Below are 121,896 nucleotides of genomic sequence, written 5' to 3'. Positions count from 1 at the left end.
TTTTTTCGAGTGTGTAGTGTTTGTACGTCTCAGCTGCATGGTCTCTGGTTCAATTCTGCACTCGATTAACTCTCTGCACTGACTTTTTGATTGTTCTCTCTGCATTTGCCTTGGTCTGCTTTAACCTCCCGAAAACATGCCAGAGTGTAAATGCATTGTGCAGCGGTGTGATGCCATGTGCACATTGTGTTCTGCAGTGCTATGGGCTCCAGCTTCATTACAAATTCATTATAATAAATATTCTCGTCTGCTTTTTTTGTGTGAAAAGGAAAGAAAGTGACTTGTGTTTGTGATATGTGTTTAGGAAATATGTGGCCCGTACCCAAGACGACCTTTGCATGCTGAAGAAGGGTTAAAAAAGTAAACTATATGAAACATTTCCAATCAATTTACAATTTTACTACAATAGATATTTTTTTTCTACTTCTATAGCAAAAAAATTATTAGTTTTAACCAAATCCCAAATTGTCATTTCTGCCAATTTCCAGTAAGTTGTCCAAGACCACCATGTTTTTTTATTAACACGTTAACACACAGACACACACACACACACACACACACACCAGAAGGTTTGATCGATCTTCTACCACAAAAGCTCGTCCACAAACGTTAACTTATCCAGAATTCTGCTGCCTGTATCATAACCTTAAATTAACATAGAAACTTAAATAATTCTTATGATTGTGTAAAGCTGCTTTGCGACAATGACAATTGTTAAAAGTGCCATACAAATAAAATAGAATTGAATAACCTGAATACCCATCATGCATAACATCACCACTCCAATGGCTTCCTATCAAATACTGTATTAAGTTTTAAATTTAGTTTAAAAGCTTTATGATATATTTTAGAGCTCGTATAGTTTTACTCCCACTCTCACACTCTTCATCATCTAGACTCCTCTTTACACGTCCTGCCTGCTTGGCCACCAGCTGCTCTAGTGCCCTTAGCTATACTTCTCCATCCACATTTAAATATGTCTTCATGCCCACTTATACCACTTGTGTTTCTCCCACATGATGTAAGGCTGCACTCAGTTCTATACATGTCTTGATACACGGCTTGGCCCAAAACTATACATTACACACTTCAAGACTTCACTGACTGCCTTTAGCTTTGCAGTGCACAATGTGTTTGCAAAATTCATGTGTGAAAATTATTCCTCGTGCTCCCAGAACAATTCTTTACAATTAGAGTCATGGACTATGTATCACTAAAGAAGAAAAACACCATAGATGTGATAACCTGATGATTCAGTACATTCAGGTGGTCAGGTGACTTCATTTTATTGCACCATAACGTTACTGAGTCTAGACCTGAGTAACTGATCAACCCCAGATCATAACACTGTCTCCAGAGGCTTGTACAGTGGACACTATGCATGATGGGAGCATCGCTTCATGTGCTTCACTTCATACCCATCACTCTGTTATAAGATATGACCATTGCCATTTTTCCAATGCTCTAAAGTCTAACCATTGTGCTCTGAATACTGTTTTTGTCCGATGAGTCTCACCAAATAATGGTTTTCTTATGGACACACAGCTGTTTAGTCTTAATCCTGTGAGTTCTCATCATACTGTATTGTGCACACATGTGGAAATACTCTTACTTTCACTATTAAACATAGCTCTGATTTCTATTGTGTTTTTTTTTTTTTTTACAATGCAACATTAAGTGTTTAAGTGATCTCCACTCATGATTTTTTTTTCTTCCATGAAGGTGATGGTTTAGCAAAGTCCACAGGCCAGTGCATGTTTTAAGGTGATAACTCTGGCAACTGTTTTATCTAATATAGTTTTACTGTGATTTACTGATTGCTGTCATTTATTGCATGAAATGTTTATTATTATTATTGTTATTATTATTATTATTATTATTATTATATTAGATTTGCTCATCTGTATTATTTCAGTCTTTTTTCCCTCCCACTTCTCCTTCTCCTAGCCCGGACATTCAGCCAAAAAGAAAAGACTTTGACAACACTTGTTAAAGTGAATAAATAACTTTATCATTAGTAACATTTCACGGTCATTTACTTACACGGCAAACAGAATTGCACGAACAAGACAAGATCATTCATTTCTGATTAAAAAGACTGAACAGAAACACTCAAATTGTATCCTAAGAGTTCACAATTCTCTACAGTTTTTAGTTTCTTATTAAATCAACTTTACCCCCCTAAAGCAGTGTTTAAAAAGTCTTTAGTTTTACAGGAAGCCTGAAATTGTTTGTGTCATCTCTTGAGAGGCAGGATAAACACCAGACCCTCCAGTGTATTAGCTTTTGACTGTATTTCATCCCGCAGGCTCTGCCTCAGCAGCTCCATCTCCTGCTCCAGTACGGCCTTTCTGTGCCTTAGCTCCTGTAACACTGACAAAGCCTGAAGCATTCCTGAAGTCTGCACTGGACCTGAACTCTTGCTTGTTGATCTGGAAGCTTGTGGTTCTTGGAGGTATGGTGTGAAGCCTCGGTCAATGGAGGTCAAGGTGCTGATTTGTGACAAGTCCTGCAAATGTGCGGCCACTCTCCTCTCCACCTCTTCTTTCTGCCTGTGGCTAAGTCGTATTGTGTCTGTGCATCTGTCCTGCAGAGATATGACGAGATATGACGTAGAATTACATTGCACTTTGGACATACTAGGCTAGAAAAACTTTACATTTCGGTTCCTCCTACTCCGTACAAATACGTTAATTATGATGATAATTTCATTTTAGTTTAATGATTATAGACCATTTTCAAGTGATGATTTAATTCACTCATTGGAAGATTAAGCATTAGGCACGCAATCTATGTCCAGTTCATGCGTGATAATATTTCCTTAACCTCCCAGAGCCACTCTTTCACACTTTGACTCCTGGAATATGTCTATGCCATCAGGGAAGAAGAAAACCTCCATAGATGTGATAACCTGATGATTCAGTACATTCAGGTGGTCATCTGACTTCATTTTATTGCCCCATACCAACCCCAGATCATAACACTGTCTCCAGAGGCTTGTACAGTGGACACTATTCATGATGGGTGCATCGCTTCATGTACTTCCCTTCTTTACCCTGACACGCCATCACTCTGGAACAGGGTATGACATTTGCATATGATTTTCTTATGGCCACGCAGCTGTTAAGTCCCATCCCTGTGAGGTGGAATCGCTTTTTACTGTCGCTTTTACAGTGCAACCTTTAAGCTTTTAAGTGATCTCAATTCATGATTTGTTTTCCCGCCTGCAACCTGGTGGAGCTGGGGATCAAACCGCCGATCTTCCGATCGGTAACCCGGTGCCTTAGCCCTCTGAGCAACCACTGCCCCAGTTCAGTATAAAACATACTGAATTAAAAAGTGTCACAATCTTTTAGTTTAGACTTCATCAGGTCATATTGTTGTCTGCTTATGAAAATAAGAGACTTTTAACGAGCCTTTATAATTGCAGGCAATTTATAATTGACAAGTCTATGGAGCAGGTTGTATAAAAGGCTTAAATTAGACAACTGGCAGAATAACAAGCTTAAACGTTTACACGTTCACATATCGCAAACGTGCTGTAGACTAGGCTTCAAGCTCGCTAGACACTGAATAATGATACTATCAGGGAAATAAAAAAACCTGGTGTTTGATGGATGATAATGTCAACTCTAAAGAAACCTAGAGGGAAAAAATCCTGTGTTATGACTAAGCTGCAATACTGACAAATCTGTGACAAGTTTCTCTTACTCTTCCTTCAATATCTCACGGCTAGCACTCATTAGCTTCACATTTAAAGACGAAAGGAAAGATAACACTTCAGAATCATAAAAGCAGCCGGTGTGGTATTTTTAAGTCCTGTTAAACTTAAAAAAAATTAAAAAAAAAAGTGTGGAGGCGGAGTGAATGATTTCTTTGTCGTCAAACCACTAATTCGTTGCAGTTTCAAGACAGAAATTATTAATATAATGCTTAGTGATGGAGGGGTAAAAAAAATCTATTTAGTAATATTACAATTCTTTCGTGTTGCAATTCATGCATCACCACACTGACACCAAAATATATTTTTTTATGAATCTAAAATGTTTATATAGTTGCATTTAACGCAGTAAAATGTTGCTGATGCCAGCTGCTATAAAAAGAATGAGATGACATGGCTTGCAGAGAAGCTGCTTCACACGTTAAATGGGGGTTTCTTTAAAAACAAACAAAAAAGCTTATAAATCTGTTATTTCTTGGTATATGTTACCTCTTTTTTATAGTTGGTAAAAATTAAAATAAGTTCATCATATAGCATATATGGGATACATGCTCTGACAATATAGTGCAACATTTGCATACCAAAGTTGTCCCGATGGTTTTTTTATGTTACACATATAACACAGAAAATGTGTGTGTCAAAGAAGCTTCTGAAGTTTATACAACATGAAAGTGTCCGATCTTGCTTCTGCAAAATTTCAAGTTGCGTCCCTCAGCCGTTTTGGAGAGATGATTTTATGTGTCCCAAAATTTTCAGCATTTTACTGTCTGGCTTCAAACAATAATCATTTAAAATGCAAATTATTCTTATTTCTTTATAAATATTAAATTGGTATAAGCCTCTGGAAGCATATGACCTGTAAAAATTGTTGCTTAAATTCTTTTTTTTTTTTTTTTACAATAGCTTAAAAAGCAAAAAATAAAAAAAGAATCTGTAGTGTCAGAAACTGTCAAATTTATGTTGCATTATCTTCACAATTTTGCATTTTAGAATAATACACTTTTTCAGGTTTATGTCTTTTCATGTGAAATCTAAATTGGTCAAGTTTCATCTAAATGACAATTAAGATCATTGAGAGATTTGAATAAAAAAAAAAAGTTACATACACTAAAACATAAAAGGGCATACTGTAAATAGGTTTTAGCAAATGTGTTTTTTTTGTCTAATAATAATAATAATAATAATAAGCATGGATCAGGACATACGAAGCGTAAAGTAAAAATTAAGGTGTTATATGATCCTTATAACTGAAAATTCACTTTTTCACCTAGGTGAGACTTTTTAGCACTGATACCATGTTTTGGCCAGCTGGACGTGAAATTAATAGAAATATCAAATAAATATCAATACTGTGTAAAAGGTCATACGTATTTGTTATATGTAGTAGAACACTTCTGTGCTGGCAGGTCACGCCTCCCCCCGCTCCACTGGCTACAACTGCAAGTATATTTCAGACCTGTGGGAAACACTGACCTCCCTTTTTTTTTTTGCTTTTTTTTTTTTAATGGCTCACTTGGCAAATTTTAATTAGATTGCACTTTACAAAAATCTTTCTTTAAATGCTCAGGCCTACTTGTATGGCTTGTGTTATCATTTGACATGTTAGTGCCTTAGGGGTGTGGTCATTACCAGTCTGTCCTTGTGCTTGGTCTGTAGCCTTAGCAGCATCTTGTCTAGACGTCTTACAGCTCTCCTAGCCTTGTCACCATGGGAACAGCTCGGAGTGTCAGCGTGGGCTCTTTGTAGCACATCTACAGACCCTTCCTGATACCCGTCTGAGAGGTAGCCGTCAATCACACTGTCCTGTACAGGGATAAATGCAAAGCCCAAGAGATTTTGTTACTGTATGAGACACGAGTACCTGGTTTCATCTTCATAGAATGTGATCGGGCATTATGACCATAAATGTAACCAGATGGAAGCATGGGGTCCCTGAGACTTTGATCATGGCATGGTTGTTGGTACTAGAAGTCTGGTCAGAGTATTTCAGACACAGCTGATCGCCTAGGATTTTAACCTAAAGCAGTCTTTAGAGTCTACAAAACACTGTCCTGTGTGCACATGTGTGATGAAAGAGATCAAAGTAGAATGACCAAACTGAGTTAATAGCTGATCTATTGTAATTCACATAAATCAGACATTACAATCATCATGAGTAGAAAAAGATCTGGAAGACAACATCAAAAAGAGAGAGAGAGAAAAAAAATCAGGTTCCAATTTATCTATTTATCTTACTTGAACTGTGCACGCTAAAATGCTTTTCAGATAACTACAGAGATCAGCAGTTTCTGGCACAAACATCAATGTCATGATCAAGGTCACAGAGATCAGAACATAAACTCAAGCAATTGACCCATCTCTGTTCGAATTTTTGCATCGCACTTCTGTTACATACTTTATGGATGTGCAGGTGTTCTTGATAAAGTGGACAGTGAGAGTATATCATTATACAATAAATTCTATACAAATAACTGAACTGAATTCTGTTTACATGGACAAACAGTTTGTACTGATTTTAGATGTGATTGTCTACATTGTGACAGAAAGCCAGGAATTCGGGCTCCTGCAAAAAAAAGTCCTACAGCACTTTAAAGATTAGGCTTGTTAATATGTTTTGATACCATTTTAGTTTGCATTGGATTGGATATTCGGTGATACAAAGTACCTATACCAGTACCTGGCGCTGAACCAGAGTACAACGTTAAGAGAACTTTTTTTATTTTTTTTTAAATTTTTTTTTTTAGAATGGACCATGTCTGAAGTATATCAAATATATCTGTTAATGCTTTGCTATAATTCAGTAATGTGCTGTGTGTCCTGACTCCATTGTATGGCGTACTGCATTAACCTTTTCAGCAGTTTGTGCTACAGTAGCTCTTCTATTAGATGGGACTACACAAGACCCACGTGCATCAGTGAGCCTTGGCTGCCCATGACCTTGTTTCCAGCTGACCGGTTAGTTTTCCTTTAAGCACTTTTTTCCCAAAGAAAATTTGTTCTCTTGTCACAGTAACTGCAATATCTCATTAAAATAGCCTATGGAAGTGGGTGGGATACATCAGGTGAACATTTTGTCCCTGAAGTTGGTGTGTTGGAAGCAGAAAAAAAATCTGCAAGAGTAAGGATTTGACTGACTTCAACAAGAGCCACATTGTGACGTCTAGACGACTGGGACAGTGCAAGTCCAAAACTGAAGGTCTTGTGAGATGTTTCCGGTCTGCATGGGTCGGGCCCAAACAGTGATCCAATGAAGGAAAACCGGTGAACCAGTGATGGGATTCATGAGCGGCTGGGGGTCACTGATGCACATTGGGAGTGAGGGCTGTAGCCCGATCCGATAGAAGAGCTACTGAAGTTCAAACTGCTGAAAAGCTTAATGCTGGTTATGATGGAAAAGAGTCAGAAACACAGCGCATCATTTTTTTTTTGGTGGCAAAAGGGGCGACCTACTCAATACTAGGCAGGTGATTTTCATATAAATTTAAAACCTTCCTGTTATACTGAACTTCCAGCCTCCTAACACACAGTATGACTTGCTGATCAATCTCTATCTGATATCATTTAAATGAGGATGAGTCTGGTTGCCCTCAAGGTTTTCCCTCAAATCTCAGGGAGTTTTTCCTGAAAATTATAATTGATACATATTTTCTCAAACCATCAAGTTTTTTTTTTTTCTGTAACGCGCTTTGCGACAATGACTGATGACATATAAATAAAAGCACTTTATAAATAAAACTGAATTGGTTATAATGTTCTGGCTGATCGGAGTAATTGAACAGTAAATAGTCTTGAGATCAACAAGATAATTCTTTGTAAACAACTATATATTTAAAATGTCTGGATTTCATTAAGGCCTGTTTTTGTAGTCAGGTGTTTATCTTCCTTTTTTTCCCCCACCATGAGCATTCCTTCCATTTTTATTTTAAGCACTGGGAACACTTTTTCACTATAAAATATTGGATTTAATTCAATTGACTTTTTTATATAAAGAGACTAAATTAAAACGACTATCGATCTATCACAGGGTCCTTCAGCCCAAGTCTCAGTACGAGCATATATCTGAAGATGAGCCATAAACTTTGCATTTTATAATGAACCTTTTTAATGCACATCTCCCAAACACTCGAATTGAAGATAAACTATAAACTAGCATCTGCAACTTGCACAGAGCACATCATCACCCTCTACTTTGCACACAAATCTGCTCGCTCTGCATAATACACCAGTACCCATCGCACTTCTTTTTATTTTAATCTGCAAGCTCAAAGCCAAAAAAAATACAGGACTCCTGGCAAGAGCTCTAAAAGCACTCTTCTTAGCAGGAGGCTTCTTAATAACTCCAGCGCAGTGTAGATGAGAGCTTGATGTCAGTACAAGTGGGCGCCTCATTCGGCCCTCAGAGCACCTTAATTAACAAGGATGAGGCAGTGGGGCGTTTTTGGAATGTGCAATGATCGAGTCTGTATCAAAAGCCTCATATCCCAATATGGCTCAAAGATAAAACTTTAACAGTATGCTGAAATAATTGAGAATAATCTAAATCCATATGCAAAGTCTGTAAACTTTAAGAATTTTTTTTATGTAAAAAAAATAAATAATAAATGGGTTCAAGAATAACTGCAAGGCAGACCAGAGCAATACATAGCTACACTCACTGCCTGTTTAATCAGATACACTACTCATAAAAGTAATCTTATTAAAAGAGAATAATTTTACTCCCTAGTGCCATTTGTTTTTCAAAGCTAACTAAAACACGCTGTGGCACTGCTACTGTATGAGTGTATTAGGTTAAGTGAACACCAATGCTGCTCAGAAATAAATTAAAAATAAAAATAAAAATAAAAAAGTATAGCTACAAGGCAAGTATGCTTAACAAACCAGACACTAAGAGCGCACTCTTAAGTTTCAGGTTTAACTGCCATTTTATAATTTAAAGTTTTAAAATATAATGTATAATACTTCCTATTGCAGGAAAAGCAAAGTCAAACTAATTCATTAGAATATTAAGAAAGGCATGTGTGCGTATACTGTAACCTCCAATATGAAGAGAAAAAGAAATTCTTGAAATTAATAAAACAGTTATTATGAATTCTGCAAAATAACAATAGCATTAACTATTGAACCATTTTTATTAATTATAACAAATATTCTTCTTTAAGATACTTTTTAATATCCTTTAAAAAAATACCATTATGCAGCATTAAAAATGTGTTGCATATTCAGTATAAACATATTATAGTAGAAACATGGGGGGTTTCAGCTGGTGATTAAGGAGATTTGAAAATTGATGACATCATAAACTTTGTTAGGCATTGGGCTATATCAGGTCAAAAATTTTGGGTAAAATGTTTTTGCCCTAAACAGAGCTTTTGACAAAATAACGAGCCAAACATGCTTCCAAGATGTGATTTGCGTTGAACGTCTCGGTCTTGAGATTATCCATCTATATTAAATTAAACATTGTTTTAATTGTGTAATTGTTTGTAGGACTTTTATAACAATGGTCATTGATTTACAGGATCCAAAAATTATGAAAATAATTTAGAAAAGTGAAAGAATATGTATATATTCTAACCATCCGTTTGTTATCAGTTTATAACATATCTATCCATGTTTTTTTTTTTATTAACTACATCATTTACCGCATTCATTTATGTCTTGTGTTTTTGTCACGAGAGCTGGACACTTTATATGCTGTCAAAACAAACTTTACATAGAGACCTGCGTACCATCCAGCACCAGAACAGCGGCTCCATATTTTTCCATTCCAGATATGCTTCAAGGATTCCATTTAGGGACCGTATGTGCTCTAGATCCTAAAAGACAAAACACAAGTGTATACAAATGTAAATGCATTGCAACACAAACAGACAGGCGTGCTTCTGGAGCAACACAGTGTGGAACATTTTCTTAGGAGAATCATTAGCCTTTGGAAGCACTAAACACGATGAGCAGCCATAACATTAAAACCACTGAGAGACAAAATGAATAATCTGGTTACAATGTCATGTTTTAAGATATATTAGGCAGTCGCTGAACAATCAGTTCTTAAAGTTGACATGTTAAAAGCAGGGAAAAAAACAAAAACCATAAAAAAACATACATGCATAAAAATCCAACCGACTTTGATATGCGACAAATGGTGATGGAAAGACCACCAAAAATGCTCCAAGGTAAGATGATAGGTGAATGGGCAAGGCTCAGTGGTTTACATGTGGAGGCTAGTCTGTCTGGAGCTGACACAGAACAGCTACTCTGGCACAAATTGATCATGTGGATGACCAGGTGTGCGTGTGTGTGTGTGTGTCTTGCCTACATGGAGAAGAGATGGCACAAGAATGCATCATGAAAAGAAGGCAGGCCAGCTAAGACAATTTGATGCTTTGGGTAAATTCATGTTGGGAAATTTTGGGACTTTAACATGTACCACCTCCCTGAACACTATTACAGACCAAGATACACCTCTTACACCCAATGCTGTTTCCTGATCACAGTGTCCTTTTTCAGAAGGATAATGCACCCTGACACACTGCACAACTGTTCCTGAACAACAGGACAAAGAAATCAAGGTGTCAACAAGGCCTTCAAATTCCTCTGATCTCAGTACGAACAAGTGTCAAAAATAATAATCTGATGCATGGAGGCCTGCTAAAGGATCTGCTGCTAATGCCTAGTGCCAGACACCACACACACCTTCAGATGTACAGCTCTGGAGGAGAAAAAAAAAAACAATAAGAAACTACTCCAATTTACTCCAGAAAACTTCTAAAACATCATCAAAAGGAAGATGGAGGGTCACAAACCATCAAGCAAAGCGGAGCTGTTATTTGTATAAAGAGTGGTATAAAGTTACCCAACAGTAATGTGAAAACCTGGTGGAGAGCCAAAATGCATGAAAGCTGTGATTACAAATCACTGTTATTCCACCAAATACTGATTTCTTAATGATATTAAGCCAAAGCATCAACACAATTTCTTTACAAATTATTTGCATTTTGTTTTATTAAAGCTCTGCAAATACTGCACGAGCTAATTGGGTTATTTTGATGTGTTGCGATGATGTAATTTCCATTAAATATTAAAACCAATTACAAAAGTTATATTTTGAATTTGGCTGAAATAGTTTCAGCAGTTCACAAAAAGTAAAACAAAACTGTTTATCTAACCAACACATGCCGCTGTAAGAAATAAAAACATAAGAAACTGATTATTTTGCAGTGGTCTCTTATTTTTTCAGAGCTGTATTTGTAGAGTTCATTCGTTGACAGGTCAGGAGTGTTTTGGTGTTTATATCGGGATCTACAAAATATTACACATGTGGTTTTATTGTTATGGCTGATCAGTGCATATTGGATGTGGGTAACGCAGATGACTAAAACCTTATTAACACCTTATTAGTCACTACCAAATTCAAAGAATCTTTATCTGCATGATGTGGTTAAATACCATTTCTACAGATTTGATGTACATAATAATGTGAAAATAATAAAAATCTGGCTTGCAGCTCATATAAACTGATAAGACAAGGCTCTGGCAGGTGGCGCTGCTTGCGTGACAATCGGTCATTAGTCACCTTTTCAAGTGCAGTAGATGTAGAACGTTTAGGAACATGGACAGTGCCGGGATAAGAGCTGGGTTGAGAGCTCATGTGAACGCAGACCTGGAGAAACACGAGACACACACACGTTTAGGTCACTGATTCATCCAGCCGATGAAGTTAATAGCGCACGTCTCGTCACTTGCCTTGTCTGTAAGCTTGGCCTGCTCTTGCTGGGCTGTTAAAAGATTCCGCCACTGTAGCTTCAGCTTTCCGTACTGCCACTGCAACATCCTGACGTCTTTTTCCTCACATTTATTTAAGTCCAGCTCCGGTTCTTCAGGAAGACCCTGGCAATACACACACATACATACATACATACATACATTCACACAGTGTCAGTCAGTCTCGAGCATGTCTTTTAATTTATCTACAACTATTAAACCATTTCTCAACGCAAACACACAGCACTGTTTTGTTGTTGCACGGTTACATTGCTTGGTGGTTTCCGTGTGGTTCTGACCAAAGTGAGCAGTTTATACCACAGCTGCTTGCATGCTCACAGCATACTAAAAGACTTAAAAAAAAAAAGAAATACAGTACAGACAATCTTCACACTTTACTTGCTTAATGATTTAATGGTTTTATTCATTTATTTTTAAGGATTCCTCTTCGGAACACGTTCCTAAATAACTTCAACGTTATTGTATAAATTTGTTAGGAAGAGAAGTCTTTATAGAAGCTACCTGCTGTGATAAAAAGATTACATTTTATTTAAGAATAAAGAGGACCAATAACGTTTTTTAAAAATCACATCATGATGTATGTATAAAAAAGAGAGAGAAAAAGAGAGAGAGAGAGGACCAAGGCTGAAAATCTACTCTTAACCACATCCCTAGGTTGCCGAAAGTCTTTTAATAGAAACGCTTTGCAAGTCACAGACAGACCTTTGAAATTCTGAACGCACGTCATCGCCTGAGTGAAGAAAAGCCAAAGATCTCTGTCATGACTTCACACAGAGCAGCCGGCATCAGAACACAGAGATGTCTTAGCCTTCATCTATCTTTGAGGCTGTGAAGTAGCAGGCTCAAAGACAAACCTAACCCTGTGGAGACATCTTGTGTTCTGGATAAAGTATAAGCACCGGGCTTTGCTCTTTCACCTAATAAAATTTTTTATCCCCCAGAATATTCGGAAAACTTCAGTAATCCCATCAGATACAAACTACTGTATGAAGTATAGGGTCAATACATCAGTAGTTTCTGTAACGCCTTCGCATCCTGCGTGTGGTTTGGATCACTTCCCTGGATTTTCATCAGATACATACTCATTGTCTCTCACAGCCTGAACAAAGAGCAGTGTGCGCAAAAAGGCCATGTCGTGAATATTATTTTTTTCAGTAAGTAACCTTTAATAGCTTCTTAGTATCAGGTATAAATTCTGATAACTTTAAATCCTGTAAATTTAATGATCCACAGCATGCTGCCAAAGTCTCACAAACATACACTGCCTGGCAAAAAATAAAAAATAAAAATTGTGTCCACTTGAGAAGAATCAAATTGTTGAGCTGCATTAAACGAAGAAAATAACTAAGGACATCTGAATTTACTAAAACTGTGTTAAGAACACCTCAGCACATTATCAAAACCTGCACGGATAGTTCTGAACGGTTATCTTAGATGAAGAAATGTGATCTGAAATAATATATAAATGGAGATCACTTAAACGCATGGGGAAGTCGCATCATAAAAAATGTCTAGTAGAAATCAGGGCTAGAATTCATAATAGTGAATATAAAAGCATGTCGATATACACACAATATGATAAAACCTCACAAGATTGGAACAGCTGTGTGTCTAAGAGAAACCTAATTGTTATTAAGGATATTCTAAAAAAAAATTTTTTTTTATTTGCTAGGGAGCATAAAGAATGGACTTTGATGGAAAAAGGTCACGTGACCTGATGAGTCCAGATTGAGCCTATTCCAAAGCGATGGGCGTGGCAGGGTAAGGAGTGATGCACCCAACATAGTGTCCACTGTAAAAGCCTCTGGAGACAGTGTTATGATCTGGGGATTCATTAGTTGCTCAGGGCCAGACACAGCAACGTTATGTGGAAATAAAAAGAAGTCAGCTGACCACCTGAATGTACTGAATCTCCAGGTTATCGCATCTGTGGGGGTTTTCTTCCCTGATGGCACAAAAGAGTCATTCTGGGAGCATGAGGAATCTTTTTCAAACATTTTCATGCACTGTTAATTAAAGTAAAAGGTGAATGAATTAAATCTGAGAGTGTGTGATTTTTTTTCTTGACCAGGCAGTGTATTTAAAAAAAAAAAAAGGTTTGTAATAAATAAAATAAAACTGATCAGTACATAACACTAAAAGATAACACTAAAAGATAAGTAAGTGCACATTACATACTAACAGGGTTTAAGTTCAGATAATTGTTTTGTGGCCTTTTAGATGCCTGTATTGTCAATTACATCTAAAAACATTTGGAAATCACAACATGCCATAATAATGATGATGACGATGACAATAGGGCTTGCTTTTAATAATTAGACATGGAACAATTTTGTCCATATATAATTTGCAGGACCATTTACGAAAAAATGTGGTTCTATAAAATCCAATTTGTTTAAAATGCTCCTGAACTTTTGGTAAAATTCCTAATAAGGAGACTCACAAATAAAAACCTTACAGAGATTCATATCACTTAACTGTCACGACAGGTCAAAGCAAACCTGAAACACATGCAATGTTTGTTTCCTTCACCACTATACTCCCAGTTTAGCCCCTGACTAGTGCTGCACGATTAATCATATCGCAATCGCAATCACGATGTCAGCCTATGCGATTACATTACAGCAAATGTTGCGATTATATTAAATAAACAAATGCGTTTGCGGACGTAACAAGACATTCATTCTAAGAGCTGCATGGCCATTTTTTATGTCAAAAATAAAAAAATAGTCAGTCAGACTCGTGTAGCGCGCGTGCTGGTGGTCATGTGACTTTCCGCAGCGCAGTGTGGAGATGGGAGAAAATAGATACAGAAGAGACCGACGCTGAACTTGCGCCCAAAAAAAAAATGCAGCCTCTTTTATTTGGCGATATTTTGGTTTCAGGATATCGGACACTGAGCAGAAAGAGGTAATGTGCAAAATTGGCAAAACTAAAGCCTAAAAACGAAATTTCGTGGCAACACGACAAATTTATATCAGCACCTAAAGCAACACAGAGAAAAGTATGATGAATGCATGGCGGTAAAAGCCAAGAGTAGTAAAGAGACCGAACAAAACAAAGCAGAAACCAGTGTGAGCAGAACAAAACAACACATTATTACAGATGTGTTTGTAAGTCTCAGTAAGTGACATAGCGAGGTTCAACTTGAAATAACTGCAGTGAAATTCTTTTTAACCTCTACGGACCTTTGGTCAAGCAGGACGACTAAGCCATATATTAGCCTAACCGCGCACAATGAGTTTGAACTGAAAAGCCGTTGCCTGCAAACATTGTATTTCCCTGACGATCACACCGGAGAGAACACACTGTAGCCGCGAGTTTGAGAGAGGCACTGGCTGCATGGGACCTTTGTAAGGATGGTTTGGTCGCTGTCACAACAGACAACGGCAACGGCGCTCAATCACTGGATTAGGTTACAGTGCTTCGGGCATAGACTTCATTTGGCCATCGGTAAGTTAAATTAATTTAATCTTTTCATATTTAAGGCTACTTAACTGTACGTTAGAGAGGACAGCTATTAACAGATTTATTTAAGAATAAATGAAAATACAGTGTAGAAATCGGTGTGTCACAAAGAACACTAGAAATGTCTCATTTAAACCATTTTCATGATTATTAGCAAGACTCTAAAATTAATATGTTTAAAGGACACTTTTCTTTCCTTTTATCTTTTCTTCATCATAAGATTAAAAATGGTAAGTGATTTGGTAAGAATACCAATGAAGTATATGTTACCTTCTCCATAATGGAATTTTATAAATGTAAAAAAAAAAAAAAAAAAAAAATTAAATGGGTATTTGTTTTATTTATCTGTACTCTTGACTTTTTAATTTTATTTTAAAGTAAATTTAATGTAATTTGATTCAGTAATGTAAAGATGTTATTGTTATTTAATTTTGTACAATTTCGTTTTAATTAGAAAACATGGTTCATTTCTAGTTGTTGCCTGATTGCACTGTATACTATATCTCAGTTGAGAAATAAAAATTTCAGCATTATTAGTAATGTGGGTGCATTTTCCTTAATAACAAGCAAGTTGAGTCATAAGACTTGTCTATCGTATCGCAATCGTAAATCTCAATTTTGACCTTAATAATCGCAATGTGACATTTTTCCCAAATCATGCAGCCCTACCCCTGACCTGTCTAAAACTACCAATTTGAGCATTTCAGCAGATCCCAGAGTCTCACCCCTGCGGCCGACGAGAGGACATCCAACTCCAGAAAGCTGTCTCGTAGCAGAGCTTCGAGCAGGTCTCCTGAAGCAATGAGCCAGCTGAAGGCCAGCAGCAGATCCCGGCTTCCAACTTCCTCCGTGAAGTCACAAGCCCGCGGTCCGATGACCCACCAACCCCCATAACCGCTGTGCCAGAGGGCAGACTGCACGAAGTGAAACTGGGAACCTGCAAGCGTTATTAATATCAATTAACCATATCGTATGTAACATCATTTAGCAAGATCATGTGCAATGTAACTCGGCACTGTTCATGTAAATTCTACATCAAAATCTGGTTCCGCCTGTGTATCCTTTGTCTAGTTTGTGGATTTTAGTTTATTTAATTTTTGACTTTATTGTGTGTATATTTTTTATTCTTTGCTTTTTGCAAGAATGTCCTCCCGGATTAATAAAGTTTTATCTTATCTTCTTCCATTCATCATGACACACACACACACACACACAGGTAACACTGAAAGAATACTCAGATGTGAAATGATGTTAGAGATGGTGTCAATACCTGAGGGAGACCGTTTGGTTTGTTCTGCGCATGCGCAGTCTGGTTCAAAGACCTTCCTCAGGAGACTCGACAGCAAACACCACAAGTCTGGCGCCTGCAGTTAAAAAACAAGATATAAATACATTTTAGTTTAGACATCTTAATTGTTAACGTACCCGATCAGTAACGAGTAATTTTGCTGTGTGAGAAAAGGTTTTGGTTCAGTTCTAATGAGTCCCTAACCGCCTCTGTCCGGTTGAATTTGGCTCTCCTGAACACCTCAGCGGTGGGAACCGCCTCAACACCCAGCGCCGAAAGAAACCTACACAGCGCGGTTATAACCTCTTTAGCTTTTACATTCCTTTTACTTTCTTCACTCTGCATTTTATAACAGAAGCGCGTCGCTAATGTGCGACATTAGAACAGCACGAGCCCTATTCGCGCGGTTGATTCGTTCTGGCACGTCACGTGACCAGTGACGGCAGACTTTTCGTTCCGCACACGACCACGTGACAGCTGCTTCCGTAAAAAAAACTAAATCATTTGAATAGAGGGTCATCTTTAATATTTGAATGAACAAACTTTATCTACATAAATGTCACTTTATACAATATCACCTTTCTCGTGTGAAATCCAAAAGCCATTGAATAAGTTAACTCTAATAGAAAACCACATTTCTGTGGAAAAACTGTTGAAAATGTAGAAAAACAAAAACAAAGAAATCTGCAAGTGACCCCAAACTTTTGAACAGTAGTGTTTGTATATAGAACTATATATATATATAGTATTATTATTATTTTTTTCGTCTGTTAACCGTGGATAGGTAATTGTGTAACTTTTTTTTACGTCTGAATCTTGCATGTTATACTTTTACTCTCCCAATATTGTAATCATTGTGAAAAGTGACAGCTATTTCAAACAGATTCAGTTAAAGTTAAATTCAGAGTAAAGTCATTCTGCTGTGTAGGGAAGTACAATAATCTCCACAATATAACAAAATTGTATTAACAATCTCACTGTCATAATCAACAATCACAATCATACCTATAGTTTGACTACTTAGTTTTATAGTTCTACCAGATACTGACTGTCATAACCATATACTTCCTGTTGGCAACATTCATTTATGATGTTTATTGGTGGCATGTCATACGATTTTTTTTTTTATCTTGTGCAGCTAAAATATATTTACCTGGAACAGAGGGGGAATAATTATATTTAATTTTAAAGAACTTCTGTTTTGTAAAATGTGCTTCTGCCCCCTGGTGGGACAAATAGGTGTTTCACACTCAAATGTAGGGAAAAATGTCAATTTGGCTCTCACTCACTTTTGATGACAAAAACATACTTTTTTTTATTGCAACAGATGTTTTAAATATATTGATATATCGATCACACACAACTTTACATCATAGAAATTGTTCTTAAAAAAAAGTAAAAATCACATTACAAAAATCTTTCAAAGTCACTGCTAAAACAAACATCAACAAAAAAAAAGACTAGACGGATTTAACATTTTAAAATGCATCCGTTATTATACATTCTTAATTTTTTCTTTAATTTGCTACAAAATGTTAAAATTTTTCCATTTATGCCTTAAGTGTGTTGTTCTGTACACCAAAAAATTTACAACACCATAAATATGATATGTTTAAATTACAGTCACACAGACAACTACAGAAAGCTACATAATGCCAAAAAGTTGTCATAAACTGGTGAAGTGCATCAGCTTATATGTAAGACCTTTATTATTCATTTATTTATTTGTTTGTTTTTTTATAATATTTTTTAAAGTTTGTATCAGCTGTTAGAATTGTATAAATTAAAATTAAGTCCACGTATAAAACCCACAAATACTTTAAACTCTCTTCATCGCTAGCATGTTGTAGTGAATTCATAAAAATTATAGGATAGAAAAAGATATTAACTTTCTGCCTCTTTCTCTTCCTCTTCTTGCTTAATCACAGGGATCCCTGGAAACAACAGTTGGAGAAATGGCAAGAGTCAGCATTACATCTTACTAAAGACTACACCTACAAATAATAAACTTGTAACATGCAACATAATAACTGAATTTCATTTAACATTAAATATTCAATTAAAATGCATGCATATGTGTAAAAATCATATGAATCAAATGAATGAGTACTGACATGGATGCATGTATTTGTCTGTAACTTTGTACTTTGACTATAAAAAGGAAATAAGTTTATATATTTTCCCAAAATTATTAAAATTATTTAAAACTCCACCCGGGTGTTGCTTCAGCATACATTTGTACTGATTTAAGTTGGCATTAAAGCTAATGAAACAAAGGTTTACAAAGCATAGCATCATCCTTACCATCAAGCTTTTTCAGATTAGGGACTCTCTTGGTGGCCTCATCTATCCAGGTGCCCTCAGTGGAGTACTTCTCTTCTAAAGGGTTGCCCACAAACACCAGGTCTACCAGTGTTAAAAGCTCTGCCAGTTTCACAAACTCCCCTGTCATGGAACACAAGCCCCCACAACAGCTGAACAGTCATTTCGTTGTTTCCAAAAAGCAATATACACTGTAATTTATGAACTGGAGGACATGCTCACCCCACTCTTTGACCAAGTTGTTGGACATGTACAAGACACGGAGCTTCTTCATTACATGGATCCCTTTTAGCTTGTCTATGAGATTGTAGGAGATCCACAGTTCCTCCAACGTATCCCCTATTGCCTCCTACAGGACACAAGAGCACAGATGAATTGCAAAATCTGAAGAATAAGCCAAGGGTGCATCTGAACTTAAATGAAGCTCAGCTCTGAAGAAAAGACATGTTAATTAACATGAGATGTGATGGTGCTATTTGTATTTGTTAATTTTCAGTAAAATGTTAATTTTATCCTGTTTCGAGTCAGTTGTTCCAAGATAAATCTGATTATATTTTATAATAAAATCAAATCAATTCATCACAATATATCACAGGCAGCTGCAAACAATAATAACTGTAGGAACACATCACATTGGTTTATATACATATTGCTGGTGTTGTTTAAAATGACAGATGGACTGGTCATGCTAAATTGCCCATAGGTGTGTTTGTTCATGGTAGCCTGTAAATGATTAATGGGTAAATTTCCACCTATCCAGTGCAAGCTTCCGAATTCACCATGGCCCTGACTAGAATAAAGTACCGAAAGGTGTGTGTTACTGGTTTGCACCTGTTTTTTAAATACACATGTGTGTGTGTATATGTATATATATATATATATATATATATATATGGAGTTTGGCCAATTCTGGTCACTGCCTGATAGACCGTCTATCCATATTCCTATTAAGAATGTAAAAAATGTTTTGAAAAATCGATTTTGGAGTCAGTGTGGTAATACATGGTGTGAAGATCAGCACAAAAAAGAATCGCAATTCATAACTGAATAGATTTTTCCCCATCTCTAGAGCATTTCCACACATACACACACAATGTTATGAGAACTCGCAGGATTGGAACTAAACAACTGTGTGTGTCCACAAGAAAACCACTAGTTAGTGAGACTCATCAGAAATAAGACAGTATGCAGTACCTAATAACAGACAATAAAAGAATAAAAATATCCTTGTATACCATGTTGTAAGTCATGTTAATCTTCACAATTAAACAAGTCAGATGTACAGTATAACGCTCACTCACTAGTCCGTTAAGGTTTTTGATGTTGTTACGACCCAAGGATAATATTTTGAGGTTCTCTAAAACAAGGAGCAAAATTATGTATTAGTTACATACAATGAATATTAATTATTTTTTTTACCTTTACAAAAAGATGCAAATGTTTTTGTTTTTTACAAGTTTACATAAATTCTTAAATTCTGACACGTTTAACACAGTCACAAAGCAGCTGTACAGATACATTGAAATGTTAAGAGTCAGACTCACACAAACACTTACTTAATCCATTCAGGTTGGCGATTTTTTCAATACAGTTGGTTGACAAGGACAGTTTCCTGAATGACAAACATGACAAATGTTACACAACTCACTCTTAATCAGTATAACACAGAAACGCATAAAGAAAAGCAAACTCACTCGCAGTTAGTGAGGGTGGAGAGAGACGCATCCATCTTTTCAATAGGTGGGATTTGGCCATAGAGCTTCACCTCTTTGGCATCACCTGCTTTTTCTCCTGATTTCTCCTCCTGAGGAAAGATCAACCACAGTGCACTGACATTTATTTTACTCCTAAACTCAAGTGGCACAGATCTGTGCAGGCAACACAGCAGATATATACTGTATGTATATGAATAGGAGCCTTGCGTTGTGTGTGTTACAGGGAGGCTTCAGACTTGAAACTGAGTATTTGGGTTTTCGGATATGCCAGGTAGACAAAAAGTAGTAGAACTCACAAAAATTTAGAACTCCTAAAATGAGCATATTATTATTATTTTGTTGGTCAAAGAAACAACCAAAGAGCTGCACGGTGGCGTAGTGGTTAACATTGTCCAGGGTCCGGCTTCGATTCCTGCCTCGGGGTCTGTGTGTGTGGAGTTTGCATGTTCTCCCCATGCTTGGTGGGTTTCCTCCTGGTACGCCGGTTTCCTCCCACAGTCCAAAAACAAGCAGATTGGATTAGTTGCTTACAATTTCCTCGTAGTGTGTGAACGATCGTGTGAGTGTGTGTATATGTGTGTGCCCCTGTGAGTGTGTGTATATGTGTGGCACCACATTCAAGGTGTACCCCGCCTCGTGCCCTAAGTCTCCTGAGATAGGCTTCAGCCCCCCTGGACTCTGTATACAGGACGATGAGTGAGTGAGTGCATCTGCGCTACTTCTTTTCCTATACATGTTTGTATAGTTGGTAAAAATTTAATTAGATTCAGTTCATTATATTGCCTGGGTTGCGCTGGAAAAAAAGGATACGTGACTCTATACTGCACAATGCTAAGCCCTATATTCTGTATCTTTATTTAAAAGATAATAAATAATGGCTAAAAAGCTCTGTTTTTATGGGGTCCACTAAATGCTGGTTAATAATAATAATAATAATATAAATGTTAGATCAGGTTATAAGATCAGACAGTGATTATTAATCCTTACCCACTTGGCCAGAGCCTCTTTAATCGTGGTTGATTTTGCCTGTAAAAACACATGAGGAGTTTGTATTAATGACCCAGGAAAGTTTAAACTGCACCATCAGGATCAGGTTTATTTAATCCCAGATCATCAGAAGCTAACTTGTATTAGCTTGGGCGCATGAATTCCACACTTTTATTACATCGAATTAACGAAATGATTCGACTACATTTGTTTAACGTTAGGATTACTGCTTTGTCCTAAGATGCCTCGTTCTGCTTTAAACATATGTAACAGTAAATCACTTTAATACGCGTTAAAAACATCGGATTAGCCGCTTACCATGTTATCCTCAGCGGTTGCTATGGAACTGTCATCATACAACGCGCATGCGCAAACTCGGCGTCCAGCCCGAACAGTGTAAACATGAAATCAGGCGCGCGGGCGGGCCGGTAGGGTGGTGACCCAGGACGGGGCTTTGTTCCAAGCTCTGTTTACTGAACAGGCTTTTATATACAGAGGAACTGAAAGCTTAGGAAGTAGAAACAAAGGACAAGCAAAGGACAGGAGCATGTTACATCAAGTGTAGCATTTTATTAGAGCAGCCATTCCCTTATGAATTTATGAAAGCCACAAAGCCTAAACAGAATAACCCTGAAGGTAAAAATCCATCCACATAAACATAATATGTAAAGCCAAACTTTTTATTATTATTATTATTATTATTATGGGGGGCAAGGGGGGGGGGGGGGGATGAGTTGTTTATGGTTCTCCATTAACAACTTTACTTTTGCTATTATTATGATTATAAATTATGATCCTCCCTAATCATAAGCATTATAGTAATTTCAATCTTAATTAGCTAAATTAAAATTTTAACTGGGTTGGTGGTTAGCACTGTCGCTTTGGACCTCCAGAGTCCAGGTTCGAGTCTCAGCACGGGGTCTATGTGCATGGAGTTTCCATGTTCTTTCCATGCTTGTTGGGTTTCCTCCAGGTACTCCGGTTTTCTCCCACAGTCCAAAGACATGCAGATTAGGCTAATTTGTGCTCTCAAATTGCCTACAGTGTGTGATTACACATGTGAATGTTGACTGGAGGTCCCACCACAATCTTAAATTGGGAATAAATACAATAGTAATTACCACTGGCTTCTACGGTCCCTAGTTGGACTACAGAGGTTCCTAAGGGTGTTGCTCAAGGGCCCAGCAACCTGGTGGAGCTGGGGCAAGAAAAAGAAAAATATACATAATATGTTGGGCATAACTATATGGAATTTTCGTACCTGGTTATTCTTGCTTGCTTTCTCACTTTCTGTTGTGTTTATCCTGCTCTCTCTCTCTCTCTCTCTCTCTCTCTCTTTCTCTTTCTCTCTCTCTCTTTATATCCTGTTCTCTCTCTTTCTTTGTGCTGTCAACTCAAAGTTAACAACCAAATAAGTTACATGCAGTTAGTTTAAAACTATTCATCACATTTTTTCTAGCAGGATGTTGGGATGCAGTGGGACAATGCAGGGAGATAACATAATTTTGTTCTTATACACTATATTACATATAAACTATAGTTTATAAACTATATTTAATAGCTATTATAAATAGACTTTTAAAACATAGTTTTTCCTCCTGATCCTGTCTATTTCTTAAAAAAAAACATTGTATATCCATCTATAGAAAAATGACATCTAAAATGAGTCAGGGTTTGTTCCAATCGTTCAGTTCATTGTCCATAGAGCTAATGTAAATATAAGATAAACCCAAATTCTATCAGGATAAGAAACTGACCCTTCTTATTTAGTTAGTTGTCTACCTAGTTATTTATATCTATATATATAGCGGCACGGTATGGTTATACCAGCATAGTGGTTAGCCCTGTGGCATTTCACCTCCATGGTCAGGGTTTGGTCTGTGTACGAGGGGTTTGCATGTTCTCTCTGTGCTTGGTGGTTTTGCTCTGGGCACTCCAGTTTCCTTCCACAGTCCAAAAACATGCAAGTTAAGTTAACTGTGCATGTGTCCTGTAATATATATATATATATATATATATATATATATATATGCATATGGGCATATGGAGATTGTGCCAGCTCCAGTAGGCAGAGGCCAACCCTGCGAAGATCTTGAGGCATCCAGAGAAGGACCACCTCCAGCTGGATTTCGCTTCATGATGGTTTGGATCTACACATGCTGCTCCTGAGCTCCCAGTGATCCAGAGCTGAACTGGACTCTATAACTTGGACATGATAACTTGGACAACTTCAGTTATACTGAACTTCCAGCAGCCTAACATACATGATGTCGCTATATAATTCCTGTTATCCTGTCATCACCCAAATGAGGATGGGTTCCTTGTTTAGTCTAGTTCCTCTCATGATCTCTTACTATTGCCATCTCAGGGAGTTTTTCCTTGCCAATGTCGCCCTTAGCTTGCTTATCAGGGACAATCTCACTATCTCATTCTTATCTAAACACATTTTTTCTCATTCATACACAAATTTTCCTTTTATTTTTAAGCAGCTTTAAGACAATGACCAATGTTAAAAGCCCCATATAAAAAGGATTGAATTAAATATTAATAAATGAAACAAACAATATATATATATATATATATATATATATATATATATATATATATATAGACTTTGGGAATGAGGCAGTTCACTGGCTCAAAAGCTTGAGAATCATTTAAAAGTAAAAAAAAAAAAGTTGAATTTCCATGGAGGATTAAAATACAGTACTAGTGTATCTAAAAAAAATAGGACGGATGGGACGGTTTGTGCGGGATGACTAGGGATTTGGCAACTCGCACCCACATTCCAGATATGAAGCCGCGTTTAAAAGATGTCTCCCGCTGCAGCTCTGCCTGCTTCTCATTGGTGCGTTTAAAAATCTCCCAGCGATGTGATTGGTCCGTTTTGAATTCCGTCTCCGCGGCCAGTTTGAAGCAGCGAAATTCAGTAGCTAGTAACTGCACACTTTCCTCACGGCTTCGCAGGGTCGAAAATAAGTCAATATTTGGTAAGTTTTCTTTCTTAAAAGTGACTTTAGCTTAGAGATGTGTAGTGATAGTGCTAATAATCTATCCTGTAGGTCTGTAAGAAGCGAAAGTTTAAGATTAAGTTAGCAAAAGTAGCATGTCGAGCTCACAGAGTTAGCTTAAAGCACACACGAGCTAGAAGCAGCAGTGTGCCTTCTCTACCGTATATAACTTTACACACAGATTAATCATATACATAAATGTACTAAATTATAGTCAAAATATATACATTACTGACTTATATATGATCTCATTAGCTGAAATGTTCAGTTAAGATTAAAACACCAGCTAGCAGTGTAATCAGTTCAGGCGTTAACATTAATCAAAAGCTGTAACTCACCTAAATATAAAAATCTGTGTGATTTAAATATCATACCTCACTACTTAATAAACAAGCAACTACAGTGTTTAATGCTGACATTCAGTATCTAACCCAGTTAAGAACAGTTCATAAAAATAGTAATCATAAGCTAAGATGGTCGTTGAAGTTTGGCACTGATATATTTATTGTTTTAGATGTGATTTTATAGCTTACATTTTTTTTTAATCATTTTGTCAATTGATTGTCCATAACTGTCTTGTGTTAAGTCTGTGAGGTGCAGTCCCAAGACTTTAACACAATTAAAGATGACATTGATTTCGTTATAATAAATAAATAACTTAGATGCTGTTAAAAATTAATACTGGCTTACTGTGTATTTATGTTTAAAGATGTTTGTGTGTGCGCGTGCATTACAATCATGCTGTTTTGTTTTTCTTTTTTTTCTTAAAAGAAAACATTTAATAATGGAAGACTACCTGAAGATAGAGAAAATTGGTGAAGGTGAGTTTTTTTTTTTTTTTTTTTTTTTTTTGCGGGGAAGTTTTAGATATCCAGCAGCAATGCAGACAAAAATAGAGGTTTAATGGCTTGTAGATGTGATTGCACACAGTTTGTCTTATATTAATATATATATATATATATATATGTCAATAGACAGGGTAATGTGAGAGCTGACCATTAGATAATAGTGCAATGCTAAGAACAAACACCTACTATATATATATAATTACTAAAGTTTATACTTTAAAAGTAATAATAATATTGAAAATGATTTTTAAAAAGGCATAAACAAATAATACAAATAAGTAGGGAGCGGAATCACCAGTCACCATCCAATACAATGTTATTACGATACCCAGGTTTGATTTGATTAAAATTGCGATTTTATCAATATCATGATTATATAAACTTTACAATTGGATATTACATTTGTTCTTCATGAGTTTATTGAATAATTAACTTGTGAGTACACGGGCACGCATGCTTCTAAAGCATGATTTTTTAAAAATAATTATCGCCCTCAGTGTTTTGCGATTGTTGTAAGCGTGTGAGGAGTGAGTTTCAGACTAATTTGTTCACAGAATTTGGAGAAAAAGGGCGATCGGTTGCATTTAATGTGAAAAATTTGATATTTTTTTATCACAACTAGTTCATCTCTATTATAAATATAAAATACATACATATAGAGAGAAATAGTGTAACCCTGAGGGGACATTGTATTTATGACAATTTAACAACAGTGCAAATAATAATTGTGCAAAAAACAGCATGTTTTCCTTACAGCTCTATTTTTTTTATATACATATTTGTTACTGGTTTTGCATCTTTCAAACTATTACCTAATATGTTTACGCTGATGTCAAAGGGAGGCGTAAGCCTGCACGGTTAAAGTGAAGTTTAATTTTGTCATCTTAAATCTGAAACATTACAAAATGTAAAAAAATATCTAAAAAGCAAAGCGCTTAATTAGAAGTGAAATTTGCTGCTTTTTTTTTTTTTAATTATAGGTATTATTATCTGGTAATGAGAATTGATTCTGAATCCCTCCCCCACATATACGCAAGTAAATTCACGAGTTAAGATGGAATGAAATATAACGTGTTTCCCCTCTTAGGTACATATGGCGTGGTGTATAAGGGTCGGCACAAGTCCACAGGTCAGGTGGTGGCTCTAAAGAAGATTCGTCTGGAGAGTGAGGAAGAGGGTGTGCCTAGCACTGCTGTACGAGAGATCTCACTGCTTAAAGAGCTACAGCACCCCAATGTCGTACGGTGTGTGTACTTCATGTGTTTTTTTTCAATTGCTATTCCAGGCAAGAGGGGACGCTTCTCAGTGTGTTGCTCTGCATGAGCGGAAGTTTTCTAAGATCCAGCCACTGTCCTCATGTTGCTCCGAGGAAGCTTGTGCTCGCTAATGTTATCGTCCCTTGTGTAGTTGTGTGAAAAAGGAGAGCTAGCTTGATGAAAATTATTTGAATCGCTAATATATTGAGTACTTAAGTTGTCAGAATAACGCATCTCTTTATTTTTCCTATCAAGAAAAATAATAATGTCTAATGCTTATTGAAAAGTATGATGTATGATTGAAAGCTGCCTTTTCAAGGTTTTGTAATACATAACATAACGTTTGTGTCTAATTTCTCTAACCCTGCTTTCACACTGTACAGTTGTGATTACAGCATGTATATAATTTTTTTTTTCTCTCACCCTCATTCTCTCTTTAGACTGCTGGATGTGTTGATGCAGGAGTCCAAACTGTATTTGGTGTTTGAGTTTCTCTCCATGGACCTGAAGAAGTATTTAGACTCCATTCCCTCAGGGCAGTACATGGACCCCATGCTTGTCAAGGTATGCCACAGCTGTACACATGAGGGTGGGTGTGTGTGTTTATGTGTAAGTTTGTAATTGAAATAACATTATATTCGACAAAATGTAAACCGGTTAAATGAGTGCATAGAATATTATTTTGGTGCATGGTCTCTAAAGGAAGCTGTGCAAAACCGAAGATGAGGGTGCATATAGTTTTGCTTGCATGAAAATTAAATCCTTTGGAGCCAGCGGACCGAGTCGGCATTACCTGCCAGCACAAAGCGTACAACTAACAACAAATATATAATGATCTTTAACATATTTATAATTGTTTGATATTTTTATTAATTTCCAATTTCAGAGATCCAACACACAAACCCTCTCCTCCATCTACACACATGTGAGGAGTAAGATGAAGTAAAAAGAATTGAACACTCTTTGGTGTACAACCATCTTTTTCAGAGCATATCGACCTTAAAAACATTTATAGCATTTATCCATCTTTTGCTGTACAATGGTTTAAAATGGATATCTAGAGGACAGGATTGTGCAAAAAAAAAAGTTTTTTTTTTTTCTTCCCCCCAGCATATCCTAGCCAATATGCTGAACTGAATTCTATTTAATTTTAAACAACGATACAAACATGACTGAGCAATAAAATAAGTCACATATTTAAAGAAACAGTGCAGATTCATAAGAAATTTTTGCATGTTACATGTTTTGAAATAGAACAATAACTTTAGTTCTACATAACGTATCAGAAAACCCAGATGCACAATTTGATGACTGAAGCCCCCATCAACAAACACTGACAGCACTTTCATATTAGTATTTATTTAAATATTGACTAGTGCTGTGTTGCTGGCACAGATTTTATTTTTAGGTTATTATTTTTTTAAAGAAGAGCCTCGTTTGTTCGTTTACGACCGTCAGTACTCCCTTCTTATTTTACGGCAACTGCTGCATTTATTGCCTTTTGGTGCACTGCTCTCGCGGTAGCAGAATACACAGGTACAGGAACGGTGGCGTAAGGGGGCGCTGCTCGCTACTAGTTCATCGATCACGAATGGCATAATTTTCTCAGACTTTTTTTTTTTTTTTTTATCTGAGCAAATCTATCATTTTAATCTATTTACCCTACCTCCTCAGATATTTCTTACCTGTGAGAAACACTGATATTAATAGATTAAATCCCAAAAATGTTCACAGGGCATCTGGTTTAGACCACAGGTGCACTGGAGTCCCACAAGAAAGATATCTGGAAGGAAAGTAAGGATAAGTAGAACTTTCACGCAGACGAAAATTGCATGCACTCTTACCTTTTTTGTCACTCTTTTCGCACTTTTTCTTTTAAGACCATGCTCCAAAATATTATTCTACGTGCTTGTTTTTAACACACTGTGTTTGGGGAAACGCTGAATGTTATGACTTTTTTTTATTGTTTTATGTTTAAAAACAAATTATCTGTTCAGTCCAGAGTCCAGATAACAAATTTCAGATTTGCCTACAGCAGTAGTGTTGATGTGTACACACTGCTATGTCCATAGACATGATTCATGACAAGATATTAAAGTGTAAAAAAAAAAAAGACAAAATGGATCTGCTATTCTGCATAAAGTTAATATTTTGACATGTCTGAATAGAAGGCGTGATTCAAAACACTTTGTCACAGCAACCTAAATATACATTTAGGTATTTAAGTGTTCAGAGTTACATGTATTTTTGAGTAATGCAGCAGTGTGCTCTCTCTGTTGTGTTCTGCAGAGTTATCTGTATCAGATCTTGGAGGGGATCCTGTTCTGTCACTGCCGTCGAGTTCTGCATCGTGACCTAAAGCCACAGAACCTGTTAATTGACAATAAAGGGGTGATAAAACTGGCTGACTTCGGCCTGGCCCGTGCTTTTGGGGTGCCAGTTCGAGTCTACACACATGAGGTATAAATCCTCCAACACAATTCCCACCTTCACAGGTTTTCACTACACATTTAGTTTTTCGAAAATCATGCCGCCACTGATGGTCAAATGTAAGGTTATGATTTATGAATTTTCTGAGCCTTCTTATGACCCATAGGTTTGCTGCGGTGTATGTAGTCATTCGTGGCCTTTCATAAGCCTTATTCGGACGCGACTAGTTTTACAGAGGATCGTTAGAGGAAATTTTTTGTTTTACAGGCGTTCTTTGTCACACACACACTTTATGATTTTAATCCTGTCCGAATCTGCCATGTCTGTCTCTCACACGACCTCTGTAAAAAAAATTCAGAGCAAATTACCTACTGTTTTTCGGCAAACTCTGAAAATGTTTTTTCCAAAACGTGTTTTCTTGTGTGTTTTGGTCAACGTGAGCTATTCAAGTTTGCGCACCAATAATGTCTTGTGCAACGCCCACATGTAAAACACAGACACTCCTACCTCCGTAATTAACACAGATGTTAGTCCCGTCCGAATGCATAAATGAAATGACAGACGAAAAAAAATTCTAACTCAAACATTGTTTGGAAAACTAGTCCCGTCCGAATAGGGCTATAATCTCTAGCCAGCAGGTGGTGTTGGTCAGGAGTTTTAGGCACCAGAATGATATCACTAATAATTATTTTTATTTATTTATTTTTATTGTATTTTTTTAAAATTCTTTTTACATTAACTGTGATAAGTTGCACATTTTAAGATCAGTACCATCACCCGCAAATTAGTGAACAGCGGGGGTCAATGATCTAAAAGTCAGGGCATTTAATGTAATAAGGGTTTTATTATTATTAAATAATAATTAAATTATTATTAGGTACTTGTGTGCCCTGACTGTATCACATCAGCTTTTCTATGCCTTCACCTTATACAGTGGAACCCCAGTTTGCGAGTAACGCGGTTTGCGAGTGTTTCGCAAAACAAGCAGATTTTTAATAAATTTTGACTTGAAAAAACGAATAAGTCTTGGTTAACGTAGTGTATCACGCATGTGCTTTTTGTTTTGACACGGAGTGTCACGTGATCACAACTGAGCCAATGGTCTTTCTCTCTTTTGCGCTGTGAAATTGTGGGTAATCGTCTCCCCTTCTCTGTCTTAGTGCGTGTACTGTTTCTTATGACGCATGTGTGCGCGTGCATAAAGCAAAAGAAAGTCTCATTAGAGAGGTTGAAGATCCATTTTCTCCCACTCTGACACACACACACCCTTTGCCTTTACATCCTCCACCCCCTTTTGGCTTCAGACCACACACACACACACTCTGCTCTACACAGAAACACTGCTCTGTCACGATTCTTTACAATTATTATTTTTTTCTTTACAGCAGTTATTCTGTTAGTATGTGCTCACGCAATGTTCCTTGCAACAAATCAATCTTTCCGTTAATGTTTGTGTGAAATTCGAGGAGGAGGAGAAGCTGAAGGGGGAGGCTGATTCCTCCTCTTACTTCACACGTATACAAACACACACAGCGCCTGCGCGCATAAATGGAAATACTTATCAGTCGGAATTAACTTTTTGTAAAGGTAAAGTGCAGGTTAATTTGTCTTATTTTTATTTTATATTTTGTATTAATTATTTTATGTATTTATTTTTTAGAGTTGTGGAATGAATAATTTTAGTTTCTATTCTTTCTTATGGGAAAAGTTGCTTTGATTTACAAGCCCGCTTCTGGAATGAATTATGCTCATAATCCAAGGTTCCACTGTATTGTCTTAGCCCTGCCTTAAGCGCTTCATTGCTACTTTACAGCCAATGACATCAGAATGTGTTGGAGCTCTGGCAAGCCATGATTTTAAAACCATAACAATAACACAGATTGTGAAAGTGAGATCTTCTTTTGCCTATTGTTTAAGGCCTTGTTCACACGGGCGTTAAAATCGAGCGTTTTTTTTTTTGTTCGTAGCGTCCGGTGAGCGCGGATCAAGCGCAGAGTGTTTTCTACACATAGAAGTCAATGAGAGTGTTCACACGGACTATGGTGACGTGTGTTTGTCCGGCTGCGCGTTTATAAGGCATTTTACGGCATGCAGCTTTTTCTTGGCGTTCAAAACCCAACGGCTGCAAGGAAACCGCTTCTAGTTCGTTTTCTGCGCGTTCATTTTGCGCTCTGGAGGACCGGATATATCCCATGATCCTACATGCTATACATAGGGAAATGCGGAAAAGGGCAAAATAAAATAAAATAATTGTTAAAAAACTTACGCGGACTTTTTTCGCGTGTTTTTTAAACCACAAAAAAACCTTCCTTTAATCCGACGTTGTGCAGTCAGAGAGTGAACCCGGTAGCGGCGGGCTTTCATATCCAGTTCCCGACACTGCCCCCACAGGTTAACACACAAACTACAGTTGGGGCTGCAGGCTGACTTAAGCCCAATCCCAATTCTACCCCTTACCCCTTCCCCTACCCCTTCCCCTACCCCTCGCCCCTTCCCCTTGTCCCTTAAAACGAAGTGGAAAGGGGAAGGGTTAAAATATTTCCCCTAAGAAATGGGACACCACTACAACACTGTTATACGTCATCATACGTATCCGTTCATTTACATGTACACATACAGTATGGCCGTAAGCAAAACAAACAATGCGTTATCAAAAGCTCGGCAAACTGCCGTGCTACTGAACTTTCATATTTGTTTGTAGCATGTAGTAAAGTGTATATGACATAAAAATATATTTTTGTAATATTGCGCAATCTGCGCTATCCGCTAGCAAACTTTAGCGTTTTTTTTGCAAACGTTTTTTTACAAAATATCACCATAAACACAAACACAAGACTAAAATTAATATACATATAATAAAAACTTGTCATAAAAATCCTTATTAATGGCAAAAAATCGTTAAATTTATGGGTCTGTTCGCTCGAGTGAGCGGCCATCTTGAAAATTTCGTTAGCCCTTCGTTTGAAGTGAGGTCCCGAAAAATCTTCGTTTGGAGGGCTATCTGGCCCTTCCCCTTAGCCCTACCCCTCCAACCAAAAGAGAAATGAGACACCCCTACCCCTTCACGTGAACGCGCCAAACGGAGGGGTAGGGCTAAGTGTAGGGGTAAGGGGTAGAATTGGGATTCACCTTTAGACAGAGACAAACGAACGCCGGTGTAGAAGTCAATTAAGCGCCACTACAAAACGCAACGTAAACGTCTAGGACATTCAGAGCACGTTCGTTTATCCAAAAACTTAACGCCCGTGTGAACAAGGCCTAAGTCATGTTGTTCAGTTATTGTGTGCTTTTGTGTGCAGGTCGTGACTCTGTGGTACAGGGCCCCAGAAGTGTTACTTGGAGCTTCTCGTTATTCCACTCCAGTAGATGTTTGGAGTATCGGCACCATCTTTGCCGAGCTCGCCACCAAGAAGCCACTGTTCCATGGAGACTCAGAGATTGACCAGCTGTTCCGCATCTTCAGGTGCACACCAGAGTCTTACACACAGGGATGTATCCTAAGTAGTCACTTTAAAGACAGTCAGTTTAAAGAGCAAATAGGAATCTAGCAGTGGAGCAGTTCAATCATTTTTGAGTTTGCATTCAGATCGGTTGTGACTTGATTTTTAGTCATAATATTTTATAACATTCATTCATATATAACATCACTTTTGTATGTGTGTGCTTTCAGGATTCTAGGTACCCCAAATAATGATGTGTGGCCAGATGTAGAGTCACTACCTGACTATAAGAACACTTTCCCCAAGTGGAAGTCTGGCAATCTGGGAAGCATGGTTAAGAATCTTGACAAGAATGGCATTGATCTGCTTGGGGTAAGCTGAGCTTTCCATTTGCATATCTAAAGCAAAATTAACTATATAAATAATACATTTTGTTTTTTCTCCTGCTGTGATTTAGAAAATGCTCACCTATGACCCGCTAAAGAGGATTTCTGCACGGCAGGCTATGACACACCCCTATTTTGATGATTTGGATAAGACCACTCTACCTGCCAGTAATCTGAAGAGCTAAACCGTATTTAAGCTCAAGCAAGAGACATCTGGCCTGAAATGGGCTATATGTTGTGGTGTCTAAACTTACAATGGACAGGAATACTCAATTTCACTCATTTGAAGGAATTCAGAATTCCGAACTTGATTCTGAATTGCAACAAATCTGTATTTGACCCAAAAGCTCTTAACTGCACCGTTGCAGACTTTTCTCTCATAATAATGCAATATTCTTTTTTTCTAACGTGTGTTTGCTTTTGTTTGTGTTTTTGTATGTGTTTTTCCTATAATTAGTCTCTAATGTATTGTTCTGTATGTTAGGTTGGAGCAGCCTTGGTGCTGGTTTATTGCATCCTCAATAAAGTGCACTTTGTGAGGGCTTGACTATATATATTTTTTTTTCTGCCCTCCCTCTTAATCCTGTGTTGGTCTGTTGATACATTTGTAAATCAGTATTATAAATGCATCCCCCCTGACATTAGGTTGTTGTTCAGTACATTGCAAGAGATTTTTGATATTTTATTGCTGTGTTGAAATTATGTGACTCAGTTTAGATTTTTTTTTATCCTTATATGGCATAGATCTGGGCCTGTATTCACAAAACTTCTTAAGCCTAAAAGTAACTCCTAGTGGAAATTCTAAGAAAATTTTTAGAATTATAAGATTTTCTTAGAATTTCCCATTAAATCTAGGACTGAAAGTAAACACTGCTCTTCTGTCCAGTTTGGTACTCTTGTTCCTTTACGTCATTCCTTCTCTCTTGGATTGTTGGCTACATACTAGTGCTGCACGATTAATGATATCGCAATCGCGATGTCAGCCTATGCGATTACATTACAGCAAATGTTGCGATTATATTAAATAAACAAATGCGTTCGCGGACGTAACAAGACATTCATTCTAAGAGCTGTATGGCCATTTCTTATGTCAAAAATAAAAAATAACCAGTCAGACTCGTGTAGCGCGCGTGCTGGTGGTCACGTGACTTTCCGCAGCGCAGTATGGAGACGGAAGAAAATGGATACAGAAGAGACCGACGCTGAACTTGTGCCCAGAAAAAATGCAAGTTATTTGGCGATATTTTGGTTTCAGGATATCGGACACTAAGCAGAAAAAGGTACTGCGCAAAACTGGCAAAACTAAAGTCGCTACATCAGGTGGCAACACGACAAATTTATATTAGCACCTGAAGCAACACAGAAAAGTATGATAAATGCATGGCGGTAAAAGCCAAGAGTAGTAAAAAGACCAAACAAAGCACAACCCCGTGTGAGCAGAACAAAACAACACATTATTACAGATGTGTTTGTAAGTCTCAGTAAGTGACATAGCGACGTTGAACTTGAAATAACTGCAGTGAAATTCTTTTTAATTCCTACGGACCTTTGGTCAAGCAGGACGACCGAGACATATATTAGCCTAACCGCGCACAATGAGTTTGAACTGAAAAGCCGTTGCGTGCAAACATCGTATTTCCCTGAAGGATGGTTTGGTCGCTGTCACAACAGACACAGCACATTGCCAAAGCAGTGGCGCTTAATCACTGGACTAGGTTCCAGTGCTTCGGGCATAGACTTTATTTGGCCATCGGTAAGTTAAATTAATTTAATCTTTTCATATTTAAAGCTACTTAACTATGTTAGAGAGGACAGCTATTAACAGATTTATTTAAGAATTAATGGAAATACAGTGTATGAGAGTGTATGACTCTAAAATTAATATGTTTAAAGGACACTTTTCTTTCCTTTAATCTCTTCTTCATCATTAGATTAAAAATGGTGAGTGATTTAATAAGGAATACCAATAAAGTATATGTTACATCCTCCTTAAATGTCCCTGTTTTGGGACAAAATGTAAAAAAAAAAAAATTAAATGGGTATTTGTTTTATTTATCTGTACTTTTTACTTTTTAATTTTATTTTAAAGTTAATTTAATGTAATTTAATTCAATAATGTAAAGATGTTACTGTTATTTAAATTTGTACAATTTTGTTTTAATTAGAAAACATTGTTCATTTGTTCATAGTTGCTAGATTGCACTGTACACTATATCTCAGTTGAGAAATTTAAATTTCTGCATTATTAGTAATGTGGGTGGATTTTCCTTGATAACAAGCAAGTTGAGTCATACCACTTGTTTATCATATCGCAATCGTAAATCGCAATTTTGACCTTAATAATCGCAATATGACATTTTTCCCAAATCGTGCAGCCCTACTACATACCATCCAAAATTGCAACTTAAATAGCCATTTTGCTCCCATTAATCTAAAATGGATTACAAGTAATACATTCAGTATGATTGATAAATGTAATAACTTAAATATAGTGAGTACAGTGTGTAAATTGGTTGCTTTAAAAGTACATATTTAACATTTGGCTGTTTTAATTAACTTATAAGATATTTAGCCTATATTCAACTTTGCATAAAGTAGCCTGTAGACATGATTACAATCTTTGTATATAATGGAATTGTTTAATTTCACCGTCATTTTAAGACCTTTAAAGATTTTGATTGACCTCAGTCAGCACCGACCGAGGATTTCACAGCCGTGCTAGCAAGAACTGCTAAAACTAAGCGATGTGTCTGTTTTTCATCCTTCTTGTAAGCTTCTTGCTAAAATAGCAAATATTTTTTTATCTTTTTTGACATGTTTGGTTATTATCTAAGACAGCGGTTCCCAAACTGGGGTGCGCGCACCCCTAGGGGTGCGCAGTCTGACCACCAGGGGTGCGCGAGAGAATATTTGTAATGGCGGGGAAAAAATATTTTATCTTTTTTTGGGCGAAACTTAACATGTCATATTTTTGAGAGAAAAGAAATTCACTGAGAGAAAGAAAAAAATCGCATTACAAATTGTAATTTACAACCTATGCAATTTACAACCTATGCATTACTCATCTCGCGGTTTCACGTCTGCGTCACATTTTCACATTTCATATCAGGCACTAAGTGATAATCCGTAATTGTTTTTGCTTACTAAATTCATCAAAATGGACACCTGGTTAAAAACTGGCACTTTAAAGAAGTCAAGTGACAGTAGGGATGAACCATCTACATCGGCCTCTTCTATGGAGATGTGCAGCGGCCTTGAATATATGGATTCGGAGGATAACAAACGAGGTGAAGAGGCGCAGGCGGGAGCAGAGAAATCCAGTAGAGATGTACTGATGAAAAGAATTAAGCCTATGCTAGAAAGTGAGAAAATGTCACAATCAGAATTACTTTATTGATCCCCGTGGGGAAATTCTCTTTCATTACAGAACAAACTCCTGATGAAAATAAAGATTTAAGAAGACATATATAGATGGTAGAGAAGATTTAAATAAAAATAAAACAATAAAGTAATTAAAATATAAATATATACAAATAAAAATAGAATAATATAAACATAAAAATAATTAAAAAATAGTCAAATAACCAATAAAAGTAAAACCTATAGCAGCAATTATATGGACATTAAATTATATTGACATTGTTATTACCAACAGACGTCAAGTAAGAAACGCAAATATATTTACATTGGTTTCGGGTTTACATGGATTGGAGATGCAGAAAATCCAAATCCGCAATGTGTAGTCTGCGGTGAGGTTTTAGCTAATAGCAGTCTTAAGCCCTCATATATGGTTCGGCACTTACAAACAAGACACAGCAATTTACAAGACATGCCTGCAAGTTTTTTTCAAAGAAAATTGGAGGAACTGCAGAAGAAGAAAAAAATTATCCACTCCCATTCTGGCTTAGGGGCTTCCAAAAATGCTCAGAGGGCGTTATATCTGGCGAGTTACCGCATAGCTAAAAGAGGTATGCCCCACACAGTTGGAGAAAATCTTTGTTTACCCGTTGCCAAAGATATAGTAAACTGTATGCTCAGAGAGAAAGCTGCAAAGACACTGGACAAAATACCTATCTCTGACAATACTGTGGCTCGTCGCATTGATTCAATATCTGCCGACATCCTCAACCAGCTAATAAGCAGAATAAAAAACAGCAAATTCTTCTCACTGCAAATGGATGAGTCTACCGATGTAGCAAATCTGTCTAATCTTCTGGTCTTTGTCCGTTATTTATTTGAGAACACAGTTCATGAAGATTTTTTGTTTTGCCGTCCCCTTGCCACTCGTTCAATCGGGGAAGATATTTTTAATTTGATGAATAGCTTTTTCAGAATAAACGAAATTGACTGGGCGCGCTGCGTTAGAATTTGTACAGACGGGGCGAAATCAATGACGGGAAGGAGCAGTAGCTTTCATCCGAAAAGTTGCACCATCGGTTTCCTGGGTACACTGCAGGAAACCGATGGTTTCCTGCAGTGAAGCTCTAGCGACGAAAAACATGCCAGATGAACTTTTGTCTGTACTTAATGACGTTGTGAAAATCGTCAACTTCATTAAAAGTCATCCACTAAATTCACGTATTTTACGAACAATATGCAACGAAATGGGCAGCGAGCACGAAACTCTTCTGCTACACACAGAAGTGCGCTGGTTATTGCGTGGAAAGGTCTTGTCAAGAATTTTTGAGCTCCGATGTGAAGTGCAGGAACCCATTTCACCTGTCTTCATTCTTGAAAGATGAGATCTGGCTTCAGAAGCTGGCGTATTTGGCAGACATATTTTCTACTCTTAATGAACTTAATTTAAGTCTGCAGGGCCTTAGTACTACCGTTTTTAACACCCAGGACAAAGTTGAAGCACTTATTGAAAAGCTAGTCTTCTGGGCTAACTGGATAAATGGAAACTCAACCGAGTGCTTTCCACTGTTGTCTGAATTTTTGCAATCCCAGGAAGCTGCACTAAACATCTTAACCAGCTCAGCCAAAATCTTAGGACTTACTTCCCCCTATGGACCAATCTAAGATATGGATTCGGAATCCTTTTGATGTCACTCCTCCAATCCCACATCTCTCATTTCAAGAGCAAGAACAATTACTGGAGTTATCATCTGATGGGAGACACAACATACTTTTTAAAAATAAGTCACTCATGGATTTCTGGGCTTCAGCAGTGGTGGAGTATCCAGGATTGTCAAAACAGGCATTGAAAGTGTTGATGCCCTTTGCAACCACATACTTATGTGAGGCAGGCTTTTCTGCACTGACATTGTTGAAAACCAAACATTGACAAAGACTAGATGCTGAGAATGACTTGAGGGTAAAACTGTCATCCATTGAACCAAATTTTGATGATCTGTGTGCAAAAATGCAGGCCCATCCATCTCACTAAAAAGTTAGGAAGCAATGTTTTTATTCAAAACTGAAATGTTGATATTTTCTAATATATAGAAAATATGTGTATTTAGATACTGTAGTTAGAAAAGGTAGAGTTTAATCGAAGGGGTGCTTGAACTGTGTCAAATATTAGAAAGGGGTGCACACAGCAAAAAGTTTGGGAACCACTGATCTAAGGACACGGTTTTTACAAGTAGGATAGACTTTAGGAGCCATTTATTCATGCAACAGTTTTTTTTTTTTTTGTTGATTGTTTTTTTTTTCTTGTATTGATTTGAAGGTTGTAACAGAATTTTACACTGCCTAGCCAAAAGTTGGCTTTGTGTTTAACTAAGCAAATGGATAAGAGACCTCCATTGGTAAAGCAGTGACTAGTATGTTTCATCTGGCTGCAAATGATTTAACCCTAAATGAGTCAGTGAGTAGATTGTCATTTCTTAAAAATTATCTTGTAGTTGTGGCAAAGACCGACCTGTCGGTCCCAAAGAGAGTATGGTGGGCTTTCTCAGGCCGGGTGGTACGCTGGTGTGCCTTTCCTGAGAACTGAAGCATTTATCAGGCTACATTGGGTCTGCGTTCCTGCCGATTTTCCCACACAGCGACCTGCCGCTCCCAAAGAGGAGCTGTTCTCGGGCAAATGCTCAAAGCTAAAAAAATGTTCAGCAAACCTCTTAGTTAGCAACAGACAGACGGCCAGCGTGTGACAAATTCCCTAACAGAATCTGAAAATGCTTTCCGTAACCGTTGCCATTAGTACGATTCATTGGCCAGATAGCGATGTGAAGATAATTCAAACAACTTTGTATTGTTTAGTAAAGGTTGTATTGAAGTGTGTTCGTCAGTCGAGACGACCTCATCTGTGCCTTTTTCGTTCCCTCTGTGTGTGTGGAAAGTGAATTCCAGAGTGGATTTTCACTTCAATTCTTTCTATTATTTTTCCTCCTTAATGAGGCAAACCAAGAAGACATATTAAAGAAATCAATTAGCTCATCTTATCAGTAAAGAGAATTAATGGACTGTAATATTTGAGTCATCTGTCCCACAAAGGGCGAAGCATGTTGCAAGACCTTGTGCGAATTTTGGTGGACATTTGCATGTAATTAGAACCATTGCCTAGTTGTGAGTGTTGCAAATGCATTGAAGACTACATGGAAAATAAAGTTTCCCCAGTGCACGCGGGCGAAGCGATTTGCCAGTACTTCCCACGGTACATCCAGCAGCGTCTGACTTCCAGCTGGAAGGACGGCGTAGCTTTACCGGAAGTCTGGCGCGCCGTGATCGTATAGTGGTTAGTACTCTGCGTTGTGGCCGCAGCAACCCCGGTTCGAATCCGGGTCACGGCAGTTGGTTTTGCAACTATCGCCTCACTGCAAGGCCTTTCCTCCTGGCCCGTGTTGGCTGAGAAATGACACATGTATGTAGAACGTCACTCCTCCCGTGGGCCAGTGGCGCAATGGATAACGCGTCTGACTACGGATCAGAAGATTCTAGGTTCGACTCCTGGCTGGCTCGGTTTTGCTTTTACCCCGGTCCAAAGTTGTGCTCGTGCGACCCACTCCAGCAGCTGCATTTCCGCTGGGGTATGGGCTCCCTTAATCCCCGAAACGCAGGGAATCCTCATGCTATGGTGCTTATTGTGCTGGCTTGCTACAAAAGACCAAGGATCTCATTTCACCACAGCCAGAGGTGTGCCAGCAGCACAACACAACACAACACGGATCCAAAGAGTCTATGTGTGGCTTGAAGCTCGCGTGGCTCTCTTTGATCCCGTGCAATGTTCTTGTCAATACCACTTGTTGACCACAACAGAGCTCAGATTCTTACCAGCGCGACTCAAAACTTTGGCAGCTGCTCACCTGGAAAATTCCTGTGGTCTGCCCAAGGGACGCAACCCTCCCAGGGTGGCGTTTTCCTTCCCCGGTTGTCCCATATGGTCTAGCGGTCAGGATTCCTGGTTTTCACCCAGGCGGCCCGGGTTCAACTCCCGGTATGGGAATGTTGCTTTGTCGTCTCTCCCCATCTAAAATTAACCTGGCTTTTGCGGCTCATTCATGTGCCAAATTCCCCTTCAGGCAGAACCAGGTAGGCGACTGCCATGGTGGGCTTCCTCAGGCCGGGTGGTTTGCTGGTGTGCCTTTCCTGGAGAACTGAAGCATTTATCAGGCTATATTGGGTCTGCGTTCCTGCCGATTTTCCCACACAGCGACCTGCCGGTCCCAAAGAGGAGCTGTTCTCGGGCAAATGCTCAAAGCTAAAAAAATGTTCAGCAAACCTCTTAGTTAGCAACAGACAGACGGCCAGCGTGTGACAAATTCCCTAACAGAATCTGAAAATGCTTTCCGTAACCGTTGCCATTAGTACGATTCATTGGCCAGATAGCGATGTGAAGATAATTCAAACAACTTTGTATTGTTTAGTAAAGGTTGTATTGAAGTGTGTTCGTCAGTCGAGACAACCTCATCTGTGCCTTTTTCGTTCCCTCTGTGTGTGTGGAAAGTGAATTCCAGAGTGGATTTTCACTTCAATTCTTTCCATTATTTTTCCTCCTTAATGAGGCAAACCAAGAAGACATATTAAAGAAATCAATTAGCTCATCTTATCAGTAAAGAGAATTAATGGACTGTAATATTTGAGTCATCTGTCCCACAAAGGACGAAGCATGTTGCAAGACCTTGTGCGAATTTTGGTGGACGTTTGCATGTAATTAGAACCATTGCCTAGTTGTGAGTGTTGCAAATGCATTGAAGACTACATGGAAAATGAAGTTTCCCCAGTGCACGCGGGCGAAGCGATTTGCCAGTACTTCCCACGGTACATCCAGCAGCGTCTGACTTCCAGCTGGAAGGACGGCGTAGCTTTACCGGAAGTCTGGCGCGCCGTGATCGTATAGTGGTTAGTACTCTGCGTTGTGGCCGCAGCAACCCCGTTTCGAATCCGGGTCACGGCAGTTGGTTTTGCGACTATCGCCTCACTGCAAGGCCTTTCCTCCTGGCCCGTGTTGGCTGAGAAATGACACATGTATGTAGAACATCACTCCTCCCGTGGGCCAGTGGCGCAATGGATAACGCGTCTGACTACGGATCAGAAGATTCTAGGTTCGACTCCTGGCTGGCTCGGTTTGCTTTTACCCCGGTCCAAAGTTGTGCTCGTGCGACCCACTCCAGCAGCTGCATTTCCGCTGGGGTATGGGCTCCCTTAATCCCCGAAAAGCAGGGAATCCTCATGCTATGGTGCTTATTGTGCTGGCTTGCTACAAAAGACCAAGGATCTCATTTCACCACAGCTAGAGGTGTGCCAGCAGCACAACACAACACAACACAGATCCAAAGAGTCTATGTGTGGCTTGAAGCTCGCGTGGCTCTCTTTGATCCTGTGCAATGTTCTTGTCAATACCACTTGTTGACCACAACAGAGCTCAGATTCTTACCAGCGCGACTCAAAACTTTGGCAGCTGCTCACCTGGAAAATTCCTGTGCGCCGTGATCGTATAGTGGTTAGTACTCTGCGTTGTGGCCGCAGCAACCCCGGTTCGAATCCGGGTCACGGCAGTTGGTTTTGCGACTATCGCCTCACTGCAAGGCCAGCAGCTGCTCACCTGGAAAATTCCTGTGGTCTGCCCAAGGGACGCAACCCTCCCAGGGTGGCGTTTTCCTTCCCCGGTCGTCCCATATGGTCTAGCGGTCAGGATTCCTGGTTTTCACCCAGGCGGCCCGGGTTCGACTCCCGGTATGGGAATGTTGCTTTGTCATCTCTCCCCATCTAAAATTAACCTGGCTTTTGCGGCTCATTCATGTGCCAAATTCCCCTTCAGGCAGAACCAGGTAGGCGACTGCCATGATGGGCTTCCTCAGGCCGGGTTTTTGGCTGGTGTGCCTTTCCTGGAGAACTGAAGCATTTATCAGGCTATATTGGGTCTGCGTTCCTGCCGATATTCCCACACAGCGACCTGCCGCTCCCAAAGAGGAGCTGTTCTCGGGCAAATGCTCAAAGCTAAAAAAATGTTCAGCAAACCTCTTAGTTAGCAACAGACAGACGGCCAGCGTGTGACAAATTCCCTAACAGAATCTGAAAATGCTTTCCGTAACCGTTGCCATTAGTACGATTCATTGGCCAGATAGCGATGTGAAGATAATTCAAACAACTTTGTATTGTTTAGTAAAGGTTGTATTGAAGTGTGTTCGTCAGTCGAGACGACCTCATCTGTGCCTTTTTCGTTCCCTCTGTGTGTGTGGAAAGTGAATTCCAGAGTGGATTTTCACTTCAATTCTTTCCATTATTTTTCCTCCTTAATGAGGCAAACCAAGAAGACATATTAAAGAAATCAATAAGCTCATCTTATCAGTAAAAAGAGTTAATGGACTGTAATATTTGAGTCATCTGTCCCACAAAGGACGAAGCATGTTGCAAGACCTTGTGCGAATTTTGGTGGACGTTTGCATTAATTAGAACCATTGCCTAGTTGTGAGTGTTGCAAATGCATTGAAGACTACATGGAAAATGAAGTTTCCCCAGTGCACGCGGGCGAAGCGATTTGCCAGTACTTCCCACGGTACATCCAGCAGCGTCTGACTTCCAGCTGGAAGGACGGCGTAGCTTTACCGGAAGTCTGGCGCGCCGTGATCATATAGTGGTTAGTACTCTGCGTTGTGGCCGCAGCAACCCCGGTTCGAATCCGGGTCACGGCAGTTGGTTTTGCGACTATCGCCTCACTGCAAGGCCTTTCCTCCTGGCCCGTGTTGGCTGAGAAATGACACATGTATGTAGAACGTCACTCCTCCCGTGGGCCAGTGGCGCAATGGATAACGCGTCTGACTACGGATCAGAAGATTCTAGGTTCGACTCCTGGCTGGCTCGGTTTGCTTTTACCCCGGTCCAAAGTTGTGCTCGTGCGACCCACTCCAGCAGCTGCATTTCCGCTGGGGTATGGGCTCCCTTAATCCCCGAAAAGCAGGGAATCCTCATGCTATGGTGCTTATTGTGCTGGCTTGCTACAAAAGACCAAGGATCTCATTTCACCACAGCTAGAGGTGTGCCAGCAGCACAACACAACACAACACGGATCCAAAGAGTCTATGTGTGGCTTGAAGCTCGCGTGGCTCTCTTTGATCCCGTGCAATGTTCTTGTCAATACCACTTGTTGACCACAACAGAGCTCAGATTCTTACCAGCGCGACTCAAAACTTTGGCAGCTGCTCACCTGGAAAATTCCTGTGGTCTGCCCAAGGGACGCAACCCTCCCAGGGTGGCGTTTTCCTTCCCCGGTCGTCCCATATGGTCTAGCGGTCAGGATTCCTGGTTTTCACCCAGGCGGCCCGGGTTCGACTCCCGGTATGGGAATGTTGCTTTGTCGTCTCTCCCCATCTAAAATTAACCTTGCTTTTGCGGCTCATTCATGTGCCAAATTCCCCTTCAGGCAGAACCAGGTAGGCGACTGCCATGGTGTGCTTCCTCAGGCCGGGTGGTTTGCTGGTGTGCCTTTCCCGGAGAACTGAAGCATTTATCAGGCTATATTGGGTCTCCGTTCCTGCCGATTTTCCCACACAGAGACCTGCCGCTCCCAAAGAGGAGCTGTTCTCGGGCAAATGCTCAAAGCTAAAAAAATGTTCAGCAAACCTCTTAGTTAGCAACAGACAGACGGCCAGCGTGTGACAAATTCCCTAACAGAATCTGAAAATGCTTTCCGTAACCGTTGCCATTAGTACGATTCATTGGCCAGATAGCGATGTGAAGATAATTCAAACAACTTTGTATTGTTTAGTAAAGGTTGTATTGAAGTGTGTTCGTCAGTCGAGACGACCTCATCTGTGCCTTTTTCGTTCCCTCTGTGTGTGTGGAAAGTGAATTCCAGAGTGGATTTTCACTCCAATTCTTTCCATTATTTTTCCTCCTTAATGAGGCAAACCAAGAAGACATATTAAAGAAATCAATTAGCTCATCTTATCAGTAAAGAGAATTAATGGACTGTAATATTTGAGTCATCTGTCCCACAAAGGACGAAGCATGTTGCAAGACCTTGTGCGAATTTTGGTGGACGTTTGCATGTAATTAGAACCATTGCCTAGTTGTGAGTGTTGCAAATGCATTGAAGACTACATGGAAAATGAAGTTTCCCCAGTGCACGCGGGCGAAGCGATTTGCCAGTACTTCCCACGGTACATCCAGCAGCGTCTGACTTCCAGCTGGAAGGACGGCGTAGCTTTACCGGAAGTCTGGCGCGCCGTGATCGTATAGTGGTTAGTACTCTGCGTTGTGGCCGCAGCAACCCCGGTTCGAATCCGGGTCACGGCAGTTGGTTTTGCAACTATCGCCTCACTGCAAGGCCTTTCCTCCTGGCCCGTGTTGGCTGAGAAATGACACATGTATGTAGAACGTCACTCCTCCCGTGGGCCAGTGGCGCAATGGATAACGCGTCTGACTACGGATCAGAAGATTCTAGGTTCGACTCCTGGCTGGCTCGGTTTTGCTTTTACCCCGGTCCAAAGTTGTGCTCGTGCGACCCACTCCAGCAGCTGCATTTCCGCTGGGGTATGAGCTCCCTTAATCCCCGAAAAGCAGGGAATCCTCATGCTATGGTGCTTATTGTGCTGGCTTGCTACAAAAGACCAAGGATCTCATTTCACCACAGCTAGAGGTGTGCCAGCAGCACAACACAACACAACACGGATCCAAAGAGTCTATGTGTGGCTTGAAGCTCGCGTGGCTCTCTTTGATCCCGTGCAATGTTCTTGTCAATACCACTTGTTGACCACAACAGAGCTCAGATTCTTACCAGCGCGACTCAAAACTTTGGCAGCTGCTCACCTGGAAAATTCCTGTGGTCTGCCCAAGGGACGCAACCCTCCCAGGGTGGCGTTTTCCTTCCCCGGTCGTCCCATATGGTCTAGCGGTCAGGATTCCTGGTTTTCATCCAGGCGGCCCGGGTTCGACTCCCGGTATGGGAATGTTGCTTTGTCGTCTCTCCCCATCTAAAATTAACCTGGCTTTTGCGGCTCATTCATGTGCCAAATTCCCCTTCAGGCAGAACCAGGTAGGCGACTGCCATGGTGGGCTTCCTCAGGCCGGGTGGTTTGCTGGTGTGCCTTTCCTGGAGAACTGAAGCATTTATCAGGCTATATTGGGTCTGCGTTCCTGCCGATTTTCCCACACAGCGACCTGCCGGTCCCAAAGAGGAGCTGTTCTCGGGCAAATGCTCAAAGCTAAAAAAATGTTCAGCAAACCTCTTAGTTAGCAACAGACAGACGGCCAGCGTGTGACAAATTCCCTAACAGAATCTGAAAATGCTTTCCGTAACCGTTGCCATTAGTACGATTCATTGGCCAGATAGCGATGTGAAGATAATTCAAACAACTTTGTATTGTTTAGTAAAGGTTGTATTGAAGTGTGTTCGTCAGTCGAGATGACCTCATCTGTGCCTTTTTCGTTCCCTCTGTGTGTGTGGAAAGTGAATTCCAGAGTGGATTTTCACTTCATTCCTTTCCATTATTTTTCCTCCTTAATGAGGCAAACCAAGAAGACATATTAAAGAAATCAATTAGCTCATCTTATCAGTAAAGAGAATTAATGGACTGTAATATTTGAGTCATCTGTCCCACAAAGGACGAAGCATGTTGCAAGACCTTGTGCGAATTTTGGTGGACGTTTGCATGTAATTAGAACCATTGCCTAGTTGTGAGTGTTGCAAATGCATTGAAGACTACATGGAAAATAAAGTTTCCCCAGTGCACGCGGGCGAAGCGATTTGCCAGTACTTCCCACGGTACATCCAGCAGCGTCTGACTTCCAGCTGGAAGGACGGCGTAGCTTTACCGGAAGTCTGGCGCGCCGTGATCGTATAGTGGTTAGTACTCTGCGTTGTGGCCGCAGCAACCCCGGTTCGAATCCGGGTCACGGCAGTTGGTTTTGCGACTATCGCCTCACTGCAAGGCCTTTCCTCCTGGCCCGTGTTGGCTGAGAAATGACACATGTATGTAGAACGTCACTCCTCCCGTGGGCCAGTGGCGCAATGGATAATGCGTCTGACTACGGATCAGAAGATTCTAGGTTCGACTCCTGGCTGGCTCGGTTTGCTTTTACCCCGGTCCAAAGTTGTGCTCGTGCGACCCACTCCAGCAGCTGCATTTCCGCTGGGGTATGGGCTCCCTTAATCCCCGAAAAGCAGGGAATCCTCATGCTATGGTGCTTATTGTGCTGGCTTGCTACAAAAGACCAAGGATCTCATTTCACCACAGCTAGAGGTGTGCCAGCAGCACAACACAACACAACACGGATCCAAAGAGTCTATGTGTGGCTTGAAGCTCGCGTGGCTCTCTTTGATCCCGTGCAATGTTCTTGTCAATACCACTTGTTGACCACAACAGAGCTCAGATTCTTACCAGCGCGACTCAAAACTTTGGCAGCTGCTCACCTGGAAAATTCCTGTGGTCTGCCCAAGGGACGCAACCCTCCCAGGGTGGCGTTTTCCTTCCCCGGTCGTCCCATATGGTCTAGCGGTCAGGATTCCTGGTTTTCACCCAGGCGGCCCGGGTTCGACTCCCGGTATGGGAATGTTGCTTTGTCATCTCTCCCCATCTAAAATTAACCTGGCTTTTGCGGCTCATTCATGTGCCAAATTCCCCTTCAGGCAGAACCAGGTAGGCGACTGCCATGATGGGCTTCCTCAGGCCGGGTTTTTGGCTGGTGTGCCTTTCCCTGAGAACTGAAGCATTTATCAGGCTATATTGGGTCTGCGTTCCTGCCGATATTCCCAAAGAGGAGCTGTTCTCGGGCAAATGCTCAAAGCTAAAAAAATGTTCAGCAAACCTCTTAGTTAGCAACAGACAGACGGCCAGCGTGTGACAAATTCCCTAACAGAATCTGAAATTGCTTTCCGTAACCGTTGCCATTAGTACGATTCATTGGCCAGATAGCGATGTGAAGATAATTCAAACAACTTTGTATTGTTTAGTAAAGGTTGTATTGAAGTGTGTTCGTCAGTCGAGACGACCTCATCTGTGCCTTTTTCGTTCCCTCTGTGTGTGTGGAAAGTGAATTCCAGAGTGGATTTTCACTTCAATTCTTTCCATTATTTTTCCTCCTTAATGAGGCAAACCAAGAAGACATATTGAAGAAATCAATTAGCTCATCTTATCAGTAAAGAGAATTAATGGACTGTAATATTTGAGTCATCTGTCCCACAAAGGACGAAGCATGTTGCAAGACCTTGTGCGAATTTTGGTGGACGTTTGCATGTAATTAGAACCATTGCCTAGTTGTGAGTGTTGCAAATGCATTGAAGACTACATGGAAAATGAAGTTTCCCCAGTGCACGCGGGCGAAGCGATTTGCCAGTACTTCCCACGGTACATCTAGCGGCGTCTGACTTCCAGCTGGAAGGACGGCGTAGCTTCACCGGTAGTCTGGCGTGCCGTGATCGTATAGTGGTTAGTACTCTGCGTTGTGGCCGCAGCAACCCCGGTTTGAGTCTGGGTCACGGCAGTTGGTTTTGCAACTATCGCCTCACTGCAAGGCCTTTCCTCCTGGCCTGTGTTGGCTGAGAAATGACACATGTATGTAGAATGTCACTCCTCCCGTGGGCCAGTGGCGCAATGGATAACGCGTCTGACTACGGATCAGAAGATTCTAGGTTCGACTCCTGGCTGGCTCGGTTTGCTTTTACCCCGGTCCAAAGTTGTGCTCGTGCGACCCACTCCAGCAGCTGCATTTCCGCTGGGGTATGGGCTCCCTTAATCCCCGAAAAGCAGGGAATCCTCATGCTATGGTGCTTATTGTGCTGGCTTGCTACAAAAGACCAAGGATCTCATTTCACCACAGCTAGAGGTGTGCCAGCAGCACAACACAACACAACACGGATCCAAAGAGTCTATGTGTGGCTTGAAGCTCGCGTGGCTCTCTTTGATCCCGTGCAATGTTCTTGTCAATACCACTTGTTGACCACAACAGAGCTCAGATTCTTACCAGCGCGACTCAAAACTTTGGCAGCTGCTCACCTGGAAAATTCCTGTGGTCTGCCCAAGGGACGCAACCCTCCCAGGGTGGCGTTTTCCTTCCCCGGTCGTCCCATTTGGTCTAGCGGTCAGGATTCCTGGTTTTCACCCAGGCGGCCCGGGTTCGACTCCCGGTATGGGAATGTTGCTTTGTCGTCTCTCCCCATCTAAAATTAACCTGGCTTTTGCGGCTCATTCATGTGCCAAATTCCCCTTCAGGCAGAACCAGGTAGGCGACTGCCATGATGGGCTTCCTCAGGCCGGGTTTTTGGCTGGTGTGCCTTTCCTGGAGAACTGAAGCATTTATCAGGCTATATTGGGTCTGCGTTCCTGCCGATATTCCCACACAGCGACCTGCCGCTCCCAAAGAGGAGCTGTTCTCGGGCAAATGCTCAAAGCTAAAAAAATGTTCAACAAACCTCTTAGTTAGCAACAGACAGACGGCCAGCGTGTGACAAATTCCCTAACAGAATCTGAAAATGCTTTCCGTAACCGTTGCCATTAGTACGATTCATTGGCCAGATAGCGATGTGAAGATAATTCAAACAACTTTGTATTGTTTAGTAAAGGTTGTATTGAAGTGTGTTCGTCAGTCGAGACGACCTCATCTGTGCCTTTTTCGTTCCCTCTGTGTGTGTGGAAAGTGAATTCCAGAGTGGATTTTCACTTCAATTCTTTCCATTATTTTTCCTCCTTAATGAGGCAAACCAAGAAGACATATTAAAGAAATCAATTAGCTCATCTTATCAGTAAAGAGAATTAATGGACTGTAATATTTGAGTCATCTGTCCCACAAAGGACGAAGCATGTTGCAAGACCTTGTGCGAATTTTGGTGGACGTTTGCATTAATTAGAACCATTGCCTAGTTGTGAGTGTTGCAAATGCATTGAAGACTACATGGAAAATGAAGTTTCCCCAGTGCACGCGGGCGAAGCGATTTGCCAGTACTTCCCACGGTACATCCAGCAGCGTCTGACTTCCAGCTGGAAGGACGGCGTAGCTTTACCGGAAGTCTGGCGCGCCGTGATCGTATAGTGGTTAGTACTCTGCGTTGTGGCCGCAGCAACCCCGGTTCGAATCCGGGTCACGGCAGTTGGTTTTGCGACTATCGCCTCACTGCAAGGCCTTTCCTCCTGGCCCGTGTTGGCTGAGAAATGACACATGTATGTAGAACGTCACTCCTCCCGTGGGCCAGTGGCGCAATGGATAACGCGTCTGACTACGGATCAGAAGATTCTAGGTTCGACTCCTGGCTGGCTCGGTTTGCTTTTACCCCGGTCCAAAGTTGTGCTCGTGCGACCCACTCCAGCAGCTGCATTTCCGCTGGGGTATGGGCTCCCTTAATCCCCGAAAAGCAGGGAATCCTCATGCTATGGTGCTTATTGTGCTGGCTTGCTACAAAAGACCAAGGATCTCATTTCACCACAGCTAGAGGTGTGCCAGCAGCACAACACAACACAACACGGATCCAAAGAGTCTATGTGTGGCTTGAAGCTCGCGTGGCTCTCTTTGATCCCGTGCAATGTTCTTGTCAATACCACTTGTTGACCACAACAGAGCTCAGATTCTTACCAGCGCGACTCAAAACTTTGGCAGCTGCTCACCTGGAAAATTCCTGTGGTCTGCCCAAGGGACGCAACCCTCCCAGGGTGGCGTTTTCCTTCCCCGCTCGTCCCATTTGGTCTAGCGGTCAGGATTCCTGGTTTTCACCCAGGTGGCCCGGGTTCGACTCCCAGTATGGGAATGTTGCTTTGTCGTCTCTCCCCATCTAAAATTAACCTGGCTTTTGCGGCTCATTCATGTGCCAAATTCCCCTTCAGGCAGAACCAGGTAGGCGACTGCCATGGTGGGCTTCCTCAGGCCGGGTGGTTTGCTGGTGTGCCTTTCCTGGAGAACTGAAGCATTTATCAGGCTATATTGGGTCTGCGTTCCTGCCGATTTTCCCACACAGCGACCTGCCGCTCCCAAAGAGGAGCTGTTCTCGGGCAAATGCTCAAAGCTAAAAAAATGTTCAGCAAACCTCTTAGTTAGCAACAGACAGACGGCCAGCGTGTGACAAATTCCCTAACAGAATCTGAAATTGCTTTCCGTAACCGTTGCCATTAGTACGATTCATTGGCCAGATAGCGATGTGAAGAAAATTCAAACAACTTTGTATTGTTTAGTAAAGTTTGTATTGAAGTGTGTTCGTCAGTCGAGACGACCCCATCTGTGCCTTTTTCGTTCCCTCTGTGTGTGTGGAAAGTGAATTCCAGAGTGGATTTTTACTTCATTCCTTTCCATTATTTTTCCTCCTTAATGAGGCAAACCAAGAAGACATATTGAAGAAATCAATTAGCTCATCTTATCAGTAAAGAGAATTAATGGACTGTAATATTTGAGTCATCTGTCCCACAAAGGACGAAGCATGTTGCAAGACCTTGTGCGAATTTTGGTGGACGTTTGCATGTAATTAGAACCATTGCCTAGTTGTGAGTGTTGCAAATGCATTGAAGACTACATGGAAAATGAAGTTTCCCCAGTGCACGCGGGCGAAGCGATTTGCCAGTACTTCCCACGGTACATCCAGCAGCGTCTGACTTCCAGCTGGAAGGACGGCGTAGCTTTACCGGAAGTCTGGCGCGCCGTGATCGTATAGTGGTTAGTACTCTGCGTTGTGGCCGCAGCAACCCCGGTTCGAATCCGGGTCACGGCAGTTGGTTTTGCAACTATCGCCTCACTGCAAGGCCTTTCCTCCTGGCCCGTGTTGGCTGAGAAATGACACATGTATGTAGAACGTCACTCCTCCCGTGGGCCAGTGGCGCAATGGATAACGCGTCTGACTACGGATCAGAAGATTCTAGGTTCGACTCCTGGCTGGCTCGGTTTTGCTTTTACCCCGGTCCAAAGTTGTGCTCGTGCGACCCACTCCAGCAGCTGCATTTCCGCTGGGGTATGAGCTCCCTTAATCCCCGAAACGCAGGGAATCCTCATGCTATGGTGCTTATTGTGCTGGCTTGCTACAAAAGACCAAGGATCTCATTTCACCACAGCCAGAGGTGTGCCAGCAGCACAACACAACACAACACGGATCCAAAGAGTCTATGTGTGGCTTGAAGCTCGCGTGGCTCTCTTTGATCCCGTGCAATGTTCTTGTCAATACCACTTGTTGACCACAACAGAGCTCAGATTCTTACCAGCGCGACTCAAAACTTTGGCAGCTGCTCACCTGGAAAATTCCTGTGGTCTGCCCAAGGGACGCAACCCTCCCAGGGTGGCGTTTTCCTTCCCCGGTCGTCCCATATGGTCTAGCGGTCAGGATTCCTGGTTTTCACCCAGGCGGCCCGGGTTCGACTCCCGGTATGGGAATGTTGCTTTGTCGTCTCTCCCCATCTAAAATTAACCTGGCTTTTGCGGCTCATTCATGTGCCAAATTCCCCTTTAGGCAGAACCAGGTAGGCGACTGCCATGGTGGGCTTCCTCAGGCCGGGTGGTTTGCTGGTGTGCCTTTCCTGGAGAACTGAAGCATTTATCAAGCTATATTGGGTCTGCGTTCCTGCCGATTTTCCCACACAGCGACCTGCCGCTCCCAAAAAGGAGCTGTTCTCGGGCAAATGCTCAAAGCTAAAAAAATGTTCAGCAAACCTCTTAGTTAGCAACAGACAGACGGCCAGCGTGTGACAAATTCCAGCTGGAAGGACGGCGTAGCTTTACCGGAAGTCTGGCGCGCCGTGATCGTATAGTGGTTAGTACTCTGCGTTGTGGCCGCAGCAACCCCGGTTCGAATCCGGGTCACGGCAGTTGGTTTTGCGACTATCGCCTCACTGCAAGGCCTTTCCTCCTGGCCCGTGTTGGCTGAGAAATGACACATGTATGTAGAACGTCACTCCTCCCGTGGGCCAGTGGCGCAATGGATAACGCGTCTGACTACGGATCAGAAGATTCTAGGTTCGACTCCTGGCTGGCTCGGTTTGCTTTTACCCCGGTCCAAAGTTGTGCTCGTGCGACCCACTCCAGCAGCTGCATTTCCGCTGGGGTATGGGCTCCCTTAATCCCCGAAAAGCAGGGAATCCTCATGCTATGGTGCTTATTGTGCTGGCTTGCTACAAAAGACCAAGGATCTCATTTCACCACAGCTAGAGGTGTGCCAGCAGCACAACACAACACAACACGGATCCAAAGAGTCTATGTGTGGCTTGAAGCTCGCGTGGCTCTCTTTGATCCCATGCAATGTTCTTGTCAATACCACTTGTTGACCACAACAGAGCTCAGATTCTTACCAGCGCGACTCAAAACTTTGGCAGCTGCTCACCTGGAAAATTCCTGTGGTCTGCCCAAGGGACGCAACCCTCCCAGGGTGGCGTTTTCCTTCCCCGGTCGTCCCATTTGGTCTAGCGGTCAGGATTCCTGGTTTTCACCCAGGTGGCCCGGGTTCGACTCCCGGTATGGGAATGTTGCTTTGTCGTCTCTCCCCATCTAAAATTAACCTGGCTTTTGCGGCTCATTCATGTGCCAAATTCCCCTTCAGGCAGAACCAGGTAGGCGACTGCCATGGTGGGCTTCCTCAGGCCGGGTGGTTTGCTGGTGTGCCTTTCCTGGAGAACTGAAGCATTTATCAGGCTATATTGGGTCTGCGTTCCTGCCGATTTTCCCACACAGCGACCTGCCGCTCCCAAAAAGGAGCTGTTCTCGGGCAAATGCTCAAAGCTAAAAAAATGTTCAGCAAACCTCTTAGTTAGCAACAGACAGACGGCCAGCGTGTGACAAATTCCCTAACAGAATCTGAAATTGCTTTCCGTAACCGTTGCCATTAGTACGATTCATTGGCCAGATAGCGATGTGAAGAAAATTCAAACAACTTTGTATTGTTTAGTAAAGGTTGTATTGAAGTGTGTTCGTCAGTCGAGACGACCTCATCTGTGCCTTTTTCATTCCCTCTGTGTGTGTGGAAAGTGAATTCCAGAGTGGATTTTTACTTCATTCCTTTCCATTATTTTTCCTCCTTAATGAGGCAAACCAAGAAGACATATTGAAGAAATCAATTAGCTCATCTTATCAGTAAAGAGAATTAATGGACTGTAATATTTGAGTCATCTGTCCCACAAAGGACGAAGCATGTTGCAAGACCTTGTGCGAATTTTGGTGGACGTTTGCATGTAATTAGAACCATTGCCTAGTTGTGAGTGTTGCAAATGCATTGAAGACTACATGGAAAATGAAGTTTCCCCAGTGCACGCGGGCGAAGCGATTTGCCAGTACTTCCCACGGTACATCCAGCAGCGTCTGACTTCCAGCTGGAAGGACGGCGTAGCTTTACCGGAAGTCTGGCGCGCCGTGATCGTATAGTGGTTAGTACTCTGCGTTGTGGCCGCAGCAACCCCGGTTCGAATCCGGGTCACGGCAGTTGGTTTTGCAACTATCGCCTCACTGCAAGGCCTTTCCTCCTGGCCCGTGTTGGCTGAGAAATGACACATGTATGTAGAACGTCACTCCTCCCGTGGGCCAGTGGCGCAATGGATAACGCGTCTGACTACGGATCAGAAGATTCTAGGTTCGACTCCTGGCTGGCTCGGTTTTGCTTTTACCCCGGTCCAAAGTTGTGCTCGTGCGACCCACTCCAGCAGCTGCATTTCCGCTGGGGTATGAGCTCCCTTAATCCCCGAAAAGCAGGGAATCCTCATGCTATGGTGCTTATTGTGCTGGCTTGCTACAAAAGACCAAGGATCTCATTTCACCACAGCTAGAGGTGTGCCAGCAGCACAACACAACACAACACGGATCCAAAGAGTCTATGTGTGGCTTGAAGCTCGCGTGGCTCTCTTTGATCCCGTGCAATGTTCTTGTCAATACCACTTGTTGACCACAACAGAGCTCAGATTCTTACCAGCGCGACTCAAAACTTTGGCAGCTGCTCACCTGGAAAATTCCTGTGGTCTGCCCAAGGGACGCAACCCTCCCAGGGTGGCGTTTTCCTTCCCCGGTCGTCCCATATGGTCTAGCGGTCAGGATTCCTGGTTTTCACCCAGGCGGCCCGGGTTCGACTCCCGGTATGGGAATGTTGCTTTGTCGTCTCTCCCCATCTAAAATTAACCTGGCTTTTGCGGCTCATTCATGTGCCAAATTCCCCTTTAGGCAGAACCAGGTAGGCGACTGCCATGGTGGGCTTCCTCAGGCCGGGTGGTTTGCTGGTGTGCCTTTCCTGGAGAACTGAAGCATTTATCAAGCTATATTGGGTCTGCGTTCCTGCCGATTTTCCCACACAGCGACCTGCCGCTCCCAAAGAGGAGCTGTTCTCGGGCAAATGCTCAAAGGTAAAAAAATGTTCAGCAAACCTCTTAGTTAGCAACAGACAGACGGCCAGCGTGTGACAAATTCCCTAACAGAATCTGAAAATGCTTTCCGTAACCGTTGCCATTAGTACGATTCATTGGCCAGATAGCGATGTGAAGATAATTCAAACAACTTTGTATTGTTTAGTAAAGGTTGTATTGAAGTGTGTTCGTCAGTCGAGACGACCTCATCTGTGCCTTTTTCGTTCCCTCTGTGTGTGTGGAAAGTGAATTCCAGAGTGGATTTTTACTTCATTCCTTTCCATTATTTTTCCTCCTTAATGAGGCAAACCAAGAAGACATATTAAAGAAATCAATTAGCTCATCTTATCCGTAAAGAGAATTAATGGACTGTAATATTTGAGTCATCTGTCCCACAAAGGACGAAGCATGTTGCAAGACCTTGTGCGAATTTTGGTGGACGTTTGCATGTAATTAGAACCATTGCCTAGTTGTGAGTGTTGCAAATGCATTGAAGACTACATGGAAAATAAAGTTTCCCCAGTGCACGCGGGCGAAGCGATTTGCCAGTACTTCCCACGGTACATCCAGCAGCGTCTGACTTCCAGCTGGAAGGACGGCGTAGCTTTACCGGAAGTCTGGCGCGCCGTGATCGTATAGTGGTTAGTACTCTGCGTTGTGGCCGCAGCAACCCCGGTTCGAATCCGGGTCACGGCAGTTGGTTTTGCAACTATCGCCTCACTGCAAGGCCTTTCCTCCTGGCCCGTGTTGGCTGAGAAATGACACATGTATGTAGAACATCACTCCTCCCGTGGGCCAGTGGCGCAATGGATAACGCGTCTGACTACGGATCAGAAGATTCTAGGTTCGACTCCTGGCTGGCTCGGTTTTGCTTTTACCCCGGTCCAAAGTTGTGCTCGTGCGACCCACTCCAGCAGCTGCATTTCCGCTGGGGTATGAGCTCCCTTAATCCCCGAAAAGCAGGGAATCCTCATGCTATGGTGCTTATTGTGCTGGCTTGCTACAAAAGACCAAGGATCTCATTTCACCACAGCTAGAGGTGTGCCAGCAGCACAACACAACACAACACGGATCCAAAGAGTCTATGTGTGGCTTGAAGCTCGCGTGGCTCTCTTTGATCCCGTGCAATGTTCTTGTCAATACCACTTGTTGACCACAACAGAGCTCAGATTCTTACCAGCGCGACTCAAAACTTTGGCAGCTGCTCACCTGGAAAATTCCTCCCAGGGTGGCGTTTTCCTTCCCCGGTCGTCCCATTTGGTCTAGCGGTCAGGATTCCTGGTTTTCACCCAGGCGGCCCGGGTTCGACTCCCGGTATGGGAATGTTGCTTTGTCGTCTCTCCCCATCTAAAATTAACCTGGCTTTTGCGGCTCATTCATGTGCCAAATTCCCCTTTAGGCAGAACCAGGTAGGCGACTGCCATGGTGGGCTTCCTCAGGCCGGGTGGTTTGCTGGTGTGCCTTTCCTGGAGAACTGAAGCATTTATCAGGCTATATTGGGTCTGCGTTCCTGCCGATTTTCCCACACAGCGACCTGCCGCTCCCAAAGAGGAGCTGTTCTCGGGCAAATGCTCAAAGCTAAAAAAATGTTCAGCAAACCTCTTAGTTAGCAACAGACAGACGGCCAGCGTGTGACAAATTCCCTAACAGAATCTGAAAAGGCTTTCCGTAACCGTTGCCATTAGTACGATTCATTGGCCAGATAGCGATGTGAAGATAATTCAAACAACTTTGTATTGTTTAGTAAAGGTTGTATTGAAGTGTGTTCGTCAGTCGAGACGACCTCATCTGTGCCTTTTTCGTTCCCTCTGTGTGTGTGGAAAGTGAATTCCAGAGTGGATTTTCACTTCATTCCTTTCCATTATTTTTCCTCCTTAATGAGGCAAACCAAGAAGACATATTAAAGAAATCAATTAGCTCATCTTATCAGTAAAGAGAATTAATGGACTGTAATATTTGAGTCATCTGTCCCACAAAGGACGAAGCATGTTGCAAGACCTTGTGCGAATTTTGGTGGACGTTTGCATGTAATTAGAACCATTGCCTAGTTGTGAGTGTTGCAAATGCATTGAAGACTACATGGAAAATGAAGTTTCCCCAGTGCACGCGGGCGAAGCGATTTGCCAGTACTTCCCACGGTACATCCAGCAGCGTCTGACTTCCAGCTGGAAGGACGGCGTAGCTTTACCGGAAGTCTGGCGCGCCGTGATCGTATAGTGGTTAGTACTCTGCGTTGTGGCCGCAGCAACCCCGGTTAGAATCCGGGTCACGGCAGTTGGTTTTGCAACTATCGCCTCACTGCAAGGCCTTTCCTCCTGGCCCGTGTTGGCTGAGAAATGACACATGTATGTAGAACGTCACTCCTCCCGTGGGCCAGTGGCGCAGTGGATAACGCGTCTGACTACGGATCAGAAGATTCTAGGTTCGACTCCTGGCTGGCTCGGTTTTGCTTTTACCCCGGTCCAAAGTTGTGCTCGTGCGACCCACTCCAGCAGCTGCATTTCCGCTGGGGTATGAGCTCCCTTAATCCCCGAAAAGCAGGGAATCCTCATGCTATGGTGCTTATTGTGCTGGCTTGCTACAAAAGACCAAGGATCTCATTTCACCACAGCTAGAGGTGTGCCAGCAGCACAACACAACACAACACGGATCCAAAGAGTCTATGTGTGGCTTGAAGCTCGCGTGGCTCTCTTTGATCCCGTGCAATGTTCTTGTCAATACCACTTGTTGACCACAACAGAGCTCAGATTCTTACCAGCGCGACTCAAAACTTTGGCAGCTGCTCACCTGGAAAATTCCTGTGGTCTGCCCAAGGGACGCAACCCTCCCAGGGTGGCGTTTTCCTTCCCCGGTCGTCCCATTTGGTCTAGCGGTCAGGATTCCTGGTTTTCACCCAGGCGGCCCGGGTTCGACTCCCGGTATGGGAATGTTGCTTTGTCGTCTCTCCCCATCTAAAATTAACCTGGCTTTTGCGGCTCATTCATGTGCCAAATTCCCCTTCAGGCAGAACCAGGTAGGCGACTGCCATGGTGGGCTTCCTCAGGCCGGGTGGTTTGCTGGTGTGCCTTTCCTGGAGAACTGAAGCATTTATCAAGCTATATTGGGTCTGCGTTCCTGCCGATTTTCCCACACAGCGACCTGCCGCTCCCAAAGAGGAGCTGTTCTCGGGCAAATGCTCAAAGGTAAAAAAATGTTCAGCAAACCTCTTAGTTAGCAACAGACAGACGGCCAGCGTGTGACAAATTCCAGCTGGAAGGACGGCGTAGCTTTACCGGAAGTCTGGCGCGCCGTGATCGTATAGTGGTTAGTACTCTGCGTTGTGGCCGCAGCAACCCCGGTTCGAATCCGGGTCACGGCAGTTGGTTTTGCGACTATCGCCTCACTGCAAGGCCTTTCCTCCTGGCCCGTGTTGGCTGAGAAATGACACATGTATGTAGAACGTCACTCCTCCCGTGGGCCAGTGGCGCAATGGATAACGCGTCTGACTACGGATCAGAAGATTCTAGGTTCGACTCCTGGCTGGCTCGGTTTGCTTTTACCCCGGTCCAAAGTTGTGCTCGTGCGACCCACTCCAGCAGCTGCATTTCCGCTGGGGTATGGGCTCCCTTAATCCCCGAAAAGCAGGGAATCCTCATGCTATGGTGCTTATTGTGCTGGCTTGCTACAAAAGACCAAGGATCTCATTTCACCACAGCTAGAGGTGTGCCAGCAGCACAACACAACACAACACGGATCCAAAGAGTCTATGTGTGGCTTGAAGCTCGCGTGGCTCTCTTTGATCCCATGCAATGTTCTTGTCAATACCACTTGTTGACCACAACAGAGCTCAGATTCTTACCAGCGCGACTCAAAACTTTGGCAGCTGCTCACCTGGAAAATTCCTGTGGTCTGCCCAAGGGACGCAACCCTCCCAGGGTGGCGTTTTCCTTCCCCGGTCGTCCCATTTGGTCTAGCGGTCAGGATTCCTGGTTTTCACCCAGGTGGCCCGGGTTCGACTCCCGGTATGGGAATGTTGCTTTGTCGTCTCTCCCCATCTAAAATTAACCTGGCTTTTGCGGCTCATTCATGTGCCAAATTCCCCTTCAGGCAGAACCAGGTAGGCGACTGCCATGGTGGGCTTCCTCAGGCCGGGTGGTTTGCTGGTGTGCCTTTCCTGGAGAACTGAAGCATTTATCAGGCTATATTGGGTCTGCGTTCCTGCCGATTTTCCCACACAGCGACCTGCCGCTCCCAAAAAGGAGCTGTTCTCGGGCAAATGCTCAAAGCTAAAAAAATGTTCAGCAAACCTCTTAGTTAGCAACAGACAGACGGCCAGCGTGTGACAAATTCCCTAACAGAATCTGAAATTGCTTTCCGTAACCGTTGCCATTAGTACGATTCATTGGCCAGATAGCGATGTGAAGAAAATTCAAACAACTTTGTATTGTTTAGTAAAGGTTGTATTGAAGTGTGTTCGTCAGTCGAGACGACCTCATCTGTGCCTTTTTCATTCCCTCTGTGTGTGTGGAAAGTGAATTCCAGAGTGGATTTTTACTTCATTCCTTTCCATTATTTTTCCTCCTTAATGAGGCAAACCAAGAAGACATATTGAAGAAATCAATTAGCTCATCTTATCAGTAAAGAGAATTAATGGACTGTAATATTTGAGTCATCTGTCCCACAAAGGACGAAGCATGTTGCAAGACCTTGTGCGAATTTTGGTGGACGTTTGCATGTAATTAGAACCATTGCCTAGTTGTGAGTGTTGCAAATGCATTGAAGACTACATGGAAAATGAAGTTTCCCCAGTGCACGCGGGCGAAGCGATTTGCCAGTACTTCCCACGGTACATCCAGCAGCGTCTGACTTCCAGCTGGAAGGACGGCGTAGCTTTACCGGAAGTCTGGCGCGCCGTGATCGTATAGTGGTTAGTACTCTGCGTTGTGGCCGCAGCAACCCCGGTTCGAATCCGGGTCACGGCAGTTGGTTTTGCAACTATCGCCTCACTGCAAGGCCTTTCCTCCTGGCCCGTGTTGGCTGAGAAATGACACATGTATGTAGAACGTCACTCCTCCCGTGGGCCAGTGGCGCAATGGATAACGCGTCTGACTACGGATCAGAAGATTCTAGGTTCGACTCCTGGCTGGCTCGGTTTTGCTTTTACCCCGGTCCAAAGTTGTGCTCGTGCGACCCACTCCAGCAGCTGCATTTCCGCTGGGGTATGAGCTCCCTTAATCCCCGAAAAGCAGGGAATCCTCATGCTATGGTGCTTATTGTGCTGGCTTGCTACAAAAGACCAAGGATCTCATTTCACCACAGCTAGAGGTGTGCCAGCAGCACAACACAACACAACACGGATCCAAAGAGTCTATGTGTGGCTTGAAGCTCGCGTGGCTCTCTTTGATCCCGTGCAATGTTCTTGTCAATACCACTTGTTGACCACAACAGAGCTCAGATTCTTACCAGCGCGACTCAAAACTTTGGCAGCTGCTCACCTGGAAAATTCCTGTGGTCTGCCCAAGGGACGCAACCCTCCCAGGGTGGCGTTTTCCTTCCCCGGTCGTCCCATATGGTCTAGTGGTCAGGATTCCTGGTTTTCACCCAGGCGGCCCGGGTTCGACTCCCGGTATGGGAATGTTGCTTTGTCGTCTCTCCCCATCTAAAATTAACCTGGCTTTTGCGGCTCATTCATGTGCCAAATTCCCCTTCAGGCAGAACCAGGTAGGCGACTGCCATGGTGGGCTTCCTCAGGCCGGGTGGTTTGCTGGTGTGCCTTTCCTGGAGAACTGAAGCATTTATCAAGCTATATTGGGTCTGCGTTCCTGCCGATTTTCCCACACAGCGACCTGCCGCTCCCAAAGAGGAGCTGTTCTCGGGCAAATGCTCAAAGGTAAAAAAATGTTCAGCAAACCTCTTAGTTAGCAACAGACAGACGGCCAGCGTGTGACAAATTCCCTAACAGAATCTGAAAATGCTTTCCGTAACCGTTGCCATTAGTACGATTCATTGGCCAGATAGCGATGTGAAGATAATTCAAACAACTTTGTATTGTTTAGTAAAGGTTGTATTGAAGTGTGTTCGTCAGTCGAGACGACCTCATCTGTGCCTTTTTCGTTCCCTCTGTGTGTGTGGAAAGTGAATTCCAGAGTGGATTTTCACTTCATTCCTTTCCATTATTTTTCCTCCTTAATGAGGCAAACCAAGAAGACATATTAAAGAAATCAATTAGCTCATCTTATCAGTAAAGAGAATTAATGGACTGTAATATTTGAGTCATCTGTCCCACAAAGGACGAAGCATGTTGCAAGACCTTGTGCGAATTTTGGTGGACGTTTGCATGTAATTAGAACCATTGCCTAGTTGTGAGTGTTGCAAATGCATTGAAGACTACATGGAAAATGAAGTTTCCCCAGTGTACGCGGGCGAAGCGATTTGCCAGTACTTCCCACGGTACATCCAGCAGGGTCTGACTTCCAGCTGGAAGGACGACGCAGCTTTACAGGAAGTCTGGCGCGCCGTGATCGTATAGTGGTTAGTACTCTGCGTTGTGGCCGCAGCAACCCCGGTTCGAATCCGGGTCACGGCAGTTGGTTTTGCAACTATCGCCTCACTGCAAGGCCTTTCCTCCTGGCCCGTGTTGGCTGAGAAATGACACATGTATGTAGAACATCACTCCTCCCGTGGGCCAGTGGCGCAATGGATAACGCGTCTGACTACGGATCAGAAGATTCTAGGTTCGACTCCTGGCTGGCTCGGTTTTGCTTTTACCCCGGTCCAAAGTTGTGCTCGTGCGACCCACTCCAGCAGCTGCATTTCCGCTGGGGTATGAGCTCCCTTAATCCCCGAAAAGCAGGGAATCCTCATGCTATGGTGCTTATTGTGCTGGCTTGCTACAAAAGACCAAGGATCTCATTTCACCACAGCTAGAGGTGTGCCAGCAGCACAACACAACACAACACGGATCCAAAGAGTCTATGTGTGGCTTGAAGCTCGCGTGGCTCTCTTTGATCCCGTGCAATGTTCTTGTCAATACCACTTGTTGACCACAACAGAGCTCAGATTCTTACCAGCGCGACTCAAAACTTTGGCAGCTGCTCACCTGGAAAATTCCTCCCAGGGTGGCGTTTTCCTTCCCCGGTCGTCCCATTTGGTCTAGCGGTCAGGATTCCTGGTTTTCACCCAGGCGGCCCGGGTTCGACTCCCGGTATGGGAATGTTGCTTTGTCGTCTCTCCCCATCTAAAATTAACCTGGCTTTTGCGGCTCATTCATGTGCCAAATTCCCCTTCAGGCAGAACCAGGTAGGCGACTGCCATGGTGGGCTTCCTCAGGCCGGGTGGTTTGCTGGTGTGCCTTTCCTGGAGAACTGAAGCATTTATCAGGCTATATTGGGTCTGCGTTCCTGCCGATTTTCCCACACAGCGACCTGCCGCTCCCAAAGAGGAGCTGTTCTCGGGCAAATGCTCAAAGCTAAAAAAATGTTCAGCAAACCTCTTAGTTAGCAACAGACAGACGGCCAGCGTGTGACAAATTCCCTAACAGAATCTGAAAATGCTTTCCGTAACCGTTGCCATTAGTACGATTCATTGGCCAGATAGCGATGTGAAGAAAATTCAAACAACTTTGTATTGTTTAGTAAAGTTTGTATTGAAGTGTGTTCGTCAGTCGAGACGACCCCATCTGTGCCTTTTTCGTTCCCTCTGTGTGTGTGGAAAGTGAATTCCAGAGTGGATTTTCACTTCATTCCTTTCCATTATTTTTCCTCCTTAATGAGGCAAACCAAGAAGACATATTAAAGAAATCAATTAGCTCATCTTATCAGTAAAGAGAATTAATGGACTGTAATATTTGAGTCATCTGTCCCACAAAGGACGAAGCATGTTGCAAGACCTTGTGCGAATTTTGGTGGACGTTTGCATGTAATTAGAACCATTGCCTAGTTGTGAGTGTTGCAAATGCATTGAAGACTACATGGAAAATGAAGTTTCCCCAGTGCACGCGGGCGAAGCGATTTGCCAGTACTTCCCACGGTACATCCAGCAGCGTCTGACTTCCAGCTGGAAGGACGGCGTAGCTTTACCGGAAGTCTGGCGCGCCGTGATCGTATAGTGGTTAGTACTCTGCGTTGTGGCCGCAGCAACCCCGGTTCGAATCCGGGTCACGGCAGTTGGTTTTGCGACTATCGCCTCACTGCAAGGCCTTTCCTCCTGGCCCGTGTTGGCTGAGAAATGACACATGTATGTAGAACGTCACTCCTCCCGTGGGCCAGTGGCGCAATGGATAACGCGTCTGACTACGGATCAGAAGATTCTAGGTTCGACTCCTGGCTGGCTCGGTTTGCTTTTACCCCGGTCCAAAGTTGTGCTCGTGCGACCCACTCCAGCAGCTGCATTTCCGCTGGGGTATGGGCTCCCTTAATCCCCGAAAAGCAGGGAATCCTCATGCTATGGTGCTTATTGTGCTGGCTTGCTACAAAAGACCAAGGATCTCATTTCACCACAGCTAGAGGTGTGCCAGCAGCACAACACAACACAACACGGATCCAAAGAGTCTATGTGTGGCTTGAAGCTCGCGTGGCTCTCTTTGATCCCGTGCAATGTTCTTGTCAATACCACTTGTTGACCACAACAGAGCTCAGATTCTTACCAGCGCGACTCAAAACTTTGGCAGCTGCTCACCTGGAAAATTCCTGTGGTCTGCCCAAGGGACGCAACCCTCCCAGGGTGGCGTTTTCCTTCCCCGGTAGTCCCATATGGTCTAGCGGTCAGGATTCCTGGTTTTCACCCAGGCGGCCCGGGTTCGACTCCCGGTATGGGAATGTTGCTTTGTCGTCTCTCCCCATCTAAAATTAACCTGGCTTTTGCGGCTCATTCATGTGCCAAATTCCCCTTCAGGCAGAACCAGGTAGGCGACTGCCATGGTGGGCTTCCTCAGGCCGGGTGGTTTGCTGGTGTGCCTTTCCTGGAGAACTGAAGCATTTATCAGGCTATATTGGGTCTGCGTTCCTGCCGATTTTCCCACACAGCGACCTGCCGCTCCCAAAGAGGAGCTGTTCTCGGGCAAATGCTCAAAGCTAAAAAAATGTTCAGCAAACCTCTTAGTTAGCAACAGACAGACGGCCAGCGTGTGACAAATTCCCTAACAGAATCTGAAAATGCTTTCCGTAACCGTTGCCATTAGTACGATTCATTGGCCAGATAGCGATGTGAAGATAATTCAAACAACTTTGTATTGTTTAGTAAAGGTTGTATTGAAGTGTGTTCGTCAGTCGAGACGACCTCATCTGTGCCTTTTTCGTTCCCTCTGTGTGTGTGGAAAGTGAATTCCAGAGTGGATTTTTACTTCATTCCTTTCCATTATTTTTCCTCCTTAATGAGGCAAACCAAGAAGACATTTTAAAGAAATCAATTGGCTCATCTTATCAGTAAAGTGAATTAATGGACTGTAATATTTAAGTCATGTGTCCCACAAAGGACGAAGCATGTTGCAAGACCTTGTGCGAATTTTGGTGGACGTTTGCATGTAATTAGAACCATTGCCTAGTTGTGAGTGTTGCAAATGCGTTGAAGACTACATGGAAAATGAAGTTTCCCCAGTGCACGCGGGCGAAGCGATTTGCCAGTACTTCCCACGGTACATCCAGCAGCGTCTGACTTCCAGCTGGAAGGACGGCGTAGCTTCACTGGTAGTCTGGTGCGCCGTGATCGTATAGTGGTTAGTACTCTGCGTTGTGGCCGCAGCAACCCCGGTTCGAATCCGGGTCACGGCAGTTGGTTTTGCGACTATCGCCTCACTGCAAGGCCTTTCCTCCTGGCCCGTGTTGGCTGAGAAATGACACATGTATGTAGGACGCCACTCCTCCCGTGGGCCAGTGGCGCAATGGATAACGCGTCTGACTACGGATTAGAAGATTCTAGGTTCGACTCCTGGCTGGCTCGGTTTGCTTTTACCCCGGTCCAAAGTTGTGCTCGTGCGACCCACTCCAGCAGCTGCATTTCCGCTGGGGTATGGGCTCCCTTAATCCCCGAAAAGCAGGGAATCCTCATGCTATGGTGCTTATTGTGCTGGCTTGCTACAAAAGACCAAGGATCTCATTTCACCACAGCTAGAGGTGTGCCAGCAGCACAACACAACACAACACGGATCCAAAGAGTCTATGTGTGGCTTGAAGCTCGCGTGGCTCTCTTTGATCCCGTGCAATGTTCTTGTCAATACCACTTGTTGACCACAACAGAGCTCAGATTCTTACCAGCGCGACTCAAAACTTTGGCAGCTGCTCACCTGGAAAATTCCTGTGGTCTGCCCAAGGGACGCAACCCTCCCAGGGTGGCGTTTTCCTTCCCCGGTAGTCCCATATGGTCTAGCGGTCAGGATTCCTGGTTTTCACCCAGGCGGCCCGGGTTCGACTCCCGGTATGGGAATGTTGCTTTGTCGTCTCTCCCCATCTAAAATTAACCTGGCTTTTGCGGCTCATTCATGTGCCAAATTCCCCTTCAGGCAGAACCAGGTAGGCGACTGCCATGGTGGGCTTCCTCAGGCCGGGTGGTTTGCTGGTGTGCCTTTCCTGGAGAACTGAAGCATTTATCAGGCTATATTGGGTCTGCGTTCCTGCCGATTTTCCCACACAGCGACCTGCCGCTCCCAAAGAGGAGCTGTTCTCGGGCAAATGCTCAAAGCTAAAAAAATGTTCAGCAAACCTCTTAGTTAGCAACAGACAGACGGCCAGCGTGTGACAAATTCCCTAACAGAATCTGAAAATGCTTTCCGTAACCGTTGCCATTAGTACGATTCATTGGCCAGATAGCGATGTGAAGAAAATTCAAACAACTTTGTATTGTTTAGTAAAGGTTGTATTGAAGTGTGTTCGTCAGTCGAGACGACCCCATCTGTGCCTTTTTCGTTCCCTCTGTGTGTGTGGAAAGTGAATTCCAGAGTGGATTTTTACTTCATTCCTTTCCATTATTTTTCCTCCTTAATGAGGCAAACCAAGAAGACATATTAAAGAAATCAATTAGCTCATCTTATCAGTAAAGAGAATTAATGGACTGTAATATTTGAATCATCTGTCCCACAAAGGACGAAGCATGTTGCAAGACCTTGTGCGAATTTTGGTGGACGTTTGCATGTAATTAGAACCATTGCCTAGTTGTGAGTGTTGCAAATGCATTGAAGACTACATGGAAAATGAAGTTTCCCCAGTGCACGCGGGCGAAGCGATTTGCCAGTACTTCCCACGGTACATCCAGCAGCGTCTGACTTCCAGCTGAAAGGACGGCGTAGCTTTACCGGAAGTATGGCGCGCCGTGATCGTATAGTGGTTAGTACTCTGCGTTGTGGCCGCAGCAACCCCGGTTCGAATCCGGGTCACGGCAGTTGGTTTTGCGACTATCGCCTCACTGCAAGGCCTTTCCTCCTGGCCCGTGTTGGCTGAGAAATGACACATGTATGTAGAACGTCACTCCTCCCGTGGGCCAGTGGCGCAATGGATAACGCGTCTGACTACGGATCAGAAGATTCTAGGTTCGACTCCTGGCTGGCTCGGTTTGCTTTTACCCCGGTCCAAAGTTGTGCTCGTGCGACCCACTCCAGCAGCTGCATTTCCGCTGGGGTATGGGCTCCCTTAATCCCCGAAAAGCAGGGAATCCTCATGCTATGGTGCTTATTGTGCTGGCTTGCTACAAAAGACCAAGGATCTCATTTCACCACAGCTAGAGGTGTGCCAGCAGCACAACACAACACAACACGGATCCAAAGAGTCTATGTGTGGCTTGAAGCTCGCGTGGCTCTCTTTGATCCCGTGCAATGTTCTTGTCAATACCACTTGTTGACCACAACAGAGCTCAGATTCTTACCAGCGCGACTCAAAACTTTGGCAGCTGCTCACCTGGAAAATTCCTGTGGTCTGCCCAAGGGACGCAACCCTCCCAGGGTGGCGTTTTCCTTCCCTGGTCGTCCCATATGGTTTAGCGGTCAGGATTCCTGGTTTTCACCCAGGCGGCCCGGGTTCGACTCCCGGTATGGGAATGTTGCTTTGTCATCTCTCCCCATCTAAAATTAACCTGGCTTTTGCGGCTCATTCATGTGCCAAATTCCCCTTCAGGCAGAACCAGGTAGGCGACTGCCATGATGGGCTTCCTCAGGCCGCGTTTTTGGCTGGTGTGCCTTTCCTGGAGAACTGAAGCATTTATCAGGCTATATTGGGTCTGCGTTCCTGCCGATATTCCCACACAGCGACCTGCCGCTCCCAAAGAGGAGCTGTTCTCGGGCAAATGCTCAAAGCTAAAAAAATGTTCAGCAAACCTCTTAGTTAGCAACAGACAGACGGCCAGCGTGTGACAAATTCCCTAACAGAATCTGAAAATGCTTTCCGTAACCGTTGCCATTAGTACGATTCATTGGCCAGATAGCGATGTGAAGATAATTCAAACAACTTTGTATTGTTTAGTAAAGGTTGTATTGAAGTGTGTTCGTCAGTCGAGACGACCTCATCTGTGCCTTTTTCGTTCCCTCTGTGTGTGTGGAAAGTGAATTCCAGAGTGGATTTTCACTTCATTCCTTTCCATTATTTTTCCTCCTTAATGAGGCAAACCAAGAAGACATATTAAAGAAATCAATTAGCTCATCTTATCAGTAAAGAGAATTAATGGACTGTAATATTTGAATCATCTGTCCCACAAAGGACGAAGCATGTTGCAAGACCTTGTGCGAATTTTGGTGGACGTTTGCATGTAATTAGAACCATTGCCTAGTTGTGAGTGTTGCAAATGCATTGAAGACTACATGGAAAATGAAGTTTTCCCAGTGCACGCGGGCGAAGCGATTTGCCAGTACTTCCCACGGTACATCCAGCAGCGTCTGACTTCCAGCTGGAAGGACGGCGTAGCTTTACCGGAAGTCTGGCGCGCCGTGATCGTATAGTGGTTAGTACTCTGCGTTGTGGCCGCAGCAACCCCGGTTCGAATCCGGGTCACGGCAGTTGGTTTTGCGACTATCGCCTCACTGCAAGGCCTTTCCTCCTGGCCCGTGTTGGCTGAGAAATGACACATGTATGTAGAACGTCACTCCTCCCGTGGGCCAGTGGCGCAATGGATAATGCGTCTGACTACGGATCAGAAGATTCTAGGTTCGACTCCTGGCTGGCTCGGTTTGCTTTTACCCCGGTCCAAAGTTGTGCTCGTGCGACCCACTCCAGCAGCTGCATTTCCGCTGGGGTATGGGCTCCCTTAATCCCCGAAAAGCAGGGAATCCTCATGCTATGGTGCTTATTGTGCTGGCTTGCTACAAAAGACCAAGGATCTCATTTCACCACAGCTAGAGGTGTGCCAGCAGCACAACACAACACAACACGGATCCAAAGAGTCTATGTGTGGCTTGAAGCTCGCGTGGCTCTCTTTGATCCCGTGCAATGTTCTTGTCAATACCACTTGTTGACCACAACAGAGCTCAGATACTTACCAGCGCGACTCAAAACTTTGGCAGCTGCTCACCTGGAAAATTCCTGTGGTCTGCCCAAGGGACGCAACCCTCCCAGGGTGGCGTTTTCCTTCCCCGGTCGTCCCATATGGTTTAGCGGTCAGGATTCCTGGTTTTCACCCAGGCGGCCCGGGTTCGACTCCCGGTATGGGAATGTTGCTTTGTCATCTCTCCCCATCTAAAATTAACCTGGCTTTTGCGGCTCATTCATGTGCCAAATTCCCCTTCAGGCAGAACCAGGTAGGCGACTGCCATGATGGGCTTCCTCAGGCCGGGTTTTTGGCTGGTGTGCCTTTCCTGGAGAACTGAAGCATTTATCAGGCTATATTGGGTCTGCGTTCCTGCCGATATTCCCACACAGCGACCTGCCGCTCCCAAAGAGGAGCTGTTCTCGGGCAAATGCTCAAAGCTAAAAAAATGTTCAGCAAACCTCTTAGTTAGCAACAGACAGACGGCCAGCGTGTGACAAATTCCCTAACAGAATCTGAAAATGCTTTCCGTAACCGTTGCCATTAGTACGATTCATTGGCCAGATAGCGATGTGAAGATAATTCAAACAACTTTGTATTGTTTAGTAAAGGTTGTATTGAAGTGTGTTCGTCAGTCGAGACGACCTCATCTGTGCCTTTTTCGTTCCCTCTGTGTGTGTGGAAAGTGAATTCCAGAGTGGATTTTCACTTCATTCCTTTCCATTATTTTTCCTCCTTAATGAGGCAAACCAAGAAGACATATTAAAGAAATCAATTAGCTCATCTTATCAATAAAGAGAATTAATGGACTGTAATATTTGAATCATCTGTCCCACAAAGGACGAAGCATGTTGCAAGACCTTGTGCGAATTTTGGTGGACGTTTGCATGTAATTAGAACCATTGCCTAGTTGTGAGTGTTGCAAATGCATTGAAGACTACATGGAAAATGAAGTTTTCCCAGTGCACGCGGGCGAAGCGATTTGCCAGTACTTCCCACGGTACATCCAGCAGCGTCTGACTTCCAGCTGGAAGGACGGCGTAGCTTTACCGGAAGTCTGGCGCGCCCTGATCGTATAGTGGTTAGTACTCTGCGTTGTGGCCGCAGCAACCCCGGTTCGAATCCGGGTCACGGCAGTTGGTTTTGCGACTATCGCCTCACTGCAAGGCCTTTCCTCCTGGCCCGTGTTGGCTGAGAAATGACACATGTATGTAGAACGTCACTCCTCCCGTGGGCCAGTGGCGCAATGGATAACGCGTCTGACTACGGATCAGAAGATTCTTGGTTCGACTCCTGGCTGGCTCGGTTTGCTTTTACCCCGGTCCAAAGTTGTGCTCGTGCGACCCACTCCAGCAGCTGCATTTCCGCTGGGGTATGGGCTCCCTTAATCCCCGAAAAGCAGGGAATCCTCATGCTATGGTGCTTATTGTGCTGGCTTGCTACAAAAGACCAAGGATCTCATTTCACCACAGCTAGAGGTGTGCCAGCAGCACAACACAACACAACACGGATCCAAAGAGTCTATGTGTGGCTTGAAGCTCGCGTGGCTCTCTTTGATCCCATGCAATGTTCTTGTCAATACCACTTGTTGACCACAACAGAGCTCAGATTCTTACCAGCGCGACTCAAAACTTTGGCAGCTGCTCACCTGGAAAATTCCTGTGGTCTGCCTAAGGGACGCAACCCTCCCAGGGTGGCGTTTTCCTTCCCCGGTCGTCCCACATGGTCTAGCGGTCAGGATTCCTGGTTTTCACCCAGGCGGCCCGGGTTCGACTCCCGGTATGGGAATGTTGCTTTGTCGTCTCTCCCCATCTAAAATTAACCTGGCTTTTGCGGCTCATTCATGTGCCAAATTCCCCTTTAGGCAGAACCAGGTAGGCGACTGCCATGGTGGGCTTCCTCAGGCCGGGTGGTTTGCTGGTGTGCCTTTCCTGGAGAACTGAAGCATTTATCAGGCTATATTGGGTCTGCGTTCCTGCCGATTTTCCCACACAGCGACCTGCCGGTCCTAAAGAGGAGCTGTTCTCGGGCAAATGCTCAAAGCTAAAAAAATGTTCAGCAAACCTCTTAGTTAGCAACAGACAGACGGCCAGCGTGTGACAAATTCCCTAACAGAATCTGAAAATGCTTTCCGTAACCGTTGCCATTAGTACGATTCATTGGCCAGATAGCGTTGTGAAGATAATTCAAACAACTTTGTATTGTTTAGTAAAGGTTGTATTGAAGTGTGTTCGTCAGTCGAGACGACCTCATCTGTGCCTTTTTCGTTCCCTCTGTGTGTGTGGAAAGTGAATTCCAGAGTGGATTTTCACTTCATTCCTTTCCATTATTTTTCCTCCTTAATGAGGCAAACCAAGAAGACATATTAAAGAAATCAATTAGCTCATCTTATCAATAAAGAGAATTAATGGACTGTAATATTTGAATCATCTGTCCCACAAAGGACGAAGCATGTTGCAAGACCTTGTGCGAATTTTGGTGGACGTTTGCATGTAATTAGAACCATTGCCTAGTTGTGAGTGTTGCAAATGCATTGAAGACTACATGGAAAATAAAGTTTCCCCAGTGCACGCGGGCGAAGCGATTTGCCAGTACTTCCCACGGTACATCCAGCAGCGTCTGACTTCCAGCTGGAAGGACGGCGTCGCTTTACCGGAAGTCTGGCGCGCCCTGATCGTATAGTGGTTAGTACTCTGCGTTGTGGCCGCAGCAACCCCGGTTCGAATCCGGGTCACGGCAGTTGGTTTTGCAACTATCGCCTCACTGCAAGGCCTTTCCTCCTGGCCCGTGTTGGCTGAGAAATGACACATGTATGTAGAACGTCACTCCTCCCGTGGGCCAGTGGCGCAATGGATAACGCGTCTGACTACGGATCAGAAGATTCTAGGTTCGACTCCTGGCTGGCTCGGTTTGCTTTTACCCCGGTCCAAAGTTGTGCTCGTGCGACCCACTCCAGCAGCTGCATTTCCGCTGGGGTATGGGCTCCCTTAATCCCCGAAAAGCAGGGAATCCTCATGCTATGGTGCTTATTGTGCTGGCTTGCTACAAAAGACCAAGGATCTCATTTCACCACAGCTAGAGGTGTGCCAGCAGCACAACACAACACAACACGGATCCAAAGAGTCTATGTGTGGCTTGAAGCTCGCGTGGCTCTCTTTGATCCCGTGCAATGTTCTTGTCAATACCACTTGTTGACCACAACAGAGCTCAGATACTTACCAGCGCGACTCAAAACTTTGGCAGCTGCTCACCTGGAAAATTCCTGTGGTCTGCCCAAGGGACGCAACCCTCCCAGGGTGGCGTTTTCCTTCCCCGGTCGTCCCATATGGTTTAGCGGTCAGGATTCCTGGTTTTCACCCAGGCGGCCCGGGTTCGACTCCCGGTATGGGAATGTTGCTTTGTCATCTCTCCCCATCTAAAATTAACCTGGCTTTTGCGGCTCATTCATGTGCCAAATTCCCCTTCAGGCAGAACCAGGTAGGCGACTGCCATGATGGGCTTCCTCAGGCCGGGTTTTTGGCTGGTGTGCCTTTCCTGGAGAACTGAAGCATTTATCAGGCTATATTGGGTCTGCGTTCCTGCCGATATTCCCACACAGCGACCTGCCGCTCCCAAAGAGGAGCTGTTCTCGGGCAAATGCTCAAAGCTAAAAAAATGTTCAGCAAACCTCTTAGTTAGCAACAGACAGACGGCCAGCGTGTGACAAATTCCCTAACAGAATCTGAAAATGCTTTCCGTAACCGTTGCCATTAGTACGATTCATTGGCCAGATAGCGATGTGAAGATAATTCAAACAACTTTGTATTGTTTAGTAAAGGTTGTATTGAAGTGTGTTCGTCAGTCGAGACGACCCCATCTGTGCCTTTTTCGTTCCCTCTGTGTGTGTGGAAAGTGAATTCCAGAGTGGATTTTTACTTCATTCCTTTCCATTATTTTTCCTCCTTAATGAGGCAAACCAAGAAGACATATTAAAGAAATCAATTAGCTCATCTTATCAGTAAAGAGAATTAATGGACTGTAATATTTGAGTCATCTGTCCCACAAAGGACGAAGCATGTTGCAAGACCTTGTGCGAATTTTGGTGGACGTTTGCATGTAATTAGAACCATTGCCTAGTTGTGAGTGTTGCAAATGCATTGAAGACTACATGGAAAATGAAGTTTCCCCAGTGCACGCGGGCGAAGCGATTTGCCAGTACTTCCCACGGTACATCCAGCAGCGTCTGACTTCCAGCTGGAAGGACGGCGTAGCTTTACCCGAAGTCTGGCGCGCCCTGATCGTATAGTGGTTAGTACTCTGCGTTGTGGCCGCAGCAACCCCGGTTCGAATCCGGGTCACGGCAGTTGGTTTTGCAACTATCGCCTCACTGCAAGGCCTTTCCTCCTGGCCCGTGTTGGCTGAGAAATGACACATGTATGTAGAACGTCACTCCTCCCGTGGGCCAGTGGCGCAATGGATAACGCGTCTGACTACGGATCAGAAGATTCTAGGTTCGACTCCTGGCTGGCTCGGTTTGCTTTTACCCCGGTCCAAAGTTGTGCTCGTGCGACCCACTCCAGCAGCTGCATTTCCGCTGGGGTATGGGCTCCCTTAATCCCCGAAACGCAGGGAATCCTCATGCTATGGTGCTTATTGTGCTGGCTTGCTACAAAAGACCAAGGATCTCATTTCACCACAGCCAGAGGTGTGCCAGCAGCACAACACAACACAACACGGATCCAAAGAGTCTATGTGTGGCTTGAAGCTCGCGTGGCTCTCTTTGATCCCGTGCAATGTTCTTGTCAATACCACTTGTTGACCACAACAGAGCTCAGATTCTTACCAGCGCGACTCAAAACTTTGGCAGCTGCTCACCTGGAAAATTCCTGTGGTCTGCCCAAGGGACGCAACCCTCCCAGGGTGGCGTTTTCCTTCCCCAGTCGTCCCATATGGTCTAGCGGTCAGGATTCCTGGTTTTCACCCAGGCGGCCCGGGTTCGACTCCCGGTATGGGAATGTTGCTTTGTCGTCTCTCCCCATCTAAAATTAACCTGGCTTTTGCGGCTCATTCATGTGCCAAATTCCCCTTCAGGCAGAACCAGGTAGGCGACTGCCATGATGGGCTTCCTCAGGCCGGGTTTTTGGCAGGTGTGCCTTTCCTGGAGAACTGAAGCATTTATCAGGCTATATTGGGTCTGCGTTCCTGCCGATATTCCCACACAGCGACCTGCCGCTCCCAAAGAGGAGCTGTTCTCGGGCAAATGCTCAAAGCTAAAAAAATGTTCAGCAAACCTCTTAGTTAGCAACAGACAGACGGCCAGCGTGTGACAAATTCCCTAACAGAATCTGAAAATGCTTTCCGTAACCGTTGCCATTAGTACGATTCATTGGCCAGATAGCGATGTGAAGATAATTCAAACAACTTTGTATTGTTTAGTAAAGGTTGTATTGAAGTGTGTTCGTCAGTCGAGACGACCTCATCTGTGCCTTTTTCGTTCCCTCTGTGTGTGTGGAAAGTGAATTCCAGAGTGGATTTTCACTTCAATTCTTTCCATTATTTTTTCTCCTTAATGAGGCAAACCAAGAAGACATATTAAAGAAATCAATTAGCTCATCTTATCAGTAAAGAGAATTAATGGACTGTAATATTTGAATCATCTGTCCCACAAAGGACGAAGCATGTTGCAAGACCTTGTGCGAATTTTGGTGGACGTTTGCATGTAATTAGAACCATTGCCTAGTTGTGAGTGTTGCAAATGCATTGAAGACTACATGGAAAATGAAGTTTCCCCAGTGCACGCGGGCGAAGCGATTTGCCAGTCATTCCCACGGTACATCCAGCAGCGTCTGACTTCCAGCTGGAAGGACGGCGTAGCTTTACCGGAAGTCTGGCGCGCCCTGATCGTATAGTGGTTAGTACTCTGCGTTGTGGCCGCAGCAACCCCGGTTCGAATCCGGGTCACGGCAGTTGGTTTTGCAATTATCGCCTCACTGCAAGGCCTTTCCTCCTGGCCCGTGTTGGCTGAGAAATGACACATGTATGTAGAACGTCACTCCTCCCGTGGGCCAGTGGCGCAATGGATAACGCGTCTGACTACGGATCAGAAGATTTTAGGTTCGACTCCTGGCTGGCTCGGTTTTGCTTTTACCCCGGTCCAAAGTTGTGCTCGTGCGACCCACTCCAGCAGCTGCATTTCCGCTGGGGTATGAGCTCCCTTAATCCCCGAAAAGCAGGGAATCCTCATTCTATGGTGCTTATTGTGCTGGCTTGCTACAAAAGACCAAGGATCTCATTTCACCACAGCTAGAGGTGTGCCAGCAGCACAACACAACACAACACGGATCCAAAGAGTCTATGTGTGGCTTGAAGCTCGCGTGGCTCTCTTTGATCCCGTGCAATGTTCTTGTCAATACCACTTGTTGACCACAACAGAGCTCAGATTCTTACCAGCGCGACTCAAAACTTTGGCAGCTGCTCACCTGGAAAATTCCTGTGGTCTGCCCAAGGGACCCAACCCTCCCAGGGTGGCGTTTTCCTTCCCCGTCGTCCCATTTGGTCTAGCGGTCAGGATTCCTGGTTTTCACCCAGGCGGCCCGGGTTCGACTCCCGGTATGGGAATGTTGCTTTGTCGTCTCTCCCCATCTAAAATTAACCTGGCTTTTGCGGCTCATTCATGTGCCAAATTCCCCTTCAGGCAGAACCAGGTAGGCGACTGCCATGGTGGGCTTCCTCAGGCCGGGTGGTTTGCTGGTGTGCCTTTCCTGGAGAACTGAAGCATTTATCAGGCTATATTGGGTCTGCGTTCCTGCCGATTTTCCCACACAGCGACCTGCCGCTCCCAAAGAGGAGCTGTTCTCGGGCAAATGCTCAAAGCTAAAAAAATGTTCAGCAAACCTCTTAGTTAGCAACAGACAGACGGCCAGCGTGTGACAAATTCCCTAACAGAATCTGAAAATGCTTTCCGTAACCGTTGCCATTAGTACGATTCATTGGCCAGATAGCGTTGTGAAGATAATTCAAACAACTTTGTATTGTTTAGTAAAGGTTGTATTGAAGTGTGTTCGTCAGTCGAGACGACCTCATCTGTGCCTTTTTCGTTCCCTCTGTGTGTGTGGAAAGTGAATTCCAGAGTGGATTTTCACTTCATTCCTTTCCATTATTTTTCCTCCTTAATGAGGCAAACCAAGAAGACATATTAAAGAAATCAATTAGCTCATCTTATCAGTAAAGAGAATTAATGGACTGTAATATTTGAGTCATCTGTCCCACAAAGGACGAAGCATGTTGCAAGACCTTGTGCGAATTTTGGTGGACGTTTGCATGTAATTAGAACCATTGCCTAGTTGTGAGTGTTGCAAATGCATTGAAGACTACATGGAAAATGAAGTTTCCCCAGTGCACGCGGGCGAAGCGATTTGCCAGTACTTCCCACGGTACATCCAGCAGCGTCTGACTTCCAGCTGGAAGGACGGCGTAGCTTTACCGGAAGTCTGGCGCGCCGTTATTGTATAGTGGTTAGTACTCTGCGTTGTGGCCGCAGCAACCCCGGTTCGAATCCGGGTCACGGCAGTTGGTTTGGCGACTATCGCCTCACTGCAAGGCCTTTCCTCCTGGCCCGTGTTGGCTGAGAAATGACACATGTATGTAGAACATCAGTCCTCCCGTGGGCCAGTGGCGCAATGGATAACGCGTCTGACTACGGATCAGAAGATTCTAGGTTCGACTCCTGGCTGGCTCGGTTTGCTTTTACCCCGGTCCAAAGTTGTGCTCGTGCGACCCACTCCAGCAGCTGCATTTCCGCTGGGGTATGGGCTCCCTTAATCCCCGAAAAGCAGGGAATCCTTATGCTATGGTGCTTATTGTGCTGGCTTGCTACAAAAGACTAAGGATCTCATTTCACCACAGCTAGAGGTGTGCCAGCAGCACAACACAACACAACACGGATCCAAAGAGTCTATGTGTGGCTTGAAGCTCGCGTGGCTCTCTTTGATCCCGTGCAATGTTCTTGTCAATACCACTTGTTGACCACAACAGAGCTCAGATTCTTACCAGCGCGACTCAAAACTTTGGCAGCTGCTCACCTGGAAAATTCCTGTGGTCTGCCCAAGGGACGCAACCCTCCCAGGGTGGCGTTTTCCTTCCCCGGTCGTCCCATATGGTTTAGCGGTCAGGATTCCTGGTTTTCACCCGGGCGGCCCGGGTTCGACTCCCGGTATGGGAATGTTGCTTTGTCGTCTCTCCCCATCTAAAATTAACCTGGCTTTTGCGGCTCATTCATGTGCCAAATTCCCCTTCAGGCAGAACCAGGTAGGCGACTGCCATGATGGGCTTCCTCAGGCCGGGTTTTTGGCTGGTGTGCCTTTCCTGGAGAACTGAAGCATTTATCAGGCTATATTGGGTCTGCGTTCCTGCCGATATTCCCACACAGCGACCTGCCGCTCCCAAAGAGGAGCTGTTCTCGGGCAAATGCTCAAAGCTAAAAAAATGTTCAGCAAACCTCTTAGTTAGCAACAGACAGACGGCCAGCGTGTGACAAATTCCCTAACAGAATCTGAAAATGCTTTCCGTAACCGTTGCCATTAGTACGATTCATTGGCCAGATAGTGATGTGAAGATAATTCAAACAACTTTGTATTGTTTAGTAAAGGTTGTATTGAAGTGTGTTCGTCAGTCGAGACGACCTCATCTGTGCCTTTTTCGTTCCCTCTGTGTGTGTGGAAAGTGAATTCCAGAGTGGATTTTCACTTCATTCCTTTTCATTATTTTTCCTCCTTAATGAGGCAAACCAAGAAGACATATTAAAGAAATCAATTAGCTCATCTTATCAGTAAAGAGAATTAATGGACTTTAATATTTGAATCATCTGTCCCACAAAGGACGAAGCATGTTGCAAGACCTTGTGCGAATTTTGGTGGACGTTTGCATGTAATTAGAACCATTGCCTAGTTGTGAGTGTTGCAAATGCATTGAAGACTACATTGAAAATGAAGTTTCCCCAGTGCACGCGGGCGAAGCGATTTGCCAGTACTTCCCACGGTACATCCAGCAGCGTCTGACTTCCAGCTGGAAGGACGGCGTAGCTTTACCGGAAGTCTGGCGCGCCCTGATCGTATAGTGGTTAGTACTCTGCGTTGTGGCCGCAGCAACCCCGGTTCGAATCCGGGTCACGGCAGTTGGTTTGGCGACTATCGCCTCACTGCAAGGCCTTTCCTCCTGGCCCGTGTTGGCTGAGAAATGACACATGTATGTAGAACGTCACTCCTGCCGTGGGCCAGTGGCGCAATGGATAACGCGTCTGACTACGGATCAGAAGATTCTAGGTTCGACTCCTGGCTGGCTCGGTTTCCTTTTACCCCGGTCCAAAGTTGTGCTCGTGCGACCCACTCCAGCAGCTGCATTTCCGCTGGGGTATGGGCTCCCTTAATCCCCGAAAAGCAGGGAATCCTCATGCTATGGTGCTTATTGTGCTGGCTTGCTACAAAAGACCAAGGATCTCATTTCACCACAGCTAGAGGTGTGCCAGCAGCACAACACAACACAACACGGATCCAAAGAGTCTATGTGTGGCTTGAAGCTCGCGTGGCTCTCTTTGATCCCGTGCAATGTTCTTGTCAATACCACTTGTTGACCACAACAGAGCTCAGATTCTTACCAGCGCGACTCAAAACTTTGGCAGCTGCTCACCTGGAAAATTCCTGTGGTCTGCCCAAGGGACGCAACCCTCCCAGGGTGGCGTTTTCCTTCCCCGGGTTCGACTCCCGGTATGGGAATGTTGCTTTGTCGTCTCTCCCCATCTAAAATTAACCTGGCTTTTGCGGCTCATTCATGTGCCAAATTCCCCTTCAGGCAGAACCAGGTAGGCGACTGCCATGATGGGCTTCCTCAGGCCGGGTTTTTGGCAGGTGTGCCTTTCCTGGAGAACTGAAGCATTTATCAGGCTATATTGGGTCTGCGTTCCTGCCGATATTCCCACACAGCGACCTGCCGCTCCCAAAGAGGAGCTGTTCTCGGGCAAATGCTCAAAGCTAAAAAAATGTTCAGCAAACCTCTTAGTTAGCAACAGACAGACGGCCAGCGTGTGACAAATTCCCTAACAGAATCTGAAATTGCTTTCCGTAACCGTTGCCATTAGTACGATTCATTGGCCAGATAGCGATGTGAAGAAAATTCAAACAACTTTGTATTGTTTAGTAAAGGTTGTATTGAAGTGTGTTCGTCAGTCGAGACGAGCGCATCTGTGCCTTTTTCGTTCCCTCTGTGTGTGTGGAAAGTGAATTCCAGAGTGGATTTTTACTTCATTCCTTTCCATTATTTTTCCTCCTTAATGAGGCAAACCAAGAAGACATATTAAAGAAATCAATTAGCTCATCTTATCAGTAAAGAGAATTAATGGACTGTAATATTTGAGTCATCTGTCCCACAAAGGACGAAGCATGTTGCAAGACCTTGTGCGAATTTTGGTGGACGTTTGCATGTAATTAGAACCATTGCCTAGTTGTGAGTGTTGCAAATGCATTGAAGACTACATGGAAAATGAAGTTTCCCCAGTGCACGCGGGCGAAGCGATTTGCCAGTACTTCCCACGGTACATCCAGCAGCGTCTGACTTCCAGCTGGAAGGACGGCGTCGCTTTACCGGAAGTCTGGCGCGCCGTGATCGTATAGTGGTTAGTACTCTGCGTTGTGGCCGCAGCAACCCCGGTTCGAATCCGGGTCACGGCAGTTGGTTTTGCGACTATCGCCTCACTGCAAGGCCTTTCCTCCTGGCCCGTGTTGGCTGAGAAATGACACATGTATGTAGAACGTCACTCCTCCCGTGGGCCAGTGGCGCAATGGATAACGCGTCTGACTACGGATCAGAAGATTCTAGGTTCGACTCCTGGCTGGCTCGGTTTGCTTTTACCCCGGTCCAAAGTTGTGCTCGTGCGACCCACTCCAGCAGCTGCATTTCCGCTGGGGTATGGGCTCCCTTAATCCCCGAAAAGCAGGGAATCCTCATGCTATGGTGCTTATTGTGCTGGCTTGCTACAAAAGACCAAGGATCTCATTTCACCACAGCTAGAGGTGTGCCAGCAGCACAACACAACACAACACGGATCCAAAGAGTCTATGTGTGGCTTGAAGCTCGCGTGGCTCTCTTTGATCCCGTGCAATGTTCTTGTCAATACCACTTGTTGACCACAACAGAGCTCAGATTCTTACCAGCGCGACTCAAAACTTTGGCAGCTGCTCACCTGGAAAATTCCTGTGGTCTGCCCAAGGGACGCAACCCTCCCAGGGTGGCGTTTTCCTTCCCTGGTCGTCCCATATGGTCTAGCGGTCAGGATTCCTGGTTTTCACCCAGGCGGCCCGGGTTCGACTCCCGGTATGGGAATGTTGCTTTGTCGTCTCTCCCCATCTAAAATTAACCTGGCTTTTGCGGCTCATTCATGTGCCAAATTCCCCTTCAGGCAGAACCAGGTAGGCGACTGCCATGATGGGCTTCCTCAGGCCGGGTTTTTGGCAGGTGTGCCTTTCCTGGAGAACTGAAGCATTTATCAGGCTATATTGGGTCTGCGTTCCTGCCGATATTCCCACACAGCGACCTGCCGCTCCCAAAGAGGAGCTGTTCTCGGGCAAATGCTCAAAGCTAAAAAAATGTTCAGCAAACCTCTTAGTTAGCAACAGACAGACGGCCAGCGTGTGACAAATTCCCTAACAGAATCTGAAAATGCTTTCCGTAACCGTTGCCATTAGTACGATTCATTGGCCAGATAGCGATGTGAAGATAATTCAAACAACTTTGTATTGTTTAGTAAAGGTTGTATTGAAGTGTGTTCGTCAGTCGAGACGACCTCATCTGTGCCTTTTTCGTTCCCTCTGTGTGTGTGGAAAGTGAATTCCAGAGTGGATTTTCACTTCAATTCTTTCCATTATTTTTCCTCCTTAATGAGGCAAACCAAGAAGACATATTAAAGAAATCAATTAGCTCATCTTATCAGTAAAGAGAATTAATGGACTGTAATATTTGAGTCATCTGTCCCACAAAGGACGAAGCATGTTGCAAGACCTTGTGCGAATTTTGGTGGACGTTTGCATGTAATTAGAACCATTGCCTAGTTGTGAGTGTTGCAAATGCATTGAAGACTACATGGAAAATGAAGTTTCCCCAGTGCACGCGGGCGAAGCGATTTGCCAGTACTTCCCACGGTACATCCAGCAGCGTCTGACTTCCAGCTGGAAGGACGGCGTAGCTTTACCGGAAGTCTGGCGCGCCGTGATCGTATAGTGGTTAGTACTCTGCGTTGTGGCCGCAGCAACCCCGGTTCGAATCCGGGTCACGGCAGTTGGTTTTGCAACTATCGCCTCACTGCAAGGCCTTTCCTCCTGGCCCGTGTTGGCTGAGAAATGACACATGTATGTAGAACGTCACTCCTCCCGTGGGCCAGTGGCGCAATGGATAACGCGTCTGACTACGGATCAGAAGATTTTAGGTTCGACTCCTGGCTGGCTCGGTTTTGCTTTTACCCCGGTCCAAAGTTGTGCTCGTGCGACCCACTCCAGCAGCTGCATTTCCGCTGGGGTATGAGCTCCCTTAATCCCCGAAAAGCAGGGAATCCTCATGCTATGGTGCTTATTGTGCTGGCTTGCTACAAAAGACCAAGGATCTCATTTCACCACAGCTAGAGGTGTGCCAGCAGCACAACACAACACAACACGGATCCAAAGAGTCTATGTGTGGCTTGAAGCTCGCGTGGCTCTCTTTGATCCCGTGCAATGTTCTTGTCAATACCACTTGTTGACCACAACAGAGCTCAGATTCTTACCAGCGCGACTCAAAACTTTGGCAGCTGCTCACCTGGAAAATTCCTGTGGTCTGCCCAAGGGACGCAACCCTCCCAGGGTGGCGTTTTCCTTCGCCGGTCGTCCCATATGGTCTAGCGGTCAGGATTCCTGGTTTTCACCCAGGCGGCCCGGGTTCGACTCCCGGTATGGGAATGTTGCTTTGTCGTCTCTCCCCCTCTAAAATTAACCTGGCTTTTGCGGCTCATTCATGTGCCAAATTCCCCTTCAGGCAGAACCAGGTAGGCGACTGCCATGGTGGGCTTCCTCAGGCCGGCTGGTTTGCTGGTGTGCCTTTCCTGGAGAACTGAAGCATTTATCAGGCTATATTGGGTCTGCGTTCCTGCCGATTTTCCCACACAGCGACCTGCCGCTCCCAAAGAGGAGCTGTTCTCGGGCAAATGCTCAAAGCTAAAAAAATGTTCAGCAAACCTCTTAGTTAGCAACAGACAGACGGCCAGCGTGTGACAAATTCCCTAACAGAATCTGAAATTGCTTTCCGTAACCGTTGCCATTAGTACGATTCATTGGCCAGATAGCGATGTGAAGAAAATTCAAACAACTTTGTATTGTTTAGTAAAGGTTGTATTGAAGTGTGTTCGTCAGTCGAGACGACCTCATCTGTGCCTTTTTCGTTCCCTCTGTGTGTGTGGAAAGTGAATTCCAGAGTGGATTTTTACTTCACTCCTTTCCATTATTTTTCCTCCTTAATGAGGCAAACCAAGAAGACATATTGAAGAAATCAATTAGCTCATCTTATCAGTAAAGAGAATTAATGGACTGTAATATTTGAGTCATCTGTCCCACAAAGGACGAAGCATGTTGCAAGACCTTGTGCGAATTTTGGTGGACGTTTGCATGTAATTAGAACCATTGCCTAGTTGTGAGTGTTGCAAATGCATTGAAGACTACATGGAAAATGAAGTTTCCCCAGTGCACGCGGGCGAAGCGATTTGCCAGTACTTCCCACGGTACATCCAGCAGCGTCTGACTTCCAGCTGGAAGGACGGCATTGCTTTACCGGAAGTCTGGCGCGCCGTGATCGTATAGTGGTTAGTACTCTGCGTTGTGGCCGCAGCAACCCCGGTTCGAATCCGGGTCACGGCAGTTGGTTTTGCGACTATCGCCTCACTGCAAGGCCTTTCCTCCTGGCCCGTGTTGGCTGAGAAATGACACATGTATGTAGAACGTCACTCCTCCCGTGGGCCAGTGGCGCAATGGATAACGCGTCTGACTACGGATCAGAAGATTCTAGGTTCGACTCCTGGCTGGCTCGGTTTGCTTTTACCCCGGTCCAAAGTTGTGCTCGTGCGACCCACTCCAGCAGCTGCATTTCCGCTGGGGTATGGGCTCCCTTAATCCCCGAAAAGCAGGGAATCCTCATGCTATGGTGCTTATTGTGCTGGCTTGCTACAAAAGACCAAGGATCTCATTTCACCACAGCTAGAGGTGTGCCAGCAGCACAACACAACACAACACGGATCCAAAGAGTCTATGTGTGGCTTGAAGCTCGCGTGGCTCTCTTTGATCCCGTGCAATGTTCTTGTCAATACCACTTGTTGACCACAACAGAGCTCAGATTCTTACCAGCGCGACTCAAAACTTTGGCAGCTGCTCACCTGGAAAATTCCTGTGGTCTGCCCAAGGGACGCAACCCTCCCAGGGTGGCGTTTTCCTTCCCCGGTCGTCCCATATGGTCTAGCGGTCAGGATTCCTGGTTTTCACCCAGGCGGCCCGGGTTCGACTCCCGGTATGGGAATGTTGCTTTGTCGTCTCTCCCCATCTAAAATTAACCTGGCTTTTGCGGCTCATTCATGTGCCAAATTCCCCTTCAGGCAGAACCAGGTAGGCGACTGCCATGATGGGCTTCCTCAGGCCGGGTTTTTGGCAGGTGTGCCTTTCCTGGAGAACTGAAGCATTTATCAGGCTATATTGGGTCTGCGTTCCTGCCGATATTCCCACACAGCGACCTGCCGCTCCCAAAGAGGAGCTGTTCTCTGGCAAATGCTCAAAGCTAAAAAAATGTTCAGCAAACCTCTTAGTTAGCAACAGACAGACGGCCAGCGTGTGACAAATTCCCTAACAGAATCTGAAAATGCTTTCCGTAACCGTTGCCATTAGTACGATTCATTGGCCAGATAGCGATGTGAAGATAATTCAAACAACTTTGTATTGTTTAGTAAAGGTTGTATTGAAGTGTGTTCGTCAGTCGAGACGACCTCATCTGTGCCTTTTTCGTTCCCTCTGTGTGTGTGGAAAGTGAATTCCAGAGTGGATTTTCACTTCAATTCTTTCCATTATTTTTCCTCCTTAATGAGGCAAACCAAGAAGACATATTAAAGAAATCAATTAGCTCATCTTATCAGTAAAGAGAATTAATGGACTGTAATATTTGAATCATCTGTCCCACAAAGGACGAAGCATGTTGCAAGACCTTGTGCGAATTTTGGTGGACGTTTGCATGTAATTATAACCATTGCCTAGTTGTGAGTGTTGCAAATGCATTGAAGACTACATGGAAAATGAAGTTTCCCCAGTGCACGCGGGCGAAGCGATTTGCCAGTACTTCCCACGGTACATCCAGCAGCGTCTGACTTCCAGCTGGAAGGACGGCATTGCTTTACCGGAAGTCTGGCGCGCCGTGATCGTATAGTGGTTAGTACTCTGCGTTGTGGCCGCAGCAACCCCGGTTCGAATCCGGGTCACGGCAGTTGGTTTTGCGACTATCGCCTCACTGCAAGGCCTTTCCTCCTGGCCCGTGTTGGCTGAGAAATGACACATGTATGTAGAACGTCACTCCTCCCGTGGGCCAGTGGCGCAATGGATAACGCGTCTGACTACGGATCAGAAGATTCTAGGTTCGACTCCTGGCTGGCTCGGTTTGCTTTTACCCCGGTCCAAAGTTGTGCTCGTGCGACCCACTCCAGCAGCTGCATTTCCGCTGGGGTATGGGCTCCCTTAATCCCCGAAAAGCAGGGAATCCTCATGCTATGGTGCTTATTGTGCTGGCTTGCTACAAAAGACCAAGGATCTCATTTCACCACAGCTAGAGGTGTGCCAGCAGCACAACACAACACAACACGGATCCAAAGAGTCTATGTGTGGCTTGAAGCTCGCGTGGCTCTCTTTGATCCCGTGCAATGTTCTTGTCAATACCACTTGTTGACCACAACAGAGCTCAGATTCTTACCAGCGCGACTCAAAACTTTGGCAGCTGCTCACCTGGAAAATTCCTGTGGTCTGCCCAAGGGACGCAACCCTCCCAGGGTGGCGTTTTCCTTCCCCAGTCGTCCCATATGGTCTAGCGGTCAGGATTCCTGGTTTTCACCCAGGCGGCCCGGGTTCGACTCCCGGTATGGGAATGTTGCTTTGTCGTCTCTCCCCATCTAAAATTAACCTGGCTTTTGCGGCTCATTCATGTGCCAAATTCCCCTTCAGGCAGAACCAGGTAGGCGACTGCCATGATGGGCTTCCTCAGGCCGGGTTTTTGGCAGGTGTGCCTTTCCTGGAGAACTGAAGCATTTATCAGGCTATATTGGGTCTGCGTTCCTGCCGATATTCCCACACAGCGACCTGCCGCTCCCAAAGAGGAGCTGTTCTCTGGCAAATGCTCAAAGCTAAAAAAATGTTCAGCAAACCTCTTAGTTAGCAACAGACAGACGGCCAGCGTGTGACAAATTCCCTAACAGAATCTGAAAATGCTTTCCGTAACCGTTGCCATTAGTACGATTCATTGGCCAGATAGCGATGTGAAGATAATTCAAACAACTTTGTATTGTTTAGTAAAGGTTGTATTGAAGTGTGTTCGTCAGTCGAGACGACCTCATCTGTGCCTTTTTCGTTCCCTCTGTGTGTGTGGAAAGTGAATTCCAGAGTGGATTTTCACTTCAATTCTTTCCATTATTTTTCCTCCTTAATGAGGCAAACCAAGAAGACATATTAAAGAAATCAATTAGCTCATCTTATCAGTAAAGAGAATTAATGGACTGTAATATTTGAATCATCTGTCCCACAAAGGACGAAGCATGTTGCAAGACCTTGTGCGAATTTTGGTGGACGTTTGCATGTAATTATAACCATTGCCTAGTTGTGAGTGTTGCAAATGCATTGAAGACTACATGGAAAATGAAGTTTCCCCAGTGCACGCGGGCGAAGCGATTTGCCAGTACTTCCCACGGTACATCCAGCAGCGTCTGACTTCCAGCTGGAAGGACGGCGTCGCTTTACCGGAAGTCTGGCGCGCCGTGATCGTATAGTGGTTAGTACTCTGCGTTGTGGCCGCAGCAACCCCGGTTCGAATCCGGGTCACGGCAGTTGGTTTTGCGACTATCGCCTCACTGCAAGGCCTTTCCTCCTGGCCCGTGTTGGCTGAGAAATGACACATGTATGTAGAACGTCACTCCTCCCGTGGGCCAGTGGCGCAATGGATAACGCGTCTGACTACGGATCAGAAGATTTTAGGTTCGACTCCTGGCTGGCTCGGTTTTGCTTTTACCCCGGTCCAAAGTTGCGCTCGTGCGACCCACTCCAGCAGCTGCATTTCCGCTGGGGTATGAGCTCCCTTAATCCCCGAAAAGCAGGGAATCCTCATGCTATGGTGCTTATTGTGCTGGCTTGCTACAAAAGACCAAGGATCTCATTTCACCACAGCTAGAGGTGTGCCAGCAGCACAACACAACACAACACGGATCCAAAGAGTCTATGTGTGGCTTGAAGCTCGCGTGGCTCTCTTTGATCCCGTGCAATGTTCTTGTCAATACCACTTGTTGACCACAACAGAGCTCAGATTCTTACCAGCGCGACTCAAAACTTTGGCAGCTGCTCACCTGGAAAATTCCTGTGGTCTGCCCAAGGGACGCAACCCTCCCAGGGTGGCGTTTTCCTTCCCCGTCGTCCCATTTGGTCTAGCGGTCAGGATTCCTGGTTTTCACCCAGGCGGCCCGGGTTCGACTCCCGGTATGGGAATGTTGCTTTGTCGTCTCTCCCCATCTAAAATTAACCTGGCTTTTGCGGCTCATTCATGTGCCAAATTCCCCTTCAGGCAGAACCAGGTAGGCGACTGCCATGGTGGGCTTCCTCAGGCCGGGTGGTTTGCTGGTGTGCCTTTCCTGGAGAACTGAAGCATTTATCAGGCTATATTGGGTCTGCGTTCCTGCCGATTTTCCCACACAGCGACCTGCCGCTCCCAAAGAGGAGATGTTCTCGGGCAAATGCTCAAAGCTAAAAAAATGTTCAGCAAACCTCTTAGTTAGCAACAGACAGACGGCCAGCGTGTGACAAATTCCCTAACAGAATCTGAAAATGCTTTCCGTAACCGTTGCCATTAGTACGATTCATTGGCCAGATAGCGTTGTGAAGATAATTCAAACAACTTTGTATTGTTTAGTAAAGGTTGTATTGAAGTGTGTTCGTCAGTCGAGACGACCTCATCTGTGCCTTTTTCGTTCCCTCTGTGTGTGTGGAAAGTGAATTCCAGAGTGGATTTTCACTTCATTCCTTTCCATTATTTTTCCTCCTTAATGAGGCAAACCAAGAAGACATATTAAAGAAATCAATTAGCTCATCTTATCAGTAAAGAGAATTAATGGACTGTAATATTTGAGTCATCTGTCCCACAAAGGACGAAGCATGTTGCAAGACCTTGTGCGAATTTTGGTGGACGTTTGCATGTAATTAGAACCATTGCCTAGTTGTGAGTGTTGCAAATGCATTGAAGACTACATGGAAAATGAAGTTTCCCCAGTGCACGCGGGCGAAGCGATTTGCCAGTACTTCCCACGGTACATCCAGCAGCGTCTGACTTCCAGCTGGAAGGACGGCGTAGCTTTACCGGAAGTCTGGCGCGCCGTGATCGTATAGTGGTTAGTACTCTGCGTTGTGGCCGCAGCAACCCCGGTTCGAATCCGGGTCACGGCAGTTGGTTTTGCGACTATCGCCTCACTGCAAGGCCTTTCCTCCTGGCCCGTGTTGGCTGAGAAATGACACATGTATGTAGAACGTCACTCCTCCCGTGGGCCAGTGGCGCAATGGATAACGCGTCTGACTACGGATCAGAAGATTCTAGGTTCGACTCCTGGCTGGCTCGGTTTGCTTTTACCCCGGTCCAAAGTTGTGCTCGTGCGACCCACTCCAGCAGCTGCATTTCCGCTGGGGTATGAGCTCCCTTAATCCCCGAAAAGCAGGGAATCCTCATGCTATGGTGCTTATTGTGCTGGCTTGCTACAAAAGACCAAGGATCTCATTTCACCACAGCTAAAGGTGTGCCAGCAGCACAACACAACACAACACGGATCCAAAGAGTCTATGTGTGGCTTGAAGCTCGCGTGGCTCTCTTTGATCCTGTGCAATGTTCTTGTCAATACCACTTGTTGACCACAACAGAGCTCAGATTCTTACCAGCGCGACTCAAAACTTTGGCAGCTGCTCACCTGGAAAATTCCTGTGGTCTGCCCAAGGGACGCAACCCTCCCAGGGTGGCGTTTTCCTTCCCCCGTCGTCCCATTTGGTCTAGCGGTCAGGATTCCTGGTTTTCACCCAGGCGGCCCGGGTTCGACTCCCGGTATGGGAATGTTGCTTTGTCGTCTCTCCCCATCTAAAATTAACCTGGCTTTTGCGGCTCATTCATGTGCCAAATTCCCCTTCAGGCAGAACCAGGTAGGCGACTGCCATGATGGGCTTCCTCAGGCCGGGTTTTTGGCAGGTGTGCCTTTCCTGGAGAACTGAAGCATTTATCAGGCTATATTGGGTCTGCGTTCCTGCCGATATTCCCACACAGCGACCTGCCGCTCCCAAAGAGGAGCTGTTCTCGGGCAAATGCTCAAAGCTAAAAAAATGTTCAGCAAACCTCTTAGTTAGCAACAGACAGACGGCCAGCGTGTGACAAATTCCCTAACAGAATCTGAAATTGCTTTCCGTAACCGTTGCCATTAGTACGATTCATTGGCCAGATAGCGATGTGAAGAAAATTCAAACAACTTTGTATTGTTTAGTAAAGGTTGTATTGAAGTGTGTTCGTCAGTCGAGACGACCCCATCTGTGCCTTTTTCGTTCCCTCTGTGTGTGTGGAAAGTGAATTCCAGAGTGGATTTTTACTTCATTCCTTTCCATTATTTTTCCTCCTTAATGAGGCAAACCAAGAAGACATATTAAAGAAATCAATTAGCTCATCTTATCAGTAAAGAGAATTAATGGACTGTAATATTTGAGTCATCTGTCCCACAAAGGACGAAGTATGTTGCAAGACCTTGTGCGAATTTTGGTGGACGTTTGCATGTAATTAGAACCATTGCCTAGTTGTGAGTGTTGCAAATGCATTGAAGACTACATGGAAAATGAAGTTTCCCCAGTGCACGCGGGCGAAGCGATTTGCCAGTACTTCCCACGGTACATCCAGCAGCGTCTGACTTCCAGCTGGAAGGACGGCGTAGCTTTACCGGAAGTCTGGCGCGCCGTGATCGTATAGTGGTTAGTACTCTGCGTTGTGGCCGCAGCAACCCCGGTTCGAATCCGGGTCACGGCAGTTAGTTTTGCGACTATCTCCTCACTGCAAGGCCTTTCCTCCTGGCCCGTGTTGGCTGAGAAATGACACATGTATGTAGAACGTCACTCCTCCCGTGGGCCAGTGGCGCAATGGATAACGCGTCTGACTACGCATCAGAAGATTCTAGGTTCGACTCCTGGCTGGCTCGGTTTGCTTTTACCCCGGTCCAAAGTTGTGCTCGTGCGACCCACTCCAGCAGCTGCATTTCCGCTGGGGTATGAGCTCCCTTAATCCCCGAAAAGCAGGGAATCCTCATGCTATGGTGCTTATTGTGCTGGCTTGCTACAAAAGACCAAGGATCTCATTTCACCACAGCTAGAGGTGTGCCAGCAGCACAACACAACACGGATCCAAAGAGTCTATGTGTGGCTTGAAGCTCGCGTGGCTCTCTTTGATCCCGTGCAATGTTCTTGTCAATACCACTTGTTGACCACAACAGAGCTCAGATTCTTACCAGCGCGACTCAAAACTTTGGCAGCTGCTCACCTGGAAAATTCCTGTGGTCTGCCCAAGGGACGCAACCCTTCCAGGGTGGCGTTTTCCTTCCCCGGTCGTCCCATTTGGTCTAGCGGTCAGGATTCCTGGTTTTCACCCAGGCGGCCCGGGTTCGACTCCCGGTATGGGAATGTTGCTTTGTCGTCTCTCCCCATCTAAAATTAACCTGGCTTTTGCGGCTCATTCATGTGCCAAATTCCCCTTTAGGCAGAACCAGGTAGGCGACTGCCATGGTGGGCTTCCTCAGGCCGGGTGGTTTGCTGGTGTGCCTTTCCTGGAGAACTGAAGCATTTATCAAGCTATATTGGGTCTGCGTTCCTGCCGATTTTCCCACACAGCGACCTGCCGCTCCCAAAAAGGAGCTGTTCTCGGGCAAATGCTCAAAGCTAAAAAAATGTTCAGCAAACCTCTTAGTTAGCAACAGACAGACGGCCAGCGTGTGACAAATTCCCTAACAGAATCTGAAAATGCTTTCCGTAACCGTTGCCATTAGTACGATTCATTGGCCAGATAGCGATGTGAAGAAAATTCAAACAACTTTGTATTGTTTAGTAAAGTTTGTATTGAAGTGTGTTCGTCAGTCGAGACGACCCCATCTGTGCCTTTTTCGTTCCCTCTGTGTGTGTGGAAAGTGAATTCCAGAGTGGATTTTTACTTCATTCCTTTCCATTATTTTTCCTCCTTAATGAGGCAAACCAAGAAGACATATTAAAGAAATCAATCAGCTCATCTTATCCGTAAAGAGAATTAATGGACTGTAATATTTGAGTCATCTGTCCCACAAAGGACGAAGCATGTTGCAAGACCTTGTGCGAATTTTGGTGGACGTTTGCATGTAATTAGAACCATTGACTAGTTGTGAGTGTTACAAATGCATTGAAGACTACATGGAAAATGAAGTTTCCCCAGTGCACGCGGGCGAAGCGATTTGCCAGTACTTCCCACGGTACATCCAGCAGCGTCTGACTTCCAGCTGGAAGGACGGCGTAGCTTTACCGGAAGTCTGGCGCGCCGTGATCGTATAGTGGTTAGTACTCTGCGTTGTGGCCGCAGCAACCCCGGTTCGAATCCGGGTCACGGCAGTTGGTTTTGCGACTATCTCCTCACTGCAAGGCCTTTCCTCCTGGCCCGTGTTGGCTGAGAAATGACACATGTATGTAGAACGTCACTCCTCCCGTGGGCCAGTGGCGCAATGGATAACGCGTCTGACTACGGATCAGAAGATTCTAGGTTCGACTCCTGGCTGGCTCGGTTTGCTTTTACCCCGGTCCAAAGTTGTGCTCGTGCGACCCACTCCAGCAGCTGCATTTCCGCTGGGGTATGAGCTCCCTTAATCCCCGAAAAGCAGGGAATCCTCATGCTATGGTGCTTATTGTGCTGGCTTGCTACAAAAGACCAAGGATCTCATTTCACCACAGCTAGAGGTGTGCCAGCAGCACAACACAACACAACACGGATCCAAAGAGTCTATGTGTGGCTTGAAGCTCGCGTGGCTCTCTTTGATCCCGTGCAATGTTCTTGTCAATACCACTTGTTGACCACAACAGAGCTCAGATTCTTACCAGCGCGACTCAAAACTTTGGCAGCTGCTCACCTGGAAAATTCCTGTGGTCTGCCCAAGGGACGCAACCCTCCCAGGGTGGCGTTTTCCTTCGCCGGTCGTCCCATATGGTCTAGCGGTCAGGATTCCTGGTTTTCACCCAGGCGGCCCGGGTTCGACTCCTGGTATGGGAATGTTGCTTTGTCGTCTCTCCCCCTCTAAAATTAACCTGGCTTTTGCGGCTCATTCATGTGCCAAATTCCCCTTCAGGCAGAACCAGGTAGGCGACTGCCATGGTGGGCTTCCTCAGGCCGGCTGGTTTGCTGGTGTGCCTTTCCTGGAGAACTGAAGCATTTATCAGGCTATATTGGGTCTGCGTTCCTGCCGATTTTCCCACACAGCGACCTGCCGCTCCCAAAGAGGAGCTGTTCTCGGGCAAATGCTCAAAGCTAAAAAAATGTTCAGCAAACCTCTTAGTTAGCAACAGACAGACGGCCAGCGTGTGACAAATTCCCTAACAGAATCTGAAATTGCTTTCCGTAACCGTTGCCATTAGTACGATTCATTGGCCAGATAGCGATGTGAAGAAAATTCAAACAACTTTGTATTGTTTAGTAAAGGTTGTATTGAAGTGTGTTCGTCAGTCGAGACGACCTCATCTGTGCCTTTTTTGTTCCCTCTGTGTGTGTGGAAAGTGAATTCCAGAGTGGATTTTTACTTCACTCCTTTCCATTATTTTTCCTCCTTAATGAGGCAAACCAAGAAGACATATTAAAGAAATCAATTAGCTCATCTTATCAGTAAAGAGAATTAATGGACTGTAATATTTGAGTCATCTGTCCCACAAAGGACGAAGCATGTTGCAAGACCTTGTGCGAATTTTGGTGGACGTTTGCATGTAATTAGAACCATTGCCTAGTTGTGAGTGTTGCAAATGCATTGAAGACTACATGGAAAATGAAGTTTCCCCAGTGCACGCGGGCGAAGCGATTTGCCAGTACTTCCCACGGTACATCCAGCAGCGTCTGACTTCCAGCTGGAAGGACGGCGTCGCTTTACCGGAAGTCTGGCGCGCCGTGATCGTATAGTGGTTAGTACTCTGCGTTGTGGCCGCAGCAACCCCGGTTCGAATCCGGGTCACGGCAGTTGGTTTTGCAACTATCGCCTCACTGCAAGGCCTTTCCTCCTGGCCCGTGTTGGCTGAGAAATGACACATGTATGTAGAACGTCACTCCTCCCGTGGGCCAGTGGCGCAATGAATAACGCGTTTGACTATGGATCAGAAGATTCTAGGTTCGACTCCTGGCTGGCTCGGTTTGCTTTTACCCCGGTCCAAAGTTGTGCTCGTGCGACCCACTCCAGCAGCTGCATTTCCGCTGGGGTATGGGCTCCCTTAATCCCCGAAAAGCAGGGAATCCTCATGCTATGGTGCTTATTGTGCTGGCTTGCTACAAAAGACCAAGGATCTCATTTCACCACAGCTAGAGGTGTGCCAGCAGCACAACACAACACAACACGGATCCAAAGAGTCTATGTGTGGCTTGAAGCTCACGTGGCTCTCTTTGATCCCGTGCAATGTTCTTGTCAATACCACTTGTTGACCACAACAGAGCTCAGATTCTTACCAGCGCGACTCAAAACTTTGGCAGCTGCTCACCTGGAAAATTCCTGTGGTCTGCCCAAGGGACGCAACCCTCCCAGGGTGGCGTTTTCCTTCCCCGGTCGTCCCATATGGTCTAGCGGTCAGGATTCCTGGTTTTCACCCAGGCGGCCCGGGTTCGACTCCCGGTATGGGAATGTTGCTTTGTTGTCTCTCCCCATCTAAAATTAACCTGGCTTTTGCGGCTCATTCATGTGCCAAATTCCCCTTCAGGCAGAACCAGGTAGGCGACTGCCATGGTGGGTTTCCTCAGGCCGGGTGGTTTGCTGGTGTGCCTTTCCTGGAGAACTGAAGCATTTATCAGGCTATATTGGGTCTGCGTTCCTGCCGATTTTCCCACACAGCGACCTGCCGCTCCCAAAGAGGAGCTGTTCTCGGGCAAATGCTCAAAGCTAAAAAAATGTTCAGCAAACCTCTTAGTTAGCAACAGACAGACGGCCAGCGTGTGACAAATTCCCTAACAGAATCTGAAAATGCTTTCCGTAACCGTTGCCATTAGTACGATTCATTGGCCAGATAGCGATGTGAAGAAAATTCAAACAACTTTGTATTGTTTAGTAAAGGTTGTATTGAAGTGTGTTCGTCAGTCGAGACGATCTCATCTGTGCCTTTTTCGTTCCCTCTGTGTGTGTGGAAAGTGAATTCCAGAGTGGATTTTTACTTCATTCCTTTCCATTATTTTTCCTCCTTAATGAGGCAAACCAAGAAGACATATTAAAGAAATCAATTAGCTCATCTTATCAGTAAAGAGAATTAATGGACTGTAATATTTGAGTCATCTGTCCCACAAAGAACGAAGCATGTTGCAAGACCTTATGCGAATTTTGGTGGACGTTTGCATGTAATTAGAACCATTGCCTAGTTGTGAGTGTTGCAAATGCATTGAAGACTACTTTCCACGGTACATCCAGCAGCGTCTGACTTCCAGCTGGAAGGACGGCGTAGCTTTACCGGAAGTCTGGCGCGCCGTGATCGTATAGTGGTTAGTACTCTGCGTTGTGGCCGCAGCAACCCCGGTTCGAATCCGGGTCACGGCAGTTGGTTTTGCGACTATCGCCTCACTGCAAGGCCTTTCATCCTGGCCCGTGTTGGCTGAGAAATGACACATGTATGTAGAACGTCACTCCTCCCGTGGGCCAGTAGCGCAATGGATAACGCGTCTGACTATGGATCAGAAGATTCTAGGTTCGACTCCTGGCTGGCTTGGTTTTGCTTTTACCCCGGTCCAAAGTTGTGCTCGTGCGACCCACTCCAGCAGCTGCATTTCCGCTGGGGTATGGGCTCCCTTAATCCCCGAAAAGCAGGGAATCCTCATGCTATGGTGCTTATTGTGCTGGCTTGCTACAAAAGACCAAGGATCTCATTTCACCACAGCTAGAGGTGTGCCAGCAGCACAACACAACACAACACGGATCCAAAGAGTCTATGTGTGGCTTGAAGCTCGCGTGGCTCTCTTTGATCCCGTGCAATGTTCTTGTCAATACCACTTGTTGACCACAACAGAGCTCAGATTCTTACCAGCGCGACTCAAAACTTTGGCAGCTGCTCACCTGGAAAATTCCTGTGGTCTGCCCAAGGGACGCAACCCTCCCAGGGTGGCGTTTTCCTTCGCCGGTCGTCCCATATGGTCTAGCGGTCAGGATTCCTGGTTTTCACCCAGGCGGCCCGGGTTCGACTCCCGGTATGGGAATGTTGCTTTGTCGTCTCTCCCCCTCTAAAATTAACCTGGCTTTTGCGGCTCATTCATGTGCCAAATTCCCCTTCAGGCAGAACCAGGTAGGCGACTGCCATGGTGGGCTTCCTCAGGCCGGCTGGTTTGCTGGTGTGCCTTTCCTGGAGAACTGAAGCATTTATCAGGCTATATTGGGTCTGCGTTCCTGCCGATTTTCCCACACAGCGACCTGCCGCTCCCAAAGAGGAGCTGTTCTCGGGCAAATGCTCAAAGCTAAAAAAATGTTCAGCAAACCTCTTAGTTAGCAACAGACAGACGGCCAGCGTGTGACAAATTCCCTAACAGAATCTGAAATTGCTTTCCGTAACCGTTGCCATTAGTACGATTCATTGGCCAGATAGCGATGTGAAGAAAATTCAAACAACTTTGTATTGTTTAGTAAAGGTTGTATTGAAGTGTGTTCGTCAGTCGAGACGACCTCATCTGTGCCTTTTTCGTTCCCTCTGTGTGTGTGGAAAGTGAATTCCAGAGTGGATTTTTACTTCACTCCTTTCCATTATTTTTCCTCCTTAATGAGGCAAACCAAGAAGACATATTGAAGAAATCAATTAGCTCATCTTATCAGTAAAGAGAATTAATGGACTGTAATATTTGAGTCATCTGTCCCACAAAGGACGAAGCATGTTGCAAGACCTTGTGCGAATTTTGGTGGACGTTTGCATGTAATTAGAACCATTGCCTAGTTGTGAGTGTTGCAAATGCATTGAAGACTACATGGAAAATGAAGTTTCCCCAGTGCACGCGGGCGAAGCGATTTGCCAGTACTTCCCACGGTACATCCAGCAGCGTCTGACTTCCAGCTGGAAGGACGGCGTAGCTTTACCGGAAGTCTGGCGCGCCGTGATCGTATAGTGGTTAGTACTCTGCGTTGTGGCCGCAGCAACCCCGGTTCGAATCCGGGTCACGGCAGTTGGTTTTGCAACTATCGCCTCACTGCAAGGCCTTTCCTCCTGGCCCGTGTTGGCTGAGAAATGACACATGTATGTAGAACGTCACTCCTCCCGTGGTCCAGTGGCGCAATGGATAACGCGTCTGACTATGGATCAGAAGATTCTAGGTTCGACTCCTGGCTGGCTCGGTTTGCTTTTACCCCGGTCCAAAGTTGTGCTCGTGCGACCCACTCCAGCAGCTGCATTTCCGCTGGGGTATGGGCTCCCTTAATCCCCGAAAAGCAGGGAATCCTCATGCTATGGTGCTTATTGTGCTGGCTTGCTACAAAAGACCAAGGATCTCATTTCACCACAGCTAGAGGTGTGCCAGCAGCACAACACAACACAACACGGATCCAAAGAGTCTATGTGTGGCTTGAAGCTCGCGTGGCTCTCTTTGATCCCGTGCAATGTTCTTGTCAATACCACTTGTTGACCACAACAGAGCTCAGATTCTTACCAGCGCGACTCAAAACTTTGGCAGCTGCTCACCTGGAAAATTCCTGTGGTCTGCCCAAGGGACGCAACCCTCCCAGGGTGGCGTTTTCCTTCCCCGGTCGTCCCATATGGTCTAGCGGTCAGGATTCCTGGTTTTCACCCAGGCGGCCCGGGTTCGACTCCCGGTATGGGAATGTTGCTTTGTCGTCTCTCCCCATCTAAAATTAACCTGGCTTTTGCGGCTCATTCATGTGCCAAATTCCCCTTCAGGCAGAACCAGGTAGGCGACTGCCATGGTGGGTTTCCTCAGGCCGGGTGGTTTGCTGGTGTGCCTTTCCTGGAGAACTGAAGCATTTATCAGGCTATATTGGGTCTGCGTTCCTGCCGATTTTCCCACACAGCGACCTGCCGGTCCTAAAGAGGAGCTGTTCTCGGGCAAATGCTCAAAGCTAAAAAAATGTTCAGCAAACCTCTTAGTTAGCAACAGACAGACGGCCAGCGTGTGACAAATTCCCTAACAGAATCTGAAAATGCTTTCCGTAACCGTTGCCATTAGTACGATTCATTGGCCAGATAGCGATGTGAAGAAAATTCAAACAACTTTGTATTGTTTAGTAAAGTTTGTATTGAAGTGTGTTCGTCAGTCGAGACGACCCCATCTGTGCCTTTTTCGTTCCCTCTGTGTGTGTGGAAAGTGAATTCCAGAGTGGATTTTTACTTCACTCCTTTCCATTATTTTTCCTCCTTAATGAGGCAAACCAAGAAGACATATTAAAGAAATCAATTAGCTCATCTTATCAGTAAAGAGAATTAATGGACTGTAATATTTGAGTCATCTGTCCCACAAAGAACGAAGCATGTTGCAAGACCTTATGCGAATTTTGGTGGACGTTTGCATGTAATTAGAACCATTGCCTAGTTGTGAGTGTTGCAAATGCATTGAAGACTACTTTCCACGGTACATTCAGCAGCGTCTGACTTCCAGCTGGAAGGACGGCGCAGCTTTACCGGAAGTCTGGCGCGCCGTGATCGTATAGTGGTTAGTACTCTGCGTTGTGGCCGCAGCAACCCCGGTTCGAATTCGGGTCACGGCAGTTGGTTTTGCAACTATCGCCTCACTGCAAGGCCTTTCCTCCTGGCCCGTGTTGGCTGAGAAATGACACATGTATGTAGAACGTCACTCCTCCCGTGGGCCAGTGGCGCAATGGATAACGCGTCTGACTATGGATCAGAAGATTCTAGGTTCGACTCCTGGCTGGCTCGGTTTTGCTTTTACCCCGGTCCAAAGTTGTGCTCGTGCGACCCACTCCAGCAGCTGCATTTCCGCTGGGGTATGGGCTCCCTTAATCCCCGAAAAGCAGGGAATCCTCATGCTATGGTGCTTATTGTGCTGGCTTGCTACAAAAGACCAAGGATCTCATTTCACCACAGCTAGAGGTGTGCCAGCAGCACAACACAACACAACACGGATCCAAAGAGTCTATGTGTGGCTTGAAGCTCGCGTGGCTCTCTTTGATCCCGTGCAATGTTCTTGTCAATACCACTTGTTGACCACAACAGAGCTCAGATTCTTACCAGCGCGACTCAAAACTTTGGCAGCTGCTCACCTGGAAAATTCCTGTGGTCTGCCCAAGGGACGCAACCCTCCCAGGGTGGCGTTTTCCTTCCCCGGTCATCCCATATGGTCTAGCGGTCAGGATTCCTGGTTTTCACCCAGGCGGCCCGGGTTCGACTCCCGGTATGGGAATGTTGCTTTGTCGTCTCTCCCCATCTAAAATTAACCTGGCTTTTGCGGCTCATTCATGTGCCAAATTCCCCTTCAGGCAGAACCAGGTAGGCGACTGCCATGGTGGGCTTCCTCAGGCCGGGTGGTTTGCTGGTGTGCCTTTCCTGGAGAACTGAAGCATTTATCAGGCTATATTGGGTCTGCGTTCCTGCCGATTTTCCCACACAGCGACCTGCCGGTCCTAAAGAGGAGCTGTTCTCGGGCAAATGCTCAAAGCTAAAAAAATGTTCAGCAAACCTCTTAGTTAGCAACAGACAGACGGCCAGCGTGTGACAAATTCCCTAACAGAATCTGAAAATGCTTTCCGTAACCGTTGCCATTAGTACGATTCATTGGCCAGATAGCGATGTGAAGATAATTCAAACAACTTTGTATTGTTTAGTAAAGGTTGTATTGAAGTGTGTTCGTCAGTCGAGACGACCTCATCTGTGCCTTTTTCGTTCCCTCTGTGTGTGTGGAAAGTGAATTCCAGAGTGGATTTACACTTCAATTCTTTCCATTATTTTTCCTCCTTAATGAGGCAAACCAAGAAGACATATTGAAGAAATCAATTAGCTCATCTTATCAGTAAAGAGAATTAATGGACTGTAATATTTGAGTCATCTGTCCCACAAAGGACGAAGCATGTTGCAAGACCTTGTGCGAATTTTGGTGGACGTTTGCATGTAATTAGAACCATTGCCTAGTTGTGAGTGTTGCAAATGCATTGAAGACTACATGGAAAATGAAGTTTCCCCAGTGTACGCGGGCGAAGCGATTTGCCAGTACTTCCCACGGTACATCCAGCAGCGTCTGACTTCCAGCTGGAAGGACGGCGTAGCTTTACCGGAAGTCTGGCGCGCCATGATCGTATAGTGGTTAGTACTCTGCGTTGTGGCCGCAGCAACCCCGGTTCGAATCCGGGTCACGGCAGTTGGTTTTGCAACTATCGCCTCACTGCAAGGCCTTTCCTCCTGGCCCGTGTTGGCTGAGAAATGACACATGTATGTAGAACGTGACTCTTCCCGTGGGCCAGTGGCGCAATGGATAACGCGTCTGACTACGAATCAGAAGATTCTAGGTTCGACTCCTGGCTGGCTCGGTTTGCTTTTACCCCGGTCCAAAGTTGTGCTCGTGCGACCCACTCCAGCAGCTGCATTTCCGCTGGGGTATGGGCTCCCTTAATCCCCGAAAAGCAGGGAATCCTCATGCTATGGTGCTTATTGTGCTGGCTTGCTACAAAAGACCAAGGATCTCATTTCACCACAGCTAGAGGTGTGCCAGCAGCACAACACAACACAACACGGATCCAAAGAGTCTATGTGTGGCTTGAAGCTCGCGTGGCTCTCTTTGATCCCGTGCAATGTTCTTGTCAATACCACTTGTTGACCACAACAGAGCTCAGATTCTTACCAGCGCGACTCAAAACTTTGGCAGCTGCTCACCTGGAAAATTCCTGTGGTCTGCCCAAGGGACGCAACCCTCCCAGGGTGGCGTTTTCCTTCCCCGGTCGTCCCATATGGTCTAGCGGTCAGGATTCCTGGTTTTCACCCAGGCGGCCCGCGTTCGACTCCCGGTATGGGAATGTTGCTTTGTCGTCTCTCCCCATCTAAAATTAACCTGGCTTTTGCGGCTCATTCATGTGCCAAATTCCCCTTCAGGCAGAACCAGGTAGGCGACTGCCATGGTGGGCTTCCTCAGGCCGGGTGGTTTGCTGGTGTGCCTTTCCTGGAGAACTGAAGCATTTATCAGGCTATATTGGGTCTGCGTTCCTGCCGATTTTCCCACACAGCGACCTGCCGGTCCCAAAGCGGAGCTGTTCTCGGGCAAATGCTCAAAGCTAAAAACATGTTCAGCAAACCTCTTAGTTAGCAACAGACAGACGGCCAGCGTGTGACAAATTCCCTAACAGAATCCGAAAATGCTTTCCGTAACCGTTGCCATTAGTACGATTCATTGGCCAGATAGCGATGTGAAGAAAATTCAAACAACTTTGTATTGTTTAGTAAAGGTTGTATTGAAGTTTGTTCGTCAGTCGAGACGACTTCATCTGTGCCTTTTTCGTTCCCTCTGTGTGTGTGGAAAGTGAATTCCAGAGTGGATTTTTACTTCATTCCTTTCCATTATTTTTCCTCCTTAATGAGGCAAACCAAGAAGACATATTAAAGAAATCAATTAGCTCATCTTATCAGTAAAGAGAATTAATGGACTGTAATATTTGAGTCATCTGTCCCACAAAGGACGAAGCATGTTGCAAGACCTTGTGCGAATTTTGGTGGACGTTTGCATGTAATTAGAACCATTGCCTAGTTGTGAGTGTTGCAAATGCATTGAAGACTACATTGAAAATGAAGTTTCCCCAGTGCACGCGGGCGAAGCGATTTGCCAGTACTTCCCACGGTACATCCAGCAGCGTCTGACTTCCAGCTGGAAGGACGGCGTAGCTTTACCGGAAGTCTGGCGCGCCGTGATCGTATAGTGGTTAGTACTCTGTGTTGTGGCCGCAGCAACCCCGGTTCGAATCCGGGTCACGGCAGTTGGTTTTGCAACTATCGCCTCACTGCAAGGCCTTTCCTCCTGGCCCGTGTTGGCTGAGAAATGACACATGTATGTAGAACGTCACTCCTCCCGTGGGCCAGTGGCGCAATGGATAACGCGTCTGACTACGGATCAGAAGATTCTAGGTTTGACTCCTGGCTGGCTCGGTTTGCTTTTACCCTGGTCCAAAGTTGTGCTCGTGCGACCCACTCCAGCAGCTGCATTTCCGCTGGGGTATGGGCTCCCTTAATCCCCGAAAAGCAGGGAATCCTCATGCTATGGTTCTCGGGCAAATGCTCAAAGCTAAAAAAATGTTCAGCAAACCTCTTAGTTAGCAACAGACAGACGGCCAGCGTGTGACAAATTCCCTAACAGAATCTGAAAATGCTTTCCGTAACCGTTGCCATTAGTACGATTCATTGGCCAGATAGCGATGTGAAGAAAATTCAAACAACTTTGTATTGTTCGATAAAGGTTGTATTGAAGTGTGTTCGTCAGTCGAGACGACCCCATCTGTGCCTTTTTCGTTCCCTCCGTGTATGTGGAAAGTGAATTCCAGAGTGGATTTTTACTTCATTCCTTTCCATTATTTTTCCTCCTTAATGAGGCAAACCAAGAAGACATATTAAAGAAATCAATTAGCTCATGTCCCAAATTCCCCTTCAGGCAGAACCAGGTAGGCGACTGCCATGGTGGGCTTCCTCAGGCCGGGTGGTTAGCTGGTGTGCCTTTCCTGGAGAACTGAAGCATTTATCAGGGTATATTGGGTCTGCGTTCCTGCCGATTTTCCCACACAGCGACCTGCCGCTCCCAAAGAGGAGCTGTTCTCGGGCAAATGCTCAAAGCTAAAAAAATGTTCAGCAAACATTTTAGTTAGCAACAGACAGACGGCCAGCGTGTGACAAATTCCCTAACAGAATCTGAAAATGCTTTCCGTAACCGTTGCCATTAGTACGATTCATTGGCCAGATAGCGATGTGAAGAAAATTCAAACAACTTTGTATTGTTCGATAAAGGTTGTATTGAAGTGTGTTCGTCAGTCGAGACGACCCCATCTGTGCCTTTTTCGTTCCCTCTGTGTATGTGGAAAGTGAATTCCAGAGTGGATTTTTACTTCATTCCTTTCCATTATTAAACCGTTGCCATTAGTACGATTCATTGGCCATTTTGGTGGACGTTTGCATGTAATTAGAACCATTGCCTAGTTGTGAGTGCTGCAAATGCATTGAAGACTACATGGAAAATGAAGTTTCTCCAGTGCACGCGGGCGAAGCCATTTGCCAGTACTTCCCACTGGACATCCAGCAGCGTCTGACTTCCAGCTTCCAGACTTCCGGTTGTTACAGTTTCTTGCATAAATCCTCTGTAGTCACGACAAGTGTTTGCTGTGTTTTGTAGCTTCGATAGATCACTGTTACAACAACTTATTTTACTGTATCTTTTAGCCTACAGTCTCACGGTCAAAAGCTTGTGTTCTCCACACCTTTTTGTATCCTTCCCTGTCTTAACAACAACTGAACAACTAACGTGCATGATAGACATGCAGCTACATAACTGTGGGATGATGTCACAGAACAACTCATGAAATGATGTCACAATACAAATTATGAGTATGATACTTAATGCTTAATGCTTAACTAGTAGACTGAAATAAAATAAACACAACAACAAATCACAAGAATGAAAATATGGCCCTTACATTTCCAGCCCCTAATTGGCAGGCAGGGAGACTGACAATTACACACCTTTTTTTTTACCATAGGGCCACAAAAATTTACTATTAGATTAAAATTAACTGAATTAACTTACTTAACACTTTAAACATTTGTTAACGGTTTAACTTAAGTTATTTATATCGCTGCGTACCAAATGAAAGGAACATAACTACTTTATAAGGTAATTAACAGTCCATTTCACATATGAGGCACAGCTTATCGATGGGTCTTTTCAGTGTACTGGTTTTAGTTTTGACCAGCACACGTCTCACAAGTCCTTTTTTATCAGGAAACACCTTTGTGATGCGTCCGACGACCCATGAATTTCTTGGAGAGGACTCGTCAATTATTAGAACTACGTCTCCGATCGTGAGGTTTTTTCTCACTTGAGACCATTTTTGGCGTTTCTAAAGCAAAGGCAAGTATTCACGCACCCATCGCTCCCAGAATAAGTCGGCAAATTGAATTTACTTTTACTTGCGACGTACGTGAATGTCCTCTTTTTTGAAAAGTCCAGGAGGCAAGTTTGGCTGTTTTTTCATCAGTAGCAGGTGGTTGGGTGTCAGGGGCTCCAGGTCTGTGGGATCGTCCGTAGCAGTGGTAAGGGGACGGTCATTCATTATAGCTTCCACCTTACACAGGAATGTATGCAAGCTCTCATCGTTTAGTGTTTGTTCTTTTAGTACGGACCTCAAGATTTTTTTAACTGATCATATCTGCCTTCCCCATATTCCACCGAAGTGAGACCCAGCAGGAGGATTAAATATCCATTGTATCCCTTTTTGCATTAGGACGCCTTAAATTTTTGACTGATTTCACTGTTGGATAGCTTTACGCAATTCAGTCTCAGCACCTATAAAGTTTGTTCCATTATCACTTTTCATGACTGACACCTGGCCTCTTCTGCACATAAAGCGTCAAATAGCATTTAAGCAGGATTCTGTATCTAATGACTGCGCAACTTTACTGTGCACGGCTCTTGTTGTCAGACAAGTAAACAAAACACCATATCTTTTAACATTACTTCTACCCCGTTTGACCTCGAAGGGTCCAAAATAGTCTACCCCTACGTTAGTGAACGGTGGGTGATCTGGTGTTATTCTCTCACGTGGCAGTTCTGACATTTTTTGTTCACTAGTCTTTGCTCTGATCTTTCTACATGTCACACAACTGGACAGAAACCTTCTCACAAGGGAATTTGCAGTCGGGATCCATTGTTTCTGGCGCAATTTTAAAAGCATATAAGTCCTTCCACAATGTCCTGTTCGTGAATGTCTCTTAGGATTAAAGTTGTAATGTGTGAGTCTTTGGAGATAATGACTGGGTGTTTTACATGCTCAGGCATTGCAGACCTACCAAGACGTCCTCCGACTCTTAGCACTCCGTCCTGCAGTACTGGGTCTAGTTTGGAGAGACAACTGTTTCGTTTTACGGATGCATTACCCTTTTGTAACATGGAAATTTCGTCTTTGAATTTTTGGTTTTGAACAAACTTAATGACTTCGTTTTCTGCTATTGTTAGGTCCTTAATTGTTAGAGACCTAGGGTTTTCTGTTATTGGGTTATTTACCTGTCCCTTAATCCTTTTTGTTCTATGTTTAAGCATGTCCTTAACACAAAGAATCCAGGCAACGGATCAAGACAGTTGTACAACGACAAAATGTTGAAAGGTCAACTAGAAATAGAACTGCTGGACTCTGTGTTTTGGACCGAGAGTACAACTGTCTTGAGATACATTGTCAATGAAAAACTTTAAAGGCTTTAAAACCTTCGTCGCTAACAGAATTTCCATCATACGAGAGTCAACCAAGCCACAGCAGTGAAGGTATGTCAACACTTCAAAAAACCCAGCTGACGCTGCTTCCAGAGAAGTTTCCTGTGAAAAATTCATGAAAAACAACAATTGGATCCATGGTCCCTCCTTTTTCAAAAAACTAGAGAGTAAATGGCCTGAGAACAAACATTGAGATTAAACATTTAGCTTCAGTGAATCTCGCAAAGACTACGGAAAGCACAGATGCCGTAAGTAAATTGATTAACTATCACTCTTACTGGTACAAGTTGAAAAGATCCGTTGCCTGGATTCTTTGCGTTAAGGACATGCTTAAACATAGAACAAAAAAGATTAAGGGACAGGTAAATAACCCAATAACAGAAAACCCTAGGTCTCTAACAATTAAGGACTTAACACAGAGTCCAGCAGTTCTATTTCCAGTTGACCTTTCAACATTTTGTCATTGTCTACAGCAACCACTGCCGCTGTCAATTCCATTCAGGGGATAGTAGTTTGGTTCAAGGGCGCTACGCGAGAATTCCCCATCATGAATGCACAGTGTGTGAGTCCATCAGCATTTAACTTAATGTATGAGACAACTCCATATCCCATTTCACTTGCATCTGAAAAGTGAAAAGTCCACGACTTCATTCTTGAAATTTAAAGCGGGCAAGTCTGGCTTGTCGGTTTCGGTTGCTCGTCGGCAGCCGATGCGCGTTTTTGAAATCGCACGCGTGCTCTTCACTCCACGTTTACACTCTTTAATCACTTATCTTCATTTTGCAGTGGAGAAAGCCTTTGACTTTACATGTACGTGCATGTTATTCACAAGTTCTGACGCGTGTCTTTTTGTTACACAGTGTCACACACGTCTCCAGACGTTTCGTTGATTTCTTTGTCTATTGTTTTATTTTCAACATCAAAGTACAACAGTTTCTTGCGTAAATCCCCTGTAGTCACGACAAGTCGTTTGCTGTGTTCTGTAGCTTCATGATACATTTGTCTTTTTAAAATATGTAAATCAGGACTCATCAGCTTTCCATGGCACCTCCTTTACTCCTTCCCATTCCTGCATGCTCAGCGCTTGTCTCTGCAACCTCCACTCCTCCACCAGCTGTGGCTTGTCCCTCCGCCCACTTTGCTCCTAACCCTCTGCTTAATCCATCAGCAGTAGCTGTTGAGCCTCCTGTTGCTTCAAATCCTGTCTGGCTCCCAGCAGAGATGAAAAAGACAATACCAGTTCAGGACCAGAAATGGATTTCAGCAGCACTGTGGACGTGCTGCACCAGCGCTGCATACAGATCTGAAGCCTTGGTATGACCCACCAGGGCCAGCACTCATATATCATCAGGCACCAACTCCAGAACGCTTTTTCACCCACCGGCTTCTCCTGTGGATGCCATACCACCTGTGGAAGGTCAGGTTGTCCTGTCCTGAATGTGGAAAACAGCTCACAGGTGCTGGAGTCCACAAGAGAGCTCGTCTGGTTCTGGATGTGGACAGGTATTACCTGATGATAACAGAGACTCTTAGGTGTAATTCTGTTGACTGCAAAACCAATTACATCTCCTCAAGCAAGACCATATTAGACCAGCTGGATTTGGCTCACAGGCTTGAGTTCAGTATGATCCTGACTCAGAAGTAAGTGTAACATGCAAGTATGTAAAAAATGTGACCCTAAATCACACTAGGAAATTACGTGTGTACGAGTTTTTAATACTAATTTATTTCTTTCATCTCTTTTCACCTGTTTAACAGTTTACAGATATGCTTGTGATATCCAAGTGACAAGATTTCTGAAGGAGAGAACGCTCGGTAACAGCCCCATTTACTTGGTCAGGCAGCTGAGGGAAAACCACAGTGAGGAGTGGCTTAAGTGTGTCTGCCGGTACCTCTGGGCATGCTCTGCCTTTGTTGCTCAACCGAGCCTGCTACCTGTCACGTTCCAGGACCCACCTCAACCAGTGGCCATACCAACTCACTGGTGGATCCTGGCCGTGTATGGACGTGACATCCTGAGCAGGCTGGATCACATCAAAGCCAGAATAACGTCTACCTTTGGCACCGTGCTTAAAATAGACTCAACAAAAAAGGTAAATATTTGAATCGTGATCATTGTTAAAATATGCATTATTATGATTTGATGGCATTTTGTTTTCTAGAAAGGCAAAATAGAAGAAAGGCAAAAACTTTGTAAACTAAAATAAGCCCAACATTACAATAAAACACTTAAAATGTGTAGAGTAATTTTTCTAAATAAAAAAGAACCTTCATACTAGTATCATATACACGATAATGTGTTTGGTCTTTTAATGCACATAAAGATCACCAAGATGTTGTCAGGCATTGCCAAGGGGACCACTTTATGGCTTACATCAATGAACAGGTGGGCCAAATCCTTATCAGTGTCCTGACAGCTCAGGAGGATCCAGGACTTGACACCATGATTGCTCGTCTAATCCAGAGGTACAGCAGTGCTGATGTGGCTCCTCCTCATCTAATTTATGTTGACACTGACTGTTGTAAGGAAGATGGAGAGACCTGGCTTAAAAAAAGGTTTGGTGGGTGGCCAGATCTGGTTGTCAAGCTGGACATTAGACGCCTGGCATCTGGGTGTACAAATGAAGCACATCCCTTGTACAAAACCTTTATGGCTAAATTGTCATGCTGTATTTTTGAATGGTACAGCAGTGACATTGCCTTGCTGGAGAGAGCCAAAGGGGAGCAGCTGAAGAAGGAAGGTATCACTGAAAATCTAGTGGACGAGCACATCACCAAGGATAAGCTGTCTCTGCACTGCAGAAGGCGGACAAGAGGAGAGCAGCAGTCCTTCATGTCAATTGAACTTATCCTTAATGTGCTGAAGGGAGTTAAGGGCAGAGATTTACTTGGAGTACCTCTCTTTGACTGGGAGAGAATGGAGCACATTTGGAGAGTCCAGAAAAGGCATGTGAAGTGTATTCAGGACGAACCAGGTGTGCTCCTGTACACTGAGATCGGATGCACCAACAAAGGAGGCATTATCAACAGATTCATTCCAGGTATGTATTAACAACTGTTTATCAGCAAGGTCAGATACAGCGGGGTAAATAAGTATTTGACACATCAGCATTTTTATCAGTAAGGGGATTTCTAAATGGGCTATTGACACAAAATTTCCACTAGATGTAGCCATCAAGCCCAATATTGAATTCATACAAAGAAATCAGAACATTTAAGTATACAAGTTGAGTCATAGTAAATAAAGTAAATGACACAGGGAATAAGTATTGAACACACTTTATTTAATACTTTGTAGAAAAGCCTTTGTTGGTGATTATAGCTTCTAGATGCCTCTTGTATAGAGAGACCAGTTGTCTGCATTGCTTAGGAGTAATTCAGGCCCATTCTGGTCTCTCAATACAAAATGCTGATGTGTCAAATACTTATTTTCCCCGCTGTACTTACAGTTTTTACAATTTTATTTCAGAGCCTGGAAATGGTGATAAAACTACGTCATTTAAACGTAACAACAAAATGTCTCTCTATTTTAAGGAACAAGTGCCAACAGTCTGAATTTTCAGCTGTACCTCCTGGAAGGAATCCATAAATGGAATCAAGACCGTGAAGCTGCTTCCCTGGCAGTAAAGCCTCCATCTCTGCTGAGTTACTCAGAAGAACTTGTGCACTGTGCCAACACACACAGTATCAAAGTGCTTGGAAAGAAGCTTGTCCCTTCTTTTCAACCACCTGGTGTGTACACTGGTGAGTTGTATATTATAATTATTTTTATATTTGTATGATGAAATAATGTTTTTAGGAAATTGCTGAAATGTAACATTTAAATTTTTTTCTCCCAGGGGAACTATAGGTATAGAATACCTAAACTGGCAGACGGGACAGGCCATGCAGGACCAGGATCCTGATGCAGAGCAGGCTAATCAGATGCTGGAGAATGTAGGCTCTGAGGAGGAGTTGCAGGATGAGGGATTTGAAGATTTAAGGGATGGAATTTACAGCCCTATCCTCTGTCCCATCAGCTGCCACTACCACCTCAACCTGCATTAATGAAACACCAACCTCTCCCCAGGCTGCTTTTTGTCACTTGATAATACTGTTCTCAGAAGGTTATGAACTGTTCCTGAGAGTTTGGGGTTTTTAATTACAATTTCCACACTAACACTGAGGGTGCAGGACCCTCTGCTCTATCTGCACTACCCAGTAGCTCTGCCCCACTGCTCCAGTCAGCCATACAGCAACTCTTCCATCCTCTCCAACAGTTGCGGTGTTGGCAAGATCACCATCAGTACCTCAACAACAGCTGGTTAGTGTTTTTGACATGCAATATATCCTAATCTGTTTGACCTGTGGTATGAGGTGAATTTTTATTTTTGTTGTGTTTAACTCAGGCTGTGGATGTATGCTCCAGTGTGTCCTCTGGCATATCGGCTATAATTACCAGGTCAGCTGCTGTCCTTTCTTCTCCCACTGCTTTCACAACTACTGCTGCTGCTGCTGCTACTGGTCCCTCTTAACCACATTTCATTACCCCATCACTTGCACAACATCTGGTGAGTTTTTTATATACTTGTTTTAATATAAGTTGTCAGCATTAAAATTTATTTCCTTTAAATTGTAGAATTTATTTATTCTCCTTCTGAATAATAAGTATTATTATTTACAAAACTTACTGTATTACATTTAACAGTATGAGCACACGGATGTGCCTTCTGGCTCATCTGACATCTTCTCAAACTTTGTGGGAAAATGCATAATGTTTATTTCATAAAAGTTTAATTAACTTTTTTTTACATTTAACAGTTTGTGCATACTGCTGTGCCTGCGAACCCATTAGCCATCACAACCAGCTCAACTCTGGCCCCTCTTCTCTCTACCAACCTGTTAGCCTCTGTGTCATCTGCTACAACTGCTGATCCCCCAGGACCATCAGATATCACCCCAACAGCACCTGAACAACAGCTGGTAAGTCTTTAGGTGAGAGGTTATACAGTGTCATGTGTATTGTTTTCTTACTTGTTATAGTATTGTTATTGATTTTTATTGCATGTGTTATATTTACCAGGCTGTGGATGAGCAGTATGTCCCAGGGATGGACCTAGTGGACAGCCTGGCAGAGTACTTGTGGGACTGAGGACTGAAAGTGGTTTAGCACTTAACAACCAGCAGGCCAGCACCATCATAGAGCTCTGGCAAGACCTTCTGCTGTATGACAAGCAGCGCGTGGCATACGCTGCTCGGCACCAGGTGCAGCTGACCACCGGACACTTTAGACGTCCCAAAGCAAAGGGGGAATTTACACAAGATGTAGAGAGCATAACACACTGTGTATTAGGATCCACAGGATCACCCGCCCAGTGGCCAGACTGTTGTTGCTTAGTAGAGGCCATCTTTGTCCGACTCTGTGGAGTTCACAAGAGCCCCCCCCAAAAAAAAACACTTGTTCACTGACAAGATGGACAATGATTCTTAGAGACTACAAAAATATCAAGCAGCTGGTTCTGGGTAATAGCTTTATCCTGCAGAGCACTACCCTGCAGCTTTCTGACATTAATCAAACAACAGTCATTTAGTGGCATAACAAGAGACTGAAAAGGCAGGATTTTAGGATTCTGCTGCAGGGAGTGAACTTGCCTCCCTCAATTCCTGTAGCTCCTGTGCCTCTCCTACCTGTGCGGACATGTCCTACTGCTGCAACCCCACAGCCTGGCTCTCAACATCAGTACGACATGCCTGTAAGTACAGTGGGTCAGGCAGTGGTCAAGAGGAAGTCTGCAGCTGAACCACACCCCTGTGCTCCACAACCTGTCTGACCAAGGCTACAAGCGCAAAGGCAGTTGTTTTCTCAGCCGCCTCCTCCACCTTCATGCGTACCCATATCCATTGCCCTGAACCCCACCCCTGCCAATAGCCCCTTTGTATTTTTAACTTCACAAATCCCTGCACTGAGGTCAATTGCTCCTGCAGGCCCCCTTCTTGCCCATACACCTGTTCGTAGAGCTTATAATCGAACTGTTGACAAAAATAAATGCAGTCAATGCGGTCAACCTCGAAATAAAGAAACTGGCCATACACAGTATTATGGCTGCATATACTGTCCACAAACTGCAAATATGCCTGTTGACCAATGGATGGAGGATATGGGGAGGAAAAGGGCAGATAAAAAATAGACTAAAATCTGTAAAGTTTTGATTGGTGGTTTGTAAATTTTGTTGAAGTTGCAAAGTTTATAGCTATGTACATAAATTTTACATTGTGTGCCCTTGTTTGTTGTTTTATCACTTATAATAGCATTTATTTTTGCTTGTGTTTGAATGTTAAAGAACTGGAATAAGTTGAAGGGCTGATAAGTGATGAGTGCTATATACAGGTCCTTCTCAAAAAATTAGCATATTGTGATAAAGTTAATTATTTTCTGTAATGTACTGATAAACATTAGACTTTCATATATTTTAGATTCATTACACACAACTGAAGTAGTTCAAGCCTTTTAATTATTTTAATATTGATGATTTTGGCATACAGCTCATGAAAAAATCTAAAAAAATTAGCATATCATGAAAAGGTTCTCTAAACAAGCTATTAACCTAATCATCTGAATCAACTAATTAACTCTAAACACCTGCAAAAGATTCCTGAGGCTTTTAAAAACTCCCAGCCTGGTTTATTACTCAAAACCGCAATCATGGGTAAGACTGCCGACCTGACTGCTGTCCAGAAGGCCATCATTGACACCCTCAAGCAAGAGGGTAAGATACAGAAAGAAATTTCTGAACGAATAGGCTGTTCCCAGAGTGCTGTATCAAGGCACCTCAGTGGGAAGTCTGTGGGAAGGAAAAAGTGTGGCAGAAAATGCTGCACAACGAGAAGAGGTGACCGGACCCTGAGGAAGATTGTGGAGAAGGACCGATTCCAGACATTGGGGGACCTGTGGAAGCAGTGGACTGATTCTGGAGTAGAAACATCCAGAGCCACCGTGTACAGGCGTGCGCCTGACCTGGGCTACAGAGAAGCAGCACTGGACTGTTGCTCAGTGGTCCAAAGTACTTTTTTCAGATAAAAGCAAATTTTGCATGTCATTCCGAAATCAAGGTGCCAGAGTCTGAAGGAAGACTGGGGAGAGGGAAATGCCAAAATGCCTGAAGTCCAGTGTCAAGTACCCACAGTCAGTGATGGTCTGGGGTGCCATGTCAGCTGCTGGTGTTGGTCCACTGTGTTTTATCAAGGGCAGGGTCAATGCAGCTAGCTATCAGGAGATTTTGGAGCACTTCATGCTTCCATCTGCTGAAAAGCTTTATGGAGATGAAGATTTCATTTTTCAGCATGACCTGGCACCTGCTCACAGTGCCAAAACCACTGGTAAATGGTTTACTGACTATGGTATTACTGTGCTCAATTGGCCTGCCAACTCTCCTAACATGAACCCCATAAAGAATCTGTGGGATATTGTGAAGAGAAAGTTGAGAGACGCAAGACCCAACACTCTGGATGAGCCTAAGGCCGCTATCGAAGCATCCTGGGCCTCCATAACACCTCAGCAGTGCCACAGGCTGATTGCCTCCATGCCATGCCGCATTAAAGCAGTCATTTCTGCAAAAGGATTCCTGACCAAGTATTGAGTGCATAACTGAACATAATTATTTAAAGGTTGACTTTTTTTGTATTAAAAACACTTTTTTTTTTATTGGTCGGATGAAATATGCTAATTTTTTGAGATAGGAATTTTGGGTTTTCATGAGCTGTATGCAAAAATCATCAATATTAAAAAAATTAAAAGGCTTGAACTACTTCAGTTGTGTGTAATGAATCTAAAATATATGAAAGTCTAATGTTTATCAGTACATTACAGAAAATAATGAACTTTATCACAATATGCTAATTTTTTTTTTGAAGGACCTGTATATATATAATTATTTACCAAAAAAATTGCATTATATTTTGACAGAAGCTTCATGATTTATTTTTATCAGAAAAAAGTACACCAGCAGATTAATATTTCATTTGTAATTAATTTGCCTTCATTCCAGCAGGTCACAGTCATATAGAGAAGGCAAATACACTGTTGCATTCCTTTTTATGTTTAATTCATTAATTATTAATTTTATTATATTAGTCAAATTTACTTTTTGTGTGACACAACATAAAGCATTTAACAAAAAACTTTAATACTTTTACAATAACCTAACCTAAATTTTTGTGACACTTGTCAGATTTTTGGGTTGAAAAAAAAAAAGTCATGCTCAGGAATCGAACCTGGGAACTTTGGATCCACAACCTCCCCCTGCCTAATGCATAAAAATTTTAATTTTCAATGCAAATCTTAAAATTACAATGACATTAGCAGTCTACAACTAGAGGGGATCATCAAAGATAGTAATAACTCTCATTTCACCTCATTTTATTCTCAAATTTTAATTTTTTTCATTTTTTTTTTTCATTTTTCCCTTTTCTCCACTTCTTCCCCTTCTTTTCTCCCTCTTCTCCCCCTCAAACACACTATTGTTCCCCAGCTTTGGCGCAATGGATAACGCGTCTGACTACGGACCAGTCTGTTCCCCGAGCTAAAAACAAATTTAGAAAGACTCAGAAAGTAATTTAATTAACATAAAGACCACAAACTTGGATCAGACTGAATGCGCAGCCGGCACCTCTAATCTGAAGCTAGGATTGTTAAATATTAGATCTCTCGCATCCAAAGCAGTTATAGTTAATGGAACTATCACAGATCAGGAGTTTGATATACTCTGTTTAACAGAAACCTGGATTAAACAGGACGAGTATGTAGCTCTAAATGAAGCTAGTCCTCCTGGATACAGCTACATACACCAGCCTCGGTTAACTGGTAGAGGAGGAGGCGTCGCAATTATTCACAATGATAATTGGACTATTGTACAAAAACACGGACACAAATTTAATTCATTTGAAATTCTTTATAGTAACATAAGTGTTTTTAACTATATTAAGTCAGCTCAGTCGATCCCGCTAATTGTCATTTACAGACCTCCAGGGCCGTACTCTGAATTTCTTAGTGAATTTGCAGATTTCCTCTCAAACCTAGTCGTTTCTGTAGACAAAGTGTTAATTGCTGGAGATTTTAATATTCATTTTGAAAACCCAGAAGACCCTCTGAAAACAGCATTTATGTCCATACTGGACTCGGTAGGAGTAAATCAGTGTGTAGTAGGACCCACTCATAAAGCAGGTCACACTTTAGATTTAATAATATTATTCGGATTAAGTATAAGAAATTTATTCACAATTCCACTATCTGAAGTTATCTCAGATCACTATCTTGTCTCAATTCAAGTGTGTCACAGTAATAATGTACGCACAGCGCTGCGCTACCGTATGAAACGTACATTCACATCAACTACCAAACAGAGTTTTATCAGTAATCTCCCAGAGTTCCCAACTTCGATTAGATCACCGTCTGACCCCACAGAACTCGATCAGGCGACTGAATATTTAGAGTCGACATTTCGCTATACCTTAGATAATGTAGCTCCAGTTAAAAGAAACATTATTAGAGATAAGAAACTTGCTCCCTGGTATAACGATCACACGCGCACTTTAAAACAGACCGCTCGGAAATTAGAACGTAAATGGCGTCAAACTAAATTGCTAGTATTTTAAATAGCATGGAAGGAGAGCATCCTGAACTATAGAAAAGCTCTTAGTGTAGCTAGATCAACATATCTCTCCACTCTTATGGAAAATAACAAAAATAATCCTAGATTCTTATTTAATGCTGTAGCCAAATTAACCAGAAATAAGACCACTGCAGAAATCTCCACAACAACATCATGCAATAGTGAGGACTTCATGAACTTTTTTAAAAATAAAATTGTAAATATTAGGCATAAAATTAAGGTTTTGAAACCGAACAATGTAATTGATGCAGATGTTAATCTAGCCATGTCAGATCAGAACCTAGAATACTTTACTCCCCTTGAAGAGAATGAACTAATTTCACTCATCTCTTCTGCAAATTCATCAACCTGTATATTAGATCCTGTACCGACACATTTTCTTAAACAGATAGTACCAGCAATAACAGAACCCCTGTTAAGAATAATTAATTCTTCACTCAGCATTGGTTATGTTCCAAAATCTTTTAAATTAGCAGTTATCAAACAAATAATTAAGAAACCTGACCTCGACCCCTGTCAGTCGTTTCAGTTACAGGCCAATATCAAACCTCCCCTTTATCTCTAAGATTCTGGAAAAGATAATAGCGGAGCAGCTATGCTCATATCTACATAGAAATGGCATACATGAACTGTATCAGTCAGGATTTAGGCCTCATCACAGTACAGAGACAGCACTCGTTAAAGTAGTAAATGACATCCTATTGGCCTCTGATCAGGGTTGTGTAACTATGCTTGTATTACTCGACCTCAGTGCAGCTTTTGATACCATTGATCATGCTATTCTTCTTTACAGATTAGAAAATGTAGTAGGAATTAAGGGTACAGCCCTCTCCTGGCTCAGATCCTATCTGACCCATCGTTATCAGTATGTAGACTTAAATGGTGATTATTCTGCATGTTCTCTAGTGGAGTTTGGCGTTCCGCAGGGTTCAGTTTTAGGTCCACTGCTTTTTTCCCTTTACATGCTTCCTCTGGGCAACATAATCCGTAAGCATGGTATTAGTTTTCATTGTTATGCTGACGATACACAGTTATATGTCTCAGCAAAACCTGATGAGAGAAAACAGCTTACTAAAATTGAGCAATGTGTGCAGGACATAAGAAATGGATGCTAATTATCTTCCTTCTACTTAATCCGGATAAGACAGAAGTTCTAGTCATAGGACCGCATACAGCTAGGAGTAAAATTTTAGATCACACCGTAACTTTAGATGGCCTTTCTGTTCCATCAAGTGCAACAGTGAAAGACCTTGGTGTGATTATTGATTCCAGCCTTTCATTTGAAGCTCATGTAGATAATATTACCAGGATAGCATTCTTTCACCTCAGAAATATTGCCAGGATAAGAAATTTATTGTCGCTAAACGATGCAGAAAAATTAGTTCATGCTTTTATCACCTCTAGGTTGGACTATTGTAATGCCTTACTGTCTGGTTGTTCAGCTAGATGCATAAATACGCTTCAGCTAGTCCAGAATGCAGCAGCGATAGTCCTCACTAGAACCAGAAGATATGAGCACATCACCCCTATCTTATCTTCACTGCATTGGCTCCCTGTAAAATTTTGCATTGATTTTAAAATACTACTCTTGACATATAAAGCATTAAATGGTTAATTTAAGGCTGCTTGTCAGTACTGCGTATTATGAAAAATACAGCTGGGGGCAAAGCTTTTTCTTACAAAGCCCCAAAATTATGGAATAGTCTTCCAAAGACATTTAGCATTTTTATAAATAGATTTGCCATAGGTAAAGGAGCAGATCTGGGGGACTCATGGGCGTAGAGTATTATGGTGAACTGGTATGTTTGGATGCTGTCTTCCTCACTCTCATTGATCACTCAGGTTTGCTGACGGTGAGGTGATTGTTTGCTTATGAAAGCCCTTATGTTTGTGTTTCCTTTTGGCTCTCCCTTTTAGTTATGCTGTCATAGTTAGTCCTGCTGGAGTCTCTGCTTGCACTCTACAGTTAATATACATTCACATTATACATTGTGTGACTGTGACCATACCTAACTGCCATCTCTCCTCTTCTTCTCATTCTCCCCCTCTTTTTCTTTCCTCTCTCCTCCTGTCTCCCCCTTTCACTCTTTCCCTCTCTCTGTCGAGCTACACATGTCGTTCCCGAGCTGCCAGTGATCCAGACTCCCTCTGTCCTCCGGACCTGTCTGACCCATCCTGGTGCCCCGCTTCTGGCTGAGATCTCGTCACATGGATGCCCCGTGTGTCTCTCTGGGATGTGTCAGGAGTCTGAGGATGATTCTCTCTACCTAGAAGATGGTTCTGGCCTTGACTGGTGTTGGCAACTGTTACTCTGGGCACTTGACAGATCGATAGTTCAGGACTGGAACTTCCTACAAGTCTACCTGGGTCTTCAATAACTACCTGGACTCCATATTAACATCAATTAACATTAGCTATTATAGCTGAACTGCCTGCCACCCAACACACTGTATAAATGCAGATCATTTACTGCTTTCTGTTTCACCCAGATGGGTTCCCTGTTGAGTCTGGTTCCTCTCAAGGTTTCTTCCTATTACCATCTCAGGGAGTTTTTCCTTGCCACTGTTGCCCTCGGCTTGCTCACCAGGGATAAACTGTCCATTTTGATTCATACAAATTCACATTTCATACAAAGTTAAATAATTCTTTTGATTGTGTAAAGCTGCTTTGTGGCAATGAAAATTGCTAAAAGCACTATACAAATAAAATTGAATTGAATTGAATTGAATTTAGGCAGAAGCAGGTAGGCGACTGCCACTGTGGGCTTCCTCAGGGTGGGTGGTGCGCTGATGTTCCTTTCCTGATAACTGAATCTTTTATCAGGCTATCTTGGGTCGATAGTCCTGGGGTTGACGCTCGGTCAGTGTCTTCTTTGCGTGCGCTCACAGATGCCCCTGATTGGCTCTAGAGTTGTAATTATTGTGTCAGCTCTATGTACCTCTCATCCCACCACCCTGAGAGAGCTGTAAGAGATTACAGCATCACCCGTGGATCGAACCAGTGGGGGACGATTTTTATTTTTCTAAAATTTACCTGGCTTTTATGCCTCATTCAATTACCAAATTCCCTTTAAGCAGAAGCAGATAGACGACAGCCGCGGTAGGCCTTGTCAGGACGGACAGCATCCTGCATGTGCGCAAACGTGTGCCTTCCCTGATAACTGAAGCATTTATTACGCTATCTTGGGTGTTCGAGGTTAGCTGCCTCTGGGGTTTGGTAGGAAGCAGACCAGTACTATGTCAAGTACAAAAGTTAATATTGGACAGAGTGATATGTATACAGGCTTGGCTAAGACCAAGATGAAAGCTATGACCAAGATGGCGGCGCGTACACATCGCAAGGCTCAGCGTCTCTCCAGTTTCTGTAGTTTTGCAGTATTTTACTTGCTCTTCTCTGGCCTAGTTTCGTGCAGAACCTAGTGTTTTTACATCGTACAACCGACAGGATCTTATGGATATTGGTTTGTACAGTCCCGACAGTTTTATTAATAATATTCGACTCGTTCCTGAGATCGTCAGAACATCCGAGGCTACGCGTCCTATCCGGCCGGGCGAAAGTGCTTGGAGGCGGCGTCGAGACCATAATACAAAGGCAGGGGGAAGCGCGGAGGACTAAGAGCTAAGCTAAGGCTAACACCACATCGGCTCTCTTTACCCAGCATTTTCCTCGCCAATGTGTGGTCGCTGATGAACAAAATGGACGAGATTCGATTCCGAATTAACCACAGTAAGAGACTCTGGAACTGCTATGTTATGATTTTCACAAAAACATGGCTGAACAGCGATATTTTGGACAATGCTATTGCTCTAGCTGAGCACCACACATTCCGGGCAGACAGAACGGTGGATGACTCCGGCAAGACAAGAGGCGGAGAATATTTATTTATGTTAATAATGCTTGGTGTACGAACTCTGTTATTATAGGGAGACACTATTCAGCTAACCTAAAGTCTCTCATGGTTAAGTGTAGACCGTTTTATCTGCCACGGAAGTTCACCTCCACCATTATAACTGCCGCTTACATTCCTCCCGACGCTGATGCCAAGCTTGCTACGCTTGAACGACCTTCATGCGGCCATCAGCAAACAACAAACTGTTCACCCGGAGGCTGCTTTTATTGTTGCGGGGGGCTTTAATCACTCCAACTTAAAGACAGTACTTCCTAAATTTCACCAGAACATTTTCTGTCACACCAGAGGAAATAAAACTTTAGACCATGTATACACAAACATGGCTGAAGCCTATGATGTCGACCCCCCTCCCCCACTTGGGACAATCAGACCACCTTTCTTTGTTCCTTACTCCTAAATACTCACCCCTCATCAACCGTGTGCAGCCATCAGTAAAGACCATCACATACCTCTTTTCCACTACACTGGTGCTGGTGCCAGGTGCCGCTAGACAGGAGCTCAGCGGGAGCGCATGATAATACGTCAAAGGCCACGCCCACTAAACAGAAACGACCATGGCTGAAGTCAGTTTACTGGTTATTCTCCAAACTAGTATGAAAATGTATTTCAGTATCCAAAAGCAGTTTATTCGACGTGTTATAACCACTCAAAGTCTTTCTTAAGTTTTTTTTAGCTTATACACTATTTGGTCGGTTGTTCGTGTGAAGCCTGCGACTATTACTTCTTCTCTTATTTCCTCATACACTTTTTTTTTTTAAGCACTTTCCAATTTCTGCTGAATCTCGGCGAATGTCCAAAATGCCGAAAAAATGCTTTTGTTTCGTTCGCGCTCCACATTAACGGACTTTGGGTCTCCGCCTTTTTTTTTTAACGCTCCCTATAACTCCGCCCATCACTCGTGACATCACAGGTTCTCGCAACTAGACCAGCAGAGTTTAGGGGCCGGTTCGGTGCTTATTTTTGGGCACCGGCACCAATTTTTTTCTGTGGGAAAGCGCGGCACTGGTTCCAAAATTGGGAACTGGCACGGAACCGGCACGGGAACCAGAGCAGTGGAAAAGGGGTAAAAGTGTGGCCAGCGGGGGTAGACTTTACACTCCAGGATAGGTTTCTACACACGGACTGGAGTATGTTTGCTACTCAGGCCACCTGTGGCTCTCACATGAACATAGACAGCTACACTTCCTCTGTTCTGGATTACATTAACACTACCATAGACAGTGTCACAACCCAGAAGCAGATCACCACATACCCAAATCAGAAGCCATGGATAAACAAGGACACATCTCCTACTGAAAGCACGCAACATTGCCTTCAGATCAGGTGATGCACAGGCCTACAGCACTCCCAGGGCTAATCTGAAGAGGGGCATAAAAAAGGCCAAACACTGCTACAAACTAAAGCTAGAGGAGCACTTTTTAAACTCTGACCCTGTGCGCATGTGGCAGGGCATCCAGGCCATCAGCAACTACAAACCCAGTCAACCCACCCCCACAGCCACTAATGTCTTCTTTCTGAATGAGCTTAATGACTTTTATGCTTGCTTTGAAAAAGACAATAAAGAAAATGTCACCAAGATCGCCTCCTCACCCGACCACTCACCCATCACACTTACCTCATCTGACGTCTACAACGTACTGAGCCGGATGAATGTGCACAAGGCTGCTGGACCAGACGGTATCCCTGGGCGCGTACTGAGGGTATGTGCAGAGCAGCTCGCTGGGGTATTCACAAACATTTTTAACATGTCCCTTGCCCAAGCAGCTGTACTAGCATGCTTTAAATCTACCTCAATTGAGCCAGTGCTGAAACACTGTAGCTCAACGTGCCTGAATGACTACCACCCCGTAGCATTTACACGCATCATTATGAAGTGCTTTGAGCGGTTGGTCCTGACACACCTTAAGGACTCTTTCCAATCCTCACTAAATCCACACCAGTTTGCTTACCCTGCCAAAAGGTGGCAGGCAGTTCAGCTATAATAGCTGATGTTAATTGATGTTAATATGGAGTCCAGATAGTTATTGAAAACCCAGGTAGACTTGTAAGAAGTTCCAGTCCTAAACTATCGATCTGTCAAGTGCCCAGAGTAACAGTTCCCAACACCAGTCAAGGCCAGACCCATTTTCTAGGTAGAGAGAATCATCCCCAGACACCAGACGCATCCCAGAGAGACACACGGCGCATCCATGTGATGAGATCTCCAGCCAGAAGCGGGGCACAAGGATGGGTCAGACAGGTGCAGAGGGCAGAGGAAGTCTGGATCACTGGCAGCTCGGGAACGACATGTGTAGCTCGACAGAGAGAGAGAAAGAGTGAAAGGGGGAGACAGGAGGAGAGAGGAAAGAGAAAGGGGGGGGAGAAGAAGAGGAGAGATGGCAGTTAGGTATGGTCACAGTCACACAATGTATAATGTGAATGTATATTAACTGTAGAGTGCAAGCAGAGATTCCGGCAGGACTAACTATGACAGCATAACTAAAAGAAAGAGCCAGAAGGAAACACGAACATGAGGGCTTCCTGAGATGTAAAGCAAACAATCACCTCACCGTCAGCAAACCTGAGTGATCAATGAGAGTGAGGAAGGCAGCATCCAAACATACCAGTTCACCATAATACTCTATGCCCATGAGTCCTCCAGATCTGCTCCATTACCTATGGCAATTCTATTTATAAAAATGCTTGGCTAAATAAATAGGTTTTTAGCCTGGACTTAAACACTGAGACTGTGTCTGAGTCCCGAACACTATTTGGAAGACTATTCCATAATTTTGGGGCTTTGTAAGAAAAAGCTCTGCCCCCAGCTGTATTTTTCATAATACGCGGTACTGACAAGCAGCCTGCATTCTTTGATCGAAGTAGGCGTGGCGGATCGTAAGACACTAGCAGTTCGCTCAGGTACTGCGGCGCGAGACCATTTAATGCTTTATATGTCAAGAGTAGTATTTTAAAATCAATGCAAAATTTCACAGGGAGCCAATGCAGTGAAGATAAGATAGGGGTGATGTGCTCATATCTTCTGGTTCTAGTGAGGACTCTCGCTGCTGCATTCTGGACTAGCTGAAGCTTATTTATGCATCTAGCTGAACAACCAGACAGTAAGGCATTACAATAGTCCAACCTAGAGGTGATAAAAGCATGAACTAATTTTTCTGCATCGTTTAGCGACAATAAATTTCTTATCCTGGCAATATTTCTGAGGTGAAAGAATGCTATCCTGGTAATATTATCTACATGAGCTTTAAATGAAAGGCTGGAATCTATAATCACACCAAGGTCTTTCACTGTTGCACTTGATGGAACAGAAAGGCCATCTAAAGTTACGGTGTGATCTAAAATTTTACTCCTAGCTGTATGCGGTCCTATGACTAGAACTTTTGTCTTATCCGGATTAAGTAGAAGGAAGTTAATTAGCATCCAATTTCTTATGTCCTGCACACATTGCTCAATTTTAGTAAGCTGTTTTTTCTCATCAGGTTTTGCTGAGACATATAACTATGTGTCGTCAGCATAACAATGAAAACTAATACAATGCTTACGGATTATGTTGCCCAGAGGAAGCATGTAAAGGGAAAAAAGCAGTGGACCTAAAACTGAACCCTGCGGAATGCTAAACTCCACTAGAGAACATGCAGAATAATCACCATTTAAGTCTACATACTGATAACGATGGGTCAGATAGGATCTGAGCCAGGAGAGGGCTGTACCCTTAATTCCTACTACATTTTCTAATCTGTAAAGAAGAATAGCGTGATCAATGGTGTCAAAAGCTGCACTGAGGTCGAGTAATACAAGCATAGTTACACAACCCTGATTAGAAGCCAATAGGATGTCATTTACTACTTTAACGAGTGCTGTCTCTGTACTGTGATGAGGCCTAAATCCTGACTGATACAGTTCATGTATGCCATTTCTATGTAGATATGAGCATAGCTGCTCCGCTACTATCTTTTCCAGAATCTTAGAGATAAAGTAATTATTGGTTTGATAACTGCCAATTTAAAAGATTTTGGAACATAACCAATGCTAAGTGAAGAATTAATTATTCTTAACAGGGGTTCTGTTATTGCTGGTACTATCTGTTTAAGAAAATGTGTCGGTACAGGATCTAATATACAAATTGATGAATTAGTTCATTGTCTTCAAGGGAAGTAAAGTATTCTAGGTTCCGATCTGTCATGGCTAGATTAACATCTGCATCAATTACATTGTTCGGTTTCAAAACTTCAATTTTATGCCTAATATTTACAATTTTATTATTAAAAAAGTTCATGAAGTCCTCACTATTGCATGATGTTGTTGTGGAGATTTCTGCAGGGGTCTTATTTCTGGTTAATTTGGCTACAGCATTAAATAAAAATCTAGGATTATTTTTGTTATTTTCTATAAGAGTGGAGAGATATGTTGATCTAGCTACACTAAGAGCTTTTCTATAGTTCAGGATGTTCTTCTTCCATGCTATTTGAAATACTAACAATTTAGTTTGACGCCATTTACGTTCTAATTTCCCGAGCGGTCTGTTTTAAAGTGCGCATGTGATCGTTATACCCGGGAGCAAGTTTCTTATCTCGAATAATTTTTCTTGATGGAGCTACATTATCTAAGGTATAGCGAAATGTCGACTCTAAATATTCAGTCGCCTGATCGAGTTCTGTGGGGTCAGAGGGTGATCTAATCGAAGTTGGGAACTCTGGGAGATTACTGATAAAACTCTGTTTGGTAGTTGATGTGAATTTACGTTTCATACGGTAGCACAGCGCTGTGCGTACATTATTACTGTGACACACTTGAATTGAGACAAGATAGTGATCTGAGATAACTTCAGATAGTGGAATTGTGAATAAATTTCTTATACTTAATCCGAATAATATTATTAAATCTAAAGTGTGACCTGCTTTATGAGTGGGTCCTACTACACACTGATTTACTCCTACCGAGTCCAGTATGGACATAAATGCTGTTCTCAGAGGGTCTTCTGGATTTTTAAAATGAATATTAAAATCTCCAGCAATTAACACTTTGTCTACAGAAACGACTAGGTTTGAGAGGAAATCTGCAAATTCACTAAGAAATTCAGAGTACGGCCCTGGAGGTCTGTAAATGACAATTAGCGGGATCGACTGAGCTGACTTAATATAGTTAAATACACTTATGTTACTATAAAGAATTTTAAATGAATTAAATTTGTGTCCATTAAATTTGTGTCCATGTCAGACGGTTGGTTTAGCCTGTCTGTCTGCTCCCTGGCCTGGGCTCTGGATTGTCACCGATTAACTAGGCCTCTTCTGAGACTATTAGCTATACTGCAGAAAATGAGAGCAGCACCTTCCCGAATGGGATGGACACCGTCCCGCCCTAACAGGCCAGTTTTGCCCTCAGAGGTCTTCCAATTATCAATGAAGCCCACGTTGTTTTCAGAGCACCACCTGGACATCCAGCGGTTCAGCGACCATAACCTGCTGTAAGTTATGTCACCACGTCTCATTGGGATGGGACCAGAGCATATTACATCATCGGACATCGCCTTCCCTAATTTAAACACCTCTATAAAGTTCTATAAACTCACACACTTGGACAATACAAACACCTATGCACAAATGTTGTTAGTTGACTTTAGCTCCGCATTTAATACTGTTTTCCCCTTTAAGTTAATCACCAAACTTAGAGATCTG

The 121,896-nt window shown here is 44.1% G+C and overlaps 4 protein-coding genes and 104 non-coding genes across 108 annotated transcripts; 106 read left to right on the top strand and 2 right to left on the bottom strand.

Annotated features, from left to right (window-relative positions):
- Positions 1 to 1,986: 1,986 nt before the first annotated feature.
- Positions 1,987 to 16,682, bottom strand: tedc1 (tubulin epsilon and delta complex 1). The gene is made up of 8 exons (XM_053510567.1): positions 16,464 to 16,682; positions 16,242 to 16,335; positions 15,697 to 15,908; positions 11,465 to 11,608; positions 11,295 to 11,381; positions 9,451 to 9,537; positions 5,351 to 5,524; positions 1,987 to 2,587 (listed from the first exon to the last, which is right to left on the bottom strand). The coding sequence occupies exons 1-8, from the start codon at positions 16,602 to 16,604 to the stop codon at positions 2,237 to 2,239; spliced, it is 1,290 nt and encodes a 429-aa protein (XP_053366542.1). The 5' UTR covers positions 16,605 to 16,682; the 3' UTR covers positions 1,987 to 2,236.
- A 919-nt stretch (positions 16,683 to 17,601) lies between these two features.
- On the bottom strand, positions 17,602 to 21,657 carry dnal1 (dynein, axonemal, light chain 1). Its single transcript, XM_053510142.1, has 8 exons — positions 21,602 to 21,657; positions 21,284 to 21,322; positions 20,276 to 20,385; positions 20,138 to 20,193; positions 19,883 to 19,938; positions 18,804 to 18,930; positions 18,564 to 18,704; positions 17,602 to 18,193 (listed from the first exon to the last, which is right to left on the bottom strand). The coding sequence occupies exons 1-8, from the start codon at positions 21,602 to 21,604 to the stop codon at positions 18,144 to 18,146; spliced, it is 582 nt and encodes a 193-aa protein (XP_053366117.1). The 5' UTR covers positions 21,605 to 21,657; the 3' UTR covers positions 17,602 to 18,143.
- A 2,511-nt stretch (positions 21,658 to 24,168) lies between these two features.
- cdk1 (cyclin-dependent kinase 1) lies at positions 24,169 to 33,206 on the top strand. Its single transcript, XM_053510188.1, has 8 exons — positions 24,169 to 24,273; positions 25,066 to 25,115; positions 26,230 to 26,386; positions 26,839 to 26,962; positions 28,688 to 28,858; positions 32,128 to 32,291; positions 32,499 to 32,640; positions 32,726 to 33,206. The coding sequence occupies exons 2-8, from the start codon at positions 25,079 to 25,081 to the stop codon at positions 32,837 to 32,839; spliced, it is 909 nt and encodes a 302-aa protein (XP_053366163.1). The 5' UTR covers positions 24,169 to 24,273; positions 25,066 to 25,078; the 3' UTR covers positions 32,840 to 33,206.
- Positions 33,207 to 39,319: 6,113 nt separating this feature from the next.
- trnah-gug (transfer RNA histidin (anticodon GUG)) lies at positions 39,320 to 39,391 on the top strand. The gene has a single exon. It is a non-coding gene; the product is annotated as a tRNA-His (tRNA).
- A 96-nt stretch (positions 39,392 to 39,487) lies between these two features.
- trnar-acg (transfer RNA arginine (anticodon ACG)) lies at positions 39,488 to 39,560 on the top strand. Its single transcript has one exon. It is a non-coding gene; the product is annotated as a tRNA-Arg (tRNA).
- Positions 39,561 to 39,972: 412 nt separating this feature from the next.
- On the top strand, positions 39,973 to 40,044 carry trnae-uuc (transfer RNA glutamic acid (anticodon UUC)). Its single transcript has one exon. It is a non-coding gene; the product is annotated as a tRNA-Glu (tRNA).
- A 1,047-nt stretch (positions 40,045 to 41,091) lies between these two features.
- Positions 41,092 to 41,164, top strand: trnar-acg (transfer RNA arginine (anticodon ACG)). Its single transcript has one exon. It is a non-coding gene; the product is annotated as a tRNA-Arg (tRNA).
- A 360-nt stretch (positions 41,165 to 41,524) lies between these two features.
- trnah-gug (transfer RNA histidin (anticodon GUG)) lies at positions 41,525 to 41,596 on the top strand. Its single transcript has one exon. It is a non-coding gene; the product is annotated as a tRNA-His (tRNA).
- Positions 41,597 to 41,711: 115 nt separating this feature from the next.
- On the top strand, positions 41,712 to 41,783 carry trnae-uuc (transfer RNA glutamic acid (anticodon UUC)). Its single transcript has one exon. It is a non-coding gene; the product is annotated as a tRNA-Glu (tRNA).
- Positions 41,784 to 42,829: 1,046 nt separating this feature from the next.
- trnar-acg (transfer RNA arginine (anticodon ACG)) lies at positions 42,830 to 42,902 on the top strand. The gene has a single exon. It is a non-coding gene; the product is annotated as a tRNA-Arg (tRNA).
- A 411-nt stretch (positions 42,903 to 43,313) lies between these two features.
- trnae-uuc (transfer RNA glutamic acid (anticodon UUC)) lies at positions 43,314 to 43,385 on the top strand. The gene has a single exon. It is a non-coding gene; the product is annotated as a tRNA-Glu (tRNA).
- An 879-nt stretch (positions 43,386 to 44,264) lies between these two features.
- On the top strand, positions 44,265 to 44,336 carry trnah-gug (transfer RNA histidin (anticodon GUG)). Its single transcript has one exon. It is a non-coding gene; the product is annotated as a tRNA-His (tRNA).
- Positions 44,337 to 44,432: 96 nt separating this feature from the next.
- Positions 44,433 to 44,505, top strand: trnar-acg (transfer RNA arginine (anticodon ACG)). Its single transcript has one exon. It is a non-coding gene; the product is annotated as a tRNA-Arg (tRNA).
- A 412-nt stretch (positions 44,506 to 44,917) lies between these two features.
- Positions 44,918 to 44,989, top strand: trnae-uuc (transfer RNA glutamic acid (anticodon UUC)). Its single transcript has one exon. It is a non-coding gene; the product is annotated as a tRNA-Glu (tRNA).
- An 879-nt stretch (positions 44,990 to 45,868) lies between these two features.
- Positions 45,869 to 45,940, top strand: trnah-gug (transfer RNA histidin (anticodon GUG)). The gene has a single exon. It is a non-coding gene; the product is annotated as a tRNA-His (tRNA).
- Positions 45,941 to 46,036: 96 nt separating this feature from the next.
- Positions 46,037 to 46,109, top strand: trnar-acg (transfer RNA arginine (anticodon ACG)). Its single transcript has one exon. It is a non-coding gene; the product is annotated as a tRNA-Arg (tRNA).
- A 411-nt stretch (positions 46,110 to 46,520) lies between these two features.
- trnae-uuc (transfer RNA glutamic acid (anticodon UUC)) lies at positions 46,521 to 46,592 on the top strand. Its single transcript has one exon. It is a non-coding gene; the product is annotated as a tRNA-Glu (tRNA).
- A 1,026-nt stretch (positions 46,593 to 47,618) lies between these two features.
- Positions 47,619 to 47,691, top strand: trnar-acg (transfer RNA arginine (anticodon ACG)). Its single transcript has one exon. It is a non-coding gene; the product is annotated as a tRNA-Arg (tRNA).
- A 411-nt stretch (positions 47,692 to 48,102) lies between these two features.
- On the top strand, positions 48,103 to 48,174 carry trnae-uuc (transfer RNA glutamic acid (anticodon UUC)). The gene has a single exon. It is a non-coding gene; the product is annotated as a tRNA-Glu (tRNA).
- An 878-nt stretch (positions 48,175 to 49,052) lies between these two features.
- Positions 49,053 to 49,124, top strand: trnah-gug (transfer RNA histidin (anticodon GUG)). The gene has a single exon. It is a non-coding gene; the product is annotated as a tRNA-His (tRNA).
- A 96-nt stretch (positions 49,125 to 49,220) lies between these two features.
- trnar-acg (transfer RNA arginine (anticodon ACG)) lies at positions 49,221 to 49,293 on the top strand. Its single transcript has one exon. It is a non-coding gene; the product is annotated as a tRNA-Arg (tRNA).
- A 411-nt stretch (positions 49,294 to 49,704) lies between these two features.
- Positions 49,705 to 49,776, top strand: trnae-uuc (transfer RNA glutamic acid (anticodon UUC)). Its single transcript has one exon. It is a non-coding gene; the product is annotated as a tRNA-Glu (tRNA).
- Positions 49,777 to 50,655: 879 nt separating this feature from the next.
- On the top strand, positions 50,656 to 50,727 carry trnah-gug (transfer RNA histidin (anticodon GUG)). Its single transcript has one exon. It is a non-coding gene; the product is annotated as a tRNA-His (tRNA).
- Positions 50,728 to 50,823: 96 nt separating this feature from the next.
- trnar-acg (transfer RNA arginine (anticodon ACG)) lies at positions 50,824 to 50,896 on the top strand. Its single transcript has one exon. It is a non-coding gene; the product is annotated as a tRNA-Arg (tRNA).
- Positions 50,897 to 51,308: 412 nt separating this feature from the next.
- trnae-uuc (transfer RNA glutamic acid (anticodon UUC)) lies at positions 51,309 to 51,380 on the top strand. Its single transcript has one exon. It is a non-coding gene; the product is annotated as a tRNA-Glu (tRNA).
- Positions 51,381 to 51,739: 359 nt separating this feature from the next.
- On the top strand, positions 51,740 to 51,811 carry trnah-gug (transfer RNA histidin (anticodon GUG)). The gene has a single exon. It is a non-coding gene; the product is annotated as a tRNA-His (tRNA).
- A 96-nt stretch (positions 51,812 to 51,907) lies between these two features.
- Positions 51,908 to 51,980, top strand: trnar-acg (transfer RNA arginine (anticodon ACG)). Its single transcript has one exon. It is a non-coding gene; the product is annotated as a tRNA-Arg (tRNA).
- A 411-nt stretch (positions 51,981 to 52,391) lies between these two features.
- On the top strand, positions 52,392 to 52,463 carry trnae-uuc (transfer RNA glutamic acid (anticodon UUC)). Its single transcript has one exon. It is a non-coding gene; the product is annotated as a tRNA-Glu (tRNA).
- An 879-nt stretch (positions 52,464 to 53,342) lies between these two features.
- On the top strand, positions 53,343 to 53,414 carry trnah-gug (transfer RNA histidin (anticodon GUG)). The gene has a single exon. It is a non-coding gene; the product is annotated as a tRNA-His (tRNA).
- Positions 53,415 to 53,510: 96 nt separating this feature from the next.
- trnar-acg (transfer RNA arginine (anticodon ACG)) lies at positions 53,511 to 53,583 on the top strand. The gene has a single exon. It is a non-coding gene; the product is annotated as a tRNA-Arg (tRNA).
- A 412-nt stretch (positions 53,584 to 53,995) lies between these two features.
- On the top strand, positions 53,996 to 54,067 carry trnae-uuc (transfer RNA glutamic acid (anticodon UUC)). The gene has a single exon. It is a non-coding gene; the product is annotated as a tRNA-Glu (tRNA).
- Positions 54,068 to 54,946: 879 nt separating this feature from the next.
- On the top strand, positions 54,947 to 55,018 carry trnah-gug (transfer RNA histidin (anticodon GUG)). Its single transcript has one exon. It is a non-coding gene; the product is annotated as a tRNA-His (tRNA).
- A 96-nt stretch (positions 55,019 to 55,114) lies between these two features.
- On the top strand, positions 55,115 to 55,187 carry trnar-acg (transfer RNA arginine (anticodon ACG)). The gene has a single exon. It is a non-coding gene; the product is annotated as a tRNA-Arg (tRNA).
- Positions 55,188 to 55,573: 386 nt separating this feature from the next.
- On the top strand, positions 55,574 to 55,645 carry trnae-uuc (transfer RNA glutamic acid (anticodon UUC)). The gene has a single exon. It is a non-coding gene; the product is annotated as a tRNA-Glu (tRNA).
- A 1,047-nt stretch (positions 55,646 to 56,692) lies between these two features.
- trnar-acg (transfer RNA arginine (anticodon ACG)) lies at positions 56,693 to 56,765 on the top strand. The gene has a single exon. It is a non-coding gene; the product is annotated as a tRNA-Arg (tRNA).
- A 412-nt stretch (positions 56,766 to 57,177) lies between these two features.
- On the top strand, positions 57,178 to 57,249 carry trnae-uuc (transfer RNA glutamic acid (anticodon UUC)). Its single transcript has one exon. It is a non-coding gene; the product is annotated as a tRNA-Glu (tRNA).
- Positions 57,250 to 57,608: 359 nt separating this feature from the next.
- Positions 57,609 to 57,680, top strand: trnah-gug (transfer RNA histidin (anticodon GUG)). The gene has a single exon. It is a non-coding gene; the product is annotated as a tRNA-His (tRNA).
- A 96-nt stretch (positions 57,681 to 57,776) lies between these two features.
- On the top strand, positions 57,777 to 57,849 carry trnar-acg (transfer RNA arginine (anticodon ACG)). Its single transcript has one exon. It is a non-coding gene; the product is annotated as a tRNA-Arg (tRNA).
- A 411-nt stretch (positions 57,850 to 58,260) lies between these two features.
- Positions 58,261 to 58,332, top strand: trnae-uuc (transfer RNA glutamic acid (anticodon UUC)). The gene has a single exon. It is a non-coding gene; the product is annotated as a tRNA-Glu (tRNA).
- Positions 58,333 to 59,211: 879 nt separating this feature from the next.
- trnah-gug (transfer RNA histidin (anticodon GUG)) lies at positions 59,212 to 59,283 on the top strand. Its single transcript has one exon. It is a non-coding gene; the product is annotated as a tRNA-His (tRNA).
- A 96-nt stretch (positions 59,284 to 59,379) lies between these two features.
- trnar-acg (transfer RNA arginine (anticodon ACG)) lies at positions 59,380 to 59,452 on the top strand. The gene has a single exon. It is a non-coding gene; the product is annotated as a tRNA-Arg (tRNA).
- A 412-nt stretch (positions 59,453 to 59,864) lies between these two features.
- On the top strand, positions 59,865 to 59,936 carry trnae-uuc (transfer RNA glutamic acid (anticodon UUC)). The gene has a single exon. It is a non-coding gene; the product is annotated as a tRNA-Glu (tRNA).
- Positions 59,937 to 60,815: 879 nt separating this feature from the next.
- trnah-gug (transfer RNA histidin (anticodon GUG)) lies at positions 60,816 to 60,887 on the top strand. Its single transcript has one exon. It is a non-coding gene; the product is annotated as a tRNA-His (tRNA).
- A 96-nt stretch (positions 60,888 to 60,983) lies between these two features.
- trnar-acg (transfer RNA arginine (anticodon ACG)) lies at positions 60,984 to 61,056 on the top strand. The gene has a single exon. It is a non-coding gene; the product is annotated as a tRNA-Arg (tRNA).
- A 386-nt stretch (positions 61,057 to 61,442) lies between these two features.
- Positions 61,443 to 61,514, top strand: trnae-uuc (transfer RNA glutamic acid (anticodon UUC)). The gene has a single exon. It is a non-coding gene; the product is annotated as a tRNA-Glu (tRNA).
- Positions 61,515 to 62,393: 879 nt separating this feature from the next.
- trnah-gug (transfer RNA histidin (anticodon GUG)) lies at positions 62,394 to 62,465 on the top strand. Its single transcript has one exon. It is a non-coding gene; the product is annotated as a tRNA-His (tRNA).
- A 96-nt stretch (positions 62,466 to 62,561) lies between these two features.
- On the top strand, positions 62,562 to 62,634 carry trnar-acg (transfer RNA arginine (anticodon ACG)). The gene has a single exon. It is a non-coding gene; the product is annotated as a tRNA-Arg (tRNA).
- A 411-nt stretch (positions 62,635 to 63,045) lies between these two features.
- Positions 63,046 to 63,117, top strand: trnae-uuc (transfer RNA glutamic acid (anticodon UUC)). The gene has a single exon. It is a non-coding gene; the product is annotated as a tRNA-Glu (tRNA).
- Positions 63,118 to 63,996: 879 nt separating this feature from the next.
- trnah-gug (transfer RNA histidin (anticodon GUG)) lies at positions 63,997 to 64,068 on the top strand. Its single transcript has one exon. It is a non-coding gene; the product is annotated as a tRNA-His (tRNA).
- A 96-nt stretch (positions 64,069 to 64,164) lies between these two features.
- Positions 64,165 to 64,237, top strand: trnar-acg (transfer RNA arginine (anticodon ACG)). Its single transcript has one exon. It is a non-coding gene; the product is annotated as a tRNA-Arg (tRNA).
- A 411-nt stretch (positions 64,238 to 64,648) lies between these two features.
- On the top strand, positions 64,649 to 64,720 carry trnae-uuc (transfer RNA glutamic acid (anticodon UUC)). The gene has a single exon. It is a non-coding gene; the product is annotated as a tRNA-Glu (tRNA).
- An 879-nt stretch (positions 64,721 to 65,599) lies between these two features.
- On the top strand, positions 65,600 to 65,671 carry trnah-gug (transfer RNA histidin (anticodon GUG)). Its single transcript has one exon. It is a non-coding gene; the product is annotated as a tRNA-His (tRNA).
- A 96-nt stretch (positions 65,672 to 65,767) lies between these two features.
- trnar-acg (transfer RNA arginine (anticodon ACG)) lies at positions 65,768 to 65,840 on the top strand. The gene has a single exon. It is a non-coding gene; the product is annotated as a tRNA-Arg (tRNA).
- A 411-nt stretch (positions 65,841 to 66,251) lies between these two features.
- On the top strand, positions 66,252 to 66,323 carry trnae-uuc (transfer RNA glutamic acid (anticodon UUC)). The gene has a single exon. It is a non-coding gene; the product is annotated as a tRNA-Glu (tRNA).
- Positions 66,324 to 67,202: 879 nt separating this feature from the next.
- trnah-gug (transfer RNA histidin (anticodon GUG)) lies at positions 67,203 to 67,274 on the top strand. The gene has a single exon. It is a non-coding gene; the product is annotated as a tRNA-His (tRNA).
- A 96-nt stretch (positions 67,275 to 67,370) lies between these two features.
- Positions 67,371 to 67,443, top strand: trnar-acg (transfer RNA arginine (anticodon ACG)). Its single transcript has one exon. It is a non-coding gene; the product is annotated as a tRNA-Arg (tRNA).
- Positions 67,444 to 67,854: 411 nt separating this feature from the next.
- trnae-uuc (transfer RNA glutamic acid (anticodon UUC)) lies at positions 67,855 to 67,926 on the top strand. Its single transcript has one exon. It is a non-coding gene; the product is annotated as a tRNA-Glu (tRNA).
- A 1,047-nt stretch (positions 67,927 to 68,973) lies between these two features.
- On the top strand, positions 68,974 to 69,046 carry trnar-acg (transfer RNA arginine (anticodon ACG)). The gene has a single exon. It is a non-coding gene; the product is annotated as a tRNA-Arg (tRNA).
- Positions 69,047 to 69,457: 411 nt separating this feature from the next.
- Positions 69,458 to 69,529, top strand: trnae-uuc (transfer RNA glutamic acid (anticodon UUC)). The gene has a single exon. It is a non-coding gene; the product is annotated as a tRNA-Glu (tRNA).
- Positions 69,530 to 70,576: 1,047 nt separating this feature from the next.
- Positions 70,577 to 70,649, top strand: trnar-acg (transfer RNA arginine (anticodon ACG)). The gene has a single exon. It is a non-coding gene; the product is annotated as a tRNA-Arg (tRNA).
- A 411-nt stretch (positions 70,650 to 71,060) lies between these two features.
- On the top strand, positions 71,061 to 71,132 carry trnae-uuc (transfer RNA glutamic acid (anticodon UUC)). Its single transcript has one exon. It is a non-coding gene; the product is annotated as a tRNA-Glu (tRNA).
- A 1,047-nt stretch (positions 71,133 to 72,179) lies between these two features.
- trnar-acg (transfer RNA arginine (anticodon ACG)) lies at positions 72,180 to 72,252 on the top strand. Its single transcript has one exon. It is a non-coding gene; the product is annotated as a tRNA-Arg (tRNA).
- Positions 72,253 to 72,663: 411 nt separating this feature from the next.
- trnae-uuc (transfer RNA glutamic acid (anticodon UUC)) lies at positions 72,664 to 72,735 on the top strand. The gene has a single exon. It is a non-coding gene; the product is annotated as a tRNA-Glu (tRNA).
- Positions 72,736 to 73,782: 1,047 nt separating this feature from the next.
- Positions 73,783 to 73,855, top strand: trnar-acg (transfer RNA arginine (anticodon ACG)). Its single transcript has one exon. It is a non-coding gene; the product is annotated as a tRNA-Arg (tRNA).
- Positions 73,856 to 74,266: 411 nt separating this feature from the next.
- Positions 74,267 to 74,338, top strand: trnae-uuc (transfer RNA glutamic acid (anticodon UUC)). The gene has a single exon. It is a non-coding gene; the product is annotated as a tRNA-Glu (tRNA).
- Positions 74,339 to 75,385: 1,047 nt separating this feature from the next.
- On the top strand, positions 75,386 to 75,458 carry trnar-acg (transfer RNA arginine (anticodon ACG)). The gene has a single exon. It is a non-coding gene; the product is annotated as a tRNA-Arg (tRNA).
- A 411-nt stretch (positions 75,459 to 75,869) lies between these two features.
- On the top strand, positions 75,870 to 75,941 carry trnae-uuc (transfer RNA glutamic acid (anticodon UUC)). Its single transcript has one exon. It is a non-coding gene; the product is annotated as a tRNA-Glu (tRNA).
- A 1,047-nt stretch (positions 75,942 to 76,988) lies between these two features.
- trnar-acg (transfer RNA arginine (anticodon ACG)) lies at positions 76,989 to 77,061 on the top strand. Its single transcript has one exon. It is a non-coding gene; the product is annotated as a tRNA-Arg (tRNA).
- A 1,308-nt stretch (positions 77,062 to 78,369) lies between these two features.
- trnah-gug (transfer RNA histidin (anticodon GUG)) lies at positions 78,370 to 78,441 on the top strand. Its single transcript has one exon. It is a non-coding gene; the product is annotated as a tRNA-His (tRNA).
- Positions 78,442 to 78,537: 96 nt separating this feature from the next.
- On the top strand, positions 78,538 to 78,610 carry trnar-acg (transfer RNA arginine (anticodon ACG)). Its single transcript has one exon. It is a non-coding gene; the product is annotated as a tRNA-Arg (tRNA).
- A 411-nt stretch (positions 78,611 to 79,021) lies between these two features.
- trnae-uuc (transfer RNA glutamic acid (anticodon UUC)) lies at positions 79,022 to 79,093 on the top strand. Its single transcript has one exon. It is a non-coding gene; the product is annotated as a tRNA-Glu (tRNA).
- An 879-nt stretch (positions 79,094 to 79,972) lies between these two features.
- On the top strand, positions 79,973 to 80,044 carry trnah-gug (transfer RNA histidin (anticodon GUG)). Its single transcript has one exon. It is a non-coding gene; the product is annotated as a tRNA-His (tRNA).
- A 96-nt stretch (positions 80,045 to 80,140) lies between these two features.
- trnar-acg (transfer RNA arginine (anticodon ACG)) lies at positions 80,141 to 80,213 on the top strand. The gene has a single exon. It is a non-coding gene; the product is annotated as a tRNA-Arg (tRNA).
- A 412-nt stretch (positions 80,214 to 80,625) lies between these two features.
- Positions 80,626 to 80,697, top strand: trnae-uuc (transfer RNA glutamic acid (anticodon UUC)). The gene has a single exon. It is a non-coding gene; the product is annotated as a tRNA-Glu (tRNA).
- Positions 80,698 to 81,576: 879 nt separating this feature from the next.
- Positions 81,577 to 81,648, top strand: trnah-gug (transfer RNA histidin (anticodon GUG)). The gene has a single exon. It is a non-coding gene; the product is annotated as a tRNA-His (tRNA).
- A 96-nt stretch (positions 81,649 to 81,744) lies between these two features.
- trnar-acg (transfer RNA arginine (anticodon ACG)) lies at positions 81,745 to 81,817 on the top strand. Its single transcript has one exon. It is a non-coding gene; the product is annotated as a tRNA-Arg (tRNA).
- Positions 81,818 to 82,228: 411 nt separating this feature from the next.
- Positions 82,229 to 82,300, top strand: trnae-uuc (transfer RNA glutamic acid (anticodon UUC)). Its single transcript has one exon. It is a non-coding gene; the product is annotated as a tRNA-Glu (tRNA).
- Positions 82,301 to 83,179: 879 nt separating this feature from the next.
- On the top strand, positions 83,180 to 83,251 carry trnah-gug (transfer RNA histidin (anticodon GUG)). The gene has a single exon. It is a non-coding gene; the product is annotated as a tRNA-His (tRNA).
- Positions 83,252 to 83,347: 96 nt separating this feature from the next.
- trnar-acg (transfer RNA arginine (anticodon ACG)) lies at positions 83,348 to 83,420 on the top strand. The gene has a single exon. It is a non-coding gene; the product is annotated as a tRNA-Arg (tRNA).
- Positions 83,421 to 83,831: 411 nt separating this feature from the next.
- On the top strand, positions 83,832 to 83,903 carry trnae-uuc (transfer RNA glutamic acid (anticodon UUC)). The gene has a single exon. It is a non-coding gene; the product is annotated as a tRNA-Glu (tRNA).
- An 879-nt stretch (positions 83,904 to 84,782) lies between these two features.
- trnah-gug (transfer RNA histidin (anticodon GUG)) lies at positions 84,783 to 84,854 on the top strand. Its single transcript has one exon. It is a non-coding gene; the product is annotated as a tRNA-His (tRNA).
- Positions 84,855 to 84,950: 96 nt separating this feature from the next.
- On the top strand, positions 84,951 to 85,023 carry trnar-acg (transfer RNA arginine (anticodon ACG)). Its single transcript has one exon. It is a non-coding gene; the product is annotated as a tRNA-Arg (tRNA).
- Positions 85,024 to 85,434: 411 nt separating this feature from the next.
- On the top strand, positions 85,435 to 85,506 carry trnae-uuc (transfer RNA glutamic acid (anticodon UUC)). Its single transcript has one exon. It is a non-coding gene; the product is annotated as a tRNA-Glu (tRNA).
- Positions 85,507 to 86,385: 879 nt separating this feature from the next.
- trnah-gug (transfer RNA histidin (anticodon GUG)) lies at positions 86,386 to 86,457 on the top strand. Its single transcript has one exon. It is a non-coding gene; the product is annotated as a tRNA-His (tRNA).
- A 96-nt stretch (positions 86,458 to 86,553) lies between these two features.
- Positions 86,554 to 86,626, top strand: trnar-acg (transfer RNA arginine (anticodon ACG)). Its single transcript has one exon. It is a non-coding gene; the product is annotated as a tRNA-Arg (tRNA).
- Positions 86,627 to 87,037: 411 nt separating this feature from the next.
- On the top strand, positions 87,038 to 87,109 carry trnae-uuc (transfer RNA glutamic acid (anticodon UUC)). Its single transcript has one exon. It is a non-coding gene; the product is annotated as a tRNA-Glu (tRNA).
- An 879-nt stretch (positions 87,110 to 87,988) lies between these two features.
- On the top strand, positions 87,989 to 88,060 carry trnah-gug (transfer RNA histidin (anticodon GUG)). Its single transcript has one exon. It is a non-coding gene; the product is annotated as a tRNA-His (tRNA).
- A 96-nt stretch (positions 88,061 to 88,156) lies between these two features.
- Positions 88,157 to 88,229, top strand: trnar-acg (transfer RNA arginine (anticodon ACG)). Its single transcript has one exon. It is a non-coding gene; the product is annotated as a tRNA-Arg (tRNA).
- A 406-nt stretch (positions 88,230 to 88,635) lies between these two features.
- Positions 88,636 to 88,707, top strand: trnae-uuc (transfer RNA glutamic acid (anticodon UUC)). Its single transcript has one exon. It is a non-coding gene; the product is annotated as a tRNA-Glu (tRNA).
- An 879-nt stretch (positions 88,708 to 89,586) lies between these two features.
- trnah-gug (transfer RNA histidin (anticodon GUG)) lies at positions 89,587 to 89,658 on the top strand. The gene has a single exon. It is a non-coding gene; the product is annotated as a tRNA-His (tRNA).
- Positions 89,659 to 89,754: 96 nt separating this feature from the next.
- trnar-acg (transfer RNA arginine (anticodon ACG)) lies at positions 89,755 to 89,827 on the top strand. The gene has a single exon. It is a non-coding gene; the product is annotated as a tRNA-Arg (tRNA).
- Positions 89,828 to 90,238: 411 nt separating this feature from the next.
- Positions 90,239 to 90,310, top strand: trnae-uuc (transfer RNA glutamic acid (anticodon UUC)). Its single transcript has one exon. It is a non-coding gene; the product is annotated as a tRNA-Glu (tRNA).
- Positions 90,311 to 91,189: 879 nt separating this feature from the next.
- trnah-gug (transfer RNA histidin (anticodon GUG)) lies at positions 91,190 to 91,261 on the top strand. Its single transcript has one exon. It is a non-coding gene; the product is annotated as a tRNA-His (tRNA).
- Positions 91,262 to 91,841: 580 nt separating this feature from the next.
- trnae-uuc (transfer RNA glutamic acid (anticodon UUC)) lies at positions 91,842 to 91,913 on the top strand. The gene has a single exon. It is a non-coding gene; the product is annotated as a tRNA-Glu (tRNA).
- An 828-nt stretch (positions 91,914 to 92,741) lies between these two features.
- trnah-gug (transfer RNA histidin (anticodon GUG)) lies at positions 92,742 to 92,813 on the top strand. Its single transcript has one exon. It is a non-coding gene; the product is annotated as a tRNA-His (tRNA).
- Positions 92,814 to 92,909: 96 nt separating this feature from the next.
- Positions 92,910 to 92,982, top strand: trnah-aug (transfer RNA histidin (anticodon AUG)). Its single transcript has one exon. It is a non-coding gene; the product is annotated as a tRNA-His (tRNA).
- Positions 92,983 to 93,394: 412 nt separating this feature from the next.
- On the top strand, positions 93,395 to 93,466 carry trnae-uuc (transfer RNA glutamic acid (anticodon UUC)). Its single transcript has one exon. It is a non-coding gene; the product is annotated as a tRNA-Glu (tRNA).
- An 879-nt stretch (positions 93,467 to 94,345) lies between these two features.
- On the top strand, positions 94,346 to 94,417 carry trnah-gug (transfer RNA histidin (anticodon GUG)). Its single transcript has one exon. It is a non-coding gene; the product is annotated as a tRNA-His (tRNA).
- Positions 94,418 to 94,513: 96 nt separating this feature from the next.
- Positions 94,514 to 94,586, top strand: trnah-aug (transfer RNA histidin (anticodon AUG)). Its single transcript has one exon. It is a non-coding gene; the product is annotated as a tRNA-His (tRNA).
- A 411-nt stretch (positions 94,587 to 94,997) lies between these two features.
- trnae-uuc (transfer RNA glutamic acid (anticodon UUC)) lies at positions 94,998 to 95,069 on the top strand. The gene has a single exon. It is a non-coding gene; the product is annotated as a tRNA-Glu (tRNA).
- A 996-nt stretch (positions 95,070 to 96,065) lies between these two features.
- On the top strand, positions 96,066 to 96,138 carry trnah-aug (transfer RNA histidin (anticodon AUG)). Its single transcript has one exon. It is a non-coding gene; the product is annotated as a tRNA-His (tRNA).
- Positions 96,139 to 96,550: 412 nt separating this feature from the next.
- On the top strand, positions 96,551 to 96,622 carry trnae-uuc (transfer RNA glutamic acid (anticodon UUC)). The gene has a single exon. It is a non-coding gene; the product is annotated as a tRNA-Glu (tRNA).
- An 879-nt stretch (positions 96,623 to 97,501) lies between these two features.
- On the top strand, positions 97,502 to 97,573 carry trnah-gug (transfer RNA histidin (anticodon GUG)). The gene has a single exon. It is a non-coding gene; the product is annotated as a tRNA-His (tRNA).
- A 96-nt stretch (positions 97,574 to 97,669) lies between these two features.
- trnar-acg (transfer RNA arginine (anticodon ACG)) lies at positions 97,670 to 97,742 on the top strand. The gene has a single exon. It is a non-coding gene; the product is annotated as a tRNA-Arg (tRNA).
- A 411-nt stretch (positions 97,743 to 98,153) lies between these two features.
- Positions 98,154 to 98,225, top strand: trnae-uuc (transfer RNA glutamic acid (anticodon UUC)). Its single transcript has one exon. It is a non-coding gene; the product is annotated as a tRNA-Glu (tRNA).
- An 879-nt stretch (positions 98,226 to 99,104) lies between these two features.
- trnah-gug (transfer RNA histidin (anticodon GUG)) lies at positions 99,105 to 99,176 on the top strand. The gene has a single exon. It is a non-coding gene; the product is annotated as a tRNA-His (tRNA).
- A 96-nt stretch (positions 99,177 to 99,272) lies between these two features.
- trnar-acg (transfer RNA arginine (anticodon ACG)) lies at positions 99,273 to 99,345 on the top strand. Its single transcript has one exon. It is a non-coding gene; the product is annotated as a tRNA-Arg (tRNA).
- Positions 99,346 to 104,063: 4,718 nt separating this feature from the next.
- LOC128535331 (uncharacterized) lies at positions 104,064 to 105,218 on the top strand. The gene is made up of 3 exons (XM_053509203.1): positions 104,064 to 104,308; positions 104,433 to 104,760; positions 104,992 to 105,218. Exons 1-3 carry the CDS (start codon positions 104,064 to 104,066, stop codon positions 105,079 to 105,081), a joined length of 663 nt encoding a protein of 220 aa, XP_053365178.1. The 3' UTR covers positions 105,082 to 105,218.
- Positions 105,219 to 121,896: the final 16,678 nt, after the last annotated feature.

Source organism: Clarias gariepinus, chromosome 13 (assembly GCF_024256425.1).
Source record: "Clarias gariepinus isolate MV-2021 ecotype Netherlands chromosome 13, CGAR_prim_01v2, whole genome shotgun sequence".
In the NCBI taxonomy this organism is placed as follows: domain Eukaryota; kingdom Metazoa; phylum Chordata; class Actinopteri; order Siluriformes; family Clariidae; genus Clarias; species Clarias gariepinus.
Note: the sequence above shows the minus strand (reverse complement) of the source record. Positions and strands in the feature narration are given on the sequence as shown.

What these genes read in the sequence shown, in the direction of transcription:
- cdk1 (XM_053510188.1), top strand. Translation starts at nt 25,079, where the DNA reads ATGGAAGACTACCTGAAGATAGAGAAAATTGGTGAAG. An exon ending in CAGCACCCCAATGTCGTACG is followed by an intron (nt 26,387 to 26,838) that starts GTGTGTGTACTT and finishes TTCTCTCTTTAG; the next exon opens with ACTGCTGGATGTGTTGATGC. An exon ending in ATGGCATTGATCTGCTTGGG is followed by an intron (nt 32,641 to 32,725) that starts GTAAGCTGAGCT and finishes GCTGTGATTTAG; the next exon opens with AAAATGCTCACCTATGACCC.
- dnal1 (XM_053510142.1), bottom strand. An exon ending in TCAAAAACCTTAACGGACTA is followed by an intron (nt 18,931 to 19,882) that starts GTGAGTGAGCGT and finishes TGTGTCCTGTAG; the next exon opens with GAGGCAATAGGGGATACGTT. An exon ending in CAACTTGGTCAAAGAGTGGG is followed by an intron (nt 18,705 to 18,803) that starts GTGAGCATGTCC and finishes GTTCCATGACAG; the next exon opens with GGGAGTTTGTGAAACTGGCA.
- tedc1 (XM_053510567.1), bottom strand. Translation starts at nt 16,604, where the DNA reads ATGCAGAGTGAAGAAAGTAAAAGGAATGTAAAAGCTAAAGAGGTTATA. An exon ending in AATTCAACCGGACAGAGGCG is followed by an intron (nt 16,336 to 16,463) that starts GTTAGGGACTCA and finishes TTTTAACTGCAG; the next exon opens with GCGCCAGACTTGTGGTGTTT. An exon ending in CCAAGCACAAGGACAGACTG is followed by an intron (nt 2,588 to 5,350) that starts GTAATGACCACA and finishes ATATCTCTGCAG; the next exon opens with GACAGATGCACAGACACAAT.
- LOC128535331 (XM_053509203.1), top strand. Translation starts at nt 104,064, where the DNA reads ATGCCATACCACCTGTGGAAGGTCAGGTTGTCCTGTCCTGAATGTGGA. An exon ending in AGTATGATCCTGACTCAGAA is followed by an intron (nt 104,309 to 104,432) that starts GTAAGTGTAACA and finishes AACAGTTTACAG; the next exon opens with ATATGCTTGTGATATCCAAG. An exon ending in AAATAGACTCAACAAAAAAG is followed by an intron (nt 104,761 to 104,991) that starts GTAAATATTTGA and finishes ATGCACATAAAG; the next exon opens with ATCACCAAGATGTTGTCAGG.